This window comes from Lissotriton vulgaris, chromosome 8 (genome assembly GCF_964263255.1).
Source record: "Lissotriton vulgaris chromosome 8, aLisVul1.2, whole genome shotgun sequence".
Classification (NCBI taxonomy): Eukaryota; Metazoa; Chordata; class Amphibia; order Caudata; family Salamandridae; genus Lissotriton; species Lissotriton vulgaris.
In genome coordinates, this window is record NC_141696.1 from 1,552,796,860 (window position 1) to 1,552,941,038 (window position 144,179).

At 46.3% G+C, this 144,179-nt stretch overlaps 1 protein-coding gene across 1 annotated transcript; it reads right to left on the bottom strand.

Moving 5' to 3' along the window:
* Positions 1 to 29,551: 29,551 nt before the first annotated feature.
* LOC147700369 (uncharacterized) lies at positions 29,552 to 112,662 on the bottom strand. Its single transcript, XM_086935736.1, has 4 exons — positions 112,510 to 112,662; positions 105,427 to 105,506; positions 31,861 to 34,677; positions 29,552 to 30,859 (listed from the first exon to the last, which is right to left on the bottom strand). Exon 3 carries the CDS (start codon positions 33,530 to 33,532, stop codon positions 32,201 to 32,203), a length of 1,332 nt encoding a protein of 443 aa, XP_086791862.1. The 5' UTR covers positions 33,533 to 34,677; positions 105,427 to 105,506; positions 112,510 to 112,662; the 3' UTR covers positions 29,552 to 30,859; positions 31,861 to 32,200.
* Between the last annotated feature and the right edge of the window lie 31,517 nt (positions 112,663 to 144,179).

Below are 144,179 nucleotides of genomic sequence, written 5' to 3' on the forward strand. Positions count from 1 at the left end.
AGACTACAGCGTATGACCATAGATAAATGTTATCCTGCTTTGCCTACGGAGTCGGATAAGAAGGAAGAGGCAGTTGAGGATCCTTTAATGTCCTATCTTATGAAGTCGCCACCTCCGTACGTACAGGGTACCGCAGTTCCTGTGGTCCCTGCCGTACCTGTTCTTCCACCTATTGTTCCTCCGCCTGTTCCTCAACCTGCACCTGTTCTTCCGACTGTTCCTGCTCCTTTGTCTGTTGCTATTCCTACTGCTCCTCCGCTTCCACGTACTCCTGCTCCCGCTACTGCTCCTGTTTTGTTAACCCCTGTTGTTGCTACTGTCTCTACTCCTTCTCTTGTTAGTCCTGTGTCGTATCTCTCTCCCTCTACTCGTAATCGTAATTCCCCCCTTGCGGCTAGCTTCTTTCAGTCGCTCGGACCTGTTCATGGGTCTGCTGGTTCCGATGGTCCTCAGAGACGTAGTCAGCTTCCTGGAAACAGAGAACGTGTTGCGCTGTATAATATGGCGATGGGTTGGATGGTAAACCCTCTTAGAAATCCACCCCGTGTTGTCCTCGAAACGTTTTGTCAATTTAATATACCAACCCAGAGATACGTGTTTGATGAAATGTGCAAGTTCCTTCATGATCAGATAGCGGCCGATGCGCCTGACGAGGTGCTGACCGCCCTGTCCGAGCTTCGACTTCAGTTCGCAACTGGACTGATAGTAGATACTAACGTCCGACGTGCTATTGAGCGGTTACTATCTTTCCGTCCCGCTCCAATACCTCATGCATTGTTTGTCGAGGATATTGAAAACCAACCAGACGAGTCTGGCCAATATCCTATGCGTGAAGTTCCGCCGGTTTGGGTACCGGCTGATCCTAATGCTAATCCTGCGACAGCGGCGCATTTCCAGAGAGTGTGGATACATCTCCCATGGAAACGTTCGGAAGTGCTACAGGTGAAACAATCTTTGCCCGATCCTCGCAAAAATCCTACTGGGTATTACAAGGAATTATCGCAGCTCGTAGATGCTACGGTAATGAATCTTGCCGATATCGACATGTTGTTTGGCAACGTCGTACCGCAACCGGTATGGGCTAAGATTCGCCAGCAAGATCACGCAAATGAATTAGGCGGTGATTGGGCTGCCATTATAGCGGCAGATGCTGGACAAGTGGCTGCTACTAAACCCGACCAATTGATTACTGCTCTTCCTCAGCGAATAATAACATTAATGAAGACTCTTATGCCAGCTATGAGGGTAAATTGGGACAAATTGTCAGCTTGCAAACAAAAGAAAGACGAGAGTGTTTCCGACTTCTTTACGAGGTTTGAGGAAGCATTCATTGACCACAGTGGACAGGATATGGGTACCGAGGGTGGACAAAGGTTGTTTGTGGATAAATTTGTGTCGAACTTATTGCCCGACTTGAGCAATAAATTAAAGAATTCAGAGAGTGCATGGGCCGTTTCTACCTCAGCTCAGATATTGGCTACGGCACAATATTATGAGAATAGGGAGAAAGAGGAGAATGACCGTGCTGACAAAAAGACGAAAGAACTGAAAACTAAAGTGTTGTTGCAACAAGCGTATCCGCCGCGTTCTAATCAGAATGCGCCCCAACAGAATAGATCGCAGTCGCAATCGAATCGATCGCAGCCGCGTAATGACTCCTCCTCCCAAAGATCCTCGTTAGGGTACAATCAATGTGCTTATTGTAGACAGGAAGGACACATTAAATTCAACTGCCCTGTTTTAAATGAACGTAATAGTGGTAATTCGTCTAAAGGAGGCCGTGGTGGTTCACAGCAGACATCACGTGGTAGAGGTCGTGGTGCTCAAAACGATCGCTCAGACAACTCATCTAATTCTAATAATTGTTTCGATCAACGTGGATCATCGCAAGGGCGATCTGCGCAGTACAATGTAGACGATTATTACGTCGATCAGGGAACTGACGACAGTAATTACTAGGACAGCCAAAGACAAGGAGAGGGAGTGGTATCAGTTCTGGTTGATCAGAGAGGGCCTTACGTCGCAGTTGCTACATCGGGCGTCGTTGAGCCTTTTCTGTTGGACACTGGTGCAGCGAAAAGTTCTATCATGCATTCGAAACTCCCTGGCGCACCTTTGTCTGGCTTAACAAATGTTTCCGTTGGATTCTCTGGCGCCCCTGTTAGCAATCCAGTTTCGCGCCCTTTGCCCCTTCAAATTGGGCCACGTGAGCTCCAAGCTCCGTTGATTTTGACTACTGGTTGTGGTGAAAATCTTTTGGGTCTGGATTTGCTTAAACGTTTGTACGCAACTTTGTATTGTTCTCCTGCGGGTGTAAAGCTTACGTTAGGAGAGAGGGTTGTCTCGCCCATGTATTTGTCTCTTGATAAGTTTCCACCGGAATTGAGTTCTCTTCCTGCGTCTTTGTGGGCGACGGGTCCAAATGACGTGGGCCTACTTGATATCTCCCCCTATGTTGTTCAGTTGAAAGCTAATGTGCGATTGCCACGTATTCCCCAGTATCGTATCTCCCTTGCTGGTGAACGAGCTTTGTTAGCGATCATTTATGATCTGATCGAGAAAGATGTTATTGAAGAGACTCGGGGAAACGTGTGCAATAGCCCTGTACTGCCCATTCTTAAACGTACTGATCCTACAAAACCGCCTGTTTATCGTTTTGTTATCGATTTACGGGAGGTCAATAAAATTGTGGTTCCTCAATTCCCTGTTGTGCCTGACATCACGGCGCTACTGACTCTGATTCCAGCTACTGCATCATGGTTTTCGGTGATTGATTTGAAAAATGCGTTTTTCAGCATCCCGATTGCCGAAGAGAGCAGGGACCTTTTCGGTTTCTCTCTCGGTGGCCGTAGCTTCCGGTTCAAACGCGCTCCTCAGGGCTACTGTGAAAGTCCATCTATTTACAGTCAAGCCTTGAAGGGTCAACTGGATGCATTTAAGTTGCCGGTTGGTGCGGCTTTGATCCAATACGTCGACGACTTATTGGTGGCTGCTGATACTCAGGACATTTGCAAAATTGCTACGGTGTCGTTGCTGCAACATCTCTGTGAGTTAAATCACAAGGTGTCACCTTCTAAACTCCAATATTGTTGTCAAGAAGTAACTTATCTAGGTCACTTATTGTCAAAGGAGGGAAGGAGATTGACCCCAGAGAGAATTGCAGCGATTGTGCGAATGACTGTGCCAAACACCCAAAGAGATGTGCGTGCCTTCCTAGGTATCACGTCGTACTGCAGGCAATGGATTCCTAATTTTTCATTGCTAGCGAAACCATTGGTGGCTCTTACGTGCAAGGATGTTTCAACTCCTTTACCATGGACGGAAGAATGTCAGAAAAGTTTTTCTGAACTGCGTGATTCATTGTGTTCGGCTCCTGTGTTAGGTACCCCTGACTACGGTAAGCCGTTCACGTTATATGTTCACGAGAGGGAAGGTTGTGCTTTGAGTGTTTTAACGCAACCTTTTGGTGGTAAGCAACGTCCATGTGCATATTTTTCCTCGACCTTGGACCCAGTAGCTAGAGCATTGCCGAGTTGTTTACGAGCAACAGCGGCAGCTGCGGTCTCCATCCGACAATCAGCAGGATTGGTCATGGATAATATGCTTACGGTGATGGTTCCGCATGCAGTCGATACTCTTTTGAATCGAACGAAAACTCAGCACTTGACGAGTGCGAGGTTGTCTGGGTACGAATTGACGCTCTTGGCAAGCCACATTCAGATAAAACGTTGTAACGTTCTGAACCCGGCAACTTTGTTACCAATTAGCACAGAGTCAGATGAAGTAGCAGAACATGACTGCTACTTGAGGACTGAAGAGGAAACGAAAGGTCGAGTGGACCTTAAAAACACCCCATTGGAAGATCCGGATGGCACTTTGTATGTGGATGGGTCATGTTTTAAGTTGCCGAATGGCGATGTAACTACTGCTTATGCTGTTGTAACATTGAATACTGTTGTTGAGACTGCAAGGTTGAATCAGAATTCTGCCCAAGCTGCGGAGCTGATTGCTCTCACTAGAGCATGTGTGTTGGCGAAAGGGAAACGTGTGAATGTCTTTACTGACAGTCAATACGCTTTTGGTGTAGCGCATAGTTTTGGACGATTGTGGCGAGAGAGAGGTTTCTTGACGTCGCACGGTACGAAGATACAGCATGGCCAGCTTGTGAACGATCTTTTGGATGCATTGACTTTGCCTACGCAAGTTGCGATTGTTAAGTGTAGCGCGCATCGTAAAGTGACGGATGATGTTGGTCGTGGTAATGCGTTTGCGGACGAGACTGCTAAGGAGACTGCCCGGAACCTTAGCACTCGAATGTATGTGACGAGTTCGGTTAGGTGGCCCACAGAATCGAGTATGTGTGAAGATACTATCGAGAGCGTGAAAGCAATTCAGAATGAGGCCACTGAGACTGAAAAGACGAAGTGGAGAGAAAGTACGGGAAAGTTGGATGCGAATGGTTGTTGGATTGATTTGTCGGATCAGAAAAGATGGATGTTGCCTGATGCGTATGTGCTGGCCGTTGTGACAATGGCACATGGGTTAGCACATATTAGCGCGAAAGGTATTTGTAAGTTGCTGGCTGCTGTGTGGAAGAATGATGGCATTACGAAATGTGCTGAACGTCTGGTGAAGAATTGTATGGTGTGTATAATGTACAACCCTGGCAAAGGAACCCCAACTCCCCCTGGCAGTTTTGCTCCTCCTTCGTATCCCTTTGAGGTGATTCAATTGGACTTCATCCATATGGAGCGATGCAATAACCTGAAATACGTTTTAGTTGTGGTTTGCGCATTCTCCCGATGGATCGAGGCCTATCCCCTCAAAGACAATACTGCTTTGTCTACTGCGAAAATCCTACTGAAGGAATATTTTCCTCGGTATGGAATGCCTAGAGTCGTGTGGTCAGATAACGGAAGTGAGTTTGTTGGAAGTGTGATGAAGAGTGTGTGTAAGGGCCTTGGAATAAATCAAAAATTCCACAGCGCCAATCATCCCCAGTCAGCTGGATTAGTTGAGGGGTATAACGGCACCCTTAAACTAAAGCTAGCAAAGATTCAGGCTACGACTGGTCTTTCGTGGCCTGACGCTTTACCTCTAGCATTACTGTCAACTAGGGCGACTGTACACTCCCGAGTAGGGCTTAGTCCCTATGAAATAGTGTTCGGCCGTCCTGCGAATGTGTGGGGGGTTCCTAGGCCAGGAATGTTTTCTGATCTTGAGTATCCAATGTTGATTGACTATTTACATGACTTGACTGCTAAACTGAGGTTAATTCACCAACAGGTTTACGACGCATTGCCGACGCAGACGGAGGGTCCAGGCCACCAGCTCCAGCCCGGAGACTGGGTGGTAACACGAAACTTTTCACGCAAGAATAATCTGGACCCGAGGTTCACCGGACCTTACCAGGTGCTCCTGGCCACGAGGACTGCCGTTCGTCTTGAGGGGCGTAAAAACTGGGTGCATGCCACCCATACTAAGCGAGTCCCTATCCCTTTGCCGGCAGACCCGTGGGTAAGGAAAGGCATTGCGTCAACAGAAACAGAAACATTGCAGGCGTTTGTGCCTTTCAGCGACGCACAGCCTGTTGGAGAATCCTCAGCGCAGCAGAAAGCCACTGTTGAAAAATTGTCAGCAAAAGACTCAAGACCAGAACAATCAACTGATCAGCAGGACGCTGTCCCTTCGACGGACCCTTTGTTCGACGAGCAGACACGTCCCGGGAAACACCGATATTCTTTGCGATCTCGCACTAAGGACAAATAAAATTTTTCTTGCTTTGCTGAAATTGACAACTGCATTATCCCCGTTTCCCGTGATCAGTTTTGAACTTTCGTATCACTGTAATTATTTTTGTACATATATTTTGAGTTTCACTCCTTGTATCTTTTTGCCTTTACAGCTGAGAGACTTTGTTTTTGCATATATACATATTGTGTATTGAAGGCCGTAGGGCCGCGCGCGTACTTCCTTCTGGATAGTAGGTCTTGATGCTAGGTTAAAGGCCGTCGGCTCCTAGGAACTCCTAGGGATTGACTATTGCTACACAGAACGAAGTGCGTCAAGAAACGTTGCGGACGGTCGTAGGGAATGGCATTCTCGAAGCTGAATGATTTGGAGGGAGCTCAAGTCCATAGATTCAAGCTGCAGCAACTCAGTCGTACCAAATGCTTCATATTCCAACTGTTTGTATTGTTTTTGACTGCTTCTGCATTATTGGCGGGTGGGGTGTATTACACGATGTCTTATTTCTTACCTGCTACACCTACTCCTACTCCTTACCCTAACCTTACCCCTACTGTTTCTCCCCATTCCTTTCACATGTTACCGGAACACGAGCAGGCTAGACGTGTAGAATTCCGCAACAATTCCTTTATTCAGCTCCTCCATCAGCATCAGTTAGTGGTTAACACTACTAATTGTTGGGTGTGTGGGTTGATGCCACATACTACGGATAAGGGAATTCCATATCTGGTGTTACCGTATAGTTCCCAAGGGTCGGCTCGAGCATTCCAAACAATGTTTCGAAGCGCACTGGGTTTCCACCCCATTCGAGAACCACGTTCCCCCTACTCTGGTCCTACCTCGTACCAAAAACCTTTGTCGATAGCAATAGAGGATTTAGATAGTGAGATCTATGATCCTTCGCTTATTCCCGAAGAAGAGGTACAGGCCTATAAGGTCCTAAGTAGAGGTGAATATAGTGTGTTCACTAGTGAAAAGCAGCTTAAAAGCTCGCCTCCTATATGGGTCGTACCCCACACTGGTAATTTTTGTCTTATGGGTCGTGGCCGAAGATCGCAAGCCCGACTTGGAGCAAGTGCTTGCACTGAAAATTACATTCTGCCGATGTCCTCGTCCCCTGTGTTTCTGGCTGCCAAGGGTACATACTTTATCTGTTATGATCGTGCATACACATGGTTGCCCGCTGACTTCATGGGCTCATGTTTTATTGCAAATCTGTTGCCTCCGACGTTCACTGTCGATGCCGATTATCATAAGACTAGAGTTGTGCGAGGCGTAATTAGCGAAGAGGATACTGCCGGTCAAGAGGCAGGAGACTTTTTCAAGGGTTTCCTCCCGTTTTGGGGACCTATGGTTAATAGTAGGAACCTGAGACAGTTGACTCGAGTGGTAGAATCGACGGCTAATATTACTGCTAGTGCCCTTGGTAATATCACCACAGAACTTCAGGCGGAGAGACTTATGACGTTACAAAACCGTATGGTTTTAGATGTCATTTTAGCAGATCGCGGTGGGGTATGTAAGGTGATCCATTCGAGCTGCTGCATTTTCATTCCAGATAATGCTCCTACTGTCTATCAAGCCATCTCGAGGTTGCATAAGATCTCTGAATCCATACACGTGGATGTAGGGGATTGGACGCTACTTGGATGGTTTTGGGGCCTGATGTCGACTTTGGGTTGGAAAATTCTGATGATCATTGGAGTTGTGGTAGTGTTCCTGTTCACGTGTTGCCTTTGTGTGCAGTGTGGTCCTGCCTTATGTGGCCTCTGTGCTACAACGTATATGAGACAACCATCTGTTACCAAGGGGACTCGGTTGGACAGAGCTATGCTACAGCAACATCTCGATGGTCTGATGAATATCGAATATGATTCCGACTAGTGCTTGCCTACATGAGGGCAAAAGGAGCGTCTGAGGTTCCGTGACAATTGTAAGTGGTGTTTTCGCTTCGCCCGAATATAGTCGAGTCTGGTATCTATGAACCGCAAATGACGAGTTTAGTAAGTGTGCGCAGTTTCGCTGTGCTAACTTAAACCGTTCGTTTGTTATGTGGGTTTTTCATCTGTACCCACGGGTTCCATCTTAGATACGGCATCCATTTTGTCTCTTGCCCTCAAGTAGCCAGCGAACGGACGTTGTCCGCTTCGCGACCCTGGGACTCCCAAGATATTTGCGGAAGACACATGTTCTTTGTGAGTGTCTTTATGACGAGGGGGTTGCTACTGTAAGGCAGATGGCGCCGCTCGAGGCTCATCTCGCCGCACGGACCTATTGTCTCAGCCGTGCATCTCATTAGGCACGTCCCTTTGATGCCTGTATCTCGTGTTTCCCGATACCTCCCCTTTTACACCCTTTCCGATCTCCCCACTGTCTCCGTCTTCCTCTGCACCTGTCTTTGTTCCTATTTCGATCTGTTTTACTGCTGATTGGAATTTGCTAATGGTGGGAAGATGGTTTTTACAGTTGGGAACCGCCAAATGTTTCCGCACTTATGTTCCGGACCTGATGTGTTTCAAAGTGACCAAAATGACCCCTCTGGGGGATAATTGTGGGAACCGGGTTGTAAACTTTTGTGTTCAATGTTATCCTATGGGTAAAAACTGTATAAAAGGAGCGATCCACAGAACCAATTTGAAGCAGTCTCCCCAAGTTGCACGTGATGTACTTGTCGTGACTTCTGTGTTCCCTGCAGCAAATAAAACCTTAAATCTTTGACGCCGAAGGAAGTGTCCCGTGTCTCTGTGACTTGTACGCCGGAGCAGGTTACCCACGAAGGTTTCAGGTGTTGTGCCCTGGCACCGCTGGGTCTTAAAGAACCCAGTCCTTCAACGTATTCCTTTTCAACGCAGCCTTTACTACGTGTGCATTTTCAACATAGCCTTTACCACGAATGTCTTTTCAACGCAGCCTTTACCATGCATGCCTTTTCAACACAGCCTTTACCATGCATGCCTTTTCAACGCCGCCTTTACCACGCATGCCTTTTCAACGCAGCCTTTAACACACATGCCTTTTCAATGCAGCCTTTAGCATGCATGCCTTTTCAACACAGCCTTTACCATGCATGCCTTTTCAACTAAGCCTTTACCATGCATGCCTTTTCAACGCAGCCTTTAACACGCATGCCTTTTCAATGCACCCTTTACCATGCATGCCTTTTCAACGCAGCCTTTATCACGCATGCCTTTTCAAAGTAGCCTTTACCACGTATGCCTTTTCAACCCAGTCTTTACCACGCATGCCTTTTCAACGCAGCCTTTACCATATATGCCTTTTGAACGCAGCCTTTATCACGCATACCTTTTCAATGCAGCCTTTACCACGTGTGCCTTTTCAATGCAGCCTTTACCATGCATGCCTTTTCAACGCAGCCTTTACTACGAGTGCATTTTCAACGTAGCCTTTACCACGTATGTCTTTTCAACGCAGCCTTTACCATGCATGCCTTTTCAACGCAGCCTTTACCACATGTGCCTTTTCAACGCAGCCTTTACCATGTATGCCTTTTCAACGCAGCCTTTACTACGCGTGCATTTTCAACGTAGCCTTTACCACGTATGTCTTTTCAACGCAGCCGTTACCATGCATGCCTTTTCAACGCAGCCTTTACCACGCAAGCCTTTTCAACGCAGCCTTTAACACGCATGTCTTTTCAGCGCAGCCTTTACCATGCAAGCCTTTTCAACGCAGCCTTTACCACGTATGTCTTTTCAACGCAGCCGTTACCATGCATGCCTTTTCAACACAGCCTTTACCATGCATGCCTTTTCAACGCCGCCTTTACCACGCATGCCTTTTCAACGCAGCCTTTAACACACATGCCTTTTCAATGCAGCCTTTAGCATGCATGCCTTTTCAACACAGCCTTTACCATGCATGCCTTTTCAACTAAGCCTTTACCATGCATGCCTTTTCAACGCAGCCTTTAACACGCATGCCTTTTCAATGCACCCTTTACCATGCATGCCTTTTCAACGCAGCCTTTATCACGCATGCCTTTTCAAAGTAGCCTTTACCACGTATGCCTTTTCAACCCAGTCTTTACCACGCATGCCTTTTCAACGCAGCCTTTACCATATATGCCTTTTGAACGCAGCCTTTATCACGCATACCTTTTCAATGCAGCCTTTACCACGTGTGCCTTTTCAATGCAGCCTTTACCATGCATGCCTTTTCAACGCAGCCTTTACTACGAGTGCATTTTCAACGTAGCCTTTACCACGTATGTCTTTTCAACGCAGCCTTTACCATGCATGCCTTTTCAACGCAGCCTTTACCACGTGTGCCTTTTCAACGCAGCCTTTACCATGTATGCCTTTTCAACGCAGCCTTTACTACGCGTGCATTTTCAACGTAGCCTTTACCACGTATGTCTTTTCAACGCAGCCGTTACCATGCATGCCTTTTCAACGCAGCCTTTACCACGCAAGCCTTTTCAACGCAGCCTTTAACACGCATGTCTTTTCAGCGCAGCCTTTACCATGCAAGCCTTTTCAACGCAGCCTTTACCACGTATGTCTTTTCAACGCAGCCTTTACCACATATGCCTTTTCAACGCAGCCTTTATCACGCGTACCTTTTCAATGCAGCCTTTACCACGTGTGCCTTTTCAACGCAGTCTTTACCACGTATGCCTTTTCAACGCAGCCTTTACTACGCGTGCATTTTCAAAGTAGCCTTTACCACGTATGTCTTTTCAACGCAGCCTTTACCATGCATGCCTTTTCAACGCAGCCTTTACCACGTGTGCCTTTTCAACGCAGCCTTTACCACGTATGCCTTTTCAATGCAGCCTTTACTACGCGTGCATTTTCAATGTAGCCTTTAACACGCATGCCTTTTTAATGCAGCCTTTATCATTCATGCCTTTTCAAAGTAGCCTTTACCACGTATGCCTTTTCAACCCAGTCTTTACCATGCATGCCTTTTCAACGCAGCCTTTACCACATATGCCTTTTCAATGCAGCCTTTATCACGCGTACCTTTTCAATGCAGCCTTTACCACGTGTGCCTTTTCAACGCAGCCTTTACCACGTATGCCTTTTCAACGCAGCCTTTACTACGCGTGCATTTTCAAAGTAGCCTTTACCACGTATGTCTTTTCAACGCAGCCTTTACCATGCATACCTTTTCAATGCAGCCTTTACCACGTGTGCCTTTTCAACGCAGCCTTTACCACGTATGCCTTTTCAATGCAGCCTTTACTACGAGTGCATTTTCAATGTAGCCTTTACCACGTATGTCTTTTCAACGCAGCCTTTACCATGCATGCCTTTTCAACGCAGCCTTTACCACGTATGCCTTTTCAATGCAGCCTTTACTACGCGTGCATTTTCAATGTAGCCTTTACCACGTATGTCTTTTCAACGCAGCCTTTACCATGCATGCCTTTTCAACGCAGCCTTTATCACGCGTACCTTTTCAATGCAGCCTTTACCACGTATGCCTTTTCAACGCAGCCTTTACTACGCGTGCATTTTCAAAGTAGCCTTTACCACGTATGTCTTTTCAACGCAGCCTTTACCATGCATACCTTTTCAATGCAGCCTTTACCACGTGTGCCTTTTCAACGCAGCCTTTAACACGCATGCCTTTTCAACGCAGCCTTTACCATGCATGCCTTTTCAATGCAACCTTTACCATGCAGGCCTTTTCAACGGAGCCTTTACCATGCATGCCTTTTCAATGCAGCCTTATCACGCGTGCCTATTCAATGCATCCTTTACAATGCATGCCTTTTCAATGCAGCCTTTACCGCGCGTGCCTTTTCAACAAAGCCTTTACCACGCATGCCTTTTCAACGTAGCCTTTACCACGCATGCTTTTTCAACGCCGCCTTTACCACACATGCCTTTTCAACGCAGCCTTTACCACACCTGCCTTTTCAACGCAGCCTTTATCATTCATGCCTTTTCAAACGCAGCCTTTAACACGCATGCCTTTTCAGCGCAGCCGTTACCATGCATGCCTTTTCAACGCAGCCTTTAACACGCATGCCTTGTCAATGCAGCCTTTACCACGCATGCCTTTTTAACACAGCCTTTACCACACCTACCTTTTCAACGCAGCCTTTATCATTCATGCCTTTTCAAACGCAACCTTTACCATGCATGCCTTTTCAGCGCAGCCGTTACCATGCATGCCTTTTCAACGCAGCCTTTAACACGCATGCCTTGTCAATGCAGCCTTTACCACGCATGCCTTTTTAACGCAGCCTTTACCACGCATGCCTTTTCAATGCAACCTTTACCATGCATGCCTTTTCAACGCAGCCTTTACGATGCATGCCTTTTCAACGCAGCCTTTACCATGCATGCCTTTTCAACGCAGCCTTTACCACACATGCCTTTTCAACGCAGCCTTTACCATGCATGCCTTTTCAACGCAGACTTTACCACGCATGCCTTTTCAATGCAACCTTTACCATGCATGCCTTTTCAACGCAGCCTTTACGATGCATGCCTTTTCAACGCAGCCTTTACCATGCATGCCTTTTCAACGCAGCCTTTACCACGTATTCCTTTTCAACGCAGCCTTTACTACGTGTGCATTTTCAACATAGCCTTTACCACGAATGTCTTTTCAACGCAGCCTTTACCATGCATGCCTTTTCAACACAGCCTTTACCATGCATGCCTTTTCAACGCCGCCTTTACCACGCATGCCTTTTCAACGCAGCCTTTAACACACATGCCTTTTCAATGCAGCCTTTAGCATGCATGCCTTTTCAACACAGCCTTTACCATGCATGCCTTTTCAACTAAGCCTTTACCATGCATGCCTTTTCAACGCAGCCTTTAACACGCATGCCTTTTCAATGCACCCTTTACCATGCATGCCTTTTCAACGCAGCCTTTATCACGCATGCCTTTTCAAAGTAGCCTTTACCACGTATGCCTTTTCAACCCAGTCTTTACCACGCATGCCTTTTCAACGCAGCCTTTACCATATATGCCTTTTGAACGCAGCCTTTATCACGCATACCTTTTCAATGCAGCCTTTACCACGTGTGCCTTTTCAATGCAGCCTTTACCATGCATGCCTTTTCAACGCAGCCTTTACTACGAGTGCATTTTCAACGTAGACTTTACCACGTATGTCTTTTCAACGCAGCCTTTACCATGCATGCCTTTTCAACGCAGCCTTTACCACGTGTGCCTTTTCAACGCAGCCTTTACCATGTATGCCTTTTCAACGCAGCCTTTACTACGCGTGCATTTTCAAAGTAGCCTTTACCACGTATGTCTTTTCAACGCAGCCGTTACCATGCATGCCTTTTCAACGCAGCCTTTACCACGCAAGCCTTTTCAACGCAGCCTTTAACACGCATGTCTTTTCAGCGCAGCCTTTACCATGCAAGCCTTTTCAACGCAGCCTTTACCACGTATGTCTTTTCAACGCAGCCGTTACCATGCATGCCTTTTCAACGCCGCCTTTACCACGCATGCCTTTTCAACGCAGCCTTTAATACGCATGCCTTTTTAACACAGCCTTTACCATGCATGCCTTTTCAACTAAGCCTTTACCATGCATGCCTTTTCAACGCAGCCTTTCACACGCATGCCTTTTCAATGCACCCTTTACCATGCATGCCTTTTCAACGCAGCCTTTAACACGCATGCCTTTTCAATGAGCCTTTACCACGCGAGCCTTTTCAACTCAGCCGTTATCAAGCATGCCTTTTCAACTCAGCCGTTATCAAGCATGCCTTTTCAACGCAGCCTTTAACACGCATGCCTTTTTAATGCAGCCTTTATCATTCATGCCTTTTCAAAGTAGCCTTTACCACGTATGCCTTTTCAACCCAGTCTTTACCATGCATGCCTTTTCAACGCAGCCTTTACCACATATGCCTTTTCAACGCAGCCTTTATCACGCGTACCTTTTCAATGCAGCCTTTACCACGTGTGCCTTTTCAACGCAGCCTTTACCACATATGCCTTTTCAACGCAGCCTTTACTACGCGTGCATTTTCAAAGTAGCCTTTACCACGTATGTCTTTTCAACACAGCCTTTACCATGCATGCCTTTTCAACGCAGCCTTTACCACGTGTGCCTTTTCAACGCAGCCTTTACCACGTATGCCTTTTCAATGCAGCCTTTACTACGCATGCATTTTCAATGTAGCCTTTAACACGCATGCCTTTTTAATGCAGCCTTTATCATTCATGCCTTTTCAAAGTAGCCTTTACCACGTATGCCTTTTCAACCCAGTCTTTACCATGCATGCCTTTTCAACGCAGCCTTTACCACATATGCCTTTTCAACGCAGCCTTTATCACGCGTACCTTTTCAATGCAGCCTTTACCACGTGTGCCTTTTCAACGCAGCCTTTACCACGTATGCCTTTTCAACGCAGGCTTTACTACGCGTGCATTTTCAAAGTAGCCTTTACCACGTATGTCTTTTCAACGCAGCCTTTACCATGCATGCCTTTTCAACGCAGCCTTTACCACGTGTGCCTTTTCAACGCAGCCTTTACCACGTATGCCTTTTCAATGCAGCCTTTACTACGCGTGCATTTTCAATGTAGCCTTTACCACGTATGTCTTTTCAACGCAGCCTTTACCATGCATGCCTTTTCAACGCAGCCTTTATCACGCGTACCTTTTCAATGCAGCCTTTACCACGTATGTCTTTTCAACGCAGCCTTTACCACGTATGCCTTTTCAACGCAGCCTTTACTACGCGTGCATTTTCAAAGTAGCCTTTACCACGTATGTCTTTTCAACGCAGCCTTTACCATGCATGCCTTTTCAACGCAGCCTTTACCACGTGTGCCTTTTCAACGCAGCCTTTACCACGTATGCCTTTTCAATGCAGCCTTTACTACGCGTGCATTTTCACTGTAGCCTTTAACACGCATGCCTTTTTAATGCAGCCTTTATCATTCATGCCTTTTCAAAGTAGCCTTTACCACGTATGCCTTTTCAACCCAGTCTTTACCATGCATGCCTTTTCAACGCAGCCTTTACCACATATGCCTTTTCAACGCAGCCTTTATCACGCGTACCTTTTCAATGCAGCCTTTACCACGTGTGCCTTTTCAACGCAGCCTTTACCACGTATGCCTTTTCAACGCAGCCTTTACTACGCGTGCATTTTCAAAGTAGCCTTTACCACGTATGTCTTTTCAACGCAGCCTTTACCATGCATGCCTTTTCAACGCAGCCTTTACCACGTGTGCCTTTTCAACGCAGCCTTTACTACGTATGCCTTTTCAATGCAGCCTTTACTACGCGTGCATTTTCAATGTAGCCTTTACCACGTATGTCTTTTCAATGCAGCCTTTACCATGCATGCCTTTTCAACGCAGCCTTTATCACACCTACCTTTTCAACGCAGCCTTTAACACGCATGCCTTTTCAATGCAGCTTTTATTACGCATGCCTTTTCAACGCAGCCTTTACCACACATGCCTTTTCAATGCAGCCTTTACCATGCATGCCTTTTCAATGCAGCCTTTACCACGCATGCCTTTTCAATGCAGCTTTTATTACGCATGCCTTTTCAACGCAGCCTTTACCACACATGCCTTTTCAATGCAGCCTTTACCATGCATGCCTTTTCAATGCAGCCTTTACCACGCATGCCTTTTCAATGCAGCCTTTACCACGCATGCCTATTCAATGCAGCCTTCACCACGTATGCCTTTTCAATGCAGCCTTTACCACGCATGCCTTTTTAACGCAGCCTTTACCATGCATGCCTTTTCAATGCAGCCTTTACCACACATGCCTTTTCAATGCAGCCTTTACCATGCATGCTTTTTCAATGCAGCCTTTACCACACATGCCTTTTCAACGCAGCCTTTACTATGCATGCCTTTTCAACGCAGCCTTTACTATGCATGCCTTTTCAATGCAGCCTTTACCACGCATGCCTTTTCAATGCAGCTTTTATCACGCATGCCTTTTCAATGCAGCCTTTACCACACATGCCTTTTCAAAGCAGCCTTTATCACGCATGCCTTTTCAACGCAGCCTTTACCACACATGCCTTTTCAACGCAGCCTTTACCACGCATGCCTTTTCAATGCAGCCTTTACCATGCAGCCTTTACCATGCATGCCTTTTCAACGCAGCCTTTATCATGCATGTCTTTTCAACACAGCCTTTATCACACGTGCCTTTTCAACGCAGCCTTTATCATGCATGCCTTTAGACACACTGTAAGTATATTTGTTTTCTGATTTTAATCCCGTTGGGTACCAGGCCGGACACAATTGTTGTGATTCGGATGTGTCAAATGCAACACGTGTTTATGAATGGAATATTATTACACTGGTTTGATTCCTGTGGACCAACATGTTGTTGTATTGAGTTTCACTGAATATCCTTCTTAGGCGCTCTTCAGAGGCTTTCACACTGAGCATCTTTGTTAGGCACTCTTCAGAGGCTTTCACTCTGAGCATCTTTGTTAGGCACTCTTCAGAGGCTTTCACTCTGAGCATCCTTGTTAGACGCTCTTCAGAGGCTTTCACTCGGCGCATCCTTGTTAGACGCTCTTCAGAGGCTTTCACTCTGAGCAACCTTGTTAGGCGCTCTTCAGAGGCTTTCACTCGGCGCATCCTTGTTAGACGCTCTTCAGAGGCTTTCACTCAGAGTATCCTTGTTAGGCGCTCTTCAGAGCCTTTCACTCCGAGTATCCTTGTTAGGCGCTCTTCAGAGGCTTTCACTCTGAGCATCCTTGTTAGGCGCTCTTCAGAGGCTTTCACTCTGAGCATCCTTGATAGGCGCTCTTCAGAGGCTTTCACTCTGAGCATCCTTGTTAGGCACTCTTCAGAGGCATTTTACTCTGAGTATCCTTGTTAGGCGCTCTTCAGAGCCTTTCACTCCGAGTATCCTTGTTAGGCGCTCTTCAGAGGCTTTCACTCTGAGCATCCTTGTTAGGCGCTCTTCAGAGGCTTTCACTCTGAGCATCCTTGATAGGCGCTCTTCAGAGGCTTTCACTCTGAGCATCCTTGTTAGGCACTCTTCAGAGGCATTTTACTCTGAGTATCCTTGTAGGCGCTCTTCAGAGGCTTTCACTCTAAGTATCCTTGTTAGGCGCTCTTCAGAGGCATTTCACTCTGAGTATCCTTGTTAGGCGCTCTTCAGAGGCATTTTAATCTGAGTATCCTTGTTAGGCGCTCTTCAGAGGCTTTCACTCAGAGTATCCTTGTTAGGCGTTCTTCAGAGGCATTTTACTCTGAGTATCCTTGTTAGGCGCTCTTCAGAGGCTTTCACTCTGAGTATCCTTGTTAGGCGCTCTTCAGAGGCTTTCACTCTGAGCATCCTTGTTAGGCGCTCTTCAGAGGCATCTTTCTCCGAGTATCCATGTTAGGCGCTCTTCAGAGGCTTTCACTCTGAGTATCCTTGTTAGGCGCTCTTCAGAGGCTTTCACTCTGAGTATCCTTGTTAGGCGCTCTTCAGAGGCATCTTTCTCTGAGTATCCTTGTTAGGCGCTCTTCAGAGGCTTTCACTCCGAGTATCCTTGTTAGGCGCTCTTCAGAGGCATTTTAATCTGAGTATCCTTGTTAGGCGCTCTTCAGAGGCTTTCACTCTGAGCATCCTTGTTAGGCGCTCTTCAGAGGCATTTTACTCTGAGTATCCTTGTTAGGCGTTCTTCAGAGGCTTTCACTCTGAGCATCCTTGTTAGGCACTCTTCAGAGGCATTTTACTCTGAGTATCCTTGTTAGGCGCTCTTCAGAGGCTTTCACTCTGAGCATCCTTCTTAGGCGCTCTTCAGAGCCTTTCACTCTGAGCATCCTTGTTAGGCGCTCTTCAGAGGCCTTCACTCAGAGTATCCTTCCAGAAAGATCTAGCTGGGCTTGTCCCAGAGGGCATGCATGTAGTGACCCACCAAACAGAATACATTGACTGATCTCAAAGCCAGGCTAGCTAAGGAGAACATTGATTTTCCAAACGCCTCAATCCTCTTGGATTCCTGATGCGGAGGAGTTGTAGGGAATGAGTTGGGGCTCACCTGCTGGTTGAAGTCTGAACCACTAGGCTTCCTGGGGTAGAGTGTTTACTCAGATAATCAGGATCACCAGGGGCCTGTCTCTGACTCCTGGCCACCTGCCTGGTTACTATTGGGCTGGAACAGGCCTTTCACCAAGTGCCCATCAAGGTATCAGTGAGGACTTTGTTAAAGGGAAGCAAGGGCTCATAAGTGTCTTGGCCCATGATGCAAAATGTCTGTGAGGACATTAGTTTTGGTTGCAACCAAAGGCAACTTCAAGTCTGTGACCTCAGCTACCCACTGAACCACCACTGCACCTGCTGCACTCTCCTCTGTTAGTTACCCAACTGGTGATTCTGACCCTGTATCATGATAAGAAGGGTATCAAGCCACTTGCCTCGTGTAAGTCCATGTAAAAAATGTTCCTTGTCCTAAGGAGTGGGAGTTCGCTATCCCCTTCCCCATCATGTTCAGAGTTAGAGCCAATGAGACAGTGAAGCCTCTGTTGGTGCATCCAGCACGGTAGAGGCCTTGGTACAGAGTCAGGCTGTATAGGGCCCGTTACACTTTAATAACTTTGTAGCTTGCGGTTGGAACAAAGTAGATTATGCATCAGAATCAGCACCAGAAAGATCCTCTATCGATGTCAGGCGCGTCATTAAAGTGTCATGGAGGAACAGTCTAGTACAGTTCCTGATGGAGAGAAGACATGGGTATCAGAGTTGGTGCAGCACCTAAAACACATCCTAGAATGTCAAACGGCACCAAGAGAGGCAGAAAACAGACAGCAGGCCCCTGTGGGGCCTTAGAGCCCAAAGACATATCAGAGAGAGGCAGAAGTGGGCTAAAAATCGGAAACATGGTCCCTTTGAAGGCTTTGGTCTTCTGCGGTGTTGCTGAATGCCTGGGAACGCAAACCAGGATCAGTTGGGGAACCGGCTCCATAACCAGGGATCCCAAGGGGCATCCACTGTCACAGTTATGGCCTCGCACCTTATCCTTGGATTTGGAGTAGTGGGATGGTGTTCAGTCCTGCTTGGCTTTTTGTCCCTCTTTTTGGACTTCAACCTCAAAGCAGACTTCTCATAAAAGGCCCAGGAGCGAGAGCGAGTTGATGGCCGTGACCTGGAATGGGAGATTCACCTACACAAGAGACTTGAACTTCTTATGATCAGTGATGTACAGCTCCACTTCTCAGTCCCGGACCACACGTGGGTGGTGGACGGGACACTTGCCACACAATTTTGAGTTGTGTCCCAAATTCAAACACCTCATGTGGGTCACAGACCAACATCTGTTTTCTCACTCCTAGCATGACTTGAAACCTGTAGTTTCAGGGAGGGGAAAATCATTCCCTTGGCACAAACTTCAAGTAAGGAGTCTTTGGAAGGCCAATGTTCTGAGTGGCAGAGCTCCATATCTGAGCCGGAAGGTACGGAAGAAAGGAACTGACGTCAGCATGTAGGGATTGCATTTTTATGCATGCAGAAGCTTTGCTCGAGCATTGTTCCGGTGCAGTTTTTGGTGAATATTCCAAGGTAAGGAATCAAAATGGATGCAAATTTAAAATCCAGATGTACTTACTAGCGATGTAACAACCTTCCAAGTAACTGTGAAATACTCTTATCATTTAAATACTTATGAAAATCATACCAGTTGCAACTTCATTTTTTCACCAACTAAACTTGGGAACTAGTTTTAGTTTTTGCTTACAAACACTAAGACGTTTTGAGATTAAGGTCCTGATTTACAAATAGACAACTTGCAAATAGTGATTTCAATTTGTGCATCATCTCTTTGCATTAGTTCTTAATAGTAATTGGTCACAATAGCTCTAATCGAGACCGGCCTGTCTAATGTATATGATTTAGGCAGGTTGCGATTTGTGACCTCATGTGATTGGCTATAAACACAGGAAAGAGATGATGCACAAATTGAAATCACTATTTGCAAGTTGTCTATTTGTAAATCAGGACCTTAGTCTCACGTCAGATGTCAAGAGTTGAGGGGTCGGTGTCCTTCAGGAGCACCAACAAGCCTTGGCAACTGTGAACAACGTGGCAATTGAAAAAGGTGCAGAGTTAGGACCATCAAGGTCATGGGACTCACAAAGTGCAGGTGAGTCAGAGCAGGCCTCAAGCAAACAGGGGAGCCCACTGGAATCAAAGAAGTCCCTTGAAAGGACCCAATGATCTCTGGAGACAAGAGCCACCCAGATTTAGCAACAGCCAGCCGACCCAGTGCACAAGGGCTCAGTTCCAGTGGTGCCTATGAGGGATACTGGCTTCAGACCTCAAGGGAGTTGTAGAATGACCACCTGTGTTACGGAGCCTGTTGGAGTCCATAGAAGCCCAGGATCAGCAAACAGATCAGCTATGTTGCAGTGCCTGCAGATGCAGGGGAGTGACTCCTTCACTCAAAGGGAGATTCCTTTGGTGTCTTTGATGTCTACAGGTCCTGTGAGAAACCTGTATGGAGCACAGACACTGACGGGGCAGCGGACTTGCAGGACGATGAGACCTGAAGCAGATGGAGTCTTCCCGGTTGCAGTCTCGGTTCCCCAAAGTCACGTTCGATGCGGTCAGCCCGACTCGGTCAGCACAACGTGGTCAGAGTGTCCAGAAGGTTGAAGATAACTTGAAGTTGAATTTGAATCGAATCCCACAACGAATCTAGGGGCCTACCCACAGGTAAGACCTTAAGTACCCTAAGGAAAGGGTTGGGATGATTCAGTGGTCCCTCCCAGAGGAGGGCTGGACATTGGGGAGGATACTCCCATGTCCTTTGTCCAGTTTAATGCCAGAGCGTGAGCCAACGGCTCCCTGAACTGGAGTATGCAAGGAGGGCACCAAGTGTGCCCTTCAAGCAGTCTCGGTGGCGCTGACAAGGGCCCCCCACCCTGCCCCAATACACTAAATCCTGTCTGGGAGGTGGTCACACCTCCCTGTGACAGGATCTCTATTGTTTTGTCTTCCCATCTTCAAGCTTGGCTCAGAAACAGGAGGGCAGAATCATTTCTGGTGGCTGCAGTCCTAGCTTGCTATCCGGTTATAGAAGACTTGTACCAGGAGCACCGAAGGCCTCCCGGAGGAGATTTATAGTGCCCGGAATCATACCCCCACACCATTTATGGTGTGGGAGATATGATTCCAACATGTCTGATACCAAACATGACAGGGTTAGTTACAGCCAGTTTAAAGTTGGCTATTGCGTAATGACGCATGTCCACTCTATATGTCGTAATAGCTGATGTACTTACAACCCAGGAGAATGGACTCTGAATGTTGTAGGGGTGTCCTGCTTATGCAGGGGCACCCTCACACTTACAAATGAGCACCCTGCCTTCAGGATGAAAAGGTCTGCCTTAGGGGTTACATATGTTTTAAGTGTAGTGACCTCAGATATGGAAAAACCTATATCTGTCGTAATTGGTGCTAGCACCCACTTACACAGGCTGCAATGGCAGTCCTGTAGTCACGGTTTGAGTGGTCTCTCATAGGTGGCATAATACATGCTTCAGCCCATGGAGAATCCCTGGTGTACCTATGCCCTGGGTACTTCAGTACCATATACTGGGGACTTATATGGGAACACCAGTAGCCACTCTTGGATGTACCCAAGTACTCACCATTACCAATTTAGGGGAGAAAGCACATAGACTGGGGTTCTGGTTAGCCGTATCCCAGTAAGACTTTTCAGAAACAGCATATCACAAGGCAATAAGTGGGGGTAACCAGAAGCAGATCCTACTTTCCTACACAGTCTAACTGGAAAAGCTCACCCTTTGCTTATCTGTTGTTACCCTCTTTGAAACCCAAACTGCTGTTCCAAGTACCATGAGTTTACACACTGCAGGGTTTAATTTGAAAATATCTTTGTACATCTGTATCTAAGCCTCAAAGAGAAGGTTTACGGTCTGGCTCCTTCTTTTAAAGTTAATAAGAAATAATGTTATAATCCACCCACTCGGGTAGGGACCTTTTTAGATTCATTCTTAGATCTTCTCCTTTCTTGGTCACTATCCCATACCAACTTCATAGTGCTTGGGGACCCGGACTCTTACTATAGAGCCAGAATCACTCTGTAGTTAACCTAATTTTAAATGTATTAATGCGATGGCTTCCTTGGAGAACTGTCACTGTTCGGGGGTCTATGCATGAAAAAGGCCACATACTGAATCAGATTTTGGTCCATCTGAGGCAGTGAACTGCTAGAAAATTATACCCCAGGTGTGGTTCTCATCATTGTTTTTGTCAGGGTTACCATCAAGTTGAAAAGTACATCTCTCCTATGCAGATAGACCTACTGTGTCTATGCTGATACATCCTTGGGGGTAGGCTATGCCTTCCAGACTTTGTCCATTGACTCAGTAGGAAAGAGAGGGTTCCTATATTGGACTTCACTGCTGAGGATTATAAAAGCTATAGTCAGTCGGTTGATATAGGCTATCTACAACCTTTAAAACACGCAAATACAAAAAGCAGCAGACCTTCGAACTATTGGGATACTTCCTAATTAAGAGAGATCAAGTGTGTAAAGAATTGGAGAGAGAAGGGTGTCTGTACTAATCTAAAAGCCATGAAGCACTATAAACGAATGCTAGTCACAGCTAAAGCTGAATACTACGCTAAAAAGATCTTAGCAGTTGAAAACCCCTAAGAAATGTTTACATAGTCAAAGCCTTGTTTGTCCCGAAGTGTGCATTATCTGCTGCTCAGCCATCAAAGGGACTAGCAGCTAAACTTCACATTTATTTGAGGAAACATTTTCATTTGTAAGTCGCAGGGATCTCCCACACAGAATATGCAATGGCGGCTGCTTGTTTTTGTAAGTGGTTGGGCGATCAGGCAGATAGATCGACCCACTTTCAGGCACTCCAGAAATGCCCTTAGACGCAACCTCAAAGTTCTCAAACGTGGCCATTTCTAAACAGTGTTTATAACTGGCCACGATTAAGAGCTCTGAGTTGAAGCTTCAGGCAGTGCGAGTTTCTCACACTGCCTGGCAGTGTGTAAAAATAAATAAAACCATATAAAATAAATAAAAACATACTTATCTTCGGCACAGCAGTCCATGGCAAAAATGCAGCAAGTCTTGCAGCCAACTCTCCTAACCAATCCAGACGCTGCTGTCATGCTATTAAACAGCATAAGAAAAACACCAGAATTGGTTGGAGCAGGCTGACTCAGCACTCCTAAAAAGCACTAGGGGCATGCGCCAGCTCTCCACCCAACTGCGTAACACAGCTTGGGTTGGAGAAGTTTAAAGTACGTATGTCAGGGTGGCCGTGGTGACATGTGCACTTTAAACTTAAATGTGTACCACTAGGCCTCTCCTATTGCCAGTAAGAAGTAATGACTCCACCCCAGCAGTTGGCATGGGCTGGCTGGCAGTGCTGAAAAACGAAACGGTAATAAAATCATTGTTTTTTTTAAATGTTTTCTGCACTGGCAGCACAGTGGGCGACACTCCTTCATCCTAATGGAGAAACCACTGCTGAGACTATGCTGTCCTATATAGATGTGTTCGTTCATCCTGCCCTCCGGGTCTCAATGTGTCCTAGTGTGGGCCGTCCAACCTGAGTCTACTCAATGCTGCTGAAGTCCCACGGATACCTGGTGGAGATGCAGTGACTAGAGAGGTGCCATTAGTCCTTTGCTTGGATCATTTTGATCCATTCTGATTGGAACAATTCATCAGGGTTGCATTTGGAGCAGATACCTCCTAATATGTGGAAAGGAGCTACTTCCAAACTTGTCAGTCCTTTAGTTGGTGTCTGCAGTAGCTCTTTAGGTAATCCTCGTGTTCCACCAAATTGGAAAAAGGCGCTCATTGTTTCTTTAGTAAAGAAAGTTTATGCAGATAAAACATTCCTTTCCAAAATTAGGCCATTCTTTCTGCTGCCCTTTGCAGTTAAAATTCTGCAGGAGCCTGTGAATAGGTTGAACTCCATCTTCCTGTAACAAAATGAGACCCCAGACCCTACACAGTTTGGGTTCAGTTTAGGACACAGTACACAAATGCTGCTGGTCATGGTACATGAGTTTATGTTGTGTCTATCTATGTGAATCATGGGCAGGTCTACATACAGATATTCAGTGAACACCTATACTGCTGGTGAAGCTTAGGACCCGGATAGGTACATCATATAGTTCATGCAGCATATACGGTCTATGATCATATCCTATTAGCCATAACATGGCATAGTGGGTGCCAAATGTCTCTATGGCTAGCGCTTGGAAGCTGTAGCTGTGAGTATAATTCAGTATTTTTATTGCAGTAAATACATCTCATGCCTCAAGTTTATGGGCTCCTAGTAGTGCTAGAGCTGAGAACTTACGCACAGGTTTTTGTAGCGCTTTAACATATCCCAGAAATGCCAAAACAGGGTCTTCTGCCAAACTTCAAATCTATCATGATGAATAAATACATAAAGATTTTCCATCAGTGTTGTAATATATTCGGACAGTTCCATGGCAAGTGGGAGAAGTCTGTCTCAGGGTGATTGCATCGCTCCCAAGTTGCCACCGCGCACAGTTGTAGATGCCTTTGCATGGCTGGGGTGAAGTACGGCATGTTCAAGAATTTGTGTTGGATAGCTCTGTTTCTGATCATTTATTGAAACATTTTGTGTTTGATGACAACACATCTGCTTAACTATAACTGGGTTTTTGGTTTGGCAAGTATGGACATTTGATATTGTTATGAAACCATTTGTTAAGTCCCTGGTGCCACTAGAAGTTATGAGTTAGTTCAAGAGAGTCCTGTGAGAAGTTGGGCAGTTTCTTTCGCTTTTAGTTAAGCTTCTAATCTGTAATATTTAAACATGTCGAGCGAGGAGCCCCCACCAGGCCCCAGAAAATCACAGAGTGATAGGAAAGCTCTGTTTAAAATGAGTTTCTCAATGGTATTGTACCCCTCTGCAACTAATTGCTGTTGAGCCTTAGGTTCAGAGATAAGGGACCCAAGAGGGTTATCAATTAGAGGAAGGTGTGGTGACTACACTAGCGGAGAGCCGGATAGCTCGACAGGAGTGTCACAACAGGGTCGATTTTCTGCCTGAAGGGAGCATCTTCTGACACAGGGTCACAGGTAATGGGGTCAGGTCAGCCATATCCGACTCCTCAACCATGTGCTGTGGGGGAGGGGATGCGATATGTTGCACTAGTAGTATGCAAACTGTACCTGTGCCCATGCATTGTACAATATAGGTGTGGTAACTTAGTCCAGACATGTAGAGGATCTATAGATGTTTATTTGTAGTTGGTTACAAGTCATCCAGTTCAATTCAATACAAGACCAAAACAAAGACTCCACCATGAGCAGCCAGTATGGTGCTCAGCACTTCTCCAACTTTGCATTTCATACACCAACATTCTATGTTACATCATCTCAAGAAGATTCCACTGGAGGAGCAGTGGATAACATGTAAAGCACAATAACCAAGATACTACAATAGGGTCGGGAACATCAAGTCCCCCCTCTTGGAATGTAGGGAAGGGCGTCCCATTTTATCCGGGGCTGTTTGCCTGCTCACATTAGTTCTGTTAGTAGTGAGTGGAATGTGGAGAAAAAGAGCCTTGTTGGGCGTATTGGAATATTACTGAAAAGGTAGAGAAGTTTAGGCAAGGCAATCATCTTTAATAGGGCGATACACACTATCATGGTGGAACTGTATTCCACCAATCTACTTGTTCAGTTCGACAAATAAGGGATTTACCATAGTTCTATTTCTTTACCACTTCAATTGCTGAGTGGACATATATGCCCAGGTATTTAACTGAATACGTAGTCCGTATTCTAGGTGGCCTGATTTCTGTTAAGGGAACACAGTGGTTTCCTCCAGTTAATGTTTATTTCAGATATAGCACCAAATTGTGTAATTGTTCTGATAATCGGTGTTAGGTTCAATTGAGGGTCTAGCACGAAGGGGGCAATAACATCTGTGTACAACGATATGACAATGCAACACACCCAGAGGTTGAGACCTAGTGTGTGGTATTGATAGTGCATGCAGGCAATGGGTTCCATACCAACTGGGAAAACTAGTTGGGGCAAAGGGCACCCTTGATGCGTGTCCCATTGAATGTTAATTGGTGGGGATGACATGTAATTAACAAGCAGAATTGCCATGGAGTGGATATATAGTAGTTTAACACTGGTGATGGTCGGTCTATGCCAGGAGGCAGAGGGTCTGAAGTAAGCATGGCCATTCTAGAGAGTCGAATCCTTTGAGACCATCTAGCGGCACTGCAGCGGCACATCTCATGATTTAGTTGGCGTAGATGAGTGAACATTGTTCACAAGTTAAAGGAGGCAGAACACCCGCGTACGAACCCAGACTGTTTCATCAGTACAATACTGGGCATGGGTGGGAGCAAGTAGCTGGCCATTAATTTAGCCAGGTTTTATTGTTGGTATTGATTAGCGATAGCGTTCTGTAGTAGTCTTAATGAGAGGTATTTACACCAGCCTTAAGCAGTATATTTAAGAGCAACTCACACAGAGTAACAGGGGGGTACCCTCTATTGAATGCTTCCAGGTATACTTTAGTAAGATGATGGGATAGAAGTGTTGTTTATTCTTTGTAAAAGTTGACCTGCAAGCCATACCTACCAGAGAGCTTAAGCTTCATGAAGGAACAGGAAGAGGTAGTCCTCCATCAGTCGGATGTGGCATTGTTGGCTCAGTTTGAAAGAAGGTGATAGAGTAACCCTGATGAACAATCTGAAGTACCCACTTGTCTGATGTTATAGACTGCCAGCGTGGCAAGTAAGGTCAAATTCTGCCACCAACTGGTTGCCTATGATGCGGATGCTAGAGAGGAGGTGGTGGACTGGGTAGGCCCTGGGCTAAGTGTCTGTGGAGGCCACCAAAAGGATTGGGGAGTCACTTGGCATTGGTGGCTTGGCGGGAATGGACGTGGCACCAAGAGGGCCAAAGCAAGAGAATGGGGTGTCCCAGCTGTCCTTAAAGAGCTCCAGTGCTGAATCTTCCTTTGATGAAGAGACAGGCATCATCAAAGGGCATGTCTATAAGGGGTACCTGGACATCCCCCTATAAGCCAGTACCTCAGCCAGGTGTGGGGTCTGTATGCCACTGATGACACAATCGATCTGGTTAGCGAGTCAGTCGTATTCAGTCCAGAGCGAAATGGTCAACGTTGCTGCATTTCTGATATTGACAATACCTTCTGTGGCTCGGGCCTCGTCCCAGAGTATGGAGAACACATGTGCAATAGAATCCCAAACCATGTGGGTGTATCAGCCCAAAAGTCACACAGTTCACTGAGAACAGTGCAAGGCTGGTGGAAAATAAAATTCTCTTGCCAAAGGTGTCTAGCTTCTTGGGTTCCCTTTCTGGAGCTGTGATGCACCATAGTTGACATTGGATGTGATGGCTTGGACAACCCAACTGTTTAGAGTAAGTGTTGTCTCAGAGAAAGCTGGGTCCCCAGGAGAGGACGATGACGGGCCGCTATCCTCCGCATAGATCTCCCTGTGCAGGGCTAGGCCCAAGCTCTGAGCAGGACATCAGTGAGGGTTTCGTTAAAAGGGGACGAGGTTTTGAGGGGACAATTCCCAGTTAAAGTTCCTCCGTCATGACATTTGTCTTGACTGCCACTGAGGGCAGCATAGATCCAGGACCTCAGCCTCCGCTATCAACACAATAGCAAAGTAAGCCCCTTTCTCCATAACCACACCAGTAGGAAAGCCCAGGCCTGTTTCTCTGGAGGTGTTGAGACCACCGGCATCCACCAATTCCTCATACCAGTTGCCTCCGGCCTCATCAAGGGGGTTGGTGTAACCATAAAGATCCTCACATATACTCCTCCTCCCCAAAAACGCAGGCCCTGGCTCAGACTCAGAAGGTTTATTTCTGTCCAGAGTCTGCGTTAGGCGACACCGATCCAGCTCTGTATCGGGTATGATTATGGGGTCTGTGCCACCGGGGAACAACATTGCTGAAACTGGATCTAGGGAAGGTCGCAGTCTTATGATCGGAGTAGTTCCGGATCCAGGGGGCCCAACTGACAAAAAACGCATGAGACCCAAAAGTCCTCCAAAGCGGTCCGGCTGACCCCAAAAAAGGAGCAGGGCCTCATAAAAATCTCATAGTTGGGAGGGGGTGCTTCAACTCCAGGAAACTCAGTAAGATGTGGGCCGGACTCAGCTGCAGGCTCTGTGTGGGGCCAACTGATATCTTTCTCATACCTTGTCTGAGGTCAGTGAAGTCAAAGAGCACTTTGACTTCTTTAAATTTTTGGACTTATTGTGGGACTTACCTGACGGCTTTGAGAGAGATGACTAGTGCCTTTCATGGCTCCGCAGATGGTGCAGTCCATCTATGAGCTCTTTCGGGGCCAATCAGGTCAACACCAGCACAAGCCTCTGCCGTAGCGCCACTGAAAAATGTCCCCTCATCTGCTGGTACCCACATGGAGGTGTATTACTGCAGAATGGAGTTATCACATGGTCCTCTTCACTCCATTATAACTCTCAGCCGGCATGAGCAAGTGCAGAAGGAGTGGACTGGCTTCAGGCATCCACTAATGTGCTCAGCTGTGCGATCAAGCCAAGTACCTTCTCTGACCTCACACTATTTAGGTATGCTTTTGTTTGGAGTTTTTTGAGCATGTTAGCTGTAGGATGGAGGTGGATTTTAGACTTTGGCTGTAGGAGCTTAGTGCAGAGTGGGAAGCAGCTCTCTGGCACCCCCACTGCAACCCCTTGTGCTTTGGCTATGGTTAAATAACTTTGCCAATAACTAATTCACATGAGAATAAAGCATGACAAATCATACAATGCAAATCTGCTGAGTGCAATTAGCTACTTATTAACTTTGTTGACGGATGACTAACTAAAGATTTCCCTACTCGAAAGTCACGCCCTCTTCCACTATACACAACATATTACATTTGCTTAATCAACATAGATTCGGTTTTTAATATTATTTACATGACTAAGACTATTTAATGTTTAGCATTTGATTCAAATGCCATAATTCAGAAAAAAGCCTCTACACAATGAAATTGATACCGTATAACATAGCTTTTGTAATCAAATAAATATAATGACACAAAAAGCAAGTATTTGTACCTTATTTTGGGCCTTCCACAGAGCTACCTTCAACAGAGAGTAAAGCTCTCCAGTGTTGAAGACAGTCAGCAAGATCTCCATACTGGACCATAATTTAGGGTGTACAAATCAATGTCAACTGAGAGTAGACTGTGAATGCTGGGACTGATGCATGCTTCATACTTAGTTTTGCGTATTTCAAAGCAAGGAGAATGCTTAGGAAGTGGTCTTAATTATCTACAGCTTTTCATCGCATGTTCTGCTTTTCTAAGAATAAGCTTCATTTACTTTCCTCATCCCACGTGGGTGTGTTACAGTCCAATTTTTTGAACATAGGAAGTACAAACTGCTTCTACCAGAGTTTATTAGAAATAGAAAAAATGTAGGTATATCCCCAAGACCATTCTTGTGCCTGAGTGTGCACTATAGATCGAACGCCACAAAAGGAAAATTTGCTGTTTAAATGAAAATGTATTAACATGAAATCCTATTAGCAATATTGCGCAGCAAAGCAGAAAGTAGACAATATCTATGCTAGAGAGTAAACTATACACAAATTAGAGAAACATTTCTAAACTGGATTGTTGTTCACAGCTATGACAAGATATTTAACAGTAAGCAAAATCCAACATTTTTTAAAAGTTAAAAAAATGCACTTGGGATTATTTCTATCAAATATAAATAGTAGGACACCATAAGGATGGCCAGAATAATCAATATCACGTGGATGCAGCTTGAGAGGTCTGAGTTTCATTTAATAAATTAGTACATTGCAGTTATTGTAATCATGGTTGTTTTTTATTATTTTTTTTTAGTTTTATATAGCGTGAACTAGACCTGAAGGTATTGGATATCAGAGCACTTTACATGAACACCAGTTTCGTTACACAAGGACACATTCATGGTTCTTTTTCAATAGAAACTGACAGACCTCGAAAAAATAATTGTTAAAACAAAGTCCAAAACTTGAAATTTTCCTTTAAGATGGTGTCATCTGGTCACCCTACAAATCATAATTACTAGAATAAAAATATATAAAAAGATTGAGGAATCCTATCTTTAACACAGTATACTCTTCCATTTACAAGCACACATATTTGTCTGATCTGAGCAATGACATAAGATCATACTTTAATAGCGGAAAATTACATAGAGAGTAATCCTGTAATATGGTCATATACTGACAACAAGGGGTTCTGGAGGCCTTTCAAGGGTCCCTCTGAAATGAGGATTTCATCAGCAAGTGAATGACCTCAAACCAGTCTTCAGAGCTTTACTATTGCATTTTGTTGATTCAATATTCCATTTATGTGGGGAACAGCATTAACAATCTCACAATAATGGAGACTTCAATTACAGTGTTTAGTAAACATTTCCATTTGAAAAACAAACAATACATTTAATAATCCAACTGCCACAAAATAATCATGTAAGATAAAAAAAAAACTAACATTTATGACATGACCCTACATTCTCATCTAAGGGATCTGGTGATATTTACAAACCACACAGCCTTTGGTCTTGTGGGTTATGATATCATCCGAACCCCATGATGGAAACATTGAACCAGAATGCATGATTACCTTTTATTATCCTACAAAAATATCCATTAAAATATACTTGGAACTTAATGTTTACATAATTCATTAAGGCTTCCACAATCCCCATGTGCATTAATGCAATAGAAATATGTGCCCAAAGGTCAACCGTGTCAAAGGTTAGCAATATGTTGAGTAACAAGATCAAAGAGCTTTCTATCCTTACAGCATGCACAAGGTAACTTCCAAAGTGGGAGGGTAGTTCCAACATATTGTGTTTTTCCCAAGCTAGAAAGCGCAATAAATGATTCTTATCTGACACTGGCAAGGTACAGACAATGTTTCTTCATAAAACTGATAACTCTGCATAATGATTAGTGAATGAAACCCTCCCAAATTTACTGTAGCCATTATTATCTTCCTGGATGTGTTACTGACAGTGACATACTTTCATAACAGACTGAAACACATCTCATTCAATGCTTATGTATGAGGTTTCGTGTGTGCACAAGTGCCGATGCACATTAGCAAAAAAGTATGGAAGCTCTTCCCACAGCCATTAAAACAGAAAGTTATTTCCACTTTTTGTGTTCACTAACTGGCCACTAAGCATAATAAATCCTGAAAGCTCTTCCTTCATTTACTAAATCTGTGGGTTTGCAGGAGATACCTTGTAGTTTATGAATGATTGAAACATCCAACATATTTTATGATGTTTTTCCTATGTGTGATTGCTGATGGTATTTTAGGTACGTTAAGCTAGCAAAGCCTAATCCACCTTTATTGCATTTGCATGATTTTCTTCTGTATGCTTTAAAAGAAGGATGGTTCAGACTGATGCTTGACATTGATCCACATTCGGTCCATCACCTGTTGTGTTTGCATATTCCGCCCTAAGTGCGCTGGGTATGCCCAGACGTGGGTCCCAGGCACTCCACACCACTGGAGTCAAGCTAGCCGGGCTGATGAGAGGTGTTACCTCGAAACCGGTCTGGTCCTCGGATGCTTGATTCCGTTCTGGGAAGGACATGGCTTTTGTAGTTCGGACTGGACTGTTCCCATGGGGCACAGGGTGAGAGCTGATTTGCATATCGCCATTGTCTAACCCAGGGTGGTGTGGAGTGCAAAAAAACGATGGATTTGGGCCCAGATCTTTGGACTGGGATGAGTGTGTGACATTGATCCACATTCGGTCCATCACCTGTTGTGTTTGCATATTCCGCCCTAAGTGCGCTGGGGATGCCCAGACGTGGGTCCCAGGCACTCCACACCACTGGATTCAAGCTAGCCGGGCTGATGAGAGGTGTTACCTCGAAACCGGTCCGGTCCTCGGATGCTTGATTCCGTTCTGGGAAGGACATGGCTTTTGTAGTTCGGACTGGACTGTTCCCATGGGGCACAGGGTCAGAGCTGATTTGCATATCGCCATTGTCTAACACAGGGTGGTGTGGAGTGCAAAAAAATGATGGATTTGGGCCCAGATCTTTGGACTGGGATGAGTGTGTGACATTGATCCACATTAGGTCCATCACCTGTTGTGTTTGCACTTTCCACGCCCACAGCATGTGTCTTTTTTCCCCGCTTGTGTTTTAGCTGCACACTCTTTAGACGCATGGATTTATTAAAGCTCTTTCAACATTCACTGCATTTGTATGCTTTTTCTTCTGTATGCCATCGTAGACAGATAGTTAGGTCTGATGCTTGAGTAAAGCTCTTTTCATTCTCTTCATACTTCTATTTTTTCCCCTTGTGTGTTTTATGTTGGCTCTTTGGATGTGTGAATTTACTAATGTGGTTTACACATTCACTACAAGTGTATGGTTTCTCTGCTACATGCATTTGCAGATGGATAGTTAGGATTGGTGAAGAGTAAAGAACTGTACACAATCACTCTATGTGAATGGTTTTTCCTGTATGCATGCGCTGGTGGATCTTTAAAGTTGATAAATGAGCAAAGCACATTCCACATTCACTGCATGTGTATGGTTTTTCCCCTGTGTGTGTCCGCTGGTGGCTCTTTAGATGTGTAGATCTACTAAAGCTTTTTCCACATTCACTGCATGTGTATGGCTTGTCTCCTGTATGCCTTCGCAGATGGGAGGTTAGGTGCGCTGCTTGAGTAAAGCTCTTTCCACATTCACGGCAAGAGTATGGTTTTTCTCCTGTATGCCATCGCTGATGGATCGTTAGGCCGGATGCTTCAGTAAAGCTCTTTCCACATTCACTGCATATGTATGGTTTTTCTCCTGTATGCCTTCGCAGATGGATAGTAAGGTGTGATGTGTGATTAAAGGTCTTTCCACATTCACTGCATGAGTATGCTTTTTCCCCTGCATGCCGGCGCAGATGGACTGCTAGGTGTGATGCTTCAGTAAAAACCTTTCCACATTCACTGCAAGTGTATGTTTTTTCTCCTAGATGACATCCCATATGGATGGTCAGTTCTGATGCTTCAGTAAAGCTCTTTCCACATTCACTGCATGTGTATGGTTTTTTCCCTGTGTGAGTCATATGGTGGCTCTTTAGATATGTAGATCTACTAAAGCGCTTTCCACATTCATTGCACATGTATGGTTTTTCCCCTGTGTGTGTCAGATGGTGTCTCTTTAGATTCGCAGATCTACCAAAGCTCTTTCCACATTCACTGCAAGTATAAGGTTTTTCACCTGTGTGCATACGCTGGTGTTTCTTTAAAGATGATAAACAAGCAAAGCTCTTTCCACATTCACTGCAAGAGTATGGTTTTTCTCCTGTATGTTTTAAGTGGTGGCTCTTTAGATTTGAGGATGTACTAAAGCTCTTTCCACATTCTTGGCAAGTGTATGGCATTTCTCCTGTATGCTGGCGCAGATGCATGGTTAGGTCTGATGCTCGAGTGAAGCCCTTGCCACATTCACTGCATATGTAAGGATTTTCCCCTGTGTGTTTTCGCTGATGGACCTTTAGTTTTGATAAATTAGTGAAGTGTTTGCTACATTCACTGCAAGGATAGGTTTGTTCCCTGGTGTGTGTTCGCTGATGGATCTTTAGTTTTCCTAAGAAAGTAAAGCGCTTACCACATTCACTGCAGGTGTATGGTTTTTCTGTGTGTGTTGGTTGATGGATCTTGAGGTTTGCTGAGAGAGTAAAGCTCTTTCCATTTTCACTGCTTGTGTCTGTGTTTTCTGCTGTATGTGTTTGATATTTGCCCCGCAGAGCAGATGACTCATTAAAAGTCATCTTACATTCATTACACCTAACTAAGCCTTCTGTTGAGTTGTTACTGGCTGCAGTGTAGGGGTGAAGAATTATGAAAACTCTTCTCACAAACACAGAACATTTACATTATTTTGTTTGATTGTTAGTTAATTCTTTGTTGTGATGGCTGTTGAACACTATTGCCACATTCGCTCTGTCTCATGGGTTTCTCCTGTGCATCTTTGGTGGTGCTACTTCAGTACTGAGGAGAAACCAAAGCTCGTCTTACTTTGTGTGCATGTTTTTTCTTTGGAATTTAGAGTCTAAGCGTTGGGTATAGTTTGCGGTAAATCAGGGTTATCTGTTTTCTGGCTGACCATGGTGGTTCCTGAATCACTAATTATAACTTAATATTCACTAGGTATTTGCATATCTGTTCTTAATAATAATGTACAAGGGTTAATGGTATTCTTGCAAGACTAATAACATATGTATATATGTATAGTCTTTCATCAGGAGCTGTGTTTTCAATCTTATGAAAGAACTTTCTAGGATGTGTGCAAAGAATAAAACTCACAGCTATCTAAATCGTCTGTTTCTTGGACAATATTTATGAAATATGCACACGAAGAACAAAACTCATTACCAGGTTGTTCTGTTCTAGAATAATGTTGTGCATTGCGAGTAGCCAAACAATTCTTTCTTTGGACTTTCAGATGTCTACTTCTGGCCTCATGTTTGTATACCGATGGTCTCTTTCTATGGATTGTAAGTTCCAGCCAAAACAGAGTTTATGAGGGATTAACAACAAAGTATCAATATTAATATGTTGGAGAAAGGAGCACTGTTTAACTACCTTACAATTATCTATGAGAAAGGGTGGTGTCTAACATTGTTTAATATTAGATGTGTTCTGCCAGTGTAATTTTTGTGATTTTAATTTATTTGGGTGTTTTAGGACCGGTGGCATGGATGTACTCAGCCCCTTGAAGTTGTCAGATTGCACTTGATGTTCTTGCAGGATACGTCTGTTCATGTATGAAAGTCTTTGTCTCCTACTGAGTTTTTCTATTTTGCAAAGCTGTTTGGCATCATTTATGATTCGTCTTGAGTATCAGATAGATTTCCAGTATTTCCATATTTTCTTCATTACTCTTCATCTTAATGTCTGTTCAGGAATCTCATCTCTGGGGATACATAAATATTTGCAATGTTGAAATCTATAAGCAGGAAAGTGTACAGTATGTCTCTTATGAAATGTAAAAACAAATGTTAACACTTGAATAAATTACAGCCACTGGAAAGTACTCTTGCTAGCAATGTTGTCCTTTTTTTTTAGCTCACTGCGCCACTATCGAAAATCATAATTCTTATAGAAATCAGGATTGATCGTGCTCCAAACTAAAAAAAAATAGCCCAGCATGTACCAGAGTCCACATTCATCTGAATAGTATCATAAGCAACAGCATGTAATGGTATCAATCATGTTGGGCTTGGTCAGTGTTTTGTGGCTTAAGTCCTATGGCACAGCAAGACAATTAATTGATAAATTTCACTTTATCATGTTCATAGCTTAGGAAAGAATATTATGAAGAAAAAAAAACACAACATAGCCGTTTAGAAAAATAGAATCCTTTTCAGGAGAAAAATATAATCTTAGAGGGAAAATTAGAATTGGGTGATATGTCAAAGTGTACGTTCAATGGCAAAAACAGTAGCCAATCAATTTCTATATGATGTCATAGCGCTATTAGAGGACCTGTCTTATTTCAGTTTATTAATGTTCCCTGCTGGATGCACAGAGATTGGCCAAATGTTCAATAATGGTGTATTTTTTATGTTCAACACAAACAGTTTAGAGAGAGTGCAGTACTTAGCTTTCGCAACCTTAACCTAAGCAACTAAGATGGCATGTGCAAATTTCTGTCAAAACAATCCAGTCTTAAACAAACTGCTGTCAACCATATGAGGTACAATTAGATTTCGGTGTGATACATATGATGCTCAGATCAGTAAGGAAGCAACCCTATCTGCTAATCAGATTCATGTAAGATGTGTAGGACTAACTGAGGCGGACTTGAACAGGGAATATGCACAAGTTAAAACAAGTACTGGAACTGCCAGATTTTAAATGAATTAAAAAGGCACACGGTATACCTGGCTTTCAGGTAGCTACATGAGATAGGTCTGTATCAGGTATGGAAATCACAGAACAGAGTTTTATCCACATATTGTAGTCCTGCTGATTACTAGCACTTTAACACTGATATAACAGTAAACGTATTGAAAGGTGTTTAAATAGACAACAATTTCTGTATTGACCCTGGTATGAGAAGAATAGTTATGCACTGCTTCGACTGATAAGGCTCAGAAAGTGGTTTAAAGCTGCTGCTCACTGGAGTGTTGCTCAAAAACTCCTGAAACACAACGGAGCTTGGTTAAATTCTTGCCAGTCTCTCTCTAGAGTACCCTTGAAGACAATTAGTGTGAAGGATTTAGAACTATTACACTTTGTAAGTATGTATTATGCTGTTATTTCTTTTTTTTTAAACTATTTTTATTGAACATTTCGCATAGTATTGCAATGACAATATATTTATATTGCATACAGACATAAAGCCAGTATTATGCTTATATTCATTCTCATAATCTTCAAGGTACAGATCCACCAATACTGTTATCATTTCTTGTATCCACATGTTTCCAGAAAATATACATTTTAAAAGGAACCTTTAACGTAGTTTGTTCATATGCTAGTATCAGACTCTAATTCTTCTACCGGGGTGGGGTCATATATATTACCCCTATAAACGCTACAACCTCCCCAAATCTTCACCCACTTTCTTGGACACCCTCGTTGAATATACACTGATTTTTCCGCCCCCATTGCTGTGTCCATATCTTTGCACCATTGGCTGAGAGTAGGGCCAACCCTGCATCCTCAGCGTTGTGCGATGTTTCGTTTTGCTTTCGTCATGCCCAGAGTCCAGTCCTGGGCAACCACATTTAGATCTGTAGGGTCCCAGATGTTAAGTAAACAGCACCTCTGGTCTTGCAGTATTGTAACACATGTGACCTGAGAAAGTGTTCGCATCACAGCCGTCCAATAGCAGACTATCCTTGGGCACTGCCAAATAGTCTGGTAAAATGTACCTGTTTCTCTGCATTGTCTGAGACAGAGCGCTGTGTCTGTGCCATGTATCTTATGCAGGAGTGTCCTAGTGTAATACGTGCAGTGTAGAATTCTTAATTGCACTAACCTAAGTCGCGATGGAATTGCAGCCTCCCTGGGGGACGCAAGTGCTTCCTGCCAGTCAGACTCGGCAATGTCTCCCAATTCACGTTCCCAAACAGCCTTCAATGTTGCTGTAGGATCCGAGTGATTGTTAATTATTTTACGGTAAGTCAGTGAGATCGCTTTTTTATGCAGATGATCCATTAAGTCTATCTCTAGTGGGGAGGATTCTTCAGGTCTTGTTCCCGGCATCAGGAGGGATTGAAGTGCATGCCTGACTTGCGTATATCGAAACAGTTCTGTCGGCGCTGAGCCAAAGGTGGCCTGTAGATGGGCAAAGGTGACCATTTCCCCTTTCTGCCAGAGGTCTCCAACTTTTAATATACCTATTAGGTCCCAGTTGCGGAAGCCTTTGGTATCGTGCAGCATCCCAAGTCTCTTTGTATCCCATAACGGCATCGCTTGTGTGACCACCACCTCCCAGCCCAATGTTGTTTGCGCCTAAAACCATATGCGTATCATGTGTGACGTTGGACCTGTTAAGTTGTGCCGTTTCTTTTTATTGTATAGTGCCCCATGATCCCTGATGGGGCTCTTAAGTGTCTATCCAACCTAAACGCTGGATCCTCTTGGGGGATGTGGAGCCATTGGTTAATAGCCACAAGCTGGGAGTCGAGAAGTTTGGTTCACTGGTTAGAGCAGGCAGACCCTGAAGCAGAGGTCAGACCCGGGACCAGGGTTCAATTCCCGACGCGGCAGGGTGTTGAGCTCAAATGTCCACGGACTCGATAATTCTCTCTTCGGTGCCAGACCTAATCATGGGTTCACACTCTGCAACTCTGGGCATTAAGCCTGCTTAATCTCCACAACGGCCCCCCCCCCCGTGGCGCGATGCCTGGCTTTCACCTTGGGGATGCCCTGTAGGGGCTATCTCACAGGGAAAAACCAGGACGGGTTCCCAAGGCAAGCGCGGAGATACCCCTTCGGGGGTCGATTCTGGCGCTATATAAGAAATGTAATAATGCCCAATAGTATACTTTAATGTCAGGAAGAGCGATCCCGCCGTCATACCAGCTTCTAGTTAGTTTGTGCAGTGCTATACAGGGCGCTTTCCCATCCCAAAGTAAGGTCTATTATGCTATTATTGATGACTTGTTGGTTTGGTAGATAAACCACTTCGTACTATGTTTGATGGTTGCAATGAAATATTAAAACATAATACAAAGAAATCTGTCAATGCACCAGAAATTGGGAGCTTAGAGATCACCAAACAATACTCAGAATATTTACAGAAATGTCTAGCACTTATAGGAAACCTAGCACCTTCTAACTGGTACATTCAGTGGAACTAAAACTACAATCTAGAAAATCTATTGCTGACTACAGACTTATCCCAGTTCAACATACAAGTCTATTTAATACTACTCGCAAAAACAGCAGCAGCTAGTGAGAGAAGGTATGAATCTAAACATTTTAGGAAACTAACTACATGACACCACAGACGATGGGCACCACAAGGCCAAGGGGCAGCATTATACATTTGAATAGTAACCTGGAGACCCAGCATTACCGACACAACCATCTCCAATCACAAACCAAACAAATTCTAAAAAGCATGGGCTGATGTGATGGTTCAAGATGCAACCCTCCAAGACATGCTCAGAGATAAATCACAAATCAGGTCACACAGCAACAGGCAGTAATTTAGGGACACAATAACTTTGGGCCGAAACATAAAAAGCAAAAGTAAAAATAGCAGGACTGCAATGAACATCGATAGGGAGACACCTTTATAACGTTAGGATACATGTACCCTTAAATAAGGGTAAAATGCAATGGCACATTCATTACACTCTGCATTAAAAGGCAGATTAATTGCTTCACGTCACACTATACAAAAGACTCAAAACCTACCATACCCATCATGTGCTAGTAGTTGTCATATGCCCAGTATTCCCCGCTCACAGTCATTATTAAGATGTGCCCACGCACTGCATCCAACTGCTGGGTTATGGAGTAAATGGTAAAAAAAGGCTAGTGAAATGTATCTGGCCTATGAAGCAATTCACTCCTCAAATCTACTTCCTAAATGAATTATATGGTTGAGCAAAAAATGCAATAATAGATTTCTATTTTGTTTTGATAAAACTAGCCCAAATATAGGGGGTCATTAGGATCGCGGACGGACTTGAGTCCGTCCGCGACCCCAGAGCATGAGGGAACGTCCGCATGGGCTGCGGCGTTCCCTCTGTGCAGATTAGGATGTGACCGCCAGGGTGGCGGTCACATCCTCTATTTTTAACATTGCTGCGGGTGGAGCTTCAAGCTGCACCCGCAGCAATGTTAAAAATGCATGCACAGCATTTGCGTGCACAAAGCGGCAGGCACCGCGCGGTGCCTGCTGCATTGTGCACGCAAATGCAGGGGGGTACCATAGGTACCCCCCATGTGCACCCCCCACCCCCCACTACACCTAGGGGGCCCGCAATGGGCCCCTGCAGTGCAGTTACACATGCTTTTCCACGGCGGAAAAGCCGCCGCGGAAAAGCATGTTTCCATGCACATCCTAATCTGGCTGAAGGTGTCTAAGAGACACCTTCACCATTTTAGTGCTTTTCCGCCGCGGTTGTAAGCCAGCCACGGCGGAAAAGCTGCGGACCTAAACCATGACCCACCAGCCATCCTAATGTGGCGGTGGGTCCTGGTGGGTCCGCAGAGGATTTTCCGCATCCTCCGGGCCGGCGGTGGCTTCCGCCGGCCCGGAGGATGCGGAAAATCCTCCATCCTAATGACCCCCTAAATACTTTGCACAATACTAATATAAAACAGTTTGTACAAAACATCCTAAAGAATAGCAAATGCTCTGTAACAGGTAATTTCAGGTAGCTTGGCAATCATGGTACACAAAGAAAGATGTAGCTCATTAAATTTGATAGGTTGCTGCGAAAAGTACTACATTAACAATGGCTGTTTCGACAGCGGGCGCTCCCTGAAGATATCTGCACAGCATCCATTGTCCTTGTACCAAAGGCTGGGAAACCTGCAGCCAGGTAGGCCTCCTACAGGCTAATATCTGCTTAATTCAGACACCACAATACTGGCAAACCAATTGAACAGGGGTTTGTTTCTTGGATTTGATACACCCATACCAGAATGAGTTTATGCCACATAGATCGACTAAAACTAACCTCTGACGAATTAATAACAACATTGCTGCAGAAAAGGGAGTTAGGGCTCCGTTGGTGGTAGCCTCACTGGACACCAACAAGGCGTTCGATGCAGTGGAATGGCCCTTCTTATTCGGCATTATGAGCTAGATGGGATTTGGTCCCAACTTCTTGAAATGGGTCAGGTTGCTCTGTACTAACCCTAGAGAGCAGCTCAAAGTCAGTGGTGTCTTCTCTCCAGAATGCCCCATTAAATAGGGGCACGAGGCAGGGCTGCCCCTCTCACCAATGCTAATTGCCCTAGCAATAGAGGCGCTAGTGGCACGGATGAGGGTTGATGCCCAAACCTCTATGCGGATGATATTCTTCTGTAAATAGCTGACATGGATTAATTTTTCGGAGGGGATAGATGAGATCTTCACTATTTATGGGAACTCCTCTGGCCTTGGGATAAACTGGGAGAATTCTCCAATATTACCGATGGGCGACTGGAAGTGGAGGGGCACCAACCACTGCAGTTAAGGTTTGCCACCCATTGTTTGAAAATCCTGGGCCTGTAGATAAAAAAAATGCACCTACTATGAGGATTGCCTTATCAGACTGGTTTATAGGCTAGGCAAAGATGTGACACATTGGAGGGCACTGCGGCTGTTGGGAAGGACAGCAATATTTAAAATGATAGCGCTGCCAGGATTCACCTTTATAATGCAGAATTGCCCATATGCCTTGCCCAACACTTTCTTCATTGCGATCAATAAGCACCTGAGATACCTGCTCTGGCTAGACGGCCCGCTGTGACTAGCACTCCAAACACGTCAGCGGTCCACCTGTGATGGGGTATAGTACTACCTAACACATGTAAATGCTACAAGGCGTTACAGTTCAGTGTTGGCAACAAATGGTCATACGTACTGCTGGAAGATCCCACCTCCCGGCTGAATCGCCTTGCTGTGTAGAAGGGGCTATCTGCATGCACTGTATGGTGATAGGCTCTCCGCAGAGGTCCCCAAACTGGGGATAGTGTTAATTACTTGGCATAGATTACTGAGGGAATTAAATTGGCTGCGAAGACCCCAGAGTGGCTGGGCACAAGACTAGGTCCAGTGACATTACCATGCTTCAAAATATGGGACGATATTAGCCTACTTAACACAAGAGATGGGGAGAAGGTCAACTACTCATCTACCTCAAACCCCCCTCATACAACATGCTAACACCAAGAGGGGTAGAGAGGAGAAAACAGTGATTTACACACAGTGGCACAAATTGTATTTTTGAAAACTGCCCTCACTCACACACTGATGTGTGTGACATGCTTCATGATCGGGTGTGCTTACAAAACACCCTGGCGTAGCCACGCACAGGATGGAACATAGGGGGGGGAGACAAATAACATAAAAATAAATCACATTGGTGACTGTGTGTGCTAAAGCCAGTGACTGGAGACAGTGATGGAAAAAGTGTAGCGAAAAAAGTGATTAAAACTGGCGAGTGGGTGCCCTTTCAAATATCTTTATTCCAGGGTCCCAAGGCCAGGATTAAAATAGTGAAGGATGAGCGTGTTATAGAGATGACTAGGTCCTCAAAACACCCCTCCTTAAACTGCCAATGTCAACATGTTTCGACCGTCTTCCTGTGCCCCCAGAAGAGGGTCACGTCGGTCTTCCTCAAGACTTCTACCAGTCGCAGTCAGGCTCCCCACATTACCTTAATCTGGTCAATTGCCGGGGTTCAAAGTCTAAAAAGATCCAAACGTGTGGAGGCAATTCCCCTAACACGGTTTACAAATACTTGAAAGATAAAACTTGAATATATCTGTCACGAGGAGTGGAATAGATACTGGTAATTATCATATTATCCATAAAATTACGTATCAATAGAACTCCCCCCCTGTATAATTTAAAGGGCGTCAGGCTGATGGCTCTATATGTCTAAAAGGCCTCCAATTCTTTCCAAGGTCCGGGTCATCTATATCATTATTTTAACCCCTTCTTGTATACCCTTCTACGATATGTCCCTTTGAGTACCCAGTATACATATCAGCTTCTGTCATCATGCACCAGATAGAACTCTACATCTACTCATTGTCGAAAAAAGCGGCCTCATAATCGTTTTACAGGGGAATGACTCCATCCCAACACCCAGCCTGCACTCACCGAGTTTATCGAATCGGTGGACTCGAAATGGCGGCGGGCAGGAAGAACCCCATGGCAAGACAACCTGCATCAGAAAAAAAAAAGACAGTGCACCCCAATAGTCAATGATACCTGTAACGCACTGTGTTTTTAAGTCCAAAATTGTAATCAGTACAGTAGTGCAGTGAGAAGACGCTGTACGGAGCAATATGTATTCTGCTTCCGCATACACCCCAGGTCACGTAGGGCGCTATGTGTAGGACTCACAGCGCTGGAGGGGTGGTGGGGGGCGTGGTCCTGTGATTCAAGACACGCCCCTCCGGACTCCGTCCCTCTTTTCACCGTGATTGAAGAAAAGGAAAGAAGGGTTATAACAGGAAACACAATCCCAATCCACACATCATCTTTATGGATGAAAGTTTATCGAAGGGAACAAAATGAAAACCACTCCCGAAATTGTCCTTCAAGCAGAAGCAAACGGGGGCTCAACCTCATACTGGTGGCGCTGGTCTCACGCTCGGTCAGAGAGCAGACAGAGCCAAACATGTCAATTAGACACAAATCCCGCAGAAAGGGATACGGGAGCACAGTGTACCGGAGTGTCACCTGTAACTGCCACTCCAGCACAGGTCATTTTAGAGTCAACTACAGAGGACACTGCCTCACCCTCCAGACCCCCCTGATCTCTGTCTCAACCTCCAAAGGTAAAATCGGGCTATCAATCCAGATGTGGCTGGCGATGTGAGACTATTCAAAGAGCCCCTGACCCTCAAAACAGAAGTTATAACCAAGAGGACACATACTTGGGCAGAACGCCATGTATTATCAGTGAAATAGGTCAGATTAACCACATGTATGTTCTCCATGTCATTTCCCATGTATAAAGGTGTACCACTCCTCAATAACAGAAAAGGGTTGGAAGGTTTATCTCAAAGAGGGCATGCCACAGGATAGCATCATTAAGCCCCACAACGTGGCTTTTCAGACGATATTAGCCTCTCCACCTTGGAAGATGTGGGGGGCGCAAATGGTGTTGTACATTTTGCACATCTACGGGCAGAGGATGAGATGGTACTCACACAGGTATTTAAATAGCTTCAACTGCAGCACTCAGTGAAAGCACAGATATCACCAGGGGAGGAACCTAAAGAGGAATCGCTGCTGGAGAGGAGGTTGCTGAACGGCCACATGACCCCGAAGGCAACCTCCCTCAGGTATGCCACTTTACTGACTAACACACATTGAGGTCAAGTTGGCAAACTGACAAAGTGAAACCTGCTGCAAGAGCTAAACATGCACGTTTTCGGCTGATTCCGCTGAAAATACTGTATCAAGGAGGGTACGTTCATACATACCATATGGACTTACCCCAAGATATTCCCTTTCTGGATGGGAATTACTGAGAGGCTGGAAAGCATTGCAGGTGCACTCACTGACAGACAGGCAGCCCTAGGCTTTCTGTGGATATGGCAGAACTCAGATGTGTAGTCTTACAAAAAAAATGCTGGTTACCTTGGGCTTCCTGCTGGCAAAAAGGGAGATTGCATGACTATGGGGAACCCAACTAACCTGCAGATGTGGAACTTGGAAAGGGAAGTGAAGATCTGTTGTGGCAAGGAAAAGCTGGTATACAATGGAAAAGGTTGTCAAAGGAAAATGGAGAAAATTTAGAATGGTTGAGAATATCATTGAATTGCATGGGCAACCAGCTGGGCCGGGAGAAGAGGCATGGACGGAGCCGTGATAATGGAGATTATGGATGGCTATGGTGGTGCTCGACCTCTTCACCTCCAAACTTATTGCAATACAGATTCTCCATACTGAACTGAGAGGAACGATTCATTCCCCACTGGGGCATGGGATTTGAGACGTGCAAATATTGGTGCAACTGTTTATCTGTTTGACTTATGTTGACGCCTGGAAGGACATAATGTCCATCATCAGCCTGACGGGTTTCAAAATTCAAAGCGGGAGTTCTTGATAGAATGGGGCCCTTTTTATCAGTGTTTGGGGAAATAGCTGCCAAATTGTGGCGGTGTGTCTTTCTGCAGAACGTCTTGCAGGAGCCCCGCACTCTCCACCTGGAGTTCAGACAGGCACTCAACGGAAACCCTTCCGGCCAGTAGATATTTTTCCCAATAATCAGCTGGATCCAGTCAACAGGCTAAATGCATTTTGATCATTAGTTTAAGTATTGTATGTTCCAATATAACACTAAGTTAAAAAAAAATGTATTCATAATCAACAAACTAAGGGTTCGATTTTACAAAAAAGATCTAAGCATCCTGATGTCATGATGAGGAAAATAATTAAGAGAGACCGATAATTCGGGATGGTTGGCATTTTGATTCAAGAAGTGACAGCATGCAGAAGCTTTTTAAAACAGTTTATTACAACCCCTTGTTTGTTAGTAGTTTTGGAGGGGCAGACACACTTACAAAGAAAGCAAAATTCACAATAAAAGAAAACATTCACTGGACTTAACAGTGCCTCAAAATGCTTTCAAAGACATTCTATACTTGGCACAGGACTAAGGGCCTAAATTATACCTTGGCGCTAAGGATATTCTTACCGCCAAAATAATAGCCTGCCCGTCTGATTTAAATGCAGACAGATGACTGATGTAACCACAGTGGAGACTAACACGTCCCCGCCATGTAATCACACCCCAGACAGCCTGACTGAGTTAGGGCCATCAGAGGTGGACCTATATGTCTTCCCACCTAATTCCGATGGGCGGACAAACAGGTCAGTTCTCACTACCCATCACCGCCAGGAAATCCCTGGAGGTAAGGGTCAGTGAAAACTGTTATATGCACTTTTACAGTTTATTTTCTATTAAAAAAGAAAATCCCCCTTGGGAATTTTCTTTTTGAAAATAAAAAAAAAACTTTTGTGTAATGGGTGGCTCTGTCATGTTGATGGAGCCGTGCATCAAACTTAATAATAATAATAAAATAAAAAGCTTTGACAGAAACTGCAGTGGTTGCCAATCCCTGAAAAAATTACCACCGGCTTACGGGTACCGGTATTTCTAAATTTGTCTGGAAGGGACTCCATCAGGGGGCTAGAGTAATTTGCTCCTTTTCTTTGAGGGAGTAAAAGCCCATCTACCAAATTATAAATCTGGCCCTAAATCATCAATGGCAAGCAGACCTTATTGAAGTGCATGAACATGCAATGGATAATGACGCCGTAACACTTATATTACATGATAAAAGTGCTGTTAAACTAAGCCTTTGCAACTGGATTGAAAGATAATTCTCGGAGACTCTCAAAACTAAAAACGAAGGGAAATATTTGCTAACTTTTGAAACACTGCAGCAACCAAAGCTGCAGCACTGTGCCGCGTCAAAGGCTCGAAAAATCATGAAAAATGCACTAGACCTGTCCAGTAAACTACAAAATCTCCTCGACATAACTTAAATGAACTTGACCTCAAACTCTGAAAACTGAGCAAATGTGACAAGTTAACAAGATTTAAAAGCAGTTTTATTGCTCATTTACTTTGTGAGCAATAAAGATGCCTTTAAATCTTGCTATCTTGTTACATTTCCTCTGCTTTCAGAGGCAGAGGTCAAGGGTCAGTTTGTCTTTCTACTCGCCAGAAAGGGCGAGTAGGACCTAAAAATAGCTCGTCCTTAATCAATCTGCCTCACAAATGCGAGCGGTCAAGGGAATTTTTTGAGCTCTGCCGTCAATTCGAGCATGAAAGCAGTATTATATCGATCACGATATGCCACTGTGTTTCTCTGACTCAGCGCTGGTACACTTCAGGCTGCCATTCCCTAACACACAGACCAGTACACCATGGTGCAAGGGTGTGTGCATTCTATCAAGAATAGGTTTTATAATGATAAGAGAGCTTTTTAGTTAAAAAATGGGGCTCCAATATTTTTCCCACTTTGTATGTGTGCCGCATAACACAACACACATGCAAAGTTTGAAAAGTATAGAGAAATTCAATCTTTTCTCCTATGTTAAGCCCGATTCAAGGAAGCATGATGTTTTGGTGTAAATATTTGTCTAAAACTGCTAATAGAAAAGTATTTACATCAAACCCCATGAGTGGTTGCATGAAAACACCCATATACCGCCCATGGAACGACTGCTTTAAGCAAAGTAGAGTATAAAGCTACCTTTTTATGACTGACCAACTTTTCAATAAAAATGCTGATTTGCTTTTGATAATAAATAGCACCAAAATGCCTTGCACTGTGTTTGCCTGATGCAAAACAGACGGAGGGCAGATCACCCACTCTGGATGAGTCAGTGGGTAAGTGCATGCTGCACAGGGTGGCTGCCGGCCCCATGTGACTAACTGGGTAGCAAAAAGAACAATGACATCATGGTGAATGGCCTGTTAGCGGAGTGCTGACACACTGGTTAGGGGTCTTGAATGGGTCTTGTGGGTGTCAGACAGACTAGTATTATATGCTGATGAGGTCCTGACATTCCTTGATGGGCCACCGCAGTCATCAAGGGTCCTCCAGATCTCTGGGAAATTCTCAGTGTCATCAACAAAGACAAATCCTGTGTATCTCATTGGGCACCCACCATCCCTGTTGGAAAAGGCACTAGGCTTTCAGTTCCTGATGGATTTAAATACATCAGGGTAAGACTGCAGAAACTTCCCCCTCCACACGATGAAAAGCGTTCAAGGCGGTATTACAAGAGGCATGCATCACTAAACAAAAAGGCATACTCAGGGCAATACGCAACCAACTGACAACACTTCAAGGCAAAATTTGCACTCTGGAAACTGACTACCGTAAAAACAAGCATTTGCAATGCAATAGGTCAAGCATTATTAAAGTTTGAGCTATTGGCATTGCTAAATAATGCAACACCAATACCTAAAACCTTAATAATGTGAAACCTATCACATTGCAAATGCTTGTTTTAAAAATACCACAGACCTACTAGAGGATTTATTTTTTAGTTGCTCTTAGGCAACGCTTCATCTGGAGTAACATGTGTATAACAAAACATGTTTTTGTAAAGCGCACGTTCACCCAGAAGGGTATCTTGTTGCTGAATAGCAGATGTTTATTGTTACCCAACTCAATGGTACTGATATTACCGGCCTCAGAAGGATGAAAGGCTGAGGGGACCCGCCAGGATTTGAACCTGTGGCAATGAGGTCGACACAGGCCCCTACATTGGACGTGTTAGTCCCTAAGCCACCAGACCTGATAATAGTAATGAGGAGAAGTCAGTCTCCATGCATATTCACTTCTTGGTCTCTGCCTGGGATCTTCCACCAAAATAGGTGGTTCTGCCACATGTCCATTCAATCCTGGCTGATGAAGGCTGATAGCCAGAAACCGGTCCTAGGATGCTTGATTCCGGTCCAGGAAAGACATGGCTTGGAAGTTCGGGCTGGACTGTTCCCATGAGGCACAGGGTCAAGGCTGATTTGCATATGGCCATGTCTGAACTGGGGTGGTGTGGAGTGCAAAAAAACGATGAATTTAGGCCCAGATCTCTGTACTGGGGTGAATGTATGACATTGTTCTGCATTCTGTCCATCAATTGTTGTTTTTGCATTTGTCACCCCGAGTGGGCTGGGTATACTCAGACGTGAGTCCCAGGCTCTCCACACCACTGGAGTCAAGCTATCCTGGCTAAAGACGGCTGATAGCCAGAAACCGGTCCTAGGATGCTTGATTCCGGTCCAGGAAAGACATGGCTTGGCAGTTCGGGCTGCACTATTCCCATGAGGCACAGGGTCAAGGCTGATTTGCCTATGGCCATGTCTGAACTGGGGTGGTGTAGAGTTAAAAAAAACGATGGATTTAGGCCCAGATCTCTGTACTGGGGTGAATGTATGACATTGTTCTGCATTCTGTCCATCAATTGTTGTTTTTGCATTCAATCCTTGGCCTCTAGTTGGACCATAATTCTTGAGAGAGGGGATCCCAGTGGCTTAAGAGGGGGCACACTAATGTATACAGATGTAACCGGCTGCTGGTCATTCTCTATATCAGTTCAATCATCGCCCTGTAAGGAGAGGCAGAGCCCCAGCGTGGGCTTCCTAAATCTCGATGCTAATTACATTCTTGTTATTTTAGCTCAGGAATATATTTCAGGAGGTAGGTAGTATAAGGGTATAGATTCAGTCCAGCCTCTTTGCCCATTTAATCTATGGCTTCTCTCCAGGAAGGTCAACTTGATGGATCGAGGGTGTGATTTATTTCCTTGCTACCAATCACTGTCTTTTCAGCAATCAACAATGACAAAGGTAAATAGGCCGGGGTTGGCAAGCTAGTGATTTTTTTTTATGCAAACATGTGTAAATAGCCATTAAATGAGCAAATGTAATACAAAAGTAAACATGCTGCGTCTAAAACTAAAGTGTAAATGTTTGGTAAAAAAAAAAGTTACAAAAGGATATTTTGGAAAAATGTAAAAAGAAATAATAAAAAAAGAAAACAGCCAGTAGCCTACTTGGTCTAACACTGAAGTGAATTAGTAAACAATTTAAGGGTGAATATGCATGGGCAAAATGGCTTAATTCATAGTTAATCCTGGTGCCAACAATTGGGATCAACACTGTGGAAAAAGGAGTGACTGAGACAGAGTTTTGTGTCTTTTGGAAATCATGAGGCTGGAGAGAGCACTAACACTGTTTCTATGCCTGACCTAAACAAGCGCTGGCGTTGCCAATAGGTCTCGCAGTAGGAAAGTTGGAGCTATTGGTTTTGTAAATGGCATTTTTATATTTATGTTTTGTGATTTACAATGCCAATACTTTTAACTTTAGCAAATGTGACACTTTTAGCATTTGTAATGCCACATGTTTTGTATTGACGTGACTTAGATGTATTGATATTACAAATAACAATGGCTTTTAATTTTTTTAAATAATTAATACTTAAATAAAAGTGATTGTAATTTATAATGGCAATAGCTGCTAGGCGTGCACTTAGCTTAGTGCTCCGATACATTTGCTGCTATTATTTGGTACCGTCCTGTTCTTTTATATGCATTTTACTTTATGTAATTCCGAATGTTATTTGCTTAAACTTATTGTGACTTACTTTTATGGTTGCTACAATGCTACCGAATAAAGTTTTGTTATTGAATTGAACAACACTACGAAAATGTGCTAGTGAGTCATGTATGCAAGATGCTATTATGATTTGGTCCGGAATGAATGCTCTGATTTACAAAACCTTGCATTCTGGTACTCGTGGTTTTCTTTCTGGAAAATAAACGGAGTACTGCACACACACCCTCCTCACTTAGGTAAATACTACATTTTCCACGAGTTAACCACTTTTGTTGCAATCTGCATTACACAGCCGGGTTGGGCTGGGCTGGGCTGGGCTGGTAACGCGACCCGTCCTCCCACCACCGGCGCGCGGCCACCGAGCCTTTCACATGGATGCTGGGCAGCGGCTCACCTTTTGTTTATGGGACAACAAAGGGGACAAAGACAGGAGGCTTTGCTCAGGGGTGGAGTGTGATGTCTCCTGCAATCTGAATCCGGGCTCCCAAAAATAAATAAACCTTGTACTCTCCTTTTGTTCCCGCTCCGGTGCTATTGTCTGCGGCTCTCGTAATCACCCAGTGAATCCCAAAGCAAAACAAACTGGACGTAAATGGAGCTGGAGAGGCCAGACCAGACTGCCTGCAGATTAATGGACCGTGAAGGGGAGGGCTGACCACGGAGGACGCGAGGAAAGAGTAACTCTAGGGGGAAATTCGAACCTGGAAATTCTGACCACGAGGCCTCAAGCAAGGTTTCCAAGTCACTGGGCTCCGAAGCATGGCCTCTCAGCCAAAATCCCTTGGTACATGGTGACTAGCAGTCTGATACAGAGCGACCGGCAAAACTACGCATCCCAGAATGCACGGTTTTAAAAAATCAGACTCCGTGAATGCGCAACACAGGCCAAAGGGGTCACACAACAGCCAGGTACCGCCTATTTTTTTAACCACACTGCTCGCTGATATCAGCTGTGGGTCGTATCCTGTTATATGATTCAAATACCCTGGGCGTATTTGGAGCTCTCAGGGTTCCCAGTTCCACGCAGTAAGTAGCTCGTGGTGTTTTGCTTTGCGTTATGGAGCTAGTAGTCTAGTTTACGCAATTATAACTTCAGGCCTACAAGTCCCAGAATGCAAAGCAAAATTAAGGTGAGGATTGTAATCCACTGTCTATTCAGAGGTAAGTTACTTACAGTTCAACCCGAGTCAGTTAAGGCTCTCCTTTCTGTGTGACTAGCTCAATCGGGATTTCCTTTTAATTCGCTATTTGCAGGCCTCTGTTCAAAGAGGCATAAACAGTAATGTCTCAGAATGCAACGGAAAATATGGACTGGGTGAGGTCTTCCTGCTGGAATCAGGTCATCTGGCAGGGGGGGGGCAATTGCCGGCACATATGTTGTCATGCTAGCAGCGTGGTGCAATTGCCTGCACGTATGTTCTCATGCTGGCAGCATGGTGCAATTGATGGCAAATATACAGACAGAATGGCTATAGGATGCAATTGGCTGTAACTGCATTGGCGAGCAACAGACTGCACATGTACTGCCAGGATAGTAACAAGATGCACTTGGCAGCACGCATATTGTCAGGGGCATGATTTTGGCAAATCTAAGACTTGGGGTAAAGAAAATAAATAAAAACAGGGTCTACCGATGGACTCATAAGTGGAGCACCTCAAAAGAAGGAATAGAAATGGTCCCGTCCATGCTCATTGAATAATACTCCTGTTGAAATAAAGACAATGAGTGGTTGTGCAAATCGCGCTAGTCACGTAACTTGAAGAGCGGCCGGGAAACTGAAAGTACGGCCGGCCAGCCATGAATAATTAGGGGAGGAGAAGCCGCAGAGCGCACGCTGGGAGAAGCCCTTTGATGTGGTGGCGGCCGTGAAAAAATGCAATTAGGAGGAAGGGAGGGAGGCTGATGCGCGTGCTTGTTTGGTCACGTGATTCACGTGAACTCGAAGAAAACCGCACAGAAAAAGCCTTTGTTTCAGGAGTATTTTGAGCACTTGAATTCTCTCCATTTTCCATTCCTGCGGAATGGAAAAGGCGAGACCTAAAAAGCCCAGTTAACAAGAGCTAACTAAACTGAACAATAACTTGTCTCAAATGTAGCCCAAATTCATCGACTATGTAGGAGATCTCTTCCAATTTAGGCAGAGAAAAAGCGCAAACACAAGAAGCGTTCAGCATCACACAATGTGGTCTAGTTGGAATCTGGAAACAGTAAAATACAGACATAGTTATTCATGGACAATAAATAATAATTTGAAAGAGATCCACTGAAAGTGCCAAGCTTTCTTCCCCAGGAAACATAAGCATTTTTATTGCACATGAATTACTTTTAGATCAGTGTGTTAAAGTTTGAATGTAACTAAACAATAGTTATGTTATGTTATTAAGAGTTTTATATAGCGCTCAGCTACTCCGAGGAGTGTCCCGGCGCTTGAAACCCAATGCGGTACAGAGCGGGAGAGAGCAGACAGAACTTACTGAACAAAAAGCCACGACTTAAGGTCCTTCCTAAAAGCTAAAAGATTGACACTCATCCTGAGACAAAGGCAAGGCATTCCACAACTGTGGCGCCAAATGTTTGAAAGAGCGGCCGGCGCAGCGGGCACGCCTGATAGCTGGTACAGAGGCCAGGGAAGATGACCTAAGTGACCTAGATGGCTGATAAAATTCCATCAGTTTTCTTATATATTTTGCGCCAATACCATGAAGTGCCTTAACCCCTTCCATGCTGGTGACGAACCCCAGCCGTCATGCACTACGGTGCTCGTGTGCTGATGACGGCTGGGGTTCGTCATGGCCCGCCCGTGTTCGGCCGGCGGCCGCACAGGGGAAAAAAAGCGGCCGCATCGAAGGGGTTAAAGGCCAGAGTGAGTGCTTTAAAGACAATGCGCTTCCGAATTGGAAGCCAATGGAGGGTCTTTAAGAGGTCTCTAGCACTGGATCTCCGATGAAGACCAAAAATGGCTCGCGCGGAAGAGTTTTGAACAATTTGCAGACGCGTTAGTAGGAATTCCGGAAGGCCAAGATACAGCACGTTGGTGTAGTCCAGGCAAGAACCAATCAACGCCTGCACAGTGACTCTTCGGTGGGCCAAGGATAGTAATGGCAAGAATTTCCTAACCATTTTTAGAAGACCAAAACATTTGCCCACTAGGCCCAGTATCTGAGGTTTCAGGGTGAGACCGTTGTCAACCTGTACTCCAAGATTCTTGGCCACCGGAGAGTCGGATAAGGGAGGAAACATAGCCGCAGGTCAGAAGGGCACCCGAAGAAAAGCACCTCAAATTTATCGGAGTTGCACTTGAGGCTGTTCTGCTGAAGCCAGTCAAATACAGCCCCAAGACAACTTCTGATACTCTCTCCAATAAAGTCAGAGTTCTTGTCACAGGAGAAGAGGAGCTGGGTAACATCTGCGTACAACACGATCTGGGCACCATGGGACTCTGCCAGTGCCGCCAGAGGGGTCATGTAGATGTTAAAAAGAGTAGGGCTCAAGATTGAGCCCTGAGGAACTCCTACCTCCAATGACGACACTGCAGCAGAGAACGGGGGGGCCCAGACCGTTTGTTGGCGGTCTGCTAGAAAAGACTCAAACCAACTGTACACCGTCCCCCTCAGACCAATCTCTAAGAGTCTTAAAAGTAGACGGCTGTGGGGGACGGTGTCAAGTATAATAATAATATCAATTACAATAATAAATAAAAACCAAATGTTTCATTTTCAATCCATGCTATACGTGAATGACTATTACTAAGAAGGGGTATGTTAGTTTATCTTACGATTACTACATTTATAACCTATTGAACATCAGTATCATTTAAAAGAAAAAAATACTAACTCCAACTTGTTATCATGATAGCATTGTGAAACTAATTAACACACAAAGGTGATTAGTGAGTTGCACTGTGCCTTATTGAGAGGCTAAGGCATCCAAGCAGCAAGCACTTCTCAAACAAAAAAGTAATCAATCAGAAAATAAAATGTCATTGAGTCATTCATAAAATACACCCTGGGTCTCAAGCTACATGTTGCAGCTGCAGTCTAACAAAATGACTACTTGAGGAACCTCATGACCAAAACCTAATGGAAATGCAGAGCATAAAAGGAAACCATCCTCAAAATGACATGGTCTTGCCATGCAACTGCAAACCAAGAACAAGCGGCACTGAAAAGAAAAAAAAACACAGCCTTGAGTGGTGCGCGCGCCACATCGAGCCATATGTTTTTTAATTATCGTGTCTGGGCACGATAATTAAAAACACATGGGCTTTGGTGCGCGTAACAGACACCAATAGGCCATAGGCGGAGCAATACGCTCGCCTTTGGCCTATTGCGTGCTCTGTTTAAAAAAACACGCACTCAAAGCCCAATAACGGAAGCCAAATGGAAAAGCACACGCGTGAGCGTGTGCGATTCCAGGCTTCGTTTTCAAACACCGGACAAAAGGGCGAGACCTAAAAATTACCCATGCACGCTTGCCTTGATTAGGGAGAAAATATCTGCTTACACCAAGGAAGCCGAGCGGGATGAGAAATAACTAGGCAAGGACAACCAAGCACGCTGATATGGCGAAGGGGATAGACCTGGGTAAACACTGGCAGGTATCCTTAGACACCTCCACTCCTCAACATACATACTTGAACTAGTGGACAGGGAAAAAGGTGTACAAGATACGCCTGCTGGAATGCTAAATACATTGTCCAATTTCTATGAAGCACTATACACATCCAACAATAGCAGAGACACAGACGAGCTCTCAAGGTACTTCGATACACTGCAGCTTATATGACTAGACTTTGCACATAGAGAGTTCCTGGTGATACCTATTACAATAGAGGAGATTGCACAAATCATCAGCACACTCCCGAGAGACAAGACACCAGGCCTGGACGGCTTCACTACTTCCTTCTGTAAGGAAAACCCCAACTTATTGACTCCTCATCTACTAGCTATGTATTAAGACTTATTCCAAAATGACGTCCCCCCTCCCACTATGAGGGAGGCGGTTATAACATCCCTCTTAAATCCTGATAAACCACCCAATAATTGTGACTCTTACAGGCCATGGTCCCTAATTAATGTTAATAACAAAATACTGACCAAAACCCTCACAAACGGCATCCTGCCTTTATTGCGCACTATGATAAGACCAGAACAGGACTGGGTTATCCTGGGGTGTTTCACTGCATATAACCTACGTACACGGTTTGCAGTGATGCACCACCTTGACCCGGATGTGCAGACGATAGCTGCCCTGCTAAACGCCAGCAAAGCTTTGGACTCCCTGGCATGGGTTTACTTGTTCCCACTGCTTAAATGGTTAGGACTAAGCCTCACATTTATCTGGTATATACAATTGTTGTATACCCTTCTTACGACTTGGGTACGACCCAACAGGCTTATCTCACAGCCGATTGACAATGTTGCCCTCTGTCGCCACTTTTATTTGCCATTTGCCATGGACCCAGTGGCCGCGAGGCTCAGACAACACCAAGCACAGCGGGGCATTTACCTCGCAGGGTTCTTAATCTCACTTTACGTGGACAGTGGCGTATATCTGCGACCCGCACAAAAACCTAGCTCAAATAATTCGCGAGATGCTTAAATTCAGAGGCCTGTCCGGGATAAACATCAATTGGGGTAATTCGGTGCAATTTCCGCTCACAGGCAATACTGCCCCATGACTTGGGCCACCGCACAGTGCGCTACCTAAGTATATGGGTAAGCCAAAATATACAGGAACTGTGGCCTGCAAACATTGGACACGCAATTGAATGGCTCAAAAATAGGATCCCGGTGTAGTCCAAGCTCCCTATATCACTGGCAGGTCGCATTGCCATTGCCAAAATGGTAATATTACTAATGTTTTTATACCTTTTTCCAAACATTCCCTGGCAACTAACTAGCACATTTCTTCAACAACTCCGTACCAATTTAATCTCGCTGGTTTGGGCGGGAGGACCGCCATGTAGATCTGGGAAGTTCTTACTTTGCTCCTAGAACAAAGAGGGTTGGGAGCACTAGACATAACGCTTTATGTTGTATGTGCACAAGCACAATACCTGCATTTCTGGATACATCTCACCCCATTTCAACCCCACGTCCCGCTAGAAAAAGATCATGCCACTCCACTCCCTTTTGCCACTGCGCTATATGCCCCTTACAAAAACACCTAGAGGGGCAATAAACACAGTAGAAGGTGTCGGATGGGCATGGGAGGGAATGGGAAAAAGGACAGGAATTCCCCAATTATATGCACCATCAATTCCACTCTGCGTTAACTTGATAATACCGCCGCTTCAAGAGGCTGGAGCTAAACAAAGTGCGAAGTGCCTACATCTCAATACTTTCTCCAACATACATCCGGGAGATACGTTCCTCCAGACACCTCCATCAGACGACACAAACCTGGTAAATGCGTCCAACATACTTCTATACTATCAAATCAGGGTCAAATGCTGTGATGGGAACACCATCTTCGAATCACACCCACAAACACTTCCAATATTATAACACATGATCAACACTCCTCATCCCGGAAATTGACAAAGCGCCTATACCCGGGGGTACAACAGAGTACACCAAAGACAGTACTACTGGCTAAAACACAATGGGAAGTAGATCTACGTCGAGAATTCACAGACACGCACTGGGCATTCTGTTGTGGACAGATGGACGGATTATCCCCAAACTACTTAGACAGGTTAATACACTTCAAATTTCTACACCGGCTGTATAGCACGTGGCTGCAATTATATAAAATGGGGCTCATCGACACCTGCCTTAGATGCAGTGCGCCTGTTGCGGAGTTTCCACACCTGGTATGGACCTGTCCCACGATTGCAGCGTATTGGTCCTCTGTCTTTGCAACAATACAGGCCATGGTGGGGATACGCATTGAGTGCGCACCACTGCCGGGGCTCATTGTCGTTTGGGCCTTTTCCATGGGCCTTTTCCATGGGGGAAGATGGTTTTGTGATGGAAGTATGCCCAGCTGTAGGCGTATAAGCCTCTCCTTTGTGCACCGAGTGAGCCCGGCTCCTAAATATCTTTGGCAGGAGCTGCTGGTGTAGTTTTGGATGACTGTCCAGCCGTGAGCCCTGTTGGCTAGACTTGCTTTGCCCTCTATTAGCGAGATTATTCTAACTGATTTGTTTACTAGCTGTTTGAAGGTGTTACGGGACCCAATGCTCTTCCAGGCTTCTTGTAATTCCAAACAGTCTATTGAGGGCTTTAGATATTTTGCAGCTGCGCAATTATTTTTAGTTTCTATCTCTTTCCATAGATGGTAATTCAGACTTGAGTCTTTTCCTAGAAAATAGGTGTGGGAGCACACTGCTTCACCTCCCAGCAGAGTCGCCCCTAAGCATCATGGTTGATGCAGTCCGACAAGCGAGTACACTTGCAAAGTCTTTAGAGTGTTTCACCAGGTGGGTGCAGATTAGTGCTGGCCATCTCTGGACACGTGTTTCTAGATTATTATCTGTCATCAGCAGAGATTAGGCATTATTTGGGGTTGCTGAGCAGGCTGCCGTATCCTTGGAACGTAGTATCTCTCCAGGCGCGCAGGTGCCTCTCCACGAGCTCGTCAGCCCACAGCGGCTCGAGGGCAGCCTTTAAGTAGAAAATAGGTGTGGGAGCACACTGCTTCACCTCCCAGCAGAGTCGCCCCTAAGCATCATGGTTGATGCAGTCCGACAAGCGAGTACACTTGCAAAGTCTTTAGAGTGTTTCACCAGGTGGGTGCAGATTAGTGCTGGCCATCTCTGGACACGTGTTTCTAGATTATTATCTGTCATCAGCAGAGATTAGGCATTATTTGGGGTTGCTGAGCAGGCTGCCGTATCCTTGGAACGTAGTATCTCTCCAGGCGCGCAGGTGCCTCTCCACGAGCTCGTCAGCCCACAGCGGCTCGAGGGCAGCCTTTAAGTAGAAAATAGGTGTGGGAGCACACTGCTTCACCTCCCAGCAGAGTCGCCCCTAAGCATCATGGTTGATGCAGTCCGACAAGCGAGTACACTTGCAAAGTCTTTAGAGTGTTTCACCAGGTGGGTGCAGATTAGTGCTGGCCATCTCTGGACACGTGTTTCTAGATTATTATCTGTCATCAGCAGAGATTAGGCATTATTTGGGGTTGCTGAGCAGGCTGCCGTATCCTTGGAACGTAGTATCTCTCCAGGCGCGCAGGTGCCTCTCCACGAGCTCGTCAGCCCACAGCGGCTCGAGGGCAGCCTTTAAGTAGAAAATAGGTGTGGGAGCACACTGCTTCACCTCCCAGGAGAGTCGCCCCTAAGCATCATGGTTGATGCAGTCCGACAAGCGAGTACACTTGCAAAGTCTTTAGAGTGTTTCACCAGGTGGGTGCAGATTAGTGCTGGCCATCTCTGGACACGTGTTTCTAGATTATTATCTGTCATCAGCAGAGATTAGGCATTATTTGGGGTTGCTGAGCAGGCTGCCGTATCCTTGGAACGTAGTATCTCTCCAGGCGCGCAGGTGCCTCTCCACGAGCTCGTCAGCCCACAGCGGCTCGGGGGCAGCCTTTAAGTAGAAAATAGGTGTGGGAGCACACTGCTTCACCTCCCAGCAGAGTCGCCCCTAAGCATCATGGTTGATGCAGTCCGACAAGCGAGTACACTTGCAAAGTCTTTAGAGTGTTTCACCAGGTGGGTGCAGATTAGTGCTGGCCATCTCTGGACACGTGTTTCTAGATTATTATCTGTCATCAGCAGAGATTAGGCATTATTTGGGGTTGCTGAGCAGGCTGCCGTATCCTTGGAACGTAGTATCTCTCCAGGCGCGCAGGTGCCTCTCCACGAGCTCGTCAGCCCACAGCGGCTCGAGGGCAGCCTTTAAGTAGAAAATAGGTGTGGGAGCACACTGCTTCACCTCCCAGCAGAGTCGCCCCTAAGCATCATGGTTGATGCAGTCCGACAAGCGAGTACACTTGCAAAGTCTTTAGAGTGTTTCACCAGGTGGGTGCAGATTAGTGCTGGCCATCTCTGGACACGTGTTTCTAGATTATTATCTGTCATCAGCAGAGATTAGGCATTATTTGGGGTTGCTGAGCAGGCTGCCGTATCCTTGGAACGTAGTATCTCTCCAGGCGCGCAGGTGCCTCTCCACGAGCTCGTCAGCCCACAGCGGCTCGAGGGCAGCCTTTAAGTAGAAAATAGGTGTGGGAGCACACTGCTTCACCTCCCAGCAGAGTCGCCCCTAAGCATCATGGTTGATGCAGTCCGACAAGCGAGTACACTTGCAAAGTCTTTAGAGTGTTTCACCAGGTGGGTGCAGATTAGTGCTGGCCATCTCTGGACACGTGTTTCTAGATTATTATCTGTCATCAGCAGAGATTAGGCATTATTTGGGGTTGCTGAGCAGGCTGCCGTATCCTTGGAACGTAGTATCTCTCCAGGCGCGCAGGTGCCTCTCCACGAGCTCGTCAGCCCACAGCGGCTCGAGGGCAGCCTTTAAGTAGAAAATAGGTGTGGGAGCACACTGCTTCACCTCCCAGCAGAGTCGCCCCTAAGCATCATGGTTGATGCAGTCCGACAAGCGAGTACACTTGCAAAGTCTTTAGAGTGTTTCACCAGGTGGGTGCAGATTAGTGCTGGCCATCTCTGGACACGTGTTTCTAGATTATTATCTGTCATCAGCAGAGATTAGGCATTATTTGGGGTTGCTGAGCAGGCTGCCGTATCCTTGGAACGTAGTATCTCTCCAGGCGCGCAGATTCCATAGATGGTAATTCAGACTTGAGTCTTTTCCTCCCTGGATTTTGTGCCATCTTCTGGCATAGGCGCTCATTCGTTCTGCTTTTTGGTTCCTGCACACACTGACCTCCTGAGGCGGAAGCCGGGAGAGTCGATTCTTGAGTTTATTTTAAAACTTGGTGTAAATTGCTGTGATTTTAAAACAGATTTGACGTATTTGAGTGTATTTTGTGACTTAAGACAATCCTACCTCTCTCCCCTGGGCTCTCCCGTGCAGCTGCAGGAACGCTGCCGCGGGACACTTCCCGGTGTTGACGCCCCCGCCCTGGGACACGCACGCCACGCCCACCACCTGTCAGGCCACGCCCCTTTTTCGAGTGATAAAAAGCGCGCCAAGCAGAGCGCGAGTCTGCACACACTGACCTCCTGAGGCGGAAGCCGGGAGAGTCGATTCTTGAGTTTATTTTAAAACTTGGTGTAAATTGCTGTGATTTTAAAACAGATTTGACGTATTTGAGTGTATTTTGTGACTTAAGACAATCCTACCGCTCTCCCCTGGGCTCTCCCGCGCAGCTGCAGGAACGCTGCCGCGGGACACTTCCCGGTGTTGACGCCCCCCCCTGGGACACGCAGGCCACGCCCACCACCTGTCAGGCCACGCCCCTTTATCTCCATTTCCTATTTAGTATGTGCTTCCACCGGAAGCGCAGCGGACGAGTGCAGCGGGAGCGCCTAAGGCAAGCCCGTCTGCGCCCGTCCGCGACCAGATCACGGCCGGGGCCAGATATGCTGCCTGTAAAGGAGTACAAGAAAAAAGGATAGTGTGGTCAGGTGAGGACTTAAGGGCACTGAATCTTCCATCTGAGTGTTGTCCTCACGAAATCGACCTTCAGACCACCGCGCCCCCCCCAGATTTGTGGGACATGCGGGCTATCTCTTGGTCCTAGAGACATGGTGAGGCTTTCCAAACCCAAACTTTTGATCCATAAAGGACTCAGAGCAGGCCTACTGAATTGCAGATCCCTAGTCAAACATTCAGATGATGTCTGGCTATTACTAGAAGAGCAGGAGTGGGACGTTCTGTTTTTAACAGAAACTTGGATCAAGGAGGATAACATGACCGCTATTGCGCTAGCAGTCCCTTTGGGATTTAAAATATGTCTCGCCAACCGCCCAGGCGCAAAAAGAGGTGGAGGTGTCACTATTATTTTTAAAGAGCAACTAACACTTACTTCCTCGGCCCCTACCTTAATTCAGGGAATTGAGGGCCTTCACTTCTGTTTTCAGGTAAGCCCTCAACTATCATTAGCAGGATTAGTGATTTATCGCCCTCCTGGCGGCGAAGACCCCAATCTCCTTGCTCTGCTAGACACGATTGTTCAGTGCTCCCTCCTCCACCCTCAATTCATTGTGGTAGGAAATTTTAATATCCATATGGACAAAACAGACTGTGCTGTAGCAGAGCTGCTTAGATCCACATTAAATACAGCCAATCTTAGGCTGATTAACGAGGGCCCTACGCATACAGCGGGCCACACGCTCAATCTCATTTTTTCTAATATTAAGGTGGTGCAACCAGAGGCGCCACTACCTCTGACTTGGTCAGACCATGCACTGGTCCCATTCAAACTGAACATGGCATGTGACATTCCGGCTCCAAGCAAATGTTATTTCTTGAAGAGACAATGGAAAAAACTGATTCCTGACATCATGGGCCCTGTCCTGGCACAGAACACCCCGCCTCTCACTGCCAACGTGAATATAGACGCACAGCTTCTTAATGAGTGGGTCGGGAAGATGGTCTCCTCCATTGCACCAGCCTCACGAGCGTTATCAAAGAGAGACTCCCCCTCAGCCCCCTGGTTCTCGCAGGATCTGAGGAAAGAGAAAGCAGCCTGTAAAAAATTGGAAAGACTTTGGAGAGTAAACTATGGGATGGAAACCACAAATAGGGAAGCATCTAAAAAACTCCGGAAAGCTATTAGAATATCAAAAAAACAATTTTATGCAGAATCTATTCAGCAGGCAGAACAGTCAAGCAAACAGGTCTTTAAAGTGGTACAGTCTTTTTTTAAACCCAAGTGCATCGAAAGGGAGGTCCCTCCATCACCTACTCTATGCGAAAACATCTCTGAGTTCTTCGACCAAAAAATTAAAAAAGTGTACGAATCCTTTAGGCCAGAAACTAAAACGGTGAAAACGGACCTGGTGACAAAAAACGAGCTGGATGTAATTTTCACCCAATTCACGAACATATCCCTTAGTGAGGTGAGACAAGAACTTATCCAATGCAGATCCGGCTCTCCGGATGATCCTTGTCCAGCCAAACTATGGGGCCCCAAAGCTGAGTTTATTGCCCCCATAATACAACAAATCTGGAACTCATCTACAGTCTCGGGAGTATTCCCGAGCGTCTGGAAACACGCTACTCTACTCTTGTTGATAAAAAAAGCTAATGGGGACCCAGATGACCTTAGTAATCTTCGCCCAATCCCGCTGCTAGCTGCCCCTGGAAAAATGTTTGAGAAAGTAATACAGCGCCAGCTGAGCAAATTCATAGAAGTAAACAAAATACTTCATGAGACACAATCAGGCTTCCGTCCCGGCTTTAGTACGGAGACAGCGCTTATTGAGGTAGCCGAGTCAGTAAGGTGGTCAATGGATGCAGGTAACTCAGCTATGCTGGTACTCCTGGATCTGTCGGCCGCCTTCGATACGGTGGACCACGCCAGACTTCTGAGACATCTGGCCGAGATAGGTATCCGTGACAAAGCACTGGGATGGATACATTCTTATCTGTCCCAGAGAACACAGAAGGTGGCTCTAGGGACGGCCTCCTCAGCGCCCAAAATCACCAGTTGTGGAGTCCCACAAGGGTCGGCACTCAGCCCCCTTTTGTTCAACATCTACCTCGCCCCTCTCTTTACGCTGATTGCCAACTGGGGTGTCAAGGCAATTTCGTATGCCGATGACACCCAGTTGGTATTCCCGTATTCGGAGGTGTCGCAGGATTCCTTCTCAAACTTCAAAGGCTGTCTCCAAGATATAGCCTGTTGGATGAACACGAACAAATTAAAACTAAATGCCAATAAGACTGAAGTATTCTTCTTTGGCAAAGGCCCCACTCCTCCTTCAGAACTGTGGTGGCCTACTGAGATGGGTCAAGCCCCCTTACCCAGCAGTACGGCAAAAAATCTTGGAGTGAGGTGGGACGATCGCTTGTCCTTTACCTCGCACATCCAACAGGTTGCCGGCTGTTGCTTGAGTAAATTGAGCAACCTCCGCAAAATCCTGAGACTCCTCCCGGAGAGTTGCCGTAAAACTGTAATCCATGCCACCGTTACATCTAGGCTGGATTACGCCAACGGACTCTATCTAGGCCAACCAAAATACCAGACGCAAAAACTTCAGGGAGTCCAAAATGCGGCTGCGAGACTGCTGCTGCAAATCCCCTTTAAGCAGTCAGTCTCTCCGCATTTACGATTACTACACTGGCTTCCAGTTGCCAACAGAATCAAATTTAAGGCACTTACGCTGGCCTTCAGATCTCTGCATGGTTCCTGCCCAGAGTACTTGAAAAACCGGCTCCCAAGATACTCCCAAGCACCCGGGCTGCGTTCCAACTGCCGTGTTCAACTGGCTGTCCCACGAATCAGAAGGGCGCGACTAGGAGGTCGAACTTTTTCGGCAAATGTTACTTCACTATGGAACGCACTTCCACCAGCTATCCAGCAAGCCCCCTCCGAACCGTGCTTCAAGAAATTGCTAAGACTTGGCTCTTCACCCAACCTCGCTAACTCTCACACTGCCAGTCCTCAGGTCAACTGTGTTCTCTCAGCGCCGGGACACCTCCTAGTGAGGTAGCTGTTTGCGCTTTATAAAATGCTATATTATTATTATTATTATTATTATTTCTCAGACCGAATTCGAGCCTTATTTGTACCTGCGAGGTATATTTGGGCAGGTTGAAAATCATTCTCATAGCCTTGGCTATTGTGCTATTCAATAGCTGTGCGTCCCTCCCTCGGAGGCATACGCTCCCGTAAGTAATGGCAGGTGTTAATTTTGCCTGAATCACTTGCAGCAGTGGGGTGAAGCTACGGCTGACTGCTTTCGTTTTGAGGCTCCTTAGTGCGATCAATGTGCTGGTTCCTCTTTGTTTTATTGCTTCCTTCTGTTGTTGAAATGAACCTTTTCTGTCCACGATTTCGCCCAAATACTTGTATTCATCCAATGTTTCCAGTGTGAATCGTCCCATGTGCCAGCGGAACCTTGATGATGATGTGTTAGCGTTTATCCTCATTATTTTTCACTATACGCTGTCGAGTAATTGTATGTTGTGCTGATTAGATGTTGTAGCCCTATGGGCGTTCGGCTGATCAGCACAATGTCATCAGCGTACATCAGATTAGAGAGGGTAAGACCTTCTAAGCTCGGGGCATGAGAGTTGCTTTCGTCAAGCTTCAGTGAAAGGTCAGACATAAAGATGTTGAATAATGTTGGAGCTAACATGCACCCTTGTTTGAGACCCTTGGTTGTCCGTATTTTCCTTGACAGGCGGTCTCCTGGTCACTACTTTACTTGTACCCACGTGTCTGTGTGTAGTAACATCAGCTGTGTTAGTAGGATTGATGGAATTTTCCTGTTTTCCAGCTTCTCCCATAGTAGCTTTCTGTCAATGTTGTCGAACGCTGAAGTGAAATAAATAAAACATACGTACAGAGGCAGATTGGCTAATTTAACAGCGTCAATAAGAAGTGATAAAGCCAGAATATTTTATGTTGTTCCCATGTGTTTGCGAAAGCCTGTCTGGGTGATGGGGATCACAGCGTTTTCATTCGTCTGTTCCGTGAGCTCCTCTAGGTAGAAGACCAGTATAATATTTGGCCTCGTTGTCAATTAAGGCAACAAGTCTGGGCTCTTAGGTTACATAAAGAAGGTCCTGCCTGGAAGTCGCAAACTCGTGGCGATGCTCCTGCTTCTGGCCAAACGAAGAGTGGCTATGGTGTGGGGTAGAAAGGCTGACACAGAAAGAGAAAGATTAGCTCCAACATGCAGCATGTTGTTGTGATCAATTACCACACTACTGGGGCATGATGCGAAAGAAATCTTGCCCTAAAGACATTTGGGAACCCCTACTAGGCTATTTGAGATCCAAATACGGCACCGATGTAACAGGGTCCCAACTCACTCCCCAAGCCAGATCAGTCAGCTTGACATTGGTATCTGCCCAAGTAGTATATCTGTATGATCAATAGCTCTATATTTCACTACAAACAGTCATTGTCTGGGAACAGATCACAATAACATATGTGGGTATTGTCTCAGAAAGAAGTATTAACATGTAATGGCCACGCATAATGCAGGCGCAGAGAATAGCTAGCCCCAGCAAAAATGATTGTTTACTTATTAACTGCAGTTTAATCACCTATTTAGCAGAGCTGTAAATGTTTGTTTTAAAGTTGTTTTCAAGGCCTGGCTGTATAAGCACTGAAATACTGCTCCAAAATGCTGGGAATGTGGCCACACAGGCCAAATGTTTGTAAAGTTATATAAATGCTAATAAATAAAAATAAAAACAATACCTCAGGGTAAACATTGCGGAGGATGTGCAGAGGGCCTGGAACAGAAAGATTTAACTGCAGCTGGATCGCCTGACCCAACCTGGGGTTCTGGTCAGCACTCGCTCTTCCCTTCTTGGGGGACCCTCAATCTTTAAGATGATAATCTAGCCCTGTTTATTATACCAACTACAGAATTATTCTATATATTATTCCCTGCTACCTCTTAACTCAAATGGATGCTGCCTTGCAAGATTTTCAGGGGGACTACCTCCCCTCCCAAGAATTGCTCTGTCAAAATGCTTTCAAATCCATGTACAACAGAGGTATAGTAGCTTCATATCATAGGGCACCCAATTTAATTATTATAAATGAATGGTGGTTTGATATCCAGGGGGGCTCAGTATTCTGCGTCTAACAAATGGGCACCGTGGAGGACAGAGGTAACCTACCTACTTTATGGGAGAGAGACCCCCTTCTTCTCTCCCTCTGGTCACAAGAGTGGCATTGCCGGTTTGGAATAAATCTATTAGGTCTCTGGAAGTGTTCTATGACATGGGAGACACCGCTGTAGTTGGGGTATTGGCTGGGGCAGATTTTTGGGGTTACAGAGACTCCAGTGGTGGGATGCAATCTCGATGTTGGAGATGTCATGTCGAGTTACACTGAAATCATTTCCAGAGCTCAATATTGACTATAACCTCCACTGTAGTCAATTTCTTAGATTTCTGTAGTCCTTGTGAGCTCTTATTACTCACATAAAAGACCTGGATGAGCTCCCCGACTATAGCAAGAGAAGTTTTAATGGAGGAATTGAGGTCATAAGATCTCAGAAGTCTATAGCAAATTGCTCACCTGACTCTTTTACTCAGTTGTGGGAGGAGTGGGAACAGAAAATAGGCCCCCTGATGGAAGACGACTGGAGGGAGGCATGGGTGTCCCTCCAGAAGTGGTGACTGCGAGACAGTTTAGGGCTATTTTGCTGAAATTCCTGCATAGGGCCTGATACAAAGTCAAAGTCAAAGTCAAAAAAGTTTTATTTGTACTGCATAGGGCCTGATACTCATGTGACAGGCTGAGGAAGTTGGGACTGGACTCATGACCAAACTGCCGGAGATGCTGCGTTCAGGGGGAAGACGTTACGCATACCGTTTGGACCGGTGAAAACATGATTCCGTTTTGGAAAGGGGTGCTCTTGTGCACGGGGAGGGTGATGGGCTGGCAGCACATTACAACTGACACAGACAGCAACAGATACAAACTGGCTTTGCTATGTTTAGGCCTGGTGGTGGCCAAGAGTTATATCCCCAAGGCATGGAAAGATGCCAAACTCCCTTCGTTGGAGGAAGAAGCCGGACCACTGCATGAATCTTGAACGCCTTATCTATGAGGCTAGATGGTGTCTACACAAACATTATAAAATATTGTTGGGCTGGTGCCTGTACAGGGGTATCCGAGCTGACCATCATTTGAAAACATATGGTTTAGCTGCGATGACAGATTTAAGCAATGTTTTATCTGCATCTATTGCTAAAAAATCAATAACATTTATTGTTAAAAAACAAAATCCACACATTTCTATAGCTTTTAAATTTAGACAATGCAGGGGAGGAGGTCAAAGGAAGTTTTTTTTACAGTGAGGAGCTACACAAAAGAAAACTGGATCAAGATTGAGTGTACCATATGAAGAAACTATTTGTGAAGGGTTGATGGCAGCACAGACAGTGCCTAATTAAATAGTAGGGTGGCCTGAGAGATGTAAAAGTTGGGTTTCTGCATACAAATTGTCAATGCAGTGTCATTAGTCAGCCAGGGTCTTTCCTCAAGCTAAATCAAGGCATCTACTGGTGTTTCAAAGAAGAAAGGTTAGGCCTGGAATATCACCTTGACTTTAGCGGGGTATAGAAACATATTTCAGTCCCAAGAGACTTCAATTTTCCTTTATTTGGTTGTAGGTTTGTTGTTTCTCCTGACCAATTGGGGTATAATTTGGGAATACCATTATTTTGGGTCAGCCAAATAGTGTCTCCCTCTTTGCTCTAGTCTTATGAAGACGAAGCTCTCCGCCATGTGGGTTGGGGAATCATGCTACCACTAGCATGAAAGGTAGACCCTTACTAATTATCGTCATATGTACCCTATCTGGAAAAAAGCAGGAGGAAAAGTTGTCAGGCTCTGTCAAGTAGAGCAAGGTTTTCAAGAAATCCACTGGTTCCAATCCCTCTGCCCCCTCCAGAAATCCGACGAATCTCAGAATATTCTGGTCTTTATTGCTTAGGAGTATTCAGTTTGCCACTGGGGAAGCCTATTTACCTCCTCTTATGGTCCTGGGTTGCTTGTGTTCTTGTTCAGAGGTTATCAGGCCTGGTGGTTAAGGCTGGACCATTGCTACTGGAGAAGGAGCAAGACTTCTATGCAAATAGCCTGGCCCAAACTTAGTTGGCATGGTGGGAGAAAAGTGATGGATTGGGATGTTGCACAAACACAGAACTATGTGCAGGATTATGGGACCTTGGTGTATAGGAACTGGGGCTTCCTACCACCTTAGAACCCACGAGCCCAGGACCGACTAGCAATAGTGTCTCACTTCCTCTCCTGCTCACTCACAGAGAAACACATGATTAGACACCCCAGAACAGAACACTCCCAGATCTCTCAGGAATCGCGGTAACAAGATACACCCTTCCGCTCGCACTCTTGTATTTGTCCACAATAAGATCGAACAGAGACACGAAACAGTTTAAAATATTTATTTTAACTAATGTGCCCTAACATGCAATATACGTGCCACAACAAGAGGGAAAATGCATAGTACAAATTCAGTCAGCATAACAGCTAATCCATAAATCATAAAAGGAGATGTCATCATAAAAAGACAATAGAACCTAACCTCCCTCCTCTTGCTAAGAAGCAGTATTATTATATATTAGAAGATCTCTGGGCTTTGTCAGCAGACCCCATACCTTACTTATAGATGGTAGATCTACATCATAGGGACTGTCTCGCTCTTTTCCCTGGAATGGTCCCTCTCCAAGTGTGTGTCACCTATTCATGTATCCCTTTAAAAAAACAAAGTACGTTGTCCAAACAACTGTTGCACCGGTATGTTTTGTCTAAGAGCTAAAGGTCTGCCCAGAACCGAATAACAAGAGGCATTATTGTTCGACATTGCACATAATGTTCAGTCAAAATCACTGGAACTTGCAGAGAGCGAACTCAGCGATGAGTTCTCATGTGAAAGCATCCATAAAAATATTTCAAAAAATAAAGAAAAGTAGTAACATGCGCAAAGCAGCATGCAGGCTGAAACGTGCTCATGCTAACTTATTGAAGATGACAATGTCCCTCTGGGCCACGTAACAACCACAGGGATTGAATATTTGGATAGCCGTTCCCCTTGCCAATAGATTCGAACTCCTGATGGGCCTAGACAACATAGATTGAGAAGCAGTGCTACATGAGGACACGACAACCCCGGGGCCTGCGTCATCAGTAGTCTGTGTGCCCAGCTCCTCTCTCCAGGAGTACCCCATTACTATTACCCCACCAATTATGAAGACAATGACCTGAAATATTGGGGGTTGGAGGGCCAAAAGAGATGATGCTCAGGAGCCAACAACAGTTGGGCTTTGTCGTATGGTCGCATCACAGGGAACTTGGGACACAAATGGATCCTTTTTTCTGGACGAATTCACTTCATGTTTTAAAGCAGTTTCTCCCTCCTCTGTTATCGCTTAAGATCTTCTGTACCATCAAAGTGGTGCCATTCACCTCATCTACTAGCAGTAGATCTAACATTTACCAATCGTTCCCCTCTGTTGGTGGTAAATTTCTATAATTCTTTTGTAGAAATTTCGACACTAAAACACATCGCCTCACTGTATGAGTTTCTTGATCGCCAGTATTACAAAGTTATAGTCCTAGGTGATTTTAATATACATCTCTGTCAGTTTAACTGCACCCTAGTAAAAGGTCCATGGGAAGCATTACATTAGGATGGCTATTTTGAACATAGGGACCAAGGACTTTAGTTCAAGTTCAAGAATTTGTATAGCGCACTACTCACCCAGAGGGTCTCAAGGCGCTTGAGGGAGGATGGGTGCATTACTTATCGAAAAGCCAGGTTTTTAGCTGCTTTCTGAAGGAGAGGTCGTTCTGTGTGAGGCGGAGGTGAGTGGGGAGAGAATTCCAGGTTTTGGCCGCTAAGTAGGAGAAGGATCTTCCTCCCATGGTGGATCTGTGGATGCGCAGAATTGCGGCGAGGGCTTGATTGGATGATCGTAGTTGGCGGGTGGGTGTGTAGAAGGACAGTCTTGTGTTGAGGCATTCGGGTCCTAAGTCGTAGAGGGCCTTGTGTGCGTGGGTGAGGAGACAGAACGTTATTGTTTTGTTGACGGGGAGTCAGTGGAGGTCTTTCAGGTGACCGGAAATGTGAGCTTGACGGGGGATGTCCAGTATGAGTCTGGCTGAGGCGTTTTGGATGCGTTGGAGTTTTTTCTGTAATTTGGCTGTGGTTCCGACGTAAAGGGTATTTCCATAATCCAGTCGGCTAGTGACCAGTGCGTGGGTGACTGTCTTTCTTGTTTCGGCGGGGATCCAACGGAAGATTTTTTTGAGCATGCGTAGGATGTTGAAGCATGAAGATGAGACGGCGTGGACTTGTCTGGTCATCGAGAGGGAGGAGTCCAGGATGAAGCCCAGGTTACGTGCGTGATCTGTAGGTATGGGTGCTGTGCCCAGGGCCGGTGGCCACCATGAGTCGTCCCAGGATGAGGGGGATGATCCTAAGATGAGGACTTCCGTTTTGTCCGAGTTTAGTTTTAAACGGCTGTTCTTCATCCATTCGGCTACTTCTTTCATTCCTTCATGTAGATTGGTTTTGGCGGTGTTTGGGTCTTTGGTGAGGGAGAGGATCAGCTGGGTGTCGTCTGCGTAGGAGATGATGTTGAGGTTGTGTTGTCGCGCGATGGATGCGAGGGGACTCATGTAAACGTTGAAGAGGGTGGGACTGAGTGATGATCCTTGTGGTACGCCGCAGATGACTTCGGTGGCCTCTGATTTGAATGGGGGGAGGCGGACTCTCTGGGTTCTTCCGGTGAGGAACGAGATGATCCAGTCCAGTGCTTTTCCTTGTATTCCGACGTTGCTGAGGAGTTGTATGAGGGTGTTATGACAGACTGTGTCGAAGGCGGCAGAGAGGTCGAGTAGGATGAGGGCGACTGTTTCTCCGTTATCCAGTAGCGTCCGGATGTCGTCTGTAGTTGCGATGAGGGCGGTTTCGATGCTGTGTTTGGCTCGGGAGCCGGACTGTGAGGGGTCGAGGGAATTGTTGGATTCAAGGAAGGCGGCGAGCTGACTATTGACGGTTTTCTCAATGACTTTGGCAGGGAATGGGAGGAGTGAGATGGGGCGGTAGTTCTCAAGTTCAGAGGGGTCTGCTGTGGGTTTCTTCAGAAGGGCGCTGAGTTCGGCATGTTTCCAGCTTACCGGTAAGGTAGCAGAGTTGAAGTAACAGTTGATGACATCGCGGAGATGGGGTGCGATGATGGAGTCTGCTTTGTTGAAAATGTGGTGGGGACATGGGTCGGTTGGTGAACCTGAGTGGATGGAGTTCATCAGGCGGATGGTGTCTTCAGTGGTGATGGGGTTCCAGGCGCAAAGGTTGTGAGAGTGCTGTTTTGGTTCGGAGGTGGGTGGAGTGGACTGTTCTTCGGATTGGTTTTCAAGGCTGTTATGTATGTCAGCGATTTTGTTGTGGAAGAAAGAGGATAAAGAGTCGCAGAGGTCTTGGGAGGGAGTGATGTCGTTGGTGCCGGCGGTGGGGTTGGTAAATTCTTTGACGATCTGTGGTGTGACCGAGGGCCGCACTGATGCCAACATGGTGGTGGGTCAAGGAGGTCTAAAGAAATGTTAAATAAACAGGCAAGTATTTATTTGCAAGTTAATAAATACTTTCTCGTTTATTTGGCATTTTTTCTGAATATTAGTGCTCAGCAGCTTGTGCTGTTGTTCACCAGGGCAAAAACAACAGTTGATGGACAGAATGCAGAACAATGTCATACAGTCACCCCAGTACAGAGATCTGGGCCTAAATCCATCAATTTTGTGCTCACCATGCCATTCCAGTTTGAACCCAGCCATATGCAAATCAGTCTTGACCCGGTGCCCCATGAGAACAGTCCAGCCCGAACTGCCAAGCCAGGTCCTCCCTGTACTGGAAACAAGCATCCAAGGACTGGTTTCGGGCTTTCAGCCCTCATAAGCCTGAATAGCTTGATTCCAGTGGCATGGAGAGCACGGGACTCACGTCTGAGCATACCCGTCCCACTCGGGCTGACAAATGCAAAAACAACAGTTGATGGACAGAATGCAGAACAAGTCATACATTCACCCCAGTACAGAAATCTGGGCCTAAATCCATCCATTTTTTGCTCACCATGCCATTCCAGTTTGAACCCAGCCATATGCAAATCAGTACAGAAATCAGGGCCTAAATCCATCCATTTTTTGCTCACCATGCCATTCCAGTTTGAACCCAGCCATATGCAAATCAGTCTTGACCCTGTGCCCCATGGGAACAGTCCAGCCCGAACTGCCAAGCCAGGTCCTCCCTGTACTGGAAACAAGCATCCAAGGACTGGTTTCGGGCTTTCAGCCCTCATAAGCCTGAATAGCTTGATTCCAGTGGCATGGAAGCGTCTGAGCATATCCGTCCCACTCGGGGTGACAAATGCAAAAACAACAGTTGATGGACAGAATGCAGAACAAGTCATACATTCACCCCAGTACAGAGATCTGGGCCTAAATCCATCGTTTTTCTTTGCTCACCATGCCATTCCAGTTTGAACCCAGCCATATGCAAATCAGTCTTGACCCTGTGCCCCATGGGAACAGTCCAGCCCGACCTGCCAAGCCAGGTCCTCCCTGGACTGGAAACAAGCATCCAAGGACCGGTTTCGGGCTTTCAGCCCTCATTTGCTGTTCACCAGGGGCCGCCTGTAAAGGTCAAGAGGGCAGCTTGTGGCCCTTGGGCCGTACTTTGCGTATCACTGAGTTAGAGGATCTACTTGCAGCTGACAATCTGCACTGCCTAGAACAGTCGGGTGCAGTCAATCCTGTCCCAACAATCACAAGAAGGGGTTGCTCCTCTACTATTGATTTTTATTATGTTATTAACTCCCCCGGTCCCCGCAGTAGACAATCTAAAAACGTGATGGAGCAGCTTTAGTGATATTATCCTTTAGTATTGGATTTGACGTGGGCTCAAGATTCTTCTGGAAAGGTGGGTAAGAGTGTATCAAACAGTGCAATTAAACCAAGAGACCAAGCACGTAGAATTAGGTGGGAGAAGGTGCTACCAGAGGCCTTTCTAGACAATTTGTATGCAGAGGGATTAGAAGATATTGCACTTTGTCTTGAAAGCAGTTCACAGGATAATTTGGTATTAGACGCTTTCAATAACCTAACCAGACAGATTGCGGATAACTTAACGGTCGAAGGCAGAGCTGGAAGCACAGAGGGGGAAAAGTAGTTTGATGGTGAATGTTCTAAATCACACAAAGATCTTATGATTGCTACGAAACTGGAACCCAAGGTTGAGGAAAGGGTTAGAGCATGCAGGAGAGTATTTAAATTTACCACTCAGAAAAGGAAAAAAGGTCATTAGGCAGTCGACGTGGAAAGCCCTTTGTCAGGGCCAGTGTAGTGGCAAACAACTCCAAGTTCTGGGAAGGAGATAACAGTCCTTTTTTCTCAGACTCCCCAAACTCTAGAAAGGACTACACCATCCCAGCCGAAAGATGGTCCAATACTTTGAAGGGATATATAGAGGAGTTGACACTGGGGAGTACAACACTTTGTGGGAACCTGGAATTGATACTTTACCATTGTCTTTTAATGTGGATGAGGTCCATAAAGCTATTGTGGCCACAGACAGGAGGAAAGCGTTGGGCCCGGATGGGGTGCCATCAGACCTTCATAAAGCTGCCCTTGTGACTTGGGCTACTATTTTGACACAGGTTTTCTTTTTTGATAGTCAACTTTATTGTCATTTTGAAAACGACAAAGAAAAAACATTAGTGGCAGCTCAGCAATCATTAGACACAGGTAAAAACATTCAGCAGCATACATAGACAGGTGAGCAATGTCCCAGTCCGACAGCACAAAAACGTTGCGATGGAGCAAGACACAATGCTCATGGTGGCAGTAGGTTAAACTATTTCCCCCAAATTCTGGTAAATTGTTCTGGCGCACCCCGGGATTCGCAAAAGGCCTCCTCCTGGACCCTGCACCAGTCCACCCCCTCCTCCAGCCCTTCACCGTTGGAGCTGAGTCTCGGAGCCAATGACGAGCAATATCGCGGTTGGCCACGGCCACCGCCGTCCCCAGCAGGTGCCTGTCCGGTCTATTGCCATCAAGGCCATCAAATACCCCTAGGAGCAGCCGAAGTGGATCATGAGGGACCCCCCAACCCAAGACCTGTGTTAACTCCCTTTCCACTCCCCTCCAGAACCTCTCCAGTCCCGGGCATGTCCACACCATGTGGAAGAAATCAGCTGGAGAACATCCGCATCTAGGGCAGTCTGGGGCGGCTCTCAAGTGGGCCTGAAAGAGCCTCTCTGGGGTGAGGTAGGACGTGTGTAGGTAGTATATCTGTACCAGCCTCAACTTGGAGGACGTCGTCAGGGTGCGTGGGGCCATCAAGGCGTCTCTCCAGTCGGCCTCCTCCAGGGGTCCCACCCTTCCCTCACTTCGGGCACGCAAGCGATCAAGGGACGCAGTGCTGTTATTGATTAGGGCTCAATAGATTCGAGACACTCCCCCCTCCCCAGGTCTCCCATATTCACCTGGGCTTCCAATGGGTTAAATTCTGGTAGGGTAATTGGTGGGGGAGGTGCGCGTGGAGGGCGTGTCGCAGCTGGAGGTAACGGAAATGTTGGGTATGTGAAAGGGCGTGATGATGTTGTAGTTCGGCAAAGGCCCGGACGTGATCTCCCACCCATATATCTCCGAGCACCGACACTCCAATGAGGTCCCAGTGTCGGAACCCGTCCAGGGACCATACCCATGCCAGAGTGGCGTCTGGCGGGTGAGTGTACGGACCCATCCCGTGTGGCGTAGGGAGGCTCGCCAGGCCGACAAGACCGCTCTGGTAACGGGGGCCAGGGAGTTCGGAATCGGGCAGCCATAGAGAAGGGCTTGAATCCGAGAGAATTCCGTCTCTGCCAATTCCACCAGATATGCCGGGTCAGAACAGCCGCCCGCATACCAGTCGTGGATAACTATCAATTTGGTGGTGAGATAGTAGAGGTAGAGATGAGTCACCCCTAGGCCTCCGTCATTGGGTGGAACTCGACAGCGCGCGAGTGAAATCCGTGGTCGCCCGCCGACCCAGAGGAACCTGGACAAGAATCCAACCAGGCGCGGGGAAGTGGGATGGAGGTGTTCTGCATGGTGTAAAGAAAACGGGGAAGAATCATCATCTTGAAAAGTGCGCTCCACCCGAGGGGGGTTGAGGGGAAGGGAGTGCCATTTCTTTAAGTCCGGTCTCATTCGGGTCACCAGGGGCGCAATATTCAGGGCCCATTCCAACTCCGCCAGGAGGGTCACCCATATCCCCAGACATTTGACGAATTGTGGTGGATGGGAATAGATGACTGCCAGTCGAAACAATCCCGGGAGGGGTGCAATGGGACCAGGGTGGACTTGGCCGCGTTAGGCCTGAGTCCGGAGACCGCTCAAAGTCCCGGAGGAGGTGCAGGCATCTAGGGCCTGAGTTCGCCGGGTCGGCCAAATACAGAAGCACATCGTCAGCGTAGAGGGCGATCTTATCTACGTGACTCTTATTCCAGGCCCACCCTTGGATAAGGCGATCCTGCCAGATGAGCGTCACCAGGGGCTTCATCGCTAGCACGAAAAGAAGTGGAGACAGGGGGCACCCCTGGTGCCTCCCTCTACGAACCGGGAACGCCTGCGAGAGCGATCCATTGACGAGCACTCTGGCCCTGGGATTCGCATGAAGGACCCCAATATAGCTGCGGAACCGCAGGCCAAAACCCATTATCCGTAGCACGTCCTGCAGGTACTCCCAGCCCACCGTATCAAAAGCCTTCTCGAAGTCGAGAAAGAGGAGGGCTAGATAAGGGGACAAGCAGGATCGATGGGCTAAGGCCAGATGAAGGCGGCGGATACAGTGGCGGGTTCCCCTGGCCGGCATGAAGCAGCATTGGTCCGGGAGGACCAGGTCTTGTAAGAAGGGCTTAAGTCTTTGGGCCAGTACTGTGCCGAAGAGCTTAATTTCAGTATTAATGAGTGAGATAGGGCGGAAGTTCGCACAATCCAGTGAGGGCGGGTGGGACTTAGGAATGACCACAATCGTGGCCAGGTCCGACTTAGGAGGGAAGGCGCCTTTCTCTATCACATGGTGGAAGAGATGTAACAGCTGGGGTGCCAGAGTATCTCTAAAGGCCGCATAGAATTCTTGGGGGAATCCGTCTGGGCCCTGCGTTTTGCCCCGATTCAGGAGGGGGATGGCCTCCAAGATCTTCTCCTGCGAGAAGAGCCGCTCCAAGGATTCTGCATCTTCCGGAGCAAGGGAGGACCTCTGCACGCCAGCACCGTCCAGGAGGGTGGCCAACAGCGCCTCTGGAGGGCGCGCCGCGTAGAGATGAGTATAAAAATCAGCGAAGGTTCCCGCTATGCCTTCAGACGTCATCCAGAGGGTACCGTTTGGCGCACGGATCTCTGGAATGATGCAGTGGATCTTAGGGTAGGACACCAGGTTGTGAAGGAGTTTACCATTTTTATGACCCCACCCATAGATCCGATAGAACAGCTGCTGGGCCGAGTAGAACGAGACCTAGTGAATCTCTTCCCGGAGCAGTGCAAAAAGTCGGGTGGGATTCCCTTGACCACTCGCAGCCTGCTCAGCCTCGAGCCGTGCCGCTCGGGACTCCAAGTCCACCAACCGGGCCAGCCGGTCCGCTCGCTTGGCATGGACCCGTCCCCTCGCCACCCCACGGATCACAGCTTTGTCAGCCTCCCATAGCGTCCCCGGCGACGGGACCGAGCAATCGTTGGTGGCAAAATATTGGGCAAGTTCCTGTCCCAACTCCTCCACTAGGGCCTGGTCTTGCAAGAACCAGGCATTGAGACGCCATACCGCACGTGGCCCCCCTGGGGCAAAGACCATGCGGAGGAAGACCGGGGAGTGGTCCGACAACCCCATTGGTAAAATAGTCACACCAGCGATCAAATGGCAGTCCAAAGCCGGGAGTAGGAAAAGGTCTATGCGGGAATGGGTGCGGTGAGAGGCCGAGGTATGAGTGTATTTTGTCTTACGGGGATTCCATACCCGCCAGGCATCACAGAGCCCCAGGGAGGACGCCCAGCCCAAGAGGGCCGCCGCGGTAGGGGAGCGGGACGCCGAAGGAGGGCCAGACGTGTCTCGCTCCGGCTGCATCACCGCGTTGAAATCACCGCCCACCACATAAGGCTGGGCGGGAGCTCGGAAAGGATATGTGTAAGGGAGTGCAGCGTCGGGGATAGAAGGGCGGGTGGGACATAGACATTCAGGATGTGGCAACCTTCCACCGCGCCCAAGACCGCAATATATCTCTCCTGTGGATCGGTGTAGGCTTTGGTCAGGGTGAAGGGGAGGCCCCTTCAGAGCAGAATCGCCACTCCCCGGGACCCGCGCTGGAAGCCGGAGTGCCAGACCATCGCGAATCCATAGCGAGCTAGGAATTGACACTGGGTGCCTAGGAGGTGGGTCTCCTGGAGAAGGAGTACATCTGCCAAGAGGCATTGCGCCGCTCAGAGGACCGCTGCGCGCTTGATGCGGTCGAGAAGACCAGTCACGTTCCAGGAGAGAACGTGGAGGGGCCTAATCAGAGAGTAAGCCATTCGGGGTGGAGAAGTGGGCCACGCAGGGGCTACAGGGGAGCGCGCCGCGGGGGTAGGACTCATCACACCACCCCGGGGTTAGAGCACAGGGAGCGCTGCGCAGGTCAGCGGGGTCCAGGCGTCCGAGGCACCGGGAAGCCCGGAGGAAGGAGGGGGCGGCAGTCCTAGGACTGTTTCTGTGACGGTCCAAAAGGGACCCAGAGGTACCAGAGCGTCTGTGTGTCGTGAGTGCATGCCAGACAGAGTGCGCCCACTCCAGAATAGTAGCAGAAAGAGCTGCCTCGGCCGCTCGCGAGCGATCACCAATTTAGCCAAAGAGCGGCTGCTGAGCGCCAATTTGAGAAGCAGCCCGTAGGCAGCTAGAACCATGAACGATAGAGGATAAAACGGCCTCCTTTCCCAACCCCCCCAACACCCCTCACCCTACACTTTGAAACAGGAAGCATCTGTGTCCCAGAAAAAGCAAAACAATCCCTTCAAAAAAACAGATCCCTCAGTAGAGGACGGAAACTAAACTGAAACGATTAGTCGGGAGCAGTGGCACTAGTCCAGTGACAAACAAGGGAGGACCCCCTTCCGTATGGTCGGATGAAGTACAACAGACATAAACATTAAAGGTCAGCTAGCCAATCAAATACAGTGACAGTGATCTGCACGGTCACCAAGCACCATAGGATACACGTGTGGATGGTAAAGAAGGATATGGACAGAGGAAGAGAAGGGAGCAAGGAAGGAGAGCAAAGGGAGATGGAGGAGTGAGGCAGGTGGGAAGAACAGCATGAGAGTGACACAGTGCAGATCTCGGGTGCGACACCCATTAGGTCGCTCTCCCTCCAGGTGTTAGGCCAGATCCGAGAGAACGTTTCCGGCATTCCGGCCACTCAGAGCGACTGTGGGCAGAGAGATAACACAAATCCAGGTTCAGGCCTCCGCCTCTTGTAAAGAATCCCGGATCACCGGGCTGCTGGACAAATCCGAGTCCGATCCAGATTTGCATAGGTCCATGCCAGGGATCAAGGGCTCACCCACGGCGGTCTCGGTGGAGGGCCCCGCCGCCGGGGGGGCGCCCCGATCCGGGGGAGGATGAGGAGAAGGTCGCCGCCCAGTCCCTTCAGGCGAATTCGAGGCATCCTGGCGTCGGCGGCCCCATCTGCGGGACCCGGTCCGGCGCCGCCGCGGCTTGGGCTCCTCACGGCCAGAGCGGACGTCAGGTCCCCGGGAAGGGGAAGGCATCTGGTTCGATCTAAGGGGCCTCTCCTCTGTGAGCCAGGTCCAGGTGGCCTGTGGGGTATCAAAGACGAAGGATTTCTCCTGGAAGAGGACCTTGAGCAGTGCAGGGAACAGGAGACCGCATCGCAAGCCCAGCGCCCGAAGCTTCTGTTTAACTTCATCGTAGGATTTCCTTTGGGACTGGACTTCCCTCGAATAGTCTGGGAAGATCATGATCGTGGAGTTCTGGAATTTCAGGGGGCCCAGGTTTCTGGCTGCATCCAGGATGGCGTCCCGGTCCCGGAATTTAAAGATGCAGAGGATGAAAGGCCGGGCAGGAACCCCCGGGGGTGGGGTTTGGGCCCTAAGGAGCGATGGGCCCGCTCGATAGCGAACCAGGGGGAAAGTTTCTCCGCCGGCATCCAGGAGCAGACACAGGACCCTTCTCCACCCCCTCCGGAAATCCAATGAGGCGGAGGTTGTTCCGTCGGGCACGGTTTTTGGCATCTTCCGCCCTGCGATGGAGGTCAGACGTTAGGGTTTGAAGGCGGGCCACTTGGGTCTTGAGGGTGGCCAGGTCATCCTCCATCGAGGATATACGGGACTCCGCTTCAGAGATGCGTGCCGTGGCATTCCTGAGATCCTGCTGCATGAGGGCGACATCAACCAGTACCTCCCTGATCTTGGTCTCCACCGATGCCTGGGAGGCGCTGATAGCTTGGAGGATGGTCGATAAGCCCCCCTCCTCCGCCCCGGAGGGAGGAGGGAGTCCTGTACCGGGGCCAGGGTCCATCCTAGTGAATTGGTCCATATGCAGTTGAGTGGAAGGAACCGAGGGCTGTGTGTTTTCCCCCCTGACCATGGCTCCTCCAGGTGATTCGGGCCGAGGGGGGCTGGCGTCGCTGGTGTAGGTGCTCAGAACAGCAGACTTTCCCACACGGTCCCACGACGGGCTCAGGAGGTCAGCTCCCAGCTCGGGAGGGAGAACATGGAGGGCCAAGGACCAGAGGGGAGAGACCAGGGGGAATCCGCCGCGTCACGGGTGGAGGGAAGCAATCCAGGGGGGGGGTCCTTCAGGGGCCGCCCCGGGCACAATGTCTCAGGGCATTGGGCTCAGTCCAGGCGTGAGGAGGCAGGACAGGGGCCGGGCGGCTCCCTCACCAGTCCACAAGTCTTACTCTCCAGAGGGCTGCTAGCAATATGGCCAGGAGAGACGCAGTGGACGGCAACTCAGGGAGGGCCTTCAATGGAGAGTAGATGAGGGGGCCTAGGGGCACACGGCTGCCCAGCGCAGGGTGTCTGAGGATCGCAGGGACGGCCAGACTAGGCCGTGAGGCAGAGGGTCCCAGACCAGTTCTCCCAGGATGGGGTAGCACAGCGGGCAGTCCCGGTGACAAGCGCAGTGCGGGGGATGCAGTGACAGGCGGTCTCCCAGCCCCCACAGCAGTTCACGGGCGAGACCACCAGGGGCACCAACATCTTCCCTGCCTCCTACTCACCTCAATCTCCTCGTGGCTAGGTTAGCCGAGCAGGTCCACAGGGTGCGCTCCGGCGCAGAAGTCAGATGAGTAGGGCAGTGAGGAGTGCCCAGAGGCAGCAAGGGCCAGGCAGGGCGCCACCTCAGTGGGTCGAGGGGGAAGGTGCGTCCTCCGACCCAGACACAGGCCGTTGTAGTGCGGGTGGGGCAGGGGCCACCAATCCCAAGCAGCCCCTCCAGCCAAGTCCGGTTGCTCCACCGCAGGGGACAGCGTCGGTCAGCAAGGACGGCCCTCCCAATCAGCGCCGCCACCGGGGCACCAAGAGGGGCCCAGCCTCCGGGCCCGGCACCGGGTCGCGGGCATCAGGCGCAGGGAGCAGCTCCTTCGCGCGTAGATGCCCTACTGTGGTCTCTGGCAGCCGCGGGTCTCATGCGGCATCCCAGGTCCGCCCTTGGAGTGGTGGCAGTCTCAGGGCTTCAGACGGATTCTCCCGGGGCCTGCTTCCACTCCGCCAGGCCCCGGGATCAGCAGGAGTCTGTGCGTTGCTGTATCGGGCAGCCGAGCACATGCAGAGCATCCCCGGCTTGGACAGGGAAATATTTCCATGAAATTACAAGCGGGGCCGGCCACTCCGCCGTCTGTCCAGGGTTCAACGTGAGGCACGGCCAGGGGTCTGGAGCAGACAACTGCGGCCGCGGTTCGGGGTCACCACGGCCCTCACCAGGAGGCCGCCATGTTGTTGGGCGCGCGGCCTGGAGAGACGGAGGACGCAGTAGCGGTGTCCGGCCTCCTGCAGGGGTCCAAGCGGCACTGGAGGACGCCGCGGAAGCAGGTGAGTGCCTGGGCAGTGGCAGAGGTCACAAGTGGTGGCTGCTGACATGGGTAAAGGACGGATGACGGATGGGGGTCCGGAGCGCACTTAAGGTTCGACCGCCAAGCAGCCACTTCATGTGGATTGCTCTCCTCACAGTCCATAGCCATCATCTTGCCTATCTTTAAATAGGAAGAGAGGTACGATCCAGTATGCTACCGTCTGATTTCTTTACTGGACTCAGCCGCTAAATTCATGGGAAAAATTGTACTGGACCGCTTAACCTTATGGCTAGATAATTTTAACGTCATCTCATATTTACAACATGGATTCAGGCAAGATCAAAGGTCTCTGGACCAATGCATTAATCTGCATATGGTCATTGGAAAATATGCTATAGCAAAAAGGGGCCACCTACACATGGCCTTTATGGATCTAACTTCTGTGTTTGATCGGGTCAATAGATCCAAGCTTTGGCCCTTCCTACTAGACATGGGCATAGGTGCAGACTTGGTGGCCTTTCTATACAGCTCACATTCCAATATCACATTCTCAGCCTGATACAATCTCAGCCTCCTGGGAGGGTAAGAGAGGGGTCACTCTGAGGTTCCGTGACAATTGTAAGTGGTGTTTTCGACTCGCACGAATATGGTCGAGTCTGGTATCTATGAACCGCAAATGACGAGTTTAGTAAGTGTGCGCAGTTTCGCTGTGCTAACTTAAACCGTTCGTTTGTTATGTGGGTTTTTCATCTGTACCCACGGGTTCCATCTTAGATACGGCATCCATTTTGTCTCTTGCCCTCAAGTAGCCAGCGAACGGACGTTGTCCGCTTCGCGACCCTGGGACTCCCAAGATATTTGCGGAAGACACATGTCCTTTGTAAGTGTCTTTATGACGAGGGGGATGATACTGTAAGGCAGATGGCCCCGCTCGAGGCTCATCTTGCCGTGCCGGTGTATTGTCTCAGCCGTGCATCTCATTAGGCACGTCCCTTTGATGCCTGTATCTCGTGTTTCCCGATACCTCCCCTTTTACACCCTTTCCGATCTCCCCACTGTTTCCATCTTCCTCTGCACCTGTCCTTGTTCCTATTTCGATCTGTTTTACTGCTGATTGGAATGTACTAATGGTGGGAAGATGGATTTTTACAGTTGGGAACCGCCAAATGTTTCCGCACTTATGTTCCGGACCTTGTATGTTTCAAAGTGACCAAAGTGACCCCTCTGGGGGGTAATTGTGGGAACCGGGTCATAAACTTTTGTGTGCTATGCAACCCTATGGGAAAATCATGTATAAAAGGAGCGATCCACAGAACCAATTTGAAGCAGTCTCCCCAAGTTGCACGTGTTGTACTTGTCGTGACTTCTGTGTTCCCTGCAGTAAATAAACCTTGAATCTTTGACGCCGAAGGAAGTGTCCTGTGTCTCTGTCATTCGTACGCCGGAGCAGGTAACCCACGAAGGTTTCAGGTGTTGTCCCCTGGCACCGCTGGGTCCTAAAGAACCCAGTCCTCCAGTTGGCGCCCAACGTGGGGCTGCATCAGTGGTACCGGTCCAAGCCCGACGATCGTGAGGAACTTCGTGTGAAATCTCCGAGGGAAGGTGCACTCCGCTTCATCGATCCTGTTGTCGAAATAAGTGGCCCGAAGACTTTTCCCGCGAAGATTCCCGCCTCCTGACGGCTGCGACGGACTGCTGCCCTGACTGTAGACCTGTTTTGGCGCCTGGCGTAGACCTTGGTAGAGCGAGACGATTGACGGGCCTTCCTGGTGACGCCATCGATCTTTGAGTTAAGTATTTGTGGGTCGCTCCCAGAGTTCTTAGTTGTTGACACTTTAGCGAGTGTTTTTGTTGTTGACGCTGTGTGAGTGTTTTTGTCCGTGACACTTTGCTAGCGTACTTTGTTGTGTTGTTTGACGCCGGCAGACGCCAAAAACCGAGGGTTTTTGCTCTTTGCTGGGACTTGGTAAATCCCGTAACCCTTGAAGTTTGTGAAACTCGGCTAGTGTGCAAGATGCCTGGTCGCAGTACTTTGTTTAGTTGTTTCAGACCTTGTGGTGTGGATTCCCGACTGGAGGACTCGTGTCCGATACCTCCGGTTGGAACTCCGACTTATGAACTGTACAGTAAACATGGGCTAGGCCCGATTACCTTTAATGATTATTGGATTCGTTATACAAAGAAGGATGGTGTCCTTAGTTGGCCACCTCACGGTAGCTTTGAGACCCCGATCTTAGATAACCTAGAGGCTAAATTGTTCGAGAAAAAGTCAAGGCCGGCCATGTTTGATGCCTTTCGGTTGTGGCGTAAAGAAGCCCGACAGAAAGAAATCAGACAGAATAAACGAAATCAGAGAGATGGTGTTGCTACCATTGTAAAGAAAGCAGAGCAATTTCAGCGTGATAAGGAGGTTAGGGAAAAGGAAGTGTTTGATAGGTTACAGCATATGACTATAGATAAATGCTATCCTGCTTTGCCTACGGAGTCGGAAAAGAAGGAAGAAATAGTTGAGGATCCTTTAATGTCCTATCTTATGAAATCGCCACCTCCGTATGTACAGGGTGCCGCAGCTCCTGTGATTCCTCCTGTACCTGTTCCTGCACCTATTCTTCCTTTGCCTGTTCCTCAACCTGCACCTGTTCTTCCGACTGTTCCTGCTCCTTTGCCTGTTGCTATCCCTACTGCTCCTCCGCTTCCACATACTCCTGCTCCCGCTACTGCTCCTGCCCTGTTAACTCCTGCTGTTGTTTCTGTCTCTACCCCTTCACTTGTTAGTCCTGTGTCTTATACTTCTCCCTCTACTCGTAGTCGTACTTCTCCTCTTGCGGCTAGCTTCTTTCATTCTCTCGGACCTGTTCTTGGGTCCGCTGGTTCAGATGGTCCTCAGAGACGTAGTCAGCTTCCTGGTAACAGAGAACGCGCTTCGCTATATAATATGGCGATGGGTTGGATGACACATCCTCTTAGAAATCCACCACGTATCGTACTCGATACGTTCTGTCAATTCAATATACCAACCCAGAGATTTGTGTTCGAGGAAATGTGTAAGGTTCTTCGCGATCAGATATCGGCTGATGCACCTGACGAGGTGCTGACCGCTTTGTCTGACCTACAGCTTCAGTTCTCGACTGGACTAATAGTGGATACCAATGTTCGACGTGCTGTTGAACGGTTGCTATCTTTTCGTCCCACTCCTATACCGCAAGCCTTGTTTGTTGAGGATGTCGAAAGACAGCAAGATGAGTCTGGTCAGTTTCCCATGCGAGAAGTTCCACCGGTATGGATGCCAGGTGATGCTAATGCTAATCCTATCATTCTGCCGCATTTCCAGAGAGTGTGGATACATCTCCCATGGAAAAGATCAGAAGTGTTACAGGTGAAGCAATCTTTGCCTGACCCTCGCAAAAATCCTACAGGGTATTATAAAGAATTATCGCAGCTCGTAGACGCTACGGTAATGAATCTTGCTGATATTGATATGTTGTTTGGTAATGTTGTACCGCAACCGGTATGGGCTAAGATTCGTCAGGAGAATCATCCAAATGAATTAGGTGGCGATTGGGCTGCTCTTACTGAGGCCGATACGCGACAAGTTGGTGGGGCTAAGCCTGAACAACTCATTACTGCTCTCCCTCAAAGAATAATAACGTTAATGAAAACTCTTATGCCAGCTATGAGGGTAAATTGGGACAAATTGTCAGCTTGTAAACAGAAGAAGGACGAGAGTGTCTCCGACTTCTTTACGAGGTTCGAGGAGGCATTCATCGACCATAGTGGTCAGGATATGGGTACTGAGGGTGGTCAGCGGTTATTCGTGGACAAATTTGTTTCGAACCTATTGCCCGATTTGAGCAATAAATTGAAGAATTCAGAAAGTGCGTGGGCCGTTTCTACTTCAGCTCAAATATTGGCCACGGCACAATATTATGAGAATAGAGAGAAAGAAGAGAACGACCGTGCTGATAAAAAGACGAAAGAGCTTAAAACTAAAGTGTTGCTTCAGCAAGCGTATCCTCCACGTTCGAATCAGAATGCTTCGCAGCAAAATAGATCGCAGCCACAATCGAATCGATCACAATCCCGAAATGATTCCTCTTCCCAAAGATCATCGTTAGGGTACAATCAATGTGCTTATTGTAGACAGGAGGGGCATATGAAATTCAATTGCCCTGTTCTGAACGATCGTAATAGTGGTAATTCATCTAGAGGAGGTCGTGGTGGTTCTCAACAGACAGATGATGGGTGAGAACAGGGGTACTATCCTCGGGTTTAGGGTGTGCACACGTTTTGTCACGGACCACTTCTAGTCCTCTTAATCCATAATATGCATTTCCAGTGAAAAATTCTTCATAGACAATATCCTTTATGTCATTTTTATTCTTGTATTTCTAATGATACTTTCTCATTGAATACGTCATTTTCCAAACATTAGCAGGTTTCAAAGGTACAACATAACACTTTGACCCAATGCATTTCTGGTACCGATGTACCCTTCGTCGGGGGTCTCTACGGAAGGAAATAAAGAATACATAATGAGCCCCCAAGCTACGTTCTGGGTAGATACATGACCTACAACAAATCATGCATTTTATCACTTGAAATAAACGAGTTGCTCGATACATGTCTGATAATTACATTGAGAGCTTAGAGGTTTAAAGATTGCAAAAATTCAGAACCAACTGTAATTTAAATTCAACATAACGCGCTTAAAACAAACAAAGGTTCCTCTCGTATTTCTATGGCGCTAGTCGCCCGTACTCACAGTGAAAATGTAGCGTTCCCGCTTCCTGCTCCTTCATCCAATCCCTGCCGAGTTTAGATCACTATACGCTAACGCCCCTTATAACTGCTCTAATAGGTTAGTAACACGATCACATGATCGCTACATGTAAACTCACAACATTACGTCTATGTGAAGAAAACTATGTGAAAAAAACTGAAGAATAACTACCCAAGCCCACTACATTTGGCTAGTGTTTGATCAGCTTAAGTCAAAATTGAGCGTTACCGGCCGTTTATACTTTATTGTAAAACCTACTCGAGGTTTTTTAAATGTGAACCTTTATCGGGACCCAAAATAGATTAGTGCAAGTCTTAGATTACTAAACATGTGCTCACTTGTAGGACGTGATAAAATCTAACTATGAAACGCTGTGTATAATACTTATGCTCGTGCTGATTTGCCTAGGGGTAAAAGCGGTCGGCCATTTTGGAACGGTCAATGAAATTCACTGTAACTACACAAGTTCTAAGTAAGAAAGAGGTTAACTTCTCTCACAATAAATAATACAAATATGAAAGAACAGTTCTGAATATAACATAAAGCAAAAAATGTTATGCAACTTCATGAAATTTAGCACAATGTCCTCCGCCCTGTCAGGGCAAAACCTGTCTCATAAATCCAAAGTCTATAGAAAACATGTAAGTTCCAACCTGTCATTAAGCCCATCTGGCTGAAGGCTTCCCATCTTTTTAATCCAAAAGTATTCAGATCTCAATCTCATTTTATGTGTATCAACATCTGGGCGGCTTTTAATCACTTCCAATATGGTGAACCGTAACTGGGCGATGTTATGTCCTGACTCTGTCCAGTGGGCTGCCACTGTGGATTTTGTGTTCTTTAACCGGATGTTACTCTTGTGTTCGGTAATTCTTACCTTAACCTTGCGCTCCGTCTGCCCCACATATAACTTCCCACATGGGCACTTTATGCCATATATAACTCCTTTGGTATCGCATGTGCTTGAATGCTTTAATTGTATCACTTGACCCGTCCTAGGATGTGTGAAAGATGATCCTGTTATCACATTGTTGCAGTGTGTGCAATTTTCGCATTTACGCATTCCTTTATATGTGGGTTCATTGGGTTCTTTATTCTTATGTTTGAGCAATTCTTTAAGATTCTTGGATCTATTGTATGCAAATGTTATTTGGTTGGCAAATAAAGGTTGTAGATCTGGTTCTTGGGTAATGATGGCCCAGTGTTTTCTCATGATATTTGTGATTTTGGCCGATTGCATGGAGTATTTTAAAACACATACTGTGAGTTTCTGATCCTTTTTATCTTTTTTGGTCAGTAAAGATTCTCTTGGTAAAGCCATGACTTTATTTTTTGATTCTTCCAGAAGTTGGTTAGGGTACCCTCTTTTCTCGAATTTCATGATCTGTCTGTCAATAGTTTCAGAAGCTTCCTTGGTGTCTGATGTAATTCTTTTGTACCGAATGAATTGAGACATCGGGAGATGTTGTTTCAAAGCCTGGTGATGAAAACTTAGGTAATGCAACCCACTGTTGCGATCTGTTTCTTTAATGTAAACACTGGTGTGTATTCGACCCTGTTTGATGGCGACTTTGACATCCAGAAAGGATAGTTCTTGATGATCTATCACATGTGTGAACTTGATCCTGGTGTGTACCGTGTTCAATTTCTCTATGTTTGCTGTAAGTTCTTCTTTTTTCCCTTTCCACATGATGAATATGTCATCAATGAATCTCTTAAAGACAAGCAATCCTTTTTGCCAATCCGGGTTGTTCAGGATATGTTCATTTTCGAACTTTGACATGAAGATGTTCGCGTAGGAAGGTGCCCCAGCAAAGCCCATGCTGGTCCCACTGCACTGTGCATAGTATTCTTCGTTCCATTCCAGATAACTATGGAATAATGCAAAATGTAGAATTTCCATCAAGAAGATTTTTTCTGAACCTTTCACTTCGTTCTTCAATAAGCACCACTCCATTGCCTCAATTCCCTCATTGTGGGGGATCGAGGTATATAGTGCAGTGACATCAATTGAACTCAGCCAAATTTCTTCATTTTCAGGAATCTTGACTTCCGTGAGCACATTTAAAAATGCAGTAGTGTCTTTAAGGTGGGTGCACCAGTTTTGAACTAGTGGTTGTAAAAACCAGTCCAGATATTGTCCAATGGGTTCGGATAACGACCCACAGGCTGATACTATCGGCCTGAACGGCGGATTCGTTGGGTGCTTGTGCACCTTGGGCAGCATATAAAACTGTGGTCTCCTTGGGTACTTTATATTCAGAAATTGATAAGTTTTGTTGGTAATCCAATTCATGTCCAAAGCCTTATCTAGTATCTCTTTCAATGTGATGGCAAAAGTCTCTGTTGGGTCTTGTTCCAGTTTATGATAGATGGTAGTGTCTTGAAGATGTTGTTTCACACTCTCATTATAAAAAGTTGAGTTCATTACAACTAGGGCTCCCCCTTTGTCTGCTTTTTGAATCGTTATATCGGTCATCTTTTTCAATGAATTCAATGTGTTCCATTCCTTCTTTGAAAAATTGCTTTTGGTGCCACTTCTGTAGTTTATATTTTTGATTTCCGTAGATACCACACGCTCATATGCATCTATAGTTTTGTGGGAGATGGGAGCACAGAATGTGCTTTTCACCTTAAATTCCTTTTCTGTACTTAATTCTTTATCTGTGGGTGGAAGTGTACTGAAAAAATTCTTTAACCTTAAATTGCGAAAGAATTTGAACAAAGCCATTTCGGTCTCTTCAGGATTGGATTTGTAAACTGGGACAAACGAAATTCCTTTATTCAATAAATTCATTTGTGCCTTGGTTAATGATTTGTCTGAGATGTTTATGACAAGTTCATTTTCTTCTTCTTGGATCTCAGTTCGCGTTCCGCTTCTGATTCCTTTGGTTTTTCTTTTTCCCCTCCTTGTTTTGGAGGTTCTACTATTGCGGATGTTGTTGGTGCATTGTTGGCTGCCGAACTCACATCTAAAAAAGACTTGTCGGTTTGTGTCTTTTGGCCTGTTTGTGGTGTCTTTTCTATCGGTCTTCTACTTTGAGTTGTTTCCGAATCTGATACCACACTCTCCTGAGACGATGTGATGTTAGTGGTAGGTTTTTGCCACTTCCGCTGGTTATACACTTCCGCCCAGCTATAGACTTCTTCCAACTTATAGTCTACTGTGTCTCTTTTATATTTTTTGATTTTTCTGTCTTCAATCTCTTTGGCATATTTTTCCAATCTTTTGTTTATATCTTCCAATTGTGTGGTCAGATCATCATATTTATTGAGTTCACTTTTGACTGTTTCTAATTCAATTTCAACTTCTTTTAATTCCTTGGAAAGTTCCTCCACTATCAATAGAATCAGATCCAAACTGCACTTGTTTAAAATTTGGTACCACTTATTGAGAAAGGGTTTGTTGTTCCTGCAGAGCATTGGTTTAAGTGCTATTCTAAGGCCTCTTGGTATGCGCTTATTTCGGTGATAATGAATTAGTGTAGTTGCATGTAATCGTTTATTTATTTCTCGTTTACTTATATACTCAAGTTGTTTCAATAGTTGATTTGCTGTGCTTAATTGTGGGCTGAAGGCTCTTGTTTCTTTAATCAATCCGTATATTTCCTCTGCTTCTTCTGGAGTGTACGCTAAGGTCTCTGCCTTATTGGTTGTAATTAATGCTATATCTTCCAAATTCATCCTTGTTTCTTGGGGTTGGTGCTAACTGTGGGGGGTAGACACACTGAGATATACTTGTATTAATCAACAGTTGCACTCACTTCTATTTTTGTATGTCTTACTTCTTTTACTGGTTCATTTGGTGCCACAACCTTAAAAGTGTTTTGTCTAAGAACACTATCCAATTGATAGATGATGGGTGAGAACAGGGGTACTATCCTCGGGTTTAGGGTGTGCACACGTTTTGTCACGGACCACTTCTAGTCCTCTTAATCCATAATATGCATTTCCAGTGAAAAATTCTTCATAGACAATATCCTTTATGTCATTTTTATTCTTGTATTTCTAATGATACTTTCTCATTGAATACGTCATTTTCCAAACATTAGCAGGTTTCAAAGGTACAACATAACACTTTGACCCAATGCATTTCGGGTACCGATGTACCCTTCGTCGGGGGTCTCTACGGAAGGAAATAAAGAATACATAATGAGCCCCCAAGCTACGTTCTGGGTAGATACATGACCTACAACAAATCATGCATTTTATCACTTGAAATAAACGAGTTGCTCGATACATGTCTGATAATTACATTGAGAGCTTAGAGGTTTAAAGATTGCAAAAATTCAGAACCAACTGTAATTTAAATTCAACATAACGCGCTTAAAACAAACAAAGGTTCCTCTCGTATTTCTATGGCGCTAGTCGCCCGTACTCACAGTGAAAATGTAGCGTTCCCGCTTCCTGCTCCTTCATCCAATCCCTGCCGAGTTTAGATCACTATACGCTAACGCCCCTTATAACTGCTCTAATAGGTTAGTAACACGATCACATGATCGCTACATGTAAACTCACAACATTACGTCTATGTGAAGAAAACTATGTGAAAAAAACTGAAGAATAACTACCCAAGCCCACTACATTTGGCTAGTGTTTGATCAGCTTAAGTCAAAATTGAGCGTTACCTGCCGTTTATACTTTATTGTAAAACCTACTCGAGGTTTTTTAAATGTGAACCTTTATCGGGACCCAAAATAGATTAGTGCAAGTCTTAGATTACTAAACATGTGCTCACTTGTAGGACGTGATAAAATCTAACTATGAAACGCTGTGTATAATACTTATGCTCGTGCTGATTTGCCTAGGGGTAAAAGCGGTCGGCCATTTTGGAACGGTCAATGAAATTCACTGTAACTACACAAGTTCTAAGTAAGAAAGAGGTTAACTTCTCTCACAATAAATAATACAAATATGAAAGAACAGTTCTGAATATAACGTAAAGCAAAAAATGTTATGCAACTTCATGAAATTTAGCACAATGTCCTCCGCCCTGTCAGGGCAAAACCTGTCTCATAAATCCAAAGTCTATAGAAAACATGTAAGTTCCAACCTGTCATTAAGCCCATCTGGCTGAAGGCTTCCCATCTTTTTAATCCAAAAGTATTCAGATCTCAATTTATTGTGAGAGAAGTTAACCTCTTTCTTACTTAGAACTTGTGTAGTTACAGTGAATTTCATTGACCGTTCCAAAATGGCCGACCGCTTTTACCCCTAGGCAAATCAGCACGAGCATAAGTATTATACACAACGTTTCATAGTTAGATTTTATCACGTCCTACAAGTGAGCACATGTTTAGTAATCTAAGACTTGCACTAATCTATTTTGGGTCCCGATAAAGGTTCACATTTAAAAAACCTCGAGTAGGTTTTACAATAAAGTATAAACGGCCGGTAACGCTCAATTTTGACTTAAGCTGATCAAACACCAGCCAAATGTAGTGGGCTTGGGTAGTTATTCTTCAGTTTTTTTCACATAGTTTTCTTCACATAGACGTAATGTTGTGAGTTTACATGTAGCGATCATGTGATCGTGTTACTAACCTATTAGAGCAGTTATAAGGGGCGTTAGCGTATAGTGATCTAAACTCGGCAGGGATTGGATGAAGGAGCAGGAAGCGGGAACGCTACATTTTCACTGTGAGTACGGGCGACTAGCGCCATAGAAATACGAGAGGAACCTTTGTTTGTTTTAAGCGCGTTATGTTGAATTTAAATTACAGTTGGTTCTGAATTTTTGCAATCTTTAAACCTCTAAGCTCTCAATGTAATTATCAGACATGTATCGAGCAACTCGTTTATTTCAAGTGATAAAATGCATGATTTGTTGTAGGTCATGTATCTACCCAGAACGTAGCTTGGGGGCTCATTATGTATTCTTTATTTCCTTCCGTAGAGACCCCCGACGAAGGGTACATCGGTACCCGAAATGCATTGGGTCAAAGTGTTATGTTGTACCTTTGAAACCTGCTAATGTTTGGAAAATGACGTATTCAATGAGAAAGTATCATTAGAAATACAAGAATAAAAATGACATAAAGGATATTGTCTATGAAGAATTTTTCACTGGAAATGCATATTATGGATTAAGAGGACTAGAAGTGGTCCGTGACAAAACGTGTGCACACCCTAAACCCGAGGATAGTACCCCTGTTCTCACCCATCATCTATCAATTGGATAGTGTTCTTAGACAAAACACTTTTAAGGTTGTGGCACCAAATGAACCAGTAAAAGAAGTAAGACATACAAAAATAGAAGTGAGTGCAACTGTTGATTAATACAAGTATATCTCAGTGTGTCTACCCCCCACAGTTAGCACCAACCCCAAGAAACAAGGATGAATTTGGAAGATATAGCATTAATTACAACCAATAAGGCAGAGACCTTAGCGTACACTCCAGAAGAAGCAGAGGAAATATACGGATTGATTAAAGAAACAAGAGCCTTCAGCCCACAATTAAGCACAGCAAATCAACTATTGAAACAACTTGAGTATATAAGTAAACGAGAAATAAATAAACGATTACATGCAACTACACTAATTCATTATCACCGAAATAAGCGCATACCAAGAGGCCTTAGAATAGCACTTAAACCAATGCTCTGCAGGAACAACAAACCCTTTCTCAATAAGTGGTACCAAATTTTAAACAAGTGCAGTTTGGATCTGATTCTATTGATAGTGGAGGAACTTTCCAAGGAATTAAAAGAAGTTGAAATTGAATTAGAAACAGTCAAAAGTGAACTCAATAAATATGATGATCTGACCACACAATTGGAAGATATAAACAAAAGATTGGAAAAATATGCCAAAGAGATTGAAGACAGAAAAATCAAAAAATATAAAAGAGACACAGTAGACTATAAGTTGGAAGAAGTCTATAGCTGGGCGGAAGTGTATAACCAGCGGAAGTGGCAAAAACCTACCACTAACATCACATCGTCTCAGGAGAGTGTGGTATCAGATTCGGAAACAACTCAAAGTAGAAGACCGATAGAAAAGACACCACAAACAGGCCAAAAGACACAAACCGACAAGTCTTTTTTAGATGTGAGTTCGGCAGCCAACAATGCACCAACAACATCCGCAATAGTAGAACCTCCAAAACAAGGAGGGGAAAAAGAAAAACCAAAGGAATCAGAAGCGGAACGCGAACTGAGATCCAAGAAGAAGAAAATGAACTTGTCATAAACATCTCAGACAAATCATTAACCAAGGCACAAATGAATTTATTGAATAAAGGAATTTCGTTTGTCCCAGTTTACAAATCCAATCCTGAAGAGACCGAAATAGCTTTGTTCAAATTCTTTCGCAATTTAAGGTTAAAGAATTTTTTCAGTACACTTCCACCCACAGATAAAGAATTAAGTACAGAAAAGGAATTTAAGGTGAAAAGCACATTCTGTGCTCCCATCTCCCACAAAACTATAGATGCATATGAGCGTGTGGTATCTACGGAAATCAAAAATATAAACTACAGAAGTGGCACCAAAAGCAATTTTTCAAAGAAGGAATGGAACACATTGAATTCATTGAAAAAGATGACCGATATAACGATTCAAAAAGCAGACAAAGGGGGAGCCCTAGTTGTAATGAACTCAACTTTTTATAATGAGAGTGTGAAACAACATCTTCAAGACACTACCATCTATCATAAACTGGAACAAGACCCAACAGAGACTTTTGCCATCACATTGAAAGAGATACTAGATAAGGCTTTGGACATGAATTGGATTACCAACAAAACTTATCAATTTCTGAATATAAAGTACCCAAGGAGACCACAGTTTTATATGCTGCCCAAGGTGCACAAGCACCCAACGAATCCGCCGTTCAGGCCGATAGTATCAGCCTGTGGGTCGTTATCCGAACCCATTGGACAATATCTGGACTGGTTTTTACAACCACTAGTTCAAAACTGGTGCACCCACCTTAAAGACACTACTGCATTTTTAAATGTGCTCACGGAAGTCAAGATTCCTGAAAATGAAGAAATTTGGCTGAGTTCAATTGATGTCACTGCACTATATACCTCGATCCCCCACAATGAGGGAATTGAGGCAATGGAGTGGTGCTTATTGAAGAACGAAGTGAAAGGTTCAGAAAAAATCTTCTTGATGGAAATTCTACATTTTGCATTATTCCATAGTTATCTGGAATGGAACGAAGAATACTATGCACAGTGCAGTGGGACCAGCATGGGCTTTGCTGGGGCACCTTCCTACGCGAACATCTTCATGTCAAAGTTCGAAAATGAACATATCCTGAACAACCCGGATTGGCAAAAAGGATTGCTTGTCTTTAAGAGATTCATTGATGACATATTCATCATGTGGAAAGGGAAAAAAGAAGAACTTACAGCAAACATAGAGAAATTGAACACGGTACACACCAGGATCAAGTTCACACATGTGATAGATCATCAAGAACTATCCTTTCTGGATGTCAAAGTCGCCATCAAACAGGGTCGAATACACACCAGTGTTTACATTAAAGAAACAGATCGCAACAGTGGGTTGCATTACCTAAGTTTTCATCACCAGGCTTTGAAACAACATCTCCCGATGTCTCAATTCATTCGGTACAAAAGAATTACATCAGACACCAAGGAAGCTTCTGAAACTATTGACAGACAGATCATGAAATTCGAGAAAAGAGGGTACCCTAACCAACTTCTGGAAGAATCAAAAAATAAAGTCATGGCTTTACCAAGAGAATCTTTACTGACCAAAAAAGATAAAAAGGATCAGAAACTCACAGTATGTGTTTTAAAATACTCCATGCAATCGGCCAAAATCACAAATATCATGAGAAAACACTGGGCCATCATTACCCAAGAACCAGATCTACAACCTTTATTTGCCAACCAAATAACATTTGCATACAATAGATCCAAGAATCTTAAAGAATTGCTCAAACATAAGAATAAAGAACCCAATGAACCCACATATAAAGGAATGCGTAAATGCGAAAATTGCACACACTGCAACAATGTGATAACAGGATCATCTTTCACACATCCTAGGACGGGTCAAGTGATACAATTAAAGCATTCAAGCACATGCGATACCAAAGGAGTTATATATGGCATAAAGTGCCCATGTGGCAAGTTATATGTGGGGCAGACGGAGCGCAAGGTTAAGGTAAGAATTACCGAACACAAGAGTAACATCCGGTTAAAGAACACAAAATCCACAGTGGCAGCCCACTGGACAGAGTCAGGACATAACATCGCCCAGTTACGGTTCACCATATTGGAAGTGATTAAAAGCCGCCCAGATGTTGATACACATAAAATGAGATTGAGATCTGAATACTTTTGGATTAAAAAGATGGGAAGCCTTCAGCCAGATGGGCTTAATGACAGGTTGGAACTTACATGTTTTCTATAGACTTTGGATTTATGAGACAGGTTTTGCCCTGACAGGGCGGAGGACATTGTGCTAAATTTCATGAAGTTGCATAACATTTTTTGCTTTACGTTATATTCAGAACTGTTCTTTCATATTTGTATTATTTATTGTGAGAGAAGTTAACCTCTTTCTTACTTAGAACTTGTGTAGTTACAGTGAATTTCATTGACCGTTCCAAAATGGCCGACCGCTTTTACCCCTAGGCAAATCAGCACGAGCATAAGTATTATACACAGCGTTTCATAGTTAGATTTTATCACGTCCTACAAGTGAGCACATGTTTAGTAATCTAAGACTTGCACTAATCTATTTTGGGTCCCGATAAAGGTTCACATTTAAAAAACCTCGAGTAGGTTTTACAATAAAGTATAAACGGCCGGTAACGCTCAATTTTGACTTAAGCTGATCAAACACTAGCCAAATGTAGTGGGCTTGGGTAGTTATTCTTCAGTTTTTTTCACATAGTTTTCTTCACATAGACGTAATGTTGTGAGTTTACATGTAGCGATCATGTGATCGTGTTACTAACCTATTAGAGCAGTTATAAGGGGCGTTAGCGTATAGTGATCTAAACTCGGCAGGGATTGGATGAAGGAGCAGGAAGCGGGAACGCTACATTTTCACTGTGAGTACGGGCGACTAGCGCCATAGAAATACGAGAGGAACCTTTGTTTGTTTTAAGCGCGTTATGTTGAATTTAAATTACAGTTGGTTCTGAATTTTTGCAATCTTTAAACCTCTAAGCTCTCAATGTAATTATCAGACATGTATCGAGCAACTCGTTTATTTCAAGTGATAAAATGCATGATTTGTTGTAGGTCATGTATCTACCCAGAACGTAGCTTGGGGGCTCATTATGTATTCTTTATTTCCTTCCGTAGAGACCCCCGACGAAGGGTACATCGGTACCCGAAATGCATTGGGTCAAAGTGTTATGTTGTACCTTTGAAACCTGCTAATGTTTGGAAAATGACGTATTCAATGAGAAAGTATCATTAGAAATACAAGAATAAAAATGACATAAAGGATATTGTCTATGAAGAATTTTTCACTGGAAATGCATATTATGGATTAAGAGGACTAGAAGTGGTCCGTGACAAAACGTGTGCACACCCTAAACCCGAGGATAGTACCCCTGTTCTCACCCATCATCTATCAATTGGATAGTGTTCTTAGACAAAACACTTTTAAGGTTGTGGCACCAAATGAACCAGTAAAAGAAGTAAGACATACAAAAATAGAAGTGAGTGCAACTGTTGATTAATACAAGGTTCTCAACAGACATCACGCGGTAGAGGTCGTGGTGTTCAGAATGACCGATCAGATAACTCATCAAATTCTGATAATTGTTTTGATCAACGTGGATCATCGCAAGGACGATCTGCGCAGTACACTGTAGACGATTACTACGTCGATCAGGGAACTGACGACAGTAATTACTAGGACAGCCATAGACAAGGAGAGGGAGTGGTATCAGTTCCGGTTGATCAGAGAGGGCCTTACGTCGCAGTTGCTACATCGGGCGTCGTTGAGCCTTTTCTGTTGGACACTGGTGCAGCGAAAAGTTCCATAAAGCATTCGAAACTCCCTGGCGCACCTTTGTCTGGCTTAACAAATGTTTCCGTTGGATTCTCTGGCGCCCCCGTTAGCAATCTAGTTTCGTGCCCTTTGCCCCTTACAATTGGGCCTCGTGAGCTAGAAGCTCCGTTGATTTTGACTACTGGCTGTGGTGAAAATCTTTTGGGCCTGGATTTGCTTAAACGTTTGTATGCAACTCTGTATTGTTCTCCTGCGGGTGTAAAGCTTACTCTAGGAGAGAGGGTTGTCTCTCCTATGTACTTGTCTCTCGATAAGCTTCCACCGGAATTGAGTTCTCTTCCTGCGTCTTTGTGGGCAACAGGTCCCAATGATGTGGGCCTGCTTGACATCTCACCCTATGTTGTTCAGTTGAAATCTAATGTGCGATTGCCACGTATTCCCCAGTATCGTATCTCTCTTGATGGTGAACGAGCACTGTTAGCGATCATCTATGATCTGATCGAGAAAGACGTTATTGAGGAGACGCGGGGAAACGTGTGCAACAGCCCTGTACTGCCTATTTTAAAACGTACTGATCCTTCAAAACCACCTGTTTATCGTTTTGTTATCGATTTACGGGAGGTGAATAAAATTGTGATTCCTCAGTTCCCTGTTGTGCCTGACATCACGGCGCTACTGACTCTGATTCCAGCTTCTGCATCGTGGTTTTCGGTGATTGACTTGAAGAATGCGTTCTTCAGCATCCCGATTGCAGAGGAGAGCAGAGACCTTTTCGGTTTCTCTCTTGGTGGACGCAGTTTCCGGTTCAAACGCGCTCCTCAGGGCTACTGTGAAAGTCCATCGATTTACAGTCAAGCCTTGAAGGGTCAACTGGATGCGTTTACGTTGCCGGCTGGTGCGGCTTTAATCCAATACGTCGACGACTTATTGGTAGCTGCAGATACTCAGGACATTTGCAAAATTGCTACGGTATTGCTACTGCAACATCTCTGCGAGTTAAATCACAAGGTGTCACCTTCTAAACTCCAATATTGTTGTCAAGAAGTAACCTACCTAGGTCACTTATTGTCAAAGGAGGGAAGGCGGTTGACCCCAGAGAGAATTGCAGCGATTGCGCGAATGGCTGTGCCAACAACTCAGAGAGATGTGCGTGCTTTTCTAGGTATCACGTCTTACTGCAGGCAATGGATTCCTAATTTTTCATTGCTAGCGAAACCATTGGTGGCTCTTACGTGTAAGGATGTTTCAACTCCTTTACCATGGACGGAAGAATGTCAGAAAAGTTTTTCTGAATTGCGTGATTCATTGTGTTCGGCTCCTGTGTTAGGTACTCTTGACTACAGTAAGCCGTTTACATTATATGTTCACGAAAGGGAAGGTTGTGCGTTGAGTGTTTTAACGCAACCTTTTGGTGGTAAGCAACGTCCATGTGCATATTTTTCCTCGACCTTGGACCCGGTAGCTAGAGCATTGCCGAGTTGTTTAAGAGCAACGGCGGCAGCCGCGGTCTCCATCCGACAATCAGCAGGACTGGTCATGGATAATATGCTTACGGTGATGGTTCCGCATGCAGTCGATACTCTTTTAAATCGTACGAAAACTCAGCACTTGACCAGTGCGAGGTTGTCTGGGTACGAGTTGACGCTGTTGGCAAGCCACATTCAGATAAAGCGTTGCAATGTTCTGAATCCGGCGACTTTGTTACCAATTAGTTCAGAGTCAGATGAAATAACAGAACACGACTGTTATTTGAGAACAGAGGAACAAACAAAAGGTCGAGTGGACCTTAAAAACACTCCTTTAGAAGATCCAGATGGAACATTGTATGTGGATGGTTCATGTTTTAAACTGCCGAATGGTGATGTGACTACTGCGTATGCTGTTGTAACGTTGAATACTGTTGTTGAGACCGCAAGGTTAAATCAGAATTCTGCCCAAGCTGCAGAACTGATTGCTCTCACTAGAGCGTGTGTGTTGGCGAAAGGGAAACGTGTGAATGTGTTTACCGACAGCCAATACGCTTTTGGCGTCGCGCATAGCTTTGGACGGTTGTGGAGAGAGAGAGGTTTTCTGACATCGCATGGTACGAAGATTCAGCATGGCCAGCTTGTAAATGATCTTTTGGATGCACTTACGTTGCCTAAGCAGGTAGCGATTGTTAAATGTAGTGCGCATCGTAAGGTGACGGATGATGTTGGTCGAGGTAATGCTTTTGCGGATGAGACTGCTAAGGAGACTGCCCGGAACCTTAGCACTCGAATGTATGTGACGAGTTCGGTTAGGTGGCCTGCAGAATCGAGTATGTGTGAAGACACTATCGAGAGTGTGAAAGCAATTCAGAATGAGGCCACCGAGACTGAAAAGACGAAGTGGAAAGAAAGTACGGGAAAGTTGGATGCGAATGGTTGTTGGATTGATTTGTCGGAACATAAGAGATGGATGTTACCGGATGCATATGTGCTAGCTGTTGTGACAATGGCGCATGGGTTAGCACATATTAGCGTGAAAGGTATTTGTAAGTTGTTGTCTCCTGTGTGGAAGAATGATGGTATCACGAAATGTGCTGAACGATTGGTTAAGAATTGTATGGTGTGCATGTTGTACAATCCTGGTAAGGGAACCCCAACTCCTCCTGGTAGTTTTGCTCCCCCTTCATGTCCCTTTGAGGTGATCCAATTGGACTTCATCCATATGGAGAGATGCAATAACCTGAAATACGTTTTAGTTGTGGTTTGCGCATTCTCCCGATGGATCGAGGCCTATCCTCTCAAGGACAATACTGCTTTGTCCACTGCGAAAATCCTACTGAAGGAATACTTTCCTCGGTACGGAATGCCTAGAGTCGTGTGGTCAGATAACGGAAGTGAGTTTGTGGGGAGTGTGATGAAGAGTGTGTGTAAGGGCCTTGGAATTAATCAGAAATTCCATAGCGCCAATCATCCCCAGTCAGCTGGTTTGGTTGAAGGGTATAATGGCACCCTAAAACTAAAACTAGCAAAGATTCAGGCTACGACTGGTCTCTCGTGGCCTGACGCTTTACCCTTAGCATTACCGTCAACAAGGGCAACTGTACACTCCCGAGTAGGGCTCAGTCCCTATGAAATAGTGTTCGGTCGTCCTGCAAATGTCTGGGGGGTCCCTAGGCCGGGTGCGTTCTGTGATCTTGAGTATCCAATGTTGATCGATTATCTTCATGACTTGACTGCTAAACTGAGGTTAATTCACCAACAGGTTTACGAAGCACTGCCGACGCAGACGGAGGGTCCAGGCCACCAGCTCCAGCCCGGAGATTGGGTGGTGACGTGCAACTTTTCGCGCAAGAACAATTTGGATCCCAGGTTCACTGGACCCTTCCAGGTCCTCCTTGCCACGAGAACTGCCGTTCGTCTTGAGGGTCGGAAGAATTGGGTGCACGCCACCCACACCAAAAAGGTCCCTATTCCGTTGCCGGCAGACTCGTGGGTGAGGAGAGGCATTGCATCAACTGAAACCGAAGGATTGCCGGCGTTTGTACCTTTTAGTGACGCACAACCTGTCGGAGAATCCTCAGTGCAGCAGAAAGACACTGTCGAACATTTGTCATCAAAAGACTCAAGACCAGAACATTCAGCTGATCAACAGGACGCTGTCCCTTCGACGGATCCTTTGTTTGACGAACAGACACGTCCTGGGAAAACCCGATATTCTGTCCCTTGACAACTGCATTATCCCGTTTTCCACGATCAGTTTGAACACTCGTATCATTGTAATTATTTTGTATATATACATTGAGTTTCGTTCCTCATATTTTTGCCTCCACAGCTGAGAGACATTTTGCATACATACTTGTGAAATAAAGACCGTAGGGCCGCGCGTGTACTTCCTTCTGGTTAGTAGGTCTTGACACTAGGTTAAAGACCGTCGGTTCCTGGGAACTCCTAGGGATTGACTACTGCTACACAGAACGAAGTGCGTCAAGAAACGTTGCGGACGGTTGTAGGGAATGGCATTTTCGAAGCTGATGGACTTGGAAGAAGCTCAGGCGCAAAGATTTAAGTTACAACAACTCAGTCGTACCAAATGTTTTATGTTTCAAATATTTGTATTGTTTTTGACTGTTTCTGCATTATTGGCGGGTGGGGTGTATTACACGATGTCTTACTTCTTACCTTCTGCCATGCCTACTCCTACCCCTGACCCTAAACTTACCTCCACTGCTTCTCCTCATTCTTTTCACATCTTACCTGAACACGAGCAGGCTAGACGTGCAGAATTCCGCAACAATTCCTTTATTCAGCTCCTTCATCAGCATCAGTTAGTGGTTAACACTACTAATTGTTGGGTGTGTGGGTTGATGCCACATACCACGGATAAGGGAATTCCATATCTGGTGTTACCGTATAGTTCCCAAGGGTCCGCTCGAGCATTTCAAACAATGTTTCGAAGCGCACTAGGCTTCCACCCCATTCGAGAACCACGTTCCCTCTACTCTGGTCCTAGCTCGTATCAAAAACCTTTGTCTATAGCAATAGAGGACTTAGATAGTGATATCTATGATCCCTCGCTTATTCCAGAAGAAGAGGTACAAGCCTATAGGGTCCTGAGTAGAGGCGAGTATAGTGTGTTCACTAGTGAAAAACAGCTTAAAAGCTCGCCTCCGATATGGGTCGTACCCCCACATTGGTAATTTTTGTCTAATAGGTCGTGGCCGAAGATCGAAAGCCCGACTTGGAGAGAGTGCTTGCACTGAAAATTACATTCTGCCGATGGTCTCGTCCCCTGTGTTTCTGGCTGCCAAGGGTACATACTTTATCTGTCATGATCGTGCGTATGCATGGTTGCCCTCTGACTTCATGGGCTCATGTTTTATCGCAAACTTGTTGCCCCCGACGTTCACTGTAGATGCAGATTATCACAAGACTAGAGTTGTGAGAGGCGTAATTAGCGAAGAGGATACTGCCGGTCAAGAGGCAGGAGACTTTTTCAAGGGTTTCCTCCCGTTTTGGGGACCTATGGTTAATAGTAGGAACCTGAGACAGTTGGCTCGAGTAGTAGAATCGACAGCTAATATTACTGCCAGTGCCCTTGGTAATATCACCACAGAACTTCAGGCGGATAGACTTATGACGTTACAAAACCGTATGGTTTTAGACGTGATCTTAGCAGATCGAGGTGGGGTATGTAAGGTGATCCATTCGAGCTGCTGTATTTTCATTCCTGATAATGCTCCGACCGTCTATCAAGCCATCTCAAAGTTGCATAAGATCTCTGAATCCATACACGTGGATGTAGGGGATTGGACGCTACTTGGGTGGTTTTGGGGCCTGATGTCGACTTGGGGTTGGAAGATTCTGATGATTATCGGAGTCGTTGTGGCGTTCCTGTTCACGTGTTGCCTTTGTGTGCAGTGCGGTCCTGCCTTATGTGGCCTTTGTGCTACAACGTGTATGAGACAGCCGCCTGTTACCAAGGGAACTCGGCTGGACAGAGCTATGCTACAGCAACATCTAGATGGTCTGATGAATATCGAGTATGATTACGACTAGTGCTTGCCTACATGAGGGCAAAAGGAGCGTCTGAGGTTCCGTGACAATTGTAAGTGGTGTTTTCGACTCGCACGAATATGGTCGAGTCTGGTATCTATGAACCGCAAATGACGAGTTTAGTAAGTGTGCGCAGTTTCGCTGTGCTAACTTAAACCGTTCGTTTGTTATGTGGGTTTTTCATCTGTACCCACGGGTTCCATCTTAGATACGGCATCCATTTTGTCTCTTGCCCTCAAGTAGCCAGCGAACGGACGTTGTCCGCTTCGCGACCCTGGGACTCCCAAGATATTTGCGGAAGACACATGTCCTTTGTAAGTGTCTTTATGACGAGGGGGATGATACTGTAAGGCAGATGGCCCCGCTCGAGGCTCATCTTGCCGTGCCGGTGTATTGTCTCAGCCGTGCATCTCATTAGGCACGTCCCTTTGATGCCTGTATCTCGTGTTTCCCGATACCTCCCCTTTTACACCCTTTCCGATCTCCCCACTGTTTCCATCTTCCTCTGCACCTGTCCTTGTTCCTATTTCGATCTGTTTTACTGCTGATTGGAATGTACTAATGGTGGGAAGATGGGTTTTTACAGTTGGGAACCGCCAAATGTTTCCGCACTTATGTTCCGGACCTTGTATGTTTCAAAGTGACCAAAGTGACCCCTCTGGGGGGTAATTGTGGGAACCGGGTCATAAACTTTTGTGTGCTATGCAACCCTATGGGAAAATCATGTATAAAAGGAGCGATCCACAGAACCAATTTGAAGCAGTCTCCCCAAGTTGCACGTGTTGTACTTGTCGTGACTTCTGTGTTCCCTGCAGTAAATAAACCTTGAATCTTTGATGCCGAAGGAAGTGTCCCGTGTCTCTGTCATTCATACGCCGGAGCAGGTAACCCACGAAGGTTTCAGGTGTTGTCCCCTGGCACCGCTGGGTCCTAAAGAACCCAGTCCTTCAACACAGGGATGTATCTTGACCCGTCCTGTTTACCCTATATATTGACAAGTTCGGAGATGTTTGACAGCTGCTTGTAAAGATTTCCCTAGGGCTGGTACTGAACGTATCCCAGCTCTGCTTTACGCAGATGACGAGGTGTTACTTGCACTAACATATGTGGGATTGCAAAACCTTTTACTGATTTGGTGGTCTCTCTTGACCTTTCAATCAGTTTCTCAAAATCACACATTATGACAAACGGCAGCACAAAGCTATCTAGATACAAGTACTTCTGCAGGGAGGCAGAACTAACTAAAGTTTCCACATTCCCCTATTTGGGGATGCTGTTTGATGAAAGGGGGTCTTGGGTGGGACAGAGAGCATTTAAAAAGAACATCTTGCCTATAGCAGCAGAAGCCACATTGGACTTTAATAAGAGACTAGGGGTTAAACCTATACCTGCCCTACTCAAGATTTATAACGAGAAATGCATACCTATGCCCACCTATGGTTGCAACGTGTGGGGATACAAAGATGTAAGTGAACTGCAAGCGGCTGAGAATACATTGTTCTGCAGACTTCTCGCTGCCCCCACTAGTACCCCTTCCATTATGGTACAAGAAGAGCTTGGACAGGGACATATTTCTGACCTCATTGCAATCGCACCATTAATGCAGTGGCTTAAAATGTGGTCAAGCCCCATTCATACCCTAAATCAGCGTGTTCTAGAGGACTGTATTGGGCTTGAGGGAGCTTTGAATATTCCATGGCTGGGTTATGTCCTGAAGCAGCTAAAGAGGTTAGGGCGCCCTGAGCAGTTTATGCACCAAAGGCAACTGTGCCACAAGGAGCTGCAGATATTAAACCTATGCTCTTGGCTAGTAGGGTGGGGGGAAGCGAAGGCAAGTAACTCACCAGAGCCCACAATAAGGCAATACATAATACTGAGCGCAAGGCCCTCAGGGAACCCTACTGGTCTTTTATTAATAATCCCATCACCGTTTTCTCCTGACCTGGTTTAGATTTAGATATCATGCACTTTATATGTTTGCTTTTATAGCTTTGATTTTTAATTCTTTGTGCTTTATCACTAGTGCCATGTTTTACCTCTTCCTAACCAAGGTTTTAGATGGCTTTATCCATACTTAATTGGAAATGTTATATGAAATACTGGTCTGTTCTTAATCAACACGGATTGAATCTGATTTTAGTAATAATTTTTTTTTATGTCCCTTTATGGTCTTTGATAGCGGAATAAAGATTTCTTGACTGATTGAACTAAATACATCTAAAGTAGGCATGATTTCCTTCTATTAGGTCCTAAGTACCTCCCCGATGAACATTCCGAGAACAGCAACCGCATAGAAACGAATGACCCCCAGCTGATCATCCACCGCCTGAGTATCTGCCTGATGAACATTCGTACCTCACAATCAGAGAGACAAATGACCCCAGCTGACAATTCACTGCCTAAGTATCTGCCTTATGAACATTCCAAGCAGAGCATCCACACAGAGACAAATGACCCCAGCTGACAATTCACTGCCTAAGTATCTGCCTTATGAACATTCCAAACACAGCATCCACATAGAGACAAAGGACCCCGAGCTGACAATCCACTGCCTGAGTATCTGCCTGATGAAGATTCCAAACACAGCATCCACATAGAGACAAATGACCCCCAGCTGACCACTCACTGTCTAAATATCCGCTTGATGATTCGTACCTCACAATCAGAGAGACAAATGACCCAGCTGACAATTCACTGCCTAAGTATCTGCCTTATGAACATTCCAAGCAGAGCATCCACACAGAGACAAATGACACTAGCTGACAATCCACTGCCTCTTGTATACAAGCAGGCTGCTGAACTTTCAGAGCACAGCATCCATATAGAGACAAATGACCCCCCCAGCTGACAATCCACTCCCCAAGTATCTGGCCGGATTCCTTGCAGACTTTGCATTGCCAGAGTGAAAGCAAAGTCCGGCACCAAATATTCTGTGGCCTGGCTGATGGAGCGTATGTGTTGTTTAAGAGACCTGAACTGGTGATAAGACATCACTGTTGCTGATGTAAGATGTATAAGTGCATCTCAGGTTTTGACATTACGCCTCTTGTTGATTTAAAGTAGGGTTTCAAAATTAATTTTGGGTTTCGTTAGGTCTTGCTAGTAGTGTGGATAGTGAAAAAGACCATCTTATTTTTGAGTATTAGGAGTGGATAGAACAAAGTATAGTAATTTACAAAAAAAAAGGCTTTTATATCCCCCAGAGGGCCTCTGAGCTGTGGGAACTCATTTGCTGTCAATCAACTCTTCAATTGCCTTGCAGAAAGTAAAGAACATGCGTGTCCAGGCAATGTAAACCATTTATAATGCGCTAAGGATCTGAAATATGTATTCGTTAGTCTCAGTGTTAAAGAAAATGTCTACGTTTCATGTTTTTTGTGTAGCAAGAGTAAAACAAATCTAAAACTAGCCACCAGTTTGTGGGTTGTATATGTGCTCGTTTTTCAACATATCGTTTTAATTACATCTTGCTAGTAATGTGGAGAGTGAAGTACAGTGTTGCTCTTTTGGTTACAGAGAGCTAACCGAACAATGCATGATTTAGCAGTTTTGATCATATGGGAAAAATAAGTTACCATTAACCGCTCCATGAATGGGAGTACTTACCTGAAGAGGAGGAGTCCCAACGATGCCCTCAGTATACTGAGAGTGGGCGTGGACTTGTAAAGGAAGAACAGAAGAAAATGCAGAAAGAGAAGAAAGACTGGAAAACAGGATAAGAAGTAAAAAATCTTAAAGAGACATAAAGAGCAATAGAAAGGAAACCCCTGTAGAGGGAAAACCAACAAAGGACTATAAAACGTTCTCTCATGCTGATAGACTTTGACCCCCAAGACCTGGAAGTGAAGGAACACCAACGAGGACCCTACTCACGGGGGAGGATACCCTGCTGCACAGGGAACACACAGGAGCTACAGCACGGATGAAAGTAAGAAGGAATCGAAACCAAGGAGCTGCTGTTGGAGGGAGGATGACCATGGAGCCAAGAGGAAGACCTCGAAATTCAGACAAATGGCAGAGAGGGGAGCCTCAACTCAACATGGAAACGCCGTGGCCCCGCCATGGTTCATGAGAAGACCTTGGCGGACCAGGTGCGTGACAGGGTAGTCCGGGGAAGGAACAGTTTGGGGAGACTAAGGGCACAGAGCCCTTGGAGGACAACCGGGGGCAAAGCCACGACTATCGTGCACAGAATCCTGCTTACAGGGCGAGTTCTAAAATCAACTAGGTTTCTTTTCTTTTAGAAGTAAGCCTTCATGGCAGAACTAACTAAGGGCCTTATTCTTGTGATGGGGAAGGTAGAGAAGAGAGTGTAAATGAATAAGAAACAGTACATAGAAAGTAGAACATAGCTGGAAAAGATGCAGTTGAAGAACAGCCATAAATGAGAGGATGAGAGAATCTGCTATCCAATATTTTTATTGTATTTTATCTGGGTTAAAATGACACGTACCTTTTCCTTAAATCTGAGGACACTGGAGGTGGAGCTCTGGTCGGTCTCTGGAGCCAAGAAGGAGCCTGTAGGGTTTAAGCCTAAGGAAAATAGAAGAAATGGTCCTGTGAGACCCTTTCTAAATAATTGAGCCTATATGATAACTGGAGAACAATACAACAGTTCATTACTCAGAAAGTCTTGTAGTTAGCCTTTGTTACTGAACTAAAACAAACCCCAAGATCCTCCATTTCATGTACTGTCTGTGTGTTTTTGTAGTGTGTGTGTGTGTGTGAATGTGTTTAATAATGTGTGTGCATGTATGGTCTGTCTTTGTGTCTGGCCTAGTCTGTCTGTCTCCCTCTCAATTTCAATTTATAATCTTTATTCGGTTCTTAAAAAGACACCATGTCTCCCTCTCAGATCCCTGATAAGACAAGAGCACTCTAGGCTTTGGTCTGGAGGCAAGTATTGGTGTTTGACATTTTTGACATGGGGAGTTTGTGGCCTAAATCTTTCTGTGTGCCTCTCCATCAAGCTCTCCCTTATGTCATTTTTAGGCTGTGCCTAGGATTAGCTTCTGAGATATTTTGTTTAATTCTTTCCTTGCTTCTCATTCCTCAGCACCTACTGGTATCACATTCTTCTTCGTGTGTTTGCACGGATTCATTGTTTTAATGGTGTCCAATGGATCTGTCTCGGAGTCCGATTCATCGCTCGCTCCTCTCCATTGCTTGCCCGGTGCTGCTCGCACCCGCACGCCTCCTGCTGGCTTTCTTTGCCCCTGTCGTCTTCAGTCATTGTTGTTTGTTACATTTCGGTTGCACCTAACTTTTTTTTAAATTTAATCTACTAAGTCTAACGAACTTGGCAAACCTAGTATTTTCGTTGGTGTGAAACGCAAAATGGTCAGCTATAAGAAACATGAGTATTATTTTCTTTCTGTCCGTAGGCAGAAAAACAAGTGATCTCGTACACATACAGGAGACAGACCCGACCCATGGCAGTTGAGAAAAGTGACTTTACTGCCACATGTCACTGGAGCCCTGAGGCACAACGCAGACCAATTGTAGCTGGTATTAGTTATCACGCCCGGCTCTGAGGCCACGTGCACCAGTGAGAGTCGAGCCCGGCCCAGACGAGGCACAAAAGTAAATTACAGACTGTGTCGCTGCTGCCAGTGACTGTGACACAGCAGACACATGCTCGCTGCACAGCTACTTGTTGTCAAGCGTTTCACGCAAGGGGTCAGTGTGGGAGTTTTAAAATGCGTGAGCAATGCATTTCAGTGCGGCGAAGCAGACGCCTCACTAAAAGCTGCCAGTCTAACCCAATGCGTGTGGTATTTGGCAGGTCTGCCGTAGCACATCAAAGTGAGTTCACCCAGGCCCAGCCAAAAGGTTATTAACATGTGAATTGCCTGGAAGTCATTCTGATGTGGAGCGCCGTGGGAGCCCCCAGCAGGCAGTGCACACGAGCCTCGTTAACCCCCACATGGCCGAGGAGTTCTGTAAATGGGCGACTAATGCTTTTTAGTGCTGTGAAACAGTCACCAGCACTACAATGTGTTAGTATAACACCCCCCCCACCCCCCCGGCTCTGCCAAGTGCCCGACAAGACCTAGAGGGCGTTTCAGAGCATCCACACAGCTGAATGGGCATCATCAGCACGACATGCACCGAGTCACCTATCCAGCTGCTGTGAAAGGAGTCCAGGGTCGACGTCTTGTAGCGTTCTAGTTGTTACACGTCACGTTGACGTGACGCACGGCGGCCATGTTGGCGCCGGGTATGCGCGCGCATGATTAACGCGCCTGACACTCACCGGAGCAGAGCGCCGGCCGGCGCTCCTCGGACGAGTTTATTTAAATATATAATAAACGTACACAGCACTGCAACCACTGCCTCCGAGTCATCTTTGAGCAACATTACAGTGGCGACGAGGTCGGGACGACGACCAGACCGACGCTGGGAGCACATAAGGGAGCACCAACCACGTGGCTCCCACGAGGCACAGGGACACCAGGCCATCCAAGCACCAGCAAGGTACACCTGGAGCAGCAAGGGGGGAGACACTCCGCAAACGACCCCAGTGAACGCACAGAGGCAGTGAGGAACCCGAGGAGCGTGGCAGAGCCACAGCACAGCATTAAAGCGGCACAAAGGCCAGAGTCACAGCAAGTCCACACAGCAGCCATAGCACATTAGCCACCTTCCGGCATAACCACGCACAGGGAGCGCTGCGCTGGCTACTAAAGAGGAGGAAGGGGGGTCTAGCGACAAGAGCCCCCAGAGGAACAAGCACACAGGAGACGAAAACAGCACCCCAGGCAGCCCCCCAGGAAAAACCACCGACGGGACAGGCGGTAAGGAAGTGAAGATGAGTACCCCGGCGGGATACGCAATTGCACCGGTACAATTCCTACCGAAGCCTGGAGAGCCTCTAATGAAGTGGGAGGACTGGAAGGAGTATATAGATAACTTCATAGGGGTCCTAGAAGATGAAAATGAAGAAAAATTCACTCCCCAGAGAAAGAAACGAATACTATTATTGAATCTAGGACCAGAAGGACTGAGAATATACAAGAGTCTAGTACCGAAAAAGAGAGAAGACACAGACAACGATGTATATGCACACGCGGTGGAGGACCTGGACGAAAGGTATCGCCCCACCATCTGTGTGTCAGTAGATAGATATAACTTCCAACAAAGGAAACAAAAGGCGGGAGAAACTATCGAAGAGTATGTAGCAGCATTGAGAAAACTGGCAGCCACGTGTAAATACGCACTGTGGGAAGATGAATTCATAAAAGACCAGGTGGTCATGCATACCACGAGTGCAAATGTACAGGACAAATTGTGGGCGAGCGGTGATACCACGCTTAAAGATGTGTTGGTGATAGTGAAGAGAGCAGAACTCGCAAAGAGATGCGCCAACGCAACCAAGAAAGAGGTAGCTACTCCCACCATGGTGAACAGAATACAGGAGGAAGATCACCGTAAAGACCAAAGAAACAAGCAACCGCTAACCAAAGGAAGCAGCAGATGGCAAGGGAAACCGGCGAGCAGCGAGAACAAGAAAACGTGCTACAGGTGCGGAAGCTGGTCCCATGAAGCCCATGACAGAAAATGTCCGGCTTTCCGGGCCAAATGCCTACACTGCGGCATCGTGGGTCACTACGAGAAGGTATGTCGAAAGAAACAGCAGAAGGGAATGGTGAGATACGTTGACCAAAGTGAAGAAGACCCCGAGGAAGTCACGGAGGAAGAAGTGGTCACCGTCCTATGTATATACGATCAAGTGTTGAGCGTGGACAGCAAGAGATCTACCAAACCAGTCCTAGACTTGTCCATAGGCGGCATCACCATCACAGTTGTGGCAGACACGGGATCTCCGTTCACCATCGTGCAGAGAGCAGTGTGGGAAGAAGAATTCCAACCCAAGTTAGGCCCAGAACTGGAGAAACTAGACATACGGCCAGTCACCTACAATGGAGATCGCATTCCCATGTTAGGCTTCCGACATCTACTATTCGAGTTCAGAGGCCGATCGGCGTGGTGCAAGCTATATGTTGCAGAGAAAGGACCCTCCGTCCTAGGATGGCTAGACCAGGGTGATCTCGGCATAAAACTCGACCCCGGAGGAAAGGAACAAATTCTCCTCACAGAACAGGAGGAATGGCCAGACTTGAACAGATGGAAGAGGAACTACCCGAAGGTGTTCGGGGGCACGGTAGGAAGAATGGAGAAATTCCAACATAGAATAGTGCTTAAGGAAGGAGCCATTCCAGTGGCACACAAGGCGAGGAATGTGCCCATTGCAGTGAGAGAAGCGGTCCAGACAGAACTCCAAGACCTAGAAAGGAAGGGCATCATAGAGCCAATCACCTGCGCCGAATGGCTAGCGCCCTTGGTAGTAGTAATGAAACCCAACGGGAAGGTCAGGCTCTGTGTAGACCTGAGAGAACTCAATAAAAACATAGTAGTGGAGAAATTTCCCCTTCCCAGGATAGAGGAGATGTTGGCCAAAACCAGAGGGGTTCAGTGGTACTCCACCATCGACCTTACGTCAGCCTACCACCAGGTAGCACTGCACCCGGACAGCAAAAGCCTAACGTCGTTCATTACCCCGTTTGGATGCTACAGATTTTGTCGCATGCCGTTTGGGCTGGCCTCGGCGGCAGCCGTCTTTCAAAAAATGATGCACCACCTATTCAGAGGCTGTGAAGACGTCCAGTACTTCCAGGATGATATCCTAGTGATGGGAAGAGACAGAAGAGATCATGACCGAAAACTAGAGAAGGTACTGCAAACTTTGGAAGCCAAAGGTCTCACGGCAGAGTGGTCGAAGTGTCGGTTGGGCCTACAATCGGTGACATACTTAGGCCACGAAATAGGACAACAAGGGATCACGCCTAAGGCGGAGAACGTGAAGGCCATTGCAGAGGCACCGCCCCCCAAGAACAAGGAGGAAGTCAGGTCGTTCCTGGGAATGGCGGAGTACTATAGCAAATTTGTGCTACACTTCGCCTCCAAAACGTACAACATGAGACTGCTGACCCGAGAAAGCACGGCGTTCCAGTGGACACCGGAAGCCCAAGCAGAGTTTGAAGTCATCAAAAAGGAGATCTCAGGAGCCATACCGCTCAAGGGGTATGATCCACAAGGCACCACTGTGCTCATCACCGACGCCAGCGACAAGGGCCTAGGCGCAGTCCTCATGCAAGACCGAGGAAGAGGAGACATGGAGACAATCAGCTTCGCCTCCAGAGCGGTGACAGAGACCGAAAGCAAATACAGCGTCATCGAAAAAGAGATGCTAGCGGTAGTGTGGGCCACGACGAGGTTCCGGCAATTCTTATGGGGCACCCGATTCCTGCTTAAGACAGACCACAAGCCGTTAGTGAAGGTACTAACATCGTGTGGACATGCCAGCGCCACACCCAGGATATCGAAAATGTCCTTAAAACTTCTGGAATTCAGATATGATGTAGAGTACATCCCAGGGAACAAGAATCGTGTGGCAGACTACCTGAGCCGAGCAGCAGCCATGGAGCCTGGGGAGGAAGATCCAGCAGATGGAGGGGAATTGGTGGCGCTCATAGAAGATCAAGAGAAGGTAATTAGCATACAAGAATGGATGGAGGCGTACGAGGAAGATACCGACATCAAAGATGTAAGGGCGCACATCATACAAGGTTGGCCAGAGAAGAGAAAAGTGAGGACAAACCTCAAACCATTTTATGAGGTGAAAGAAGAATTGTCAGTAGGAGACAAGGGCATCTTCATCTACCGGGGAGACAAGGTAGTTCCCCCAAGAAATCTCATCAACAAATTGCTGGATTTACTACACGAAGGCCATCTTGGAATAGGAAAGCTCAAGGCCCGAGCGAAGCAAAATTACTGGTGGCCAGGAATGGACGTAAGAGCAGAAAGGCATGTCAGAGAGTGTTCCCAATGCCAAGGGGCCGACAAGACGTTGAGACCACTACGTCCAGCTCTAGGAAAATTTGACAATCCCTTAAATCCATGGGAAGAGTTGTCTATAGACATCCTAGGACCGGTGCTGGATGACCAGAGCACACAGAACTATGTATGCGTCATCATAGACCGTTATTCCAAGTGGCCAGAGATCAAAGTGAGTGAATCCATGGACACGGAGAACATTCTAGAGTTTCTGTCCGAAACGTTCACCCGAGAAGGAATTCCCAAGTCCATCCTAAGTGACAATGGACCTCAGTTCACGTCGGAAAGATGGAAACAATTCATGGAAAGGAATGGAATCTCCATAAAGCACACAGCCATCTACCATCCAGCGGGAAATGGTTTAGTCGAAAGATTTAACAGAGTAGTGATGGGAGCCATACAAGCGGCTATTTCTAGCAACAAAGACTGGAAGAGAGCGTTGGAGAATATGGTATGGGCCTACAGAATAACCCCCACAGGTACGGGCTACAGCCCGTTTCAAATATTGAGAGGACGTGAGCCCTTCACGCATGACAACAGGGTCTGGAAGGAGAAGGTGGTAACCAGCGAGTGGTCTCCGGCCGTAGTGAGGGCCAATCTTGAAAGAGCACAAGCCATATACACCAACAACTACAACAAACGCAGAAATGTAAAGGACACTCAATTGGAAAAAGGAGAATGGGTAAGAGTAAGGCTAGCCACCTTACAAAGAAAAGGAGACAGCAAGTATAGCAAACCCTTGCAAGTCAAGGAAGTATATGATCGAGCGGCTCTGCTCAGCGATGGGAATGTGTGGTCGCAGGACCGCATGGCCAGGTGCAACAAGATAGTGAGGTGGGGACGACGGTCCTCAGAAGGTGCGGATATGGATGACGTGATCGGAGAAGAGGAGCCCAGTGGAAATGAGCAAGAAGATGGAGCAAGTGCAAGAGGAGAGCAAGAAGGTGAGGAAGGAAGCGAGACTCAGAGAGCAGAGATGGACGTGTTGGGTGAAAATACTAATGATGAGGGAGCAATGAGCGGAGGAGCAGAAGATACAGAAACGCAGGGGCAAGGTGCCCGAGAGAACATTGGCAAGGTGACCAGGAGAGGCAGACAAATTGTAAGGCCTGCCCGATTTCGAGACTTTGAGCTAGACTGCGAACTGTGAGTGACTGATCTTGGGTTTGGTAAAAGGGGGAGATATGTAGCGTTCTAGTTGTTACACGTCACGTTGACGTGACGCACGGCGGCCATGTTGGCGCCGGGTATGCGCGCGCATGATTAACGCGCCTGACACTCACCGGAGCAGAGCGCCGGCCGGCGCTCCTCGGACGAGTTTATTTAAATATATAATAAACGTACACAGCACTGCAACCACTGCCTCCGAGTCATCTTTGAGCAACATTACACGTCTGGACCAGGGAAGAAAAAGTGTGACAAGAGGAGAGGGGGGACAGGGAGAAGAAAGGTGGGGAGAGGAGGACAGGCTGCACAGGAGAGGTGAAGGGGGGGTGACTTGAAGGGGGGGGGGGGGTGAAGGGTCCTCAGCGGGGGGGGGTCATGGCTTGAAGGGGGGGTGAAGGGTCCTCAGCCGGGGGGGGGGGGGGGGTTGCAGAGTTCAGGTTGTCTGAAGCGGGGGGGGGGCTGTAGACTCTACCTGCGCAGACACCTGCTCAGAGCCCTCTGCCCCTCGGCCTGGGACGGTGAAGATGACAATCCGAGGCCGGGGGTGACGTCCGGGGTCAGAGGGTGAAGGTCACCGCACAGACCGAGGTTCCTTCCTGGAGCCGAGGAAGAGGCCAGTAGAGACGGCATTCACTGCTGGTGCTGTCTCTGCCCCCACTGACCGGAAGAGGAACTCACGGGCCCCAGGGCTGAGAGTAACTGAAAGAGAGAACGGCCTCAGCAGTAGCACAGGCTGCAGTGACCCTGAGCAGAGCTCGAGGCTGAAACCAGCTGCGGCCGAAGGAGGAGAAGAGACCGACCTTTCCTTCCCCCCGCCCCCTCCCCCCCCCCCCCCCCCCCCCCCAGGGGAGGAGGAGAGATGGACCCCCCCAGGGAAGGGGGGAAACCGACCCACCCCCACCCCCACCCCCGAGGGGGGAGGATGAGGAGGGAGAGGATAACACCCCCAACACTCACCCCTGTGTATGTCAGGGAAAGGAGCTGTGTGTCTGTCCAAAGCCCCGTCCTTTCAGAGCAGCACTGAGGGGAGCAGCAAAGCTCAGCAGCAGACACTGGACTCTGAAGACGAGTGAGGGAGAAGGGAAAGGAGAGACATGGATAGAGTGCATTGGACCAGGGAGGGAAAAGACGAGAGCGCCGCTGCGAGGACTCCAGGCAGTGCCTCACTGATGCCTGTGACATCACTGCCGCACGGCCAAGTACCACGCATCAGGGGTCAGACTAACGCGTTCTAGTGCTGGTGTCCTCACAACCGCACTAAAAAACATTAGTCATGCATTATAGCTCCTGAACACACTACATAGCAAAATATAGTACATTGGACCTAGAAGAGAAATGACAAGAGCTCTGCTGCAATGGCTTAAAACTTGAGCCGGAACGGAAAGTTTTTTTCTAAAAAATATGTATTTATTTAAATTTAAGTAAAGCCATAAGAAAAACAGGCCTAAGCACACCGTATGTCGTAGGATTAGTTCAGACACTTGTGAGACATGGACAGCATGTATCAATAATGCATATATTACGACATGTCATGCACATATCTGTACTATGCAAGTTTATTTTTTTATAAGTTTTATATAGCACTAGCTTGACCCTTGGGTATCAGAGCGCTTTGTGTACACAAAGGAAAGAAAATTGCATTACATTAATTCACTCAGTGCAGCAGTATTCACATTTAGTGTGTAAGTCATTAGTTAAGCGTTCATTTTAACTATGGACCTTGAGGTCCCCACGTAGCGCATCACAGCGACATCACCAGCCCTGACATGTACCACGCATCAGGGGTAGAGTAACGCATTTTAGTGCTGGTATCCGCTTCACAACACTAGAATGCATTAGTCTTGCATTGTAGCTCCTGGACCCTCTCTGTAGCACTAACAAGGCTGCATAATAAATGCAGTTACCATGTATCTATGACAGTTAAAACATTTTTTATCAGTGTTCTTGTTGAATTTTCCTTAGGCCAAAAGATTCCCAACTTGACCCACTGCGGACGACAGCATATAATTGGTAATATCACTGTTTACTATGTGCCTTTAGCTTTCCATATATTCTAAGCCCCTTCTGGCTGGATAGCCTGACCATCCATAGATTTGGCATGCTGAGTGACTAAATGTTTTCTATCTTCACGTTTTTAATTGGGAAAAAAGCACCAACCCTTTTGTTCCCCTTCTTCCTATCCCCCTAGTTAAACTGGTTATTTATATATCTCGGTTAACTATGCTTGTTAATTCTTTCCATGTAGCATAATTTTTCAGGACCAGTGCATTTTTTTGTTTCAGTTTTTTCATTGGTCCCCATGTGCCACTTTTCAGATATTGTCCCTTCCTATGGCGGGTCTTTCTCTTCTTCTTTGCCGGTACACTTTGTATGAACCAGTGCCTGTTCTAGTGTTCTCACACAGTTCATGCTGATATATCAGCCTTGTTTATATACGATCTGCACTCTCATCTCAAGTACACAATTTTCTCCTGCTTTGGATATTGTGTTGTTTCTCTGATAGAGCGATCTCTTCCCTATAGGTTAGTTCCTTTTCGATCTTTCTTCACAATCCATTATAATTAATTAGACGCCTGGAGTAGTTGTTCTCTTAGTTCCTTGACCAGATCTCTTAATAACCACAGTAACTGTTTAGTGCTAGTCTACTTAAAGACTCTTTTCTGCCTCAGTTATTAATCTGTAAGTATCACTGAGGCTTTTCTCAACTTTATAATTTCGCGTTTTTGACAAAGTATTTATTTCCTTACATTATCTTTTTTTACAGGAGCTGGTATTCCCTTAAATTAATCCTGATTTTTTATGCACTTCTCACCCTGCTGTGACACTGGTTGCGCACCTGTCACATTTATTTTTCAATTCCAGTACCAATCAAATCATTTATTCTGAACATTCATTCTGACAGTTCACTATAGAGCTCACACAGGTACTACTGATATGGCCTTGTCCTAAGTTACCAAAATCCTATATACATTGCCCTTGATTAGTTTCCTCCCTCATAAATCCTCTTCCTCCCTCAGCCTCCGCCACTGTCTCTTCTTGGCAGCAGTCTGATTTTGTGTGCTTTCTTTCTCCCGATGGTGACCCTATAAGTTACAGAAGGTTGAAATGCTGTTTATAAGACCCCGGCTGAAAAATACCATTATTAATATATGTTGTGCAACGGAATGCACATGAACTCTTGATTTATACACTTATCTTTGAACATTCCTGGATTAATATCTTATTACACCGCTTTTTTAATTTCATTTATGTGTATCACCTTGTTTCACCAGCATTATGTGCTCACTCTGCACAGGAGCGCTTATTCTTTAATTTGTATAGAGGCGGCTGCTAATGGATTATAAGAAGATTAAAATACATAACCATTTTTGAATGCCATTGGCCATATCTTTCTGTAATTCATTTACATACACAATACATTTGCCTTAAGTATTGTATGAATAAAAAAAGTTGTTTCTTTTTAACGATACTGTCTTGGACTTTGTTGCATATGCTACTAACTAAAGCAGCCAGCAGGTTTTAAATGGGTTGCTATCAGTGGCTGAGGTGGTCCCACAGCCTGACAGAGGCAAAATAAGTGGGTTATTAGTAGCATTGTGATCTGAGCAGGGAGGAGTCATGAGCTTTCTGCTGTTGTTCTTGTTTTTCATATAGTTATATAAAGGCAAATTACCTGGATTCAACTCCAGATGAAGCCTGCCTCAGTTTCTCCAGGCAGACCAAGTGGCGCTGAATTGAATAAGTAGATATAGCCTGTTAATCCCTTTCAAATCTTCATGGGCCCTAAACAATGTGTAACGTAATCTGTAGCTGTTATGAAGCCTTGTGTTCCCTTGTGCTGAGTTTGTGCTATGTAAAACTGGCAAAAATAAAATGTAGGTTCTGCCTGACACCCACATCCTCATCTTATCCTAAAAGAATTAAGGACAAAGAAATAACCTTTGATGTGAGAAACATATACTCATCTTGTGACTGAATTGCACAGTGTGAAACTGGAAATTCTGGGACCAGTGCGGCTTTCCTGTCTGACCAAATATGTCATCCTAGACAAAGGGTTTATTTCACAGAGCCGCCTTTTTGTTCATGATCCTGTATGGCAGCACATTAAAATACATGACCCTCAGATGTGCACCATACTAGAAACTGAGCTTGTGTTGGATGTAAAAGACTATCATGTTACTCCAGCTATGATAAGAATCTATGTTGTTAAATGAGCTTGGAAAGCGCATGAACACCAAGCGGTTTCTTGGCGCTAGAGGCCAGGGAGTGCAACAGCTGTGAGGGGATTAGTTATATGCCTGGCGGAACAGCCAGGTCTTTAACTGTTTCCTAAACTGCGCGTAAGAGGTCAGTGATCTAATCTCCACGGGGACAAAATTCCAGGATTGAGGGGCCACGACCGCAAACCTAAGTCCTCCGTGTTTATTATGTTTAAAGGAAGGGATGACAAAAAAACTCATATGAGAAGACCTGAGGTCCCGAGAGGGAGCATAGCAGTGAATCCGAGAGGATACAAATGCTGGCCTATTGTCATATAGAGCTTTAAAGGTGGTACACACCAGCATTTTGGCAACTGGGAGACAGTGTAGACTTTCCATTTATGGCTTTATATGGTGCCATCTGGGCTGGTGGTGGATTAATCTAACCGCTTGGTTTTGCACCAACTGCAGGCGTTTTAGTTGATATGAAGGGATACCTGCATGGAGTGAGTTGGCATAATCAATGCAGGAGAATACCAGCGCCAGGATGACTTGGGTTAGGACTTCTGTAGTTAGAAATCTACTGATCTTCCTGATCCTTCGCAGCATGAAGAAACATGAGGAGACCACTGTCCCAATCAGGGCTTTCACAGACAGCTCACTGCTGATAAAAATACCCAGGCTTTTAATAGGTAAAGTAACAATGGTCCTGTCGGCTTCGGAACAGGATTCTTAGCACATTCTACTTAATAGTTAATAGTTCATTTCTTTTCAATGAGTCAATCCTAGCCACAAATGCCAAAAACTAATTTAGACGAATTAGCAAACAAATCCAAACCATATTGGGTATCTCAACTTATTTGATATGAATTTACTTGCATTCATAAGTACCCTTCTTTGCATTTTCAAAAACACACAATTCAAATGTTTCAAACGGCGCAACAGATGTGAGAATAGTGAAGTTCAAGTGCTCAGTGATATATCGTGCAGTGATAGTATCGTGGCTTATATACAGTGTCGAAAGGAGTGGAGGTTTTTGGTCAGACAAATTTCATTAATTAATCTGAACTGTGGGCCACATCCGTTGGCTGTTCCACAGAGTCTCTATTGCTGATCCAAATGTTTTCGTCGATGTTGTTATTCTACTGTCGTGATGTTGGTAGAGCAAGCTGCAATTCCAAGGGGAATCAATGGGTTCAATTTGTATTATACAAGTGGGGGTGTCGGGTTGCTTCTTTCGCCATACGTCTCTTACAGGTCTTCTTGTGTCAATGAGATCCCGAAGCTTACAATCGTGAGGAAATCAAACCACGGATCATATAAGATGAAGGAATTGGTCCACACCTGGAAAGGACCCACTAGGGCCACCGAGAAGCGGCACACCAGACCCTAGCTCCCCTGCCCCACAGTCCTGATGAAGACCCGCAGTGACCCACAAACAGGGCCATAACTGGGTTGAAACATCGACAAAAACATTTGGATCAGCAATAGAGACTCTGGCCGCCAAGCTAGAGGCCAAAACCCCATGCAAAACCAGGTCGTTTTGTGATAGGTATTTTTGATGTCTCCTCAATATGTTTTGGGCCCTTGCCTGTCACGGGTACTTGGCCCACCCACACGAGTGAGGTACCATTTTTATCAGGAGACCTGGGGGTAATGCTGGATGGTAGGAACACTGCTTTTTTCTGATACCAGAAGATTATGACACAGTAATGCAAGAAAAATGTGTGACTATAGTCACATTTCGAGGTTTGCATGGCATTGTGAGTAAAAAAACTTGTTGAGATCCATGTGAGGCACACCACCCAGTACTAGAGTCAACCTACACCTTAGCACAGAGAGACAGATAAGACAAATATGACTGCATATCCATCCGTTCCTCAAGTATACATATATACTGGTTGGATTTTGCACGAGGGTGAGTGAAAGGTTCAAAATGTATATTTTATTGACAAGAGATTTCACAAAAAGGAAATGCACTGTTAATAGTGAAAAGGTTAAAAACCTGAACCAATGAATCACAGCTCGTGGGCTGTAAAGCCTCGGCAAGGCACCACCCTCTTTACAGGCCATTCACACACCTTTCCTACTTGACACACACGCTCACACCACCCGCTGCGGCCCCGGCACATTATAACACACATCAGCAGAAAATGTAGAGACAATGTACTCCCTGGCAGAGAAAGACAGAAAAGACAAATATTACTTCAAAAGAACTATTCCTTAAGTACACACACATACCGGTTGGATTTGGTATAAGGGTGAGTGAAGGTTCAGAGCGTAAAATTTTATTAACAAGAGATTTCACAAAAAGGAAATACACTGTTAATAATGAAAAGATTAAAAACTTCAAACTGGAATGGCATGGTGAGCAAAAAAATTATGGATTTAGCCCCAGATCTCTGTACTGGGGTGAATGTAGGACATTGTTCTGCATTCTGTCCATCAACTGTTGTTTTTGCTTTTGTCACCCCGAGTGGGACGGGTATGCTCAGACGTGAGTATAGTGCTCTCCATGTCACTGGAATCAAGCTATCCTGGCTGTAGACGGCTGATAGCCAGAAACCGGTCCTAGGATGCATGTTTCCAGTCCAGGGAGGACCTGGCTTGGCAGTTCGGGCTGGACTGTTCCCATGGGGCACAGGGCAAAAACTGATTTGCATATACTGGGTTCAAACTGGAATGGCATGGTGAGCAACACAACAATGGATTTAGACCCAGATCTCTGTACTGGGGTGAATGTATGACATTGGTCTGCATTTTGTTCATCAACTGTTGTTTTTGCTTTTGTCACCCCGAGTGGGACGGGTATGCTCAGACGTGAGTCCAGTGCTCTCCATGTCACTGGAATCAAGCTATCCTGGCTGATGAGGGCTGAAAGCCCGAAACAGGTCCTGGGATGCATGTTTCCAGTCCAGGGAGGACCTGGCTTGGCAGTTCGGGCTGGACTGTTCCCATGGGGCATAGGGTCAAGGCTGATTTGCATATGCTGGGTTCAAACTGGAATGGCATGGTGAGCAAAAAAACAATGGATTTAGACCCAGATCTCTGTACTGGGGTGAATGTATGACATTGTTCTGCATTCTGTCCATCACTGTTGTTTTTGCGTAAAGCCACAGCAAGGCACCAGCCTCTTTACAGGCCATTCACAAACCTTTCATACGTGACACACAAGACCATTCATCACCGCCAGCCGCGGCCCAACACATTACAACATTCACATCAACAGACAGCGCCATTCAAGGACCCATAACTTCCATACGCTCACTTGACTGACACAGCAATCAAATCGGCTGGTGGTTGACATAGTGTATACAGTGGCATTTGGCTAGCAGACTGTGTAATGACCTGCAGCAAGTTACTACTTTCAGCCAAATACCAGACCACGCACACAGCAAGTCAAACGCCAGTCCACATCACCGCCAGCCAAACACCAGTCCACCCACACTGCCAGCCAACGCCAGCCCACCCTTACGCCAGCCAAGCCCTAGCCCATGCACACTGCCAGCCAACTACGAGCCCACACACCGCCAGACAAACACCATCCCACGCACACCACCAGCCAAGCGTCAGCCCACGCACACCGCCAACTAAGCACCAGTCCTTCCACACCTCCAGCCAAGCGACAGTCCACGCACACCGCCAGCCAAGCGACAGTCCAGGCACACCTCCAGCCAAGCGACAGTCCACGCACACCGCCAGCCTAGCGACAGTCCAGGCACAACGTCATCAACTTTTTTTTTAGCAAGAAAAAAAACAAAAACCAGTTGGCACTAGATACAAAACTATAACTACAAACACAACGGCGGTAACTAAAGACATCATTCTAATGCCAACCGTGAAACTGAACAACAAATATAAAACCATACAGACCAGGTAGTACACTATTGGACTCACAACTGCTCCCAAAAATATTTTTGAGTGTCATACAATCTGAAATATGTGGGCACACACAGCCCAGGATTGGAAGGACAATCAGCACAGTGCATACGATTCCCTTTCCGCATACTTCTTCGCAAACAGACTCTAAATCTCTTACAGGGATTGGGTTTTTTGGATGTGGGAGGAATTAAATCCGGAAAGTGGCGATCTTTCATTCTAGCCACATCCTCCATTACTTCCACTCTAGGAACACTTGCCTGTTACACTACAACTGGGCTGCTTATCACAGACTCCTGAAACTGAAGTCATCTTTGACACTGGAGAACACTCCTTGAACACAACAAAAGCATTAAAAGTTGCTAAATTGAAAAGATGGATAGCCAACTTCTTATACCAAATGTAAGCCTTACGAACAGCAGTGTAAGGTTCCAACCTCTGATCTACTTTATCGACACCACCTATATGCTTATTGTAGTTTACAATGCACACAGGTTTGCGCACTTCAGCAACCTGACCCCAAACAGTCAAAGATTAAGTACTTTCATCATGGATGGTAGTCAGTATATAGACATCTCTCCTGTCAGAAAATTCACAGCTAGCAGTTCTTCACTACGCAAGGCACTGCACTGTTCCCTCTGAAGGTTTTGCAAACAAGCTATTTTAGGCAACCTTTATGGTTAGAGTGGATTGTGCCACAAGCAAAAGGGTCCATTTTGAACAATTACTTAAACAATTGCACAGCAGTGTAGAAGTTCTCAAGGTACAAATGGTGACCTTTGTTAAACACTTCTCTAGCAAACAATTTTCTTTGAAACTCCTAAAGTGGACGGACAACCAGGGGGGGTCAACAGTGGCACCCCTACCAGTGTACACCGGGAAATTATAGACATATCCTGTCCTACTCTAAGACAACATATATATCTTAATTCCATTACATGCCCTCTTACTAGGAATGCACTGCCTAAAAACCAAACAGCCCTTGATCAGGACCAAATACTCATCAACAGCTATTTCTTTCCCTAGATTATAGATCTCTGAAAATCAATCTACAAAGTGATCAAGAACAGGGCGAATCCTTAAAAGACGGTCACAGTCAGGGTGATCTAGTGGCAACACCAAAGCATTATCAACAAAATGCAGCATCCGAAGCAAAAGTAAATACCGACTTATAATTACAGGAAATATGGCCATTGCCATCAATGGACTGGTTGACCAACATGAAGTCAGGAATGACTTCCTTATCAAGCCCAGCAAAAAAGTCAAACCCAAAAACTTCTTCATCTCATCCAGATTTGTGTGAGTCCACCAGTAGCTCTAGAGTGGGGCCTAAGTCTGTTGTCCCTCAAATACTGTACACCACCCATAAACAACAGAAAGAACTGTATAGGCAAAAACAGTTCCCAATTCACTTTTCTGGTGGTGGGGCTAAGCCTGAACAGTTAATTACGGATCTGCCCCAAAGAATTATTACGCTCATGAAAACGCTTATGCCAGCGATGAGGGTAAACTGGGATAAATTGTCTGCTTGCAAACAAAAGAAAGACAAGAGTGTCTCCGATTTCTTTACTAGGTTTGAGGAGGCATTTATCGATCATAGTGGTCAGGATATGAGCACTGAGGGAGGTCAGCGGTTGTTTGTCGATAAATTTGTGTTAAATCTGTTACCTGAGTTATGTAACAAATTGAAGAATTCTGAAAGTGCTTGGGCTGTCTCAACAACGGCTCAAATATTAGCAACGGCTCAATATTATGAGAATAGGGAAAAAGAAGAGAATGATCGTGCAGACAAGAAAACGAAGGAGCTTAAGACTAAGGTCTTCTTACAGCAAGCGTACCCTCCGCGCTCAAGTCAAAATGACTCGCAACAGCAATATCGACCACAAGCGCAGTTTTCTAGGGTGCAGTCGCGCTCTGACTCCTCTGCATCCAGATCTATGCTTGGATATAAACAGTGTGCATATTGTAGGGGTGAGGGCCATTTAAAGTTTAATTGTCCTGCTTTACGAGACCAAAATAATGGTGTTTCGGCCCGAGGAGGTCGTAGTGGTCCTCAGCAGGCATCTCGAGGTAGAGGTCGTGACACCTCTCACAATCAGAATGAGCGTTCTGCTCCTTCATCGGATGCGAACAATTGTTTCGATCAGCGAAATACATCGTCTGGTAGATCTGCGCAGTATCATGTGGATGACTATTATGTTGAGCATGAGATTGTTGCAGACGATAGTTACTAGGCCAGCCTTAGACAAAGAGAGGGAGTAGTATCAGTTCCAGTTGATCAGAGTGGGTCTTACGTCGCAGTTGCCACATCGGGCGTAGTTGAGCCTTTTCTGTTGGACACTGGTGCAACAAAAAGTTCCATCATGCATTCGAAACTCCCTGGCGCACCTTTGTCTGGCTTAACGAATGTTTCCGTTGGATTCTCTGGCGCCCCGGTTAGCAATCCTGTTTCTAGCCCTTTGTCCTTTTCGATCGGCCCACGTGAGTTAGAGGCTCCCTTGATTTTAACTACTGGTTGTGGTGAGAATCTATTGGGTCTGGATCTGTTAAAGCGGTTATATGCGACTTTGTATTGCTCTCCTACGGGAGTGGAGCTTACATTAGGTAAGAGAGTGATCTCTCCTATGTACTTGTCCACTGATAAGTTCCCGCCGGAATTGAGTTCCCTTCCTGAGTTTTTATGGGCAGTAGGTCCCAATGATGTGGGCCTATTAGACATACCACCTTATGTAGTTCAATTAAAATCAAATGTGAGGTTGCCACGTATTCCCCAGTATCGTATCTCTCTTGATGGCGAGCGAGCGCTATTAGCGATCATTTATGACTTGATCGAAAGAGATGTTATTGAAGAAACTCGGGGAAATGTGTGTAATAGTCCTGTGTTACCCATTTTGAAGCGAACTGATCCATCCAAGCCTCCCGTGTATCATTTTGTAATTGATTTGAGGGAAGTGAATAAAATCGTGATCCCACAGTTTCCAGTGGTGCCCGATATTATTGCTTTGTTGACCCTGATTCCAGCCTCTGCCTCCTGGTTTTTGGTAATCGATCTAAAGAATGCTTTCTTTAGCATTCCGATTGCTGAGGAAAGCAGAGATCTATTCGGTTTCTCATTAGGTGGTCGCAGTTTCCGGTTTAAATGCGCACCTCAGGGCTACTGTGAGAGTCCATCGATTTACAGTCAGGCCCTTAAGAGTCAACTTGATTCGTTTGTGTTACCGACGGGTGCGGCCTTGATTCAATATGTTGATGATCTGTTAGTGGCTGCTGACACTGAGCAAATTTGCAAAACTGCTACAGTATCGTTGTTACAGCATTTATGTGACTTACATCACAAGGTGTCACCTTCTAAGCTACAGTATTGTTGTCAAGAAGTAACCTATTTATGTCACTTATTGTCAAAGGAGGGAAGAAGGTTGACCCCAGAAAGAATTGCAGCGATTGCTCGAATGACTGTGCCAACAACTCAGAGAGATGTACGTGCCTTTCTAGGTATCACGTCATACTGCAGGCAATGGATTCCAAACTTTTCATTGTTAGCAAAGCCATTGTTAGCTCTTACATGCAAGGATGTCCCGACTCCTTTGCCATGGACTGAAGATTGTCAGAAAAGTTTTTCTGAATTGCGTGATGCGTTGTGTTCGGCTCCTGTGTTAGGTACTCCTGATTACAGTAAGCCGTTTACACTATACGTTCACGAGAGAGAAGGTTGTGCGTTAAGTGTCTTGACGCAACAATTTGGCGGCAAGCAGCGTCCATGTGCATATTTTTCTTCAACCTTAGACCCAGTAGCTAGAGCGTTGCCGAGTTGTCTAAGAGCAACAGCTGCAGCTGCGGTGTCCATTCGACAGTCCGCAGGTCTGGTCATGGATAATATGCTTACAGTGATGGTTCCGCATGCAGTTGACACTCTTTTGAATCGGACAAAGACTCAACATCTGACGAGTGCAAGGCTGTCCGGTTATGAGTTGACACTTTTGGCAAGTCATATACAGATAAAATGTTGTAATGTGTTGAACCCAGCAACATTGTTGCCGATTAATATGGAATCGGGTGATGTAGCGCCACATGATTGTTACTTAAGAACTGAAGAAGAGACGAAGGGTCGTATCGACCTGAAAAACACTCTATTGGTAGATCCCGATGGTACTTTGTATGTTGATGGTTCATGCTTCAAGTTGCCGAATGGTGATGTGACGACTGCGTATGCTGTAGTGACATTGAGTACGGTTGTGGAAACTGCGAGACTGAATCAGAATTCAGCTCAAGCGGCAGAGTTGATTGCGTTGACGAGAGCGTGTGTTTTGTCTAAAGGAAAGCGAGTGAATGTGTTTACCGACAGCCAGTATGCATTTGGCGTAGCGCATAGTTTTGGTCGACTGTGGAGAGAAAGAGGATTTATGACGTCGCATGGTACGAAGATCCAACAAGGACAGCTTGTGAATGATCTTTTAGATGCACTTACATTGCCTAAACAGGTGACAATCATTAAATGCAGCGCGCATCGAAAGGTTATAGATGATGTGGGTCGTGGTAACGCGTTTGCGGATGAGATTGCTAAGGAAACGGCCAAGAATTTGATGAGTCGAATGTATGTTACGAGTTCAGTGAGATGGCCGGCGGAGACTGGTATGTGTGAGGACACAGTTGAGAGTGTGAAAGCGATTCAGAATGAGGCCACTGAAACTGAAAAGACTAAGTGGAAAGAAAGCACGGGGAAGTTAGACACGAATGGATGTTGGGTTGATTTGTCAGAATATCAGAGATGGATGCTACCGGATGCTTATGTGCTTGCCGTTGTTACTATGGCCCACGGCATGTCACATATTAGCGCGAAAGGTATATGTAAGTTGTTGTTTCCTGTATGGAAGAATGATGGAATTGCTAAGTGTGCTGAGAGAGTGGTTAAGAACTGTATGGTATGTTTGATGTATAATCCTGGCAAGGGCACCCCCACTCCACCTGGTCATTTTGCTCCTCCTACATGCCCCTTTGAAGTTATCCAATTGGACTTCATCCATATGGAGAGATGCAATAATCTAAAGTATGTGTTGGTTGTGTCAGTCAAAATACACTTTATTCGATTTTTGTTAAAATCATAAAAGGCAAAACATACATATATTTAAAAAAGACATTTTAAAAATACCCACAGTTCATTTTGTTTTTACATAGTGTCCAAAAAAGAATCACTTAATTAGTCACCATAATACATACAATAAAGTAACAGTTAATATATTAATTTTTAGTTTTTAAAACAGTACAGTTCTGGGAATCCTTTTGTTTCTACCTCTGTATGCGGCTGTTAAAAAACTCGCAACACAAAAAGTGACATGTGCATCCGGCAATCTTTGGAGATAAAGCAAGGCAGGTCTCACTTGTAAGAAGCCCAGTGTTTTCAGGAGGGGAATTAGATATTTTCTCCTCTCAGTATTGTAAAGTGCACAGAAAAACACAAAGTGGAGAGTGTCCTGATCAGAGAATTGGTCACACTCACAGGGTTGTGTATGCTCCGGTTTACCCCACACAGGAAAGATGCCTAATGAATAGTGGATTAAATTCATTCTGAATCTGGTTAACAAAAATCTATGCAAGGGTTTGGACACGTATTGCAGGTAAGGTTCCATCGAGGGGGAAGAGGACAAAACCAGGTGTGCTCTTACTAGCGGTTTATTAACTTCGAACTCCTCTCTCTCTAAACGTGTCCTCCCCTGGAATTCCTTCTTAATCCATACAACGTCTGCTTTCCTGATTTTTGACGGAGTAGTATATAAATCAGGTCTCCCGAGGGCAGTGAATGATGATTTTATATATCTTAGCCAAGCTATTTTCATTGCCCCCTCCCTTGCAGTCACGTCTTTAAGGATTGTGTGGTTTAAAGACAACTCAGTATTTATCCAGATATTGGCCCAAAAAAGTAAAGGTGCCATTTTCAATCCATCTATAATATAGGGTAGGCCGACTTCCTCATGTATGGAGTAAGTAGGTGTAGAGTTTGGGACCGACAAAATTCGTCTGATAAGTTTATTCTCTATTGTCTGCATACTATCCAAATTAGTGTAACCCCACAGTGCTGCACCGTATGAGGCTATCGAGATGCATTTACTTTTGTAAACTTTTAACACTGCATCCATTGGTTTAGCCCCTAGTCTTTTAGTGAAATCCAACAGAGCTGCCGTGGACCGTGCTAAAGCAATACGTTTGGCCTTAATTTGCGGGACCCAGGAGCCCTTCTCGTCAAACAGGACCCCTAAGTAAGGAAAAACCGGGACCCTGGAGAGAGCCTCGCCATTGCAAAAAAAGGTTTTTGTCTGAGATTTATTTTTTTGTGGACCCACAATCATTGTGTGCGATTTTGTCACATTGATTTTTAGATCCAGTTTGGCCATAAAAGAGCCAAAAAGTTCCAAAAGGGTCTGTAGCCCAATACCCGTGCGGGCGATGAGAACAGCATCGTCCGCATATAAAAGGGCCGGAATCTGCTTCCCACCTACCCGCGGGACATCGGCATTACCTGCTAACAAGGACTTCCCTAGATCGTTAATGTAAATAGTGAATAAAAGTGGGGCTAGTATACAGCCTTGACGGACACCCTTATTTGACCTAAAGCTGTCGGAGCATCGCCCTTCCCTGGTTACCCGGACCTTCGCAGTAAGGCCTTGGTGCAGGCCTGCTATGAGGGCCACCAATGGGTCCTCAATACCAAGCTCGCGCAGTATAGCCCAAAGCTTGGCCCTGTTAACCAAGTCGAAGGCCGAGGAGAGGTCCATAAAGGCTAAATACAATGAACCCTCCCCGGCCACCGTGTACTTTGATATTAAGAGGTGTAAATTTGAGCATTGCTCCAGGGTTCCCCGTTTTTCCCTAAAGCCATATTGAATCTCTGCGAGATCCCCACAGATCTCCAGGTTTGTTCTCAACTTCGTCAATAGTACTCTGCCCAGGATCTTAAAGGCAGAGTCTATCAAAGAAATTGGGCGGTAACATCCCGGGTTCTCCCTGTCTCCTTTTTTAAAAATAGGTACTATGATAGATGTATTCCAGGTTTCTGGAAAACATCCATCATTTGTTGCCCTGAAGACGTTTGTAAGGACTTTAGACCAGGTGGTTGGGGCGTATATGAAGAAGTCTACCGGGACTCCATCCGGGCCCGGAGCCTTATTTTTCGTGGAGTCCATTATGGCTTTATATACCTCCTCTTCATTAAATTCTACTGCCACTAAACCCCTGGACAGTCCTGTCTCACTTCCATTCACAGGGTCATTACCGCCATATATATTTTTAAAGTGATCAACCCATTTCTCGTCACTGATAATACAGTCGGAGATTGTGTTGGTCTCCCCAGAGAAGAATTGGTTGTTTATGATGTCCCAGAATCTTTTACTATTCCGTAGTATGTCCACGTCAAGCAAATCACTCCAGGCATTCTTTTTAATTGTATTTTTCCTATTTTTAACAGCCAATTTATACTCTCGCCTTAATTTAGAGATTAAAATTTTATCCCTCGGCTTTGTTTTAAGGGCATTTTTCAGTTCTTTATGGGCCTTAGAGCAGCTTCTATCAAACCATTTAAATGGATTGGGTGGCAGATTGGAATTGGGAATTGTTAATTCTTCAGCCGTTTGTGAGCAAATTAAATTAAAAGCTGAGACAATCTCTTCATTGGAGGCGTTTTGGTCTAAGCAAATACGCATGGGTTCCTCTATCTTTGGGCACAGGGAAGCCATAAAGGTTTCCTGAACCACCCTACCCCACTTGAGCCGTCTGCCCTGGTCACTGGGCACCGTCGATGTGCAAGCCCTGGGAAGACCCAGGTGTTTGCTCCATAAGTCACTCCAATGAACCTGTACAGAGACTGGGTTGTGATCACTATGTGGGGAGGCAGTTACCTCGTAAATCCCCATCTTAGAGGTTAAGCCCTGAGAAACAAAGATAAAGTCTATCACAGACCCACTTTCAGACCCTTTGTAAGTGGGAGGCGATTCGCCACTACCAGTGCTAAGGGGTTCAGACATATTAAGGCTAGCAAGGAGAAATTCCAGCGCCTCCCCCGCTTTGGTGTGAACAAAGTGCAGATTGCCATTTTCTGTTTGACCATCTGAGTTGCCTAAGTTGCATTTTAAAACACATTTTTGGATGTTAAAATCACCTAAAATTAAAAAATCGAAATTAGTGCAAGATTTGTGACTATAATCAGTAAGAACATTTTCCAAATGATCCACATGGGCTGTATCTGTTTGTCTAGCCCAGGAATTATAAAAATTTGAGACCACTAGGACCCGCCCTGGTGAAATAGTCCATTCTACCATTAAGATATTTGGGGACCCAGACTCTAATTGTTTAAACGTTCCTGCCAGTTTCAGCGAGAAGAGGAGCACTAGTCCACCCTTGGCTCTTCCTGCACTGCTTGGAATTGCTGGAATAGTAAAGCTTGTGAACCCATCCAGCCAAAAGGTTAGTGCGGTGTCCCATGTTTCTTGTAAGGCGATTACATGGTTACTGGCTATAAAGTCTATCCATGTGGGATCTAGTCTTTTGGCTCTAGTCCCTGCCACGTTCCAACTAACAAACCGACATGGAGTCTGTTCCACATCCCCTAATGGGGCTACAGGTGGTGTCTGAGTATGTATTAATTGTTCATTAATTACAGACATAGAGTCCTCCGCCCTACCTGGTTGGGTTTGCAGGGCCAAGTGTCTTTGTACCACTGATGTTTCTGCTTGGGCACCCTTTTCTACGGTATCCTTAGGGGCCTTGTCTATTTGTCAATCCACCCCCTCTAGATCATTTAGACAATTAAACCGGTTGTAAGTTGGGAGAAATGGTGCCGTTCTACCCAAAAGTGGCCAGGGATGAGAAGCCTGGTGGCGCCCTCTTCTTCCCACTTTCTCCCATCCATCATGTCGTTGGGGTGGATGTTGTAGGCCTGGGGTACTTTGGAAGAAGAAGGACACACGAAGGGTATGGATGGTAGATTCCCTTGATATGTTTTCCCCTTGAAAAATGTACGACACCGTGCCCTTGTCCCTAAAGCTTACCAAAATACAGTCCCCCGTGATTGATTTCTGCCTTCTCCCCACCCATGGGACCCTTCTTACCATTATAATCTCATTGTTAAGATGTCTTGGGAGAGGTCTATTTCTGTTTAGCCACTTAATGACCCTAGTTTTTAGAGTACAGAAATCCTCTGTTTCCCCTTCATCAAGTTGAGGGACCCCTGCCATAACTACTGTAAAGTCGTTAGTCTCAGGTGGTAAGTTAGGACGACGGGGTCTTGCCGGCGGCATTTTTTGATTGTCCGGGATGTTATTTACTGTCGTGTGTGCCTGAGGTACTAATACAGGGGGGGGGTTAGGTGTGTTGGCATGGGGTGCAGTGGTGGTTACAGGGTTTGGGTTTGGGGGTTTTTGGGGAACTACCCCGTTTGTGACCTGGGATGGAATTGGTGTTGGGTTTACCCCCCTATGTTTTAACCCTTGCGAGGCCGCGGGGCTAGTGATGGCTGTTAAATCACTTTCCTGTCGACCACTGCGGTTTTTCAGACTTCCCAACGTGGCCTCCAGTATGGTTAATCTAATCTCGATCTTTTTTACGCTTTCGCTGATCGGGAGTAACAGAGACCTTAGGAGAAATTCCAAGTTTCCCAGTGGCACAACAGAGAGGGGGACTTTATCACTACTAGCTCCTACATCTATACTCATGGCGGGAGCTATAACTTCCTGCACGTTTGGTTTGGAATGTGACTCTACCAGTGGTTGTACTGTGGGTACCTGATGTTTTAAAGATTTCCCAAAATCTAGGTGTAGAGTCTTAGGTTTGCTGCCACCCTGAGCTCCCTTAGCCTTTCTCCTACGTTTTTTGGGGGGGGGTCCTGGGATTGCTTTTGTGGTGACTACTTTCAATTTTGAGTGTCTGTCGTTACGGGTTATGGGCGGTTGTGGCATTAGAGCTTTGGCCCCCCTAACGGGACTAATACTAATAGATGGAGCAGTGCTAGTAATTTCAATTGGGGGGGTGTTCATCCCTTCCCTTAACAAGAGTGGGACATCCTCAATGCGGGTTGACTCCTCCCTTAGAGTGATAGATAGATCTCCCATGGGGGTGTTTTTCATGTTGTCTACTGAACGTCTTCGTTCCGCCCTTAGCCTTGACAAATTTCCCTCTTTATCCACCTCCCCCACAGCCCGGGCAAAGTAATTTTCAAGAGTCCCATTTTTCACTCCACCCGGCTTCTGAGGGGTACTCTCCTTTATTGGTGAAGGCATGTTTAAACTCCAGGAGGGTCAGTCAATAATGCCACCAAAAATAGTAGCAACAAAACCTGTAAGTACCTGTACAGTGTGGAAAACCAAGAGGGTAGGCCCAGCCCGGCCTGCTCCGGCCTGTGACGGCCTTGGACGGTCCCGCCCTTGTCCCGGGCTTCTCCCGGCGCACTCCCGCGCGCTCCCGCGCAGCGGGAGTGGCTGCTTCTTTTAAGATAAACTGGGGGGCGTGGCCGGCAGGGAGAGGAGCCCAGCTGACACGGGCGCGCGGGGACTCCTGGAACTCAGAGTCCACCCGCTCTACCCTCGCAGCCCTGCCGGTGTCCCCCTAGCCCCAGGTCAAGTCCGCACTCTGCAAACCGCGAAGCGGGACCCGCGCAGCGGGTCCGGCGAGCAGCAGCGGTCAGCAGGCAGGATTCAGGGAAGTCCGCAATGAAGGGTCCGTGGCGTTCAGGTAGCAAAGTGATTCCCACTGATGTTGGAGAGGGCGGTGATTAAAAGCAGCTGAGAAGGGGCGCGGCCGGCAGGGAGAGGAGCCCAGCTGACACGGGCGCGCGGGGACTCCTGGAACTCAGAGTCCACCCGCTCTACCCTCGCAGCCCTGCCGGTGTCCCCCTAGCCCCAGGTCAAGTCCGCACTCTGCAAACCGCGAAGCGGGACCCGCGCAGCGGGTCCGGCGAGCAGCAGCGGTCAGCAGGCAGGATTCAGGGAAGTCCGCAATGAAGGGTCCGTGGCGTTCAGGTAGCAAAGTGATTCCCACTGATGTTGGAGAGGGCGGTGATTAAAAGCAGCTGAGAAGGGGCGCGGCCGGCAGGGAGAGGAGCCCAGCTGACACGGGCGCGCGGGGACTCCTGGAACTCAGAGTCCACCCGCTCTACCCTCGCAGCCCTGCCGGTGTCCCCCTAGCCCCAGGTCAAGTCCGCACTCTGCAAACCGCGAAGCGGGACCCGCGCAGCGGGTCCGGCGAGCAGCAGCGGTCAGCAGGCAGGATTCAGGGAAGTCCGCAATGAAGGGTCCGTGGCGTTCAGGTAGCAAAGTGATTCCCACTGATGTTGGAGAGGGCGGTGATTAAAAGCAGCTGAGAAGGGGCGCGGCCGGCAGGGAGAGGAGCCCAGCTGACACGGGCGCGCGGGGACTCCTGGAACTCAGAGTCCACCCGCTCTACCCTCGCAGCCCTGCCGGTGTCCCCCTAGCCCCAGGTCAAGTCCGCACTCTGCAAACCGCGAAGCGGGACCCGCGCAGCGGGTCCGGCGAGCAGCAGCGGTCAGCAGGCAGGATTCAGGGAAGTCCGCAATGAAGGGTCCGTGGCGTTCAGGTAGCAAAGTGATTCCCACTGATGTTGGAGAGGGCGGTGATTAAAAGCAGCTGAGAAGGGGCGCGGCCGGCAGGGAGAGGAGCCCAGCTGACACGGGCGCGCGGGGACTCCTGGAACTCAGAGTCCACCCGCTCTACCCTCGCAGCCCTGCCGGTGTCCCCCTAGCCCCAGGTCAAGTCCGCACTCTGCAAACCGCGAAGCGGGACCCGCGCAGCGGGTCCGGCGAGCAGCAGCGGTCAGCAGGCAGGATTCAGGGAAGTCCGCAATGAAGGGTCCGTGGCGTTCAGGTAGCAAAGTGATTGTGGTCTGTGCATTCTCCAGATGGATTGAGGCCTACCCTCTTAAGGATAATACTGCCCTGTCCACAGCAAAGGTTCTGCTCAAGGAATACTTTCCCAGATATGGAATGCCACGGATCGTATGGTCGGATAATGGAAGTGAGTTTGTGGGAAGTTTGTGGGAAGTGTGATGAAGAGTGTGTGTAAGGGCCTGGGAATCCGCCAAAAATTTCATAGTGCTAACCATCCCTAGTCGGCGGGTTTAGTGGAAGGGTACAATGGTACTCTGAAACTGAAGCTTGCTAAAATTCAAGCAACGACTGGTTTATCCAGGCCCGACGCATTGCCTTTAGCTCTCCTATCGACCAGGGCGACTGTGCACTCTCGAGTAGGGCTCAGCCCATATGAGATTGTGTTCGGGCGTCCTGCGAACATTTGGGGGGTTCCAAGGCCAAAGGAATTTGACAGTCTTGAGTATCCAATGTTGATCGACTATCTTTATGATCTGACTGCTAAATTGAGTTTGATTCATCAACAGGTTTTCGAGGCTTTACCGGCACAAACAGAAGAACCTGGTCATCGGCTCCAACCTGGTGATTGGGTAGTCACCCGCAACTTTGGAAGAAAACGTAATCTCGAGCAAAGGTTTGTGGGACCCTACCAGGTTCTGTTGGCAACAAGGACTGCAGTTCGGCTGGCCGGCAGGAAGCATTGGGTGCATGCCACTCATACAAAGAAAGTTCCGCTTCCTCTGCCAGCAGACAATTGGATAAAGAAAGGAGTTGCCCCAACTGAGACCGATACCATTTTACACTATGTGCCATTTAGTGATGCCCAACTTGTAGAGACCAATTCAGCTCAGTTAGATATACCTGTTGAATCATCTGAAACTGTGCCTTTGTCTTCAGCATTGGAGAATTCAAGTTCTGAACTGTCAACTGAACCGTTGTTTGAAGAGCAAACTCGACCTGGAAAACATCGATATTTCCTTCGATCGCGTGTTATGGACAAATAAAAATTCCCTTTTATTTTTGAATGTACATTACCCCCTCACTGTTGCTATGAACTTTGTGGATATTTGCATTTTCCCTTGATTTTGAATTCGTCAATTTTGGTTTATATATCATGTGTGTTCCTCTTTTTGTGCAGCTAGGAGACTTATATTAAAATTGAATGTTTACTTAATAAAACCTACCATCTGGGTTGACCGTAAGGCAGTGCGGGTACCTACTTCTGATTAGCAGGTTTCTGACACTAGGTCGGTTACTTTTGTCGGTTTCTGGGACCTGCTGGGAATTGATAATCGCTACTCAGAACGAGGTGCGTCAAGAACGTTGCGGACGGTCTTTAGAGGATGGAGTTCTCTAAGCTGTCGGAAATGGAGAAGACATCGGCGCAAAGATCCAAATTGCACAAGATTTTGCGAACAAAATGTTTTTTGCTTCAGGTTTTCATGTTGTTCCTAACTGTTTCTATTTTACTGGAGGGTGGAGTGTATTTTGGGATTCAGTCGTTATTGCCTTCCATTTCACCTACCCCTCCTTCTCATAATCCGAATTCTGTTCCCACTATTTCTCCACATTCCTTTCATCTTCTGCCCCAACATGAACAGGTTAGACGTGCGGAATTCATGAATAATTCCTTTGTCCAACTTTTGCATCAGCATCAGTTGGTGATGAACACTACCAATTGTTGGGTGTGTGGGTTAATGCCACATACCATGGATAAGGGTATTCCGTATTTGGTTCTTCCCTATAGCTCCCAGGGGTCAGCTCGAGCATTTCAAACTATGTTCCGTAGTTCCTACCCCCGTCGAGAGCCACGCTCCGCAGACCTTGGTCCCGGCCCGTACCACAAGTCTTTGGCGATAGCGATTGCCGATCTAGATAGAGATATTTTTGATGCATCGCTTATTCCAGAGGAAGAGGTACGAGCATACAAGGATCTGAGTGAGGCTGAGTATAGTATGTCAGTGGGTGATAGACAGCCTAAAAGCTCGTCTCCGATCTGGATCGTACCCCACCTAGGTCATTTTTGTCTGCAAGGTCTAGGTCGAAATCCCAGAGCTCAGCTTGGGAAGAGTGCTTGTACTGAGACGTACGTTTTACCGATGCTCTCTTCCCCTGTCTTCCTGACTGCCAAGGTACTTATTTTGTCTGTTATGATCGCGCATATACGTGGTTGCCTCGTGACTTCTCGGGCACCTGTTATATCGCGAATCTTTTACCACCAACTTTTACAGTCACCTCGGACTATCACAAGACTAGAGTTGTGAGAGGCGTTATTAGCAAAGAGGACACTGCCGGTCAAGAAGCAGGAGACTTCTTCAAGGGTTTCCTACCGTTTTGGGGACCTATGGTTAATAGTAGGAACCTGAGACAGTTGACTCGTGTGGTGGAATCAACTGCTAATATAACTGCGAGTGCTCTTGGTAACCTGACGGCAGAGCTTCAAGCGGATAGACTTATGACGTTACAGAACCGAATGGTTCTAGACGTTGTTCTTGCAGACAGAGGTGGTGTGTGCAAGGTGATCCATTCGAGCTGCTGTATTTTCATACCTGATAACGCTCTGACTGTTTATCAAGCCATCTCGAAGTTGCATAAAATCTCCGAGTCCATACACGTGGACGAGGGTGATTGGACGCTTCTAGGATAGTTTTGGGGTCTGATGTCAACTTGGGGTTGGAAGATTCTGATGATTGTAGGGGTTGTTGTGACGTTTCTGTTCACGTGTTGTCTTTGCGTACAGTGTGGTCCTGCCTTATGTAGCCTCTGTGCTACGACGTGTATAAGAAGGCCATCTGTTACCAGAGAGACATTGATGGATAAGATAATGTTCCAGCAACATCTGAACGATCTGATGAATATCGATATTGATTCTGATATCGACTAGTGCTTGCCTACATGAGGGCAAAAGGAGCGTCTGAGGTTCCGTGAGAATCGTGATGACGTTTTGGGTTTAATCGAATACGGATGAGTTTGGTATCTACGAACCGCAAATGACGAGTTTAGTAGGTGTATGTGTTTTCGCTACACTACCCTGAAGAGTTCGCCTTATTTGCGGTCTTCTTCATCTGAACCCTCGGGTTCCATTTTAGATACGGCATCCATTTTGTTTCTTGCCCTCACGTAGCCGGCGAACGAACGATGTCCGCCTGATGACCTTGGGACTCCCAAGCTTTTGCGGAAGATGCATTCCCTCTGAGTGTGTCTTTATGACTAGGGGGATGAGACGGCAGAAGCAGATGGCTTGACTCGAGGCTCATCTTGCCGTGCCGGTCTATTGTTTCAGCCTTGCATACGTTAGGCTCCATTCCTTTTATCCTGTGATCATGCTTCCGATATTGCCCCCCACACTTTTTCTCTACTGTTGTCTGTCTTCCTAGCACCTGTTTCTGTCCCTTCTCTTTGCTCGTTTACAACCAGAATAGAATGTGCCTAATGGTTGGATAGCGTGCTTTTACAGTTGGGAACCAACATGCTACTGTAATTATGTTCCGGGCTTCTGAAAACATGAATGCGATCCTTTTGAAGTTTATTATGGGAACTGAGTTGTAACCTTTTGTTCGTATGTTGTGCAATGGCGAAAAGGTGTATAAAAGAAGCGACCCACTTAGTGCAAATCGAAGCAGACTCTCTGAACATACACTTTGTTGTACTTCTAGCGATTTCTGTGTCCCTGCAGTAAATAAACGCTGATCTTTGACGCCGAAGGAAGTGTCCCGTGTCTCTGTGATTTGTACGCCAGAACAGGTAACCCACGAAGGTTTCAGGTGTTGTCCCCTGGCACCGCTGGGCCTTAAATTTAGCCCAGTCCTTCACATGGGCACTCGTTGCTTGGCCGTAGCCAGGGCCAGGTCCACAAATGTGTTGCCCACCTTCTTGGGGCCCGGCCTACGGAACAGGCCTATTAAACAAACTGCAGACGTATTTGTGAGTGTTGTAGACAGATTCCTAATAGGACACAAGATTACCTCCCCACAGAACCCTGCGAGCCCAGAGAAACCTCAAGTCATGTGATCATAATCATCATCCAGTGCCACACAACAAGACCAACCTCTAGGCTCCCCACCATACGTAGTCTGTAGTAGGTCCTGTTAGTGTAATTGAATTGTATATATTTAAGATGTGTATTGTGAAAGACTTTCTGTGGATATGCAAGCGCCCGTCCCCATTCAGCATCAGCCATGTTCCGGCCCAATGGGTTCTTAACCATCCCATTCAGAGCCTGATAGAACCACAAGACTACGCCAGAGCGAGTTCCAGAGTGGCTGTAGTACCGCATGCGTGGGAGATTCTGCTCTAGCAACACCCCAAAGGTCCCGTAGAGCATGAGTAAGCTCTTCTTAGGTAAGAAATTGGCCCACTGGCAGGCCCGTCTGCTCCACTATGTTCCCAAATGGCAATAAATATACAAGAAGGCCAAGTTGCATCAAACGACCTGGACAAGGCATGCTCCACTTTCAATAATCGATCAATGATAAGTCAATATTTCAAATAGTGATGATTGTACCCGGTGTGTATTGTCATAGATCACTACGTTATTGAACGTCATTCATCTCCTGGGTCTTTTCTTCCAGATAAAAGGTTTTGTCACAGACTTGCATTTTGGCTAGAATGTGAACAATGATGTGTCTATTGTGAGTATTGAGTGTTACTGATTCACCTGAGCACTACCGGGATGTGATTTTATGGTTGCTCGCTTGTTTCTCTGCGTGTTTGAGGGCAAACGATTGCAATGTATCGTTAGCACCAAGTCCCATGTGATGCATAGTGGTCTCCAAGAAGTCCCAACACACTGTATCGAAGGCCTTCTCAAGGTCCATCAACACAATCACTGCAGCAGATTCAGGTAACTAGTCATGGGTATGCAGTGTAGAATAAAGTCTATGGCAGTTGTGATATGTGTTATGAGTTGGTCGAAAACTGTTTTGGTCTCTGTGAATCAGGGCCTGCATACGGGGTAGTAACCTAGAGGCTAATATTTTACTGATTATTTCTAAGTCAGAGTTCAACATAGAGAGGGGTCGAATCAAAAGTCCAAAGGTGCCACATCCTGCACGCTAGATTGGGTTGGGGCAATACCAGAGCCTCCCTCGTGGTTGCGGGAAGGATACCCATTTCATAGACCTCTGCGTCCATTTCTGTCAATTTAGATGCCAGTTCACTCACGAACGTCTGGTAAAACTCCAAGGGAAGACCATCTGCGCCAGGCGTCTTACCTATCGCAATGTCTTTGATATAGTTTGTGGCCTCCATGTCTGATGCGAGGGTGCCTAGTGATTCTTGTTCCGCCCGAGGGAGAGACCGACGTGGGAGTCCCTCCAAGGGGGATTCCAATGCTTTCTGGAGGCCCAACTCCAGCAGACGATAGAGGGTCACGTAGTAAGACCTGAATACCTCATTTATACCTTTCATCCGAAAGATGACCGCCCCCCATCTGTACTAGATGAGTAATAGGGGTATCCCTACACTCTGCAGAAACCAACCAGGCAAGGATCTGTTCCGACCTCCCCTTCTCTTCATGTATCGTATTTACATAATTTGTATAGTCATGGCATCAAAGCCACTCCAGAGCCATATTATACAGTTCATGTGTCTTTAGCAACTGTGGAATGGCACTCAGGCTACCACCCAGCTCATTAACCTGCTGATGCAGATCAGCCTCAAACCTCTGGTGGATTCGCTCCAGGTCACATCAGGTACCCACCTGGTGTACCCCAGGCAGCCCCAGGCAGTGCTCTCCTGCAGCACAACCTTAAATGTCCCCATTCTAGGCTTTGACTCAATGCAGAACCCAGGTTAGTGGTGAAGAATTCAGCGATTCTGGCTGCTAAGGAGTCTCTAAAGACCGCATCCTCCATTGAAGTTGAGCATAACCGCCCTGATGTTATAAGTGGGCATTCATCCATCAAGAAGAGAGGGCTATGCTCTGACAGTATTCTGTGTGTAATATACAACTGTTAAGTGGCTTAGAGCAAACAAAGCAATCAATTATCTGGTGAACTTGATGAAGGCTCGAGAAGAAGGAGTAATCCCTGTCTGTGGGATGTTGTGTTAGCCAGGGGTCCTCCATATCCCAGTGAGTAATCCAAAAGGCCAATCCAGCAGTTGTTCTATGGGCTGATGCCCCGGGAGCGGCTGAGTCGAGCGTTAAAAAGATGTGGCTAAAACACAATTCAAATCGCCTCCATTGAGGCACAGCCCCCCTTTCAGGTGAGCTAATTACCACAACAGGGTATGAGGCATAAACGCTGCCCAGCACCAGGGGTCTCTTGCTAAGACATCGCTCTTTATCGATATTGACTGCAGTTGTTTAAAAAGGAACTCACGCCTGCTCCCAGAGTAGCACCCCATCTTGCAAAAGCAAAGTATGTAGTAGCATGAAGCTGACCAATCCATTGCCTGCGGAAGTGATCAGCCTCAACCAACGTGATTTGCGACTCATGAATTAGGGCAACATGCACACCACGTCTTTTAAGATACATCCGGATTTCATGGCGTTTGGTCGCAGAGCCCATGCCACATATGTTCCATGTCATCACTTTTTAGATATTGAGCCTGTTGCCATGGCGCTAGCTATGTGGTAATCTGGCACAGAAAACCACCTTGAGGACTGATGGCAGTAGGATGTAATGTTCATTTGTTTTTGTTAAAAAACTGATTCCCATATATTTGCTCCCTTTTGTGAAAAATGATATTTGAGTCGAGTACTTAAAACCAATGTAGCATAGTAAGTCAATACTGCTAGCTCACTGAGGCATAAACATGGAAACTTGTTTAAGTCTTGCCTAGCGTTGCAGCGCACATGTGCTGCTCGCTCTGCGAGGCTTCTTGTAATCGATACAATTTTAGAAGTAAGTGTAGGCTTGGCTCCTTTTTTCATTGGCTTGCATCATTGTGCATGCAAAACGCTGGCTTTCCATTGCATGTGAGGCTTTTTGTTCCTCCTTTTTGCCGCCCTGTCACCTTGTGGCTCCGCCCACCCTGACTGGATCGTTTACTGGCAGAGTTACACAGTCTCCATTATAAGTCTGTAAGCACTCTTTCATTTTCCTTTTCAGCGCAGTCCGCTTCGGCCGTGCTTGTTTATCATTTTCAGCGTGGTCCGCTTCGGCTGCACTTGTTTATTCACTTAATTATTTTCTCGCCCAAGTGCGGTCCGCTTCAGCCGTGTTTGTTTATCATTTTCAGCGCGGTCCGCTTCAGCCGCGCTTGTTCATTTACTTATTTATTTTCTCGCACAAGCAGAGGCTGCTCCCGCTGTTTTTGTCGGCCATAAGTTTGTTCACCTAGACGTCTATTATTCCAGTCGTTGCTCCCACACAGACATATGCTACATTAATTTTACAGTGCCCAGAATGGAAACCTTGTTAGACCGACATAACGATTCCGGGTCACTTCGCGCACGGTCAGTGAGAAAACTAGCTAGAGCGCTACACGGCATGGACACGGCAGGCACTATATGCTAATCCTCCCAGCAAAGAGCGCAGCAGTGTGCCATCCTACTACCTGAGGTACAGGTTTCGCACTGTGCTGAAATCCATTCCTCCTGTGTGCACTGAAGTTAAATAAACTCGCTGTACATTGTAGAAGGAACGTTTATCAAACTATGCCGAATAAAGCGCCAAGAAGCACCTGTGCTCTTGTTAAACACTACAAATGGATTGCCAACAGGTGGGAGTCCACAGCCTGTGCTCGCTGCAGCACCAGTATGCACGGATTTCTTAGCATAGGTTAAAATTGCAATGAAGGATTTAAACGTTGAGGTGAATGTTGCAGATTTGCACCCACCCACTATGCCATCATCCAGCCTATACACTCTGTGCATGAACAAGTGCTGCCACCCATGCAGTCCGCACCGGTTACCAGAAGTCCTGCTAATTGATGGGTTTGTGTTCACGCTGAGCCTGCAGTGCAACGGTTTGAGGTTTTGTAACGCCATACGAAGTGTGTGTAGGCGCGAAAGCGCTGGCCGCAGTAGCAGCTGACAATGGAACACAAGTAAACCTTTTGTATGAGCAGGTCTCCCGAGGCACTCAACAGCAGAGCGACAAAATGTGACTAAGTGTTGCGCCTGGACAGGGCCAAGCCCTGGTGCATGGATGAGGCCTGTGTGGCTGAAGATGGTGATGCTGCTGTCCAAACAGGCGAACGTGGGGTTGTCCATGGGGGCTTTGCGCGGACAATAGTTTGTGACGCATGCAGTGACTTGGAGTTCACATCATATATTATTCTTTTTTTATTTTTTATTAAATAGAATGCACATTTTGCGCCATTTCTACATCGAATATTGACTATATTTTGTTAAGGCTAATGGAAGACTCCATATCTGTAGTGACATAATTTCAGTCATAGGCATTCATTTAACCACACAGTGCATTTTGGGAGCTGGTGTCCCAGTTCACAACTATTCACTACTATTGTCACGTAGTGCGGGCTGTCATTAGTTTAACGCAGTGCATTCTGGAAGCTGTAGTCCGCGACTCACGCCAAGTGCCAGTTGGATTGCAGTTCAAGGTGTCCGTAATTTTCAGAATAAAGAACCTGTAATCTAAAGGGATAGCTGGGTAAGCACATGTGATCCGGAGAGGTGGGGAGCAGCTTTCCGTCTTCTGGGGGATGGATTGTTGGGGGAATCTGGATTATCTGAAGGCATTTAGCTGTGAAATGCCTTCTCGATTGAGCACATAGCATCCAGTGGTAGAATAAAATCCTCTAGGTTTGTTCATTAGTTTCCGCCCCCCGACGCATCACTGTTCCCGCCATGACACAACGACCCCCCCCCTTCAACAACCGAGGGCACTGCATCCTCGTTACCCTCCTTCCGGCATCCCACCATGTTCTGCCACGGACACCTCGGTGCCACAGCCGCAGCACAACACCGGCAGGGAAAGAAAACATTATGCCCAGCACCAATTCATCACGGCGGCACATCATCCACTTGGAAACGTTACGCTGAAAGTCGAAAGCGCTTCATCCACGCCGCCCACATCAGCACGCCACTACAATTGCAGGCACGTGGGGGCACTGCTCTGCTCAATAAACGGCCAACCCTCCCGTAGGACGACTTTAAAAAAAGAAAAAAGACTGTCATTTACAATGTGAATAACTGAAACTAATGTCATTGCGAGACCTATTGAATTGCAAAGAGATTAAGGTATTGAATTACAAATAGACCAGTTGCGAATAGGGATTGCAATTTGTGCATTGTTTTTTCACAACAATTTTTTTTTTTTGATCAGGTAAAGCATATATGCAGTCCTCCACAGTCAGGAGAGCCCTGCCAAAATATCAAAGCATGTATGAGCACGTCGCAAACCCAATCAGAAACAACCCCACCCGTCCCCCCCCACCACCCACGACCACCCAACGACCCCTCTACCCACCCCTTATCCCTCCCTAACCCAGCGCACGTAATTACAGCCAGCCTCCAGTAACTGTTTGTGTCAAGCAAGGAAACTAGCGTCTCCTCAGGCCTGGAGCCCAGCCACCAAATCCACATCATCGTCAAGTTCCACTGGAGGATCCAAAGTCAAACCCCTATAATCCGCCCACCTCTTCCATATCTTGGCCACAACAAGGCCCAGCAGTAACAGGTGACGCTTGTAGGTGTTTCCCCCAACGCCCTCCAGCACATGGAGAAGGGCCAGATGATGAGTCCGGGAAAGATCCCATCCCAGTACCTCCGATAGACAGCTCCATACACCCCGCCAGAACCGGGTCAGACCAGCACAAGATCACACAGTATGCAGCAGAGTACCCATCTCAGCTCCACATCGCAAACACTCTGGGGACCCAATCAAACCCGCTTTCCACAGTCGGTCTCACGTATAGTAGGCCCTATGTAGATATTTAAATTGGACTAGTCTTAAGCGCACCGTGATTGCCGTCCCTCGCGGGGACTCCAAAGCCTCTCTCCAATCGTCTTCATCCAATGGGCCATTGTTCCTTTCCCAGGCTTCCTTCAACTTAAGTAGGGAGGAGGAACAATGAATGACTAGGGTTTGATAAATAAGGGACACCTTCTTGTCTCCAAGGTCTCCCATGAAAACCTTCGCCTCCAGAGGGCTAAACTCCGGCAGCGATTCCAGACCCACCAAGCTGGGCCCAAGCGCGTGGCGGAACTGTAAGTATTTAAAAAATTGAGAGTTGGGCATATGGAACTCCTCTTTAAGCTCCTGGAACGATTTGAGGGCCACGCCGGATACGACATCTCCTAGCGAAGAGATCCCTATAGAATCCCACCCGCCGAACCCCGGCAGCGAGCCCAATGCGGGGAGTCGCCTGTTATTCCACAAAGGAGTCTCCGCTGTCAGTCTGCCCCACCAACCCATGCGACGCAGCGCCTGTCGCCATATCGTAAACACCACCTGTGTGGCTCGGGGCAACCGCCTCCGTAGTCTGGCCAAATACAAGATCACATGCAATGTGTGAACACCCATCAGCGAGCGCTCTAAGGCGTATGCTGGGTCTCGCCTATCTCCGTACCACCATTCATTCAGCACCAACAAGTGGGAGGCTTGGTAGTATGACAGCACGTCTGATGTCGCAAGACCACCACAGTATGTGGACAGGAAACATGTATGCAGCGCCACCCTGGCGGCACCCCCAGCCCACAAGAAGCTTCCCAGGACCGAATTCACCTGCCGGAACCACTGGGGTGCGATCGGGTGCGGGTGGTTCTGCAGCTGATACAAGAGGCGTGGGAGCGCCACCATTTTAAAAATCGCAGACCTACCGTATATAGTAAGAGGCATCCGGGACCACGTTCTAATGTCCGACTGAACTCTTTCCCAGATTGGTACCATGTTGCGCTCCCAAGAGATCGTCGCAGACTCGGACAGGAACACACCGAGGTACAACAAGCCTCCGACCGCCACCCGTAAAGACATAACCCTTTTCTACACGAACTACTGAGGGAGGTAGAGACGTCTCGTGCTCCGTGCATATCACAACGTTGGCGTGTTCCGGTCAACGGACATCCAATTTGAATTACAGCCCTCTGTTAACGAAAGCGGAGCAAAGATACGCATCGGTTTCTGCCCATTACCGCGTTTCTCTGAATACTCAACGAATGTGAAAGCTAAATGGACAACCAGCTGTATCAATTATTACGCCATATATTGATGAAAATAACGGAGAACGCTTGAGGTTTCCCTCTCTTTTAAAAGATGATGAAAAGTAGTTGTAGGTAGAAGTAAGATGGAAGCAGTGAACACTGTCTAAACAGTTATCACATACCGACTCCGGATATTAGAGGAAAGGTGCCTTACTCCCTTCATCAACTTCGAACCTATCTGTCCATAATCTGTTTTAGAAAAAGTGGCTGAATATCCATTTGTCCTGATGAAGACAAAAGACTTTGTCGAAACGCGTTGACACACAGCCCTATTCTCCATAACCAGAGAATTAAATTTAAAGAAAAAGCCTTTTTTTATATATCGTTATGTCTTCTTAATATATATTGAAGAATAGCCACATGAAGTATTAAGAACTTTTATTGTGTAATCTTGTATATTGAATTATATGTATCTATTCATCTTTTATATTTATATTAAAAATTATCTTTTTTGATATCATTCCAGTCCATTGCATTAATTTTATCATTTATGCGTATACAAATATGTTTTTCTAAATAGCCAGCTTTTGTACTAAAAGTCTGCCTGGGTATATACCTTTACATAAAAATAGTTTTCCCTGACCCAGGAGTCCTATCCATATCAGGGGGTCCTTGATACCTACAAGATATAACCCAGATTAGGTCGGGGCAGAAGCGCAAACAAGTAGGCCCAGCTCACGGAGTCGAACGCCCTATCTATATCCGCCAGAAGCAGGGCGGCCCGTTCTCCCGTGGCCCCCATCGCATCCACAGCTGTTTGTGACCGTCTGATATTGTGCCGCGTCGCCCTATGCGGCATGAAGCCGGCCTGGTCCGGATGAACCAGGTCAGCCACGTAGGGGAGAAGCCGGTTCGCCAACGCCTTTGCCAGTAACTTAGCCTCAATGTTAAGCAAAGATATAGGGCAATACGAATCATGTCGAGCAGGCGGCCTACCCGGTTTCTGGAACACCACTACCTCGGCGTATCGCCAGTCTGCTGGCAGCCGACCCAGCTCCCGCTCTGCCTCCAACACAGCCCTGTAGTGGGTCCCCAGTTGGAGCTGGAATTTCTTGTAGAATTCGCATGGGAAGCCACTAGGCCCGGGC

Excerpts from the sequence above, each read along its gene's own strand:
- LOC147700369 (XM_086935736.1), bottom strand. The coding sequence starts at position 33,532 with ATGACTTTTAATGAGTCATCTGCTCTGCGGGGCAAATATCAAACACAT.